Source organism: Salvia hispanica, chromosome 4 (genome assembly GCF_029641045.1).
Source record: "Salvia hispanica isolate PSC_SH4W2 chromosome 4, Shi_PSC_v1, whole genome shotgun sequence".
NCBI classification, from domain to species: Eukaryota; Viridiplantae; Streptophyta; class Magnoliopsida; order Lamiales; family Lamiaceae; genus Salvia; species Salvia hispanica.
This window is the reverse complement of record NC_142695.1, coordinates 41,719,237-41,863,415: the sequence shown is the minus strand read 5'-3', so window position 1 is coordinate 41,863,415 and position 144,179 is coordinate 41,719,237. Positions and strand designations below refer to the sequence as shown.

Sequence of the window (144,179 nt, the reverse complement as noted above, 5' to 3'; positions counted from 1 at the left end):
GTTGCGAAAAACCCGCACCATTTGATAAGTCAAAGTAGTGCATAATCAATACCGTATGCTCAATGCTAACATATGTAGATTAAGAAATAGTATTTTATCAAGACCTAGTCTTTCAGTAGATAGCATAAAGACACGTCTTGCTGTTAGATCCGTTCGGTGCTATACCACACCAATGTCATCTTATTTCAGTAAGGCTTAGAAATATGCGGACTGACATTGCAACCTTTCACGATAGGTAGCCAAAGCCTATCTAGGTTGTGAAATTCTTCTTTTCCTTTTGCAAAGCATTGCATAGATCTGACCGTGTTACCTTAAAGTGGACGACGCCTACAACCGGTCTACTAAGCAAAAGACTTAGACTTTGTTTACTTCTTATGCATTTAAATGTTTGTAAAACATCTTATAAATGCACAAGCAAACACAATGTAATAATAATAGTGATTCTATTCGTGCGAGGCTGCTCGAATAATACTGAATCGGGTTAAAAGTGGATTGCAGAGTTTTACGTATACAAGCAAGATTCTATTCGCGCGAAGCTAGCTCGAAACATGCTTTTCAGTATACCAAACCTAACAATCTCCCACTTATACTCAAAAAATGCTTTCGAGTATACCCACTGCCAAAAACTCTCCCACTTATACTCAAAGTAGGTCTTTGTACTAGATATATCGTGAAGGGGTTGGCAGCGGAAGCGCATGCATAAATCAATTACATAATAATCAGATCTATTTAGCGGATTATTTAGACAAATTCTATTCGCGTAATCATCTCACGTATCATGCTCATAACTCAAATAATCACATGCTTTAAATTAAATGAAATCTAAAACATGCTGTTCTAGGGTTTAGCCATTATACCTTGATGATTCTCCAAAGAATCGAAGATAGCTAGCGCCTTCTCCTCGTGAAGATCTTTAGTACAAAACCACGGATCTTCTGACTGGTTCCCGGACTGTGAACTGATATCAGGGTGGGCTGATCTCACCAGCGCACTAGGACTTAAATAGAGAAGACAGAAATCCTTTCCCACGGAGGAGAAAAATTCGACCCCTCCTAGGATTAGAGAGGGCCGAAAATTTGAGATAAAAACAAGTGTATTTTCTGTCTCCTTTATTCTCCTATTTATAATAAGTCACATATTGGGCCCAGACAAGGATCTATGGAAGGCTTTGGATATGGGCTCCTCCAATTAGCTTTTTACTAATTAAATTAAACCCAATTTAATATAAGCTTAAAATTGGAATATTACGAGCAGCCACTACAGAAGTAATACTGCACTCCCCATCCAAATCCGAAATTACAAGTACTTCGGGTTTCCAATACTTTATATTTATTTCCCGCACTTAAGATAGAAACATCCATTAATTAATTATTGTCTGCTATGGACTTAATTAATTAATATCTTATTTATTCCAAGAGAGGACTCAGCAAGAAAATCTTATTTATTATTCATAGAGTAATTAAACTCCAACTAGCTAGGTTCCGAATAATAAAACCTTATTTCAAGCTTCTCTTGAGGATGTTATCAAACGAGACTCACCTCGCGCACGATTCAACATAAAAGCAATCCTAGCACCGCTAGATACTAATCACCACTACCCAATATACCAGGCTTATTGGGTTGCGAAAAACCCGCACCGTTTGGTAAGTCAAAGTAGTGCATAATCAATACCGTATGCTCAATGCTAACGTACATTGATTTAGAAATAATTTACGAGACCTCGTCTTTCAGTAGATAGCATAAAGACTGTCTCGCTGTTAGATCCATTCAGTGCTATACCACACCAACGTCATCTTATTTCAGTAAGGCTTAGAAATAATCGGACTGACATTGCAACCTTTCACGATAGGTAGTCTAAGCCTATCTAGGTTGTGAAATAATTCTTTTTCTTTGTTTAGAACTGACCGTGTTACCTTAAAGTGGACGACGCCCACAACCGGTCTACTAAAACAAAGACTTAGACTTTGTTAAATTACTTATACATTTAAATATGCAATAAACATCCATTAAATGTAAAATATAACAACATTATGACAAAAATAATCTGTTTATTCATTTGGAAAATAAAATAAGAGTTTTAACAGTATTCAATCACTCGAAAGGTGATTTCTAGTATACAAACTCTAACAATCTCCCACTTATACTCAAAACAGCTTTCGAGTATACAAAAAAATGTGCACTACGTCTAATTCTCCCACTTATACTGAAAGCGAGTTGAGGTCTCGAGCGAGTCGAACTCCTATTCCTTCTACATGGCGTTCGAACGGTTTGACCGCCAATGCCTTAGTGAAGGGATCTGCCAGGTTGTTCTCTGACGCAATCTTGACCACTTGTATGTCTCCTCTCTGCACTATATCTCTGATGATATGATACTTCCTCTCAATGTGTTTGCTCGCTTTGTGAGCTCTTGGTTCCTTCGAATTAGCCACAGCACCAGAATTGTCACAATAAATGGTGATGCTCTTGGGCAGATTCGTAACCACACCTAAGTCCATAAGAAAGTTCTTGAGCCATACAACCTCCTTTGCAGCCTCCGAAGCGGCCACATATTCGGCTTCCATGGTAGAGTCTGCAATGCATTTCTGCTTTACACTCTTCCAAATCACGGCTCCACCTCCTAAGGTAAACACATAGCCAGAAGTAGATTTCCTCGAGTCCTGATCAGCTTGAAAGTCTGAATCAGTATATCCCAAAGGGCATAGCTCGCCTGCTTTGTAAACTAGAACATAGTCCTTAGTCCGTTTAAGGTACTTGAGTATGTTCTTTACTGCAGTCCAATGTCCTTGGCCAGGATTTGATTGATATCTTGCTACCATGCCAACAGCAAAGCATATATCGGGTCTTGTACAAAGCATAGCATACATGAGACTACCAACAGCCGAGGCATATGGTATCTTTCTCATCTCTGCTATCTCAGATGCTGTCTTAGGACACATCTCTTGAGATAAATGGATGCCATGTCTAAAAGGTAAGAAACCTTTCTTGGCATCTTGCATGCTAAAGCGACTAAGTACAGTGTCGATGTGGGGTTCTTGGGATAAGCACAACATTCTTTTCTCACGATCCCTAAGGACTTTGATGCCTAGAATGTGTCCCGCGTCTCCCATATCCTTCATCTCGAACTGGTTCGACAACCAAGTTCGTACTGATGACAACATCTTTTTATTGTTTCCAATTAGAAGAATGTCATCTACATATAAAACTAAGAACACCACATTCCCTTTTTCTACCTTCTTGTACACGCAGCTCTCGTTAGGGCATTTCTCGAATCCAAACTTATTAACAGTTTGATCGAAGCACTGATTCCATGATCTAGATGCTTGCTTGAGGCCATAAATGACTTTCTTAAGCTTCCAAACCATGTGCTCTTTGCCCTTGACGGCATAACCCTCGGGTTGTTCCATGTAGATGGTCTCCTCAAGACTGTCGTTCAAGAACGCAGTCTTAACGTCCATCTGCCATACATCCCAATCCATGTAAGCTGCAATAGACAATAGTATCCGGATCGATTTGAGCATGGCCACTGGGGAGAAGGTCTCGTCGTAATCGACACCTTCCTTTTGGGTATACCCCTTAGCCACTAGTCTTGCCTTGAAGACTTTAACTCGTCCATCGGGTCCACGTTTACGTTTGTATATCCATTTGCTCCCAATGGCAGTACAACCTTCGGGTAAGACGGACAAATCATAGACGTCTTTGTCTATCATAGATTGTAGTTCCGAATCCATTGCTTTCACCCATTCGCAATGATCGTTATCCGCCTGCGCCTCTGCAAAATTCCAGGGATCTGGTACACTACTGTCCGAGGAGTGATCCATAGATTCTCCCAAACCAATGTACCTTTCGGGCTCATGAGAGACCCTCCCACTGCGGCGCGGCACTACAATGTTAGGTGTAGAAGTTGAAGGTTCGGGAATTGGTTGTACTAATGGTACTTGTTCTTGGTTAATGGAACTTGTGACTGAAGTGAGCTCATCAAGAGCTACCTCACTGCTGGGTTTATGATTCATAACAAAGTCTTCCTCTAAGAATGTCGCGTGAGTACTCACAATGACTTTCTTGTCTCGGAGACTATAGAATTCATAAGCTTTCGAACCTTTGGGGTACCCTATAAACAAACATACCTCTGTCCTTGAGCCCTGCTTAGTTGGATCCTTTTCCAAAACATGAGCTGGACACCCCCATATCTTGAGATGTTCTAGATTAGGCTTACGCCCGGTCCACAACTCATATGGAGTAGCAGGAACAGATTTTGACGGTAAATTGTCTAAAATATGACTCGCGGAAAGCAAGGCATGTCCCCAAAACGAAATAGGCAGTCGTGCATAACTCATCATCGATCGGACAATATTTAACAAGGTCATATTCCTTCTTTCAGCTACGCCATTCTGCTGAGGTGTGCCCGGCGCAGTCGTTTGGGATTCAATTCCCTCTACTGATAAGAAGTCCAAAAACTCGGCACTGAGGTATTCGCCTCCACGATCAGATCGCAGGCTCTTGATACGTTTTCCATGATGCGTCTCAGCATAAGCCTTAAACTCCTTGAACTTGTCAAAAGCTTCAGACTTAAAGCGCATCAAATAAACATATCCAACTTTCGAGTAATCATCAATAAAAGTGATGAAATAGCGAAAGCCGCCTCTTGCCTCGGTTGACATTGGTCCACACACATCAGTATGAACGAGTTCTAGTGCTTCCTTGGCCCTATTTCCTTTCACTCTAAAAGGTCTCTTGGTCATCTTGCCTTCCAAACAGGATTCGCACGTGGAAAATGATTCAGTATCTAGCCCTTTAAGAAGGTCTTGATCCACAAGTGTTTGAATCCTCCTTTGGTTGGCATGACCAAGTCTAAGGTGCCATAAGTACGTTTCGTTCATTGAACTTGAAGGTTCTTTTCTTTTCTTTGAAATTTTCGATGCATTATTGAGTTCTAATTTGCGATCATTATATTGTGTAGATACGATTGTGTACAGATTGTTTTCCATGATACCACGACAGATATAAGAACCATCTTTCTTAATAACACAACTGTCATTAAAAGAAATCGAATATCCATCAAAAACCAATTTAGAAACTGAAATTAAATTTCTTCTAAAAGAAGGTATCAACAAAACATTCTTCATAATCAAAAATCTATCACTACTAAAACGCAAATAAACGTCTCCCACTGCAACGACCGCCACTTTAGTAGCGTCGCCCAGCTGAACTTCGATCTCTCCATCATATAGCCGTCTTGTCACCTGCATTAAGTCAGGATCAAAACAAATATGATCAGTAGCTCCAGTGTCAATAACCCAAGTATGAGAAGAAGTCGAAGCCAAACATGACTCAACAACTAAAGCTTGGTGCATACCTGTAGCCTTGCTCCTTTTAGGGCAATCTTGCTTCCAATGCCCCTTCTCTCCACACTTGAAACACTTTCCGGTTTGCTTCTTTCCCGACCTCCTCCTTTTCTTTCCCTTAGCATCTTTAGGTGCAACCTGGTTTGTCACTTTCTTCTTTCCTGCGCCAGGCCTAGGGCCAGAGGAACGATGTGATGAACTAACCATCGCAGCCTTAGCTTGGTTCATGAGATCTTCCGCCGACTGAAGTTCAGTCAACAACTCAGCCAAGGTGTAATTCCTTTTGTTCATCTCAAAGTTGAGCTTGAACTGTTGGAAGCTAGGGGGCAGACTCTGAAGGATAATAGTAACTTGGGACTCGGCATCAATGACGCCTCCCAATACTTCAATTTGATTGAGATGGCTCATCATCTCGAGGACATGATCCCTCACAGACGAGCCTTCCTTCATAGTCTTGCACATGATACTCCGAAAGGCTTGAGACTTAGCCGTTCGATTCTGAGTACCAAAGAGATTCGTGAGATTTTCCATAATCTCGGTGGCAGTTGCCATGGCGGCATGCTGATGTCTAAGCACTGTTGACATGGAGGCCAACATATAACACTTAGCCATCTCATTCGCCTTGTGCCACCGTCTATGGGCATCTCGCGCTGCCTGCGCGGCGTTAGCCGCCGGCACTGGGGGCCGAGGAGTAGTGAGCACAAACTTGTACTCATCAGCCGTGAGAACGATGTCCAAATTTTGTTTCCATTCTATGTAATTTTGGCCCTCGAGTTTGTTTTTCTTTAAGAATTGCAGAAAGAGGATTGAGTGACATTTTGACGATTTAGGTTGCAATGCAAAACAGAATTATTTACTATTTGTCATAAACTTATGTGAAGAAATTGAGTAGGTTAAACCATAAAACTTTTCAAATTCTCACAACTGTAAAATTAAAATTTTGTACCCTCAAGCAGAGGTCAATACGCATTAAAATCTTAACATTTTTACTGGTCACAACACCGACGAATAGTCCAGAGACCGCAGCACGGCATGGCCGCCAAATGTTGCCTAAGCACGACCATCAGATTTAGCATTACAGAATCTCGTTTCTACAACACACTCCCATAACAATGCTCGTGCGTTGATAACAAGACCAAGCTATCTCGTAAATTCTGTTTGAACTTCTGAAACTTGCAATTTCTTAGGATTATTGTCCCCACAGCATGGGTGGCGATAATATTAGAAACCACTTTCTAGTCCATACTATTTACAAATGAGAAGTCCACCTATACGAACTCGCTATTTCTTAGGATTATTGTCCCCACAACATGGGTGGCGATAATATTAGAAATTAGCTTCATAAGTTGTGGACCAATCGATGGAGACCATATACAAACATAGTTCGTAATTATCGCTTAGATATTTAAGTTATGGTTTTTCATTAATTATCCTTAGCCTTAGTGCAGATTAAAGGCTTAATTAAATTCTGTTGGTATTTAATTGACTGGATAATTAAATCTTTTATAATCTTTTAAACATCTTATTAAAGGATAATATATTAATTACTAAAGATTAATCCATATTCATGTCTTCTATAAGATTTATCTAAAATAATTAATTATTTATATCTTTTACGGACATGAATAAATAATCTTAAATTAATTCCTTATTAAGATTGGGAAGAGAATATATTTTATTATTTAATGAAATCCTACATATCTATCCTTATTAGGATTCTAGATACATAATATAATTTAGGAAACTATTTAATTATTCTCATCTATATCATCTAGGATATAAAATATTCATAGATATAGAAAATAATCAAAATATTCCTAAAATCTAGGGAAATCTTCCCAAAATATTTTATTTCAATTAAATAATAATATTTTAATGATATCTATTAATTTAGGAATTAAATAATCATTAAAAATAAGATTTCATCGATATCTCGTCGCACGAGGTTCGCACGTACGACGAACAACGAAATCACACCGGGGTGGATCCGCCGGGACGGCGACTTCGCCGCCCAGCCACCGCCGGCAGCCCGCGCTAAGCGCGGCTGCTCCCGCTATTCCCACTGCGGCGCGAAAGCGCTGCTTTCTCCTTCCGTCGACGTCCGCCACAGAGCGGCTAACGCCGCGCCTTACCGGCAGACTCCCGCCGTCGCCTGCGACATGCTGCCGGGTTGCAGCGGCCACCGCACAAGGCAGAGCCACTCCCAATCGGCGTCGCGCAACTTGGGTCGAAGTAGGGCTAGGGTTAGGTTAGGGTTAGGGTTTCTTGGCCGGAAGGAATACCGCCGCTGCTCTCGAACGAGCAGCGGCTACCGTCTACCTCCGCGACCGTCGATCGCCGCGTGAATGGAGGAGCAGCCGTCGCGATCTTGCCGGCGGCGCGGACGAGCCCACGCTCGTCTTCGCGTCGCCGCATGATCGCATTCTAGCTCCTTTTCGATCGGCCCGTGAGTGCTCGGAGACTGCCGGTCCGGTGGTCACGCCGGCGGCGCACACGAGGCCACTCTCGCCCGTGCGTCGCCGGTCGATCACCCTTCATTCTCCCACTCGCTCGACAACCCTAATTTGATCGCGTGTCGCGCGATTCGTCTCGGCGCAAGCGCCGACGAATCGCACGTCTCTAGCGTTCCAAAAATTTGAGTTCTTTGTTTCGATAGTTCTTGGTTTCATCATGCATAAAAAAATAACAACTAAAAACAAGAACATGCTTCGAAAACAAAAAAACATATGCATACATGAATTTCGCGAAATTTAAATCCAAATAATCAGAGCCAAAGACTGGCTCTGATACCAATTGAAGGGGTTGGCAGCGGAAGCGCATGCATAAATCAATTACATAATAATCAGATCTATTTAGCGGATTATTTAGACAAATTCTATTCGCGTAATCATCTCACGTATCATGCTCATAACTCAAATAATCACATGCTTTAAATTAAATGAAATCTAAAACATGCTGTTCTAGGGTTTAGCCATTATACCTTGATGATTCTCCAAAGAATCGAAGATAGCTAGCGCCTTCTCCTCGTGAAGATCTTTAGTACAAAACCACGGATCTTCTGACTGGTTCCCGGACTGTGAACTGATATCAGGGTGGGCTGATCTCACCAGCGCACTAGGACTTAAATAGAGAAGACAGAAATCCTTTCCCACGGAGGAGAAAAATTCGACCCCTCCTAGGATTAGAGAGGGCCGAAAATTTGAGATAAAAACAAGTGTATTTTCTGTCTCCTTTATTCTCCTATTTATAATAAGTCACATATTGGGCCCAGACAAGGATCTATGGAAGGCTTTGGATATGGGCTCCTCCAATTAGCTTTTTACTAATTAAATTAAACCCAATTTAATATAAGCTTAAAATTGGAATATTACGAGCAGCCACTACAGAAGTAATACTGCACTCCCCATCCAAATCCGAAATTACAAGTACTTCGGGTTTCCAATACTTTATATTTATTTCCCGCACTTAAGATAGAAACATCCATTAATTAATTATTGTCTGCTATGGACTTAATTAATTAATATCTTATTTATTCCAAGAGAGGACTCAGCAAGAAAATCTTATTTATTATTCATAGAGTAATTAAACTCCAACTAGCTAGGTTCCGAATAATAAAACCTTATTTCAAGCTTCTCTTGAGGATGTTATCAAACGAGACTCACCTCGCGCACGATTCAACATAATAGCAATCCTAGCACCGCTAGATACTAATCACCACTACCCAATATACCAGGCTTATTGGGTTGCGAAAAACCCGCACCGTTTGGTAAGTCAAAGTAGTGCATAATCAATACCGTATGCTCAATGCTAACGTACATTGATTTAGAAATAATTTACGAGACCTCGTCTTTCAGTAGATAGCATAAAGACTGTCTCGCTGTTAGATCCATTCAGTGCTATACCACACCAACGTCATCTTATTTCAGTAAGGCTTAGAAATAATCGAACTGACATTGCAACCTTTCACGATAGGTAGTCTAAGCCTATCTAGGTTGTGAAATAATTCTTTTTCTTTGTTTAGAACTGACCGTGTTACCTTAAAGTGGACGACGCCCACAACCGGTCTACTAAAACAAAGACTTAGACTTTGTTAAATTACTTATACATTTAAATATGCAATAAACATCCATTAAATGTAAAATATAACAACATTATGACAAAAATAATCTGTTTATTCATTTGGAAAATAAAATAAGAGTTTTAACAGTATTCAATCACTCGAAAGGTGATTTCTAGTATACAAACTCTAACATAGCGAACTACCATTCATTTCACTAAGTGAAAGAAAAATCTGCTTGGTTGTTCTCTGATAATATCTTTTTCACCATAATGTCTTTGCTGCGTACTTGATCTTTAATTAATTTCATCCCCATATGTGATTGCTTAGCTTAATAAACTCGTGTGTCCCTTGAGTTAGCCTTCATTAGAGTAGTAAAAAAAAATAATACTCATAGGCATACTCAAACTTACGATTAAAGCTATTAGGAAGATATTCCTAAGGTAAACACATATTCAGAGGATGACTTACTCGATCACTGATTAGTCATAAAACTAAGACAGTGTAACCCCAAGGACATTACATGAATGACTGGTAAACTAGAATATAGTTACTAGTCTTTCTCAAGCACTAGGGTATATTCATTACCTCAATCAAAATCCTTTGTCATGGTTAATATGATATATACTTGCTATGAAAAAGCACAACTAATATCAAACTTAGTACACATTATAGCATACATGAGACAACTATCTCCGAAACTAGTCTCATAATTCTTGATCTCACTAAGAATCAAAAGACACTTGACTAGAGACGAGACAATTTCATCTTGAGAGGTATAAACCTTTTCATAGAATTTCTAATGCTTAAATGTTCCAAGCAATGTGTAGATATAGGATTCCTAAGAGAATCTCAACATTTTTTCTAGCAATCGTAAATGGACTTAGATGCTAAGAATGTAATTAGTTTCTCTTAAATCATTAATCTTAAACTGTGTAGACAACCAGTTTCCTACGCCAGATGCCAATCTTAGTTGTTTGCAACTTTTGTAGATTTCATCATCGTAGAGTACCAATAATACCATATGTAATGCACTTTCAACTTCCTTGTGCTTACAACACTGTTAAGGACACATGTCAAATTCCAAACATTTGACAATTTTGATAAAAACACATATACTCTGATTTAGATGCTTGCCTAAGACCGCGAAGGTCTATATGAGCTTCCAATCATGCGTTTCTTGCCCTTAATTACATATCCATTAGAACGTTCTAGTAGATGATTTCCTCAAGACTTCTATTTATAGAAGGCTGTCTTGACAACCATAATACATACATTCTAATTTATGTAAGTTCTAATAGACAATATGATCAAATAAATTATGGCACAACGATAGCGAGAAGATAATTCTCTTTGGGCATAACCCATTGTCATTGTCTAGCCATTTGAGATCCACATTTACACTTGCAAAGATACTTGCTCCCACTGACTGACACAGTCTGTAGGTTATTGCAAGTCTTGTAAAACATGTTGTCTATCTTAGATTGTAATATGGAATCTATCACCTTTTCAAAGATGATTATCCAAATTAACCAATACTACATTGTAGTTAAAGGGATTATGTTCAAGTTAATCTAAGACTGAGTCTTACGACACTCTTAGACCCATGAACTTGTTGTGTTCCAGTGGAACGCTCCCACTACAATATGGTTCTTACAATCTTAGGTACCGAAGTTGATTTTATTAGTGCAAAAGTTTCTAATGGTATGACTTCTTGGTAATGTGGAAAATCCGATATCTCTCTCTTTATTTTGAGAGTTATCAGGCTTTTAGGCTTGTAGTTCATCTCTTGATCTTCATATAAGAATTATATCTTTGAAGATTACAGAACTTATAACCTTACATCATTTGGGAAAACCCTTAAAACATGCCTCAGTACACAACTCCAATTTCTTGGACACTTTTCCAACATGTGTTGGAACAACATTACACCTTGAGATGTGCTAGACTAGAGACGCTCTAGTCCACAACTCGTGTTTTGTAGAAGGTACTGATGTTGGTAGTTTCTTTAATGTTTATCCCATCAATGATAAGATTTTAATGAGTACAACTCATCTCTTAATCAAACTTGTCTTAGAAAGACTTTGATTCCTTCTTACATAACTATCACATTCATTAGATGAATGCTTGGATTCGTTAATGGAGATTAGACTCCCACTACTGATCACAACCCTTTGCTCGTCTCCTTATGGTGTAAACCATTGAGACTTGCTAGTCTTTCTATGTTGCACTTCTATAAGTATTCTGAATCTCTTGAAAAATCAAATGATTCTAACTCATAGTGCATCAAATAGACTTTCTCAACTCTCAAGCTATTTAACGAAATGTTAAAATCTTGATAGTCTAGATCAGTTCGAACAATTTCTAAGTATTTTCTTGGCCTTAAGGCTAAGAGCCATAAATACTTTATCATTCAATGATTAAGAAGTTGATGTGTTGTTGAATACTCAACCTTGTCGCACTTATATTATTTTAATACTATGATGCCTTAAGCATCAACCATAAAACAATAGTTGAGCATTAATAGCTCCCACTGCAACAAAAACCTAACTGGATGAAGATCTCTTACTTAGAAGTTGCATTGTCATGTAAGTCATTGTCCTTCTATAAAATAGGTCAATCCAACTCACAAAGCATCTTTTCACGCTTTAAACAAACTTCAATGACAATCCAGGCTCTCCCATTTCCATATCTAGTCTTTTGTTCAAATGAACTAGGACTTAAGAAAAATGCAGCCTTTATGAATTCGTCATCTATCATGTTACTTTCCTCTAATAGTAACACAACGACTATTATTCTGAAGATTTTCTACTTTTCAGTTAAACCTTCTTATAGTCATTTCTTGTTACTTTAGGCGATGACTTGTGTCAGAAACTATTTGAGTGATCAAAAGATCCTCAAAACATTCTGTCACTCTAGGATATTCCAATCGAATCATCTTGACAGATTCTATTGATATCCATCTTTCATCGTCATTAACCAAGACTTGTCGAGCTACTTATAGGAAAATAGCTTGACCTTATTCCTCAAAGAACTTGTCAAGTACATGCATAATGCATTCTCGAACATTCTTCGTGGAATTATGTTGAGGAAATGGAGGACATGAATCATTGAGTATAAACTCCAAGCTTTCAGCGATGAGAATTTTATCCATTTTCGTTTCCGGTCTACATAATTTAGGCATTCGAGTTTTCTTTCTTTAAGGATCGCAGACAAATATTAAATGACATAATGAAGATTTGGCAAAGAAACTTATTATCACATACTCATGCTCAATACATAATCACAAATAACCACAAAACAATTATGTATCTTACAACTGCAAAATTAATAAATTGTATCCTCCTCTGGAGGTTAATAGCTTAAAATTTTGACAATTTTACTGGCCACAACACCGACGCATCAATTGCTTCCTCCTCTGGAGGTTGATACGCCTAATGCTGCCTAAGCACGACCATCAGATTTAGCATTACAGAATTTTATTTCTACAACACACTCCCATAACAATGTTCATGTGCTGACAACAAAACCAAGCTATCTCATAAATTCTGATTGAACCCTGAAACTCGCAGTTCCTTAGGATTATTGTCCCCACTCTGCAGGTGGCAATAATATTGGGAACCACTTTCTAGTTCATTCTATTTATTATGTGAGAAGTCCGCCCTTATGAACTTGCTGTTTTCGTAGGATTATTGTCCCTACTCTTTAGGTGGCGATAATATTAGAAAATCAGCTTCACAAAATTTGGCAGTCCAATCGATGGAGACCGTATACAACGCACTTGTTGTAATCATCACTTAGATATTTTGTATAGTTTTTTCATAATTATCACATAAGCAGATAAAGCAGATAATCCACTAAAATAGATAAACACCAAATAAACAGATAAATCCATTTAATGCATGGCATTTAAACACACAGGATAATTATCGACGATTATTTAATCTAGTCAAGGGAGAATCAATTAAATAATTAAGTTTTATATTGGATAATAATTATCCAAATTTATTTAGGATTTATCAAGATAGAGTTAACTATCTAAATCCATTTTAGGATTATTCAAGATTTTATTTCGATAAAATCAAATCCTACAATTCAAGATAACGTTGATCTAGGATGATCATTATTTAAATCGTATTAGGATATTACTAGATAGAAACATTTCCATCATAATCCTTAAGATAAATAAAATCCAATCAACCAGGATTTATACAAATCTTTATTCTATTTAGAATAGACATCCAGAATATATCAAACATTTCTTAGGATTTCTTAGATAAATAAATTTATCTAAATCCAATTAAATAAGGATTTCTTATATATATCATCTTTATCTTAATCTATCTAGGATATAAATCCAAAAGATAAGGATAAATTGGATTAATACTTATTTTAATCCTTCTAAGATTTGTCTTAATAGAATAAAATATATTCATAAAATAAATTAATATAAATGTTTATCCTAATTCATCTAGAATTTATCTTGGAATAAATCTATATAAATCCATAGAATAAGATAATATTATATTATAATTATTCAAATCTATCCAAGATTTATCCAGGAACAAATCCATATAAATCTATAAGATAAGAATAAAATATTATATTACCACTATCCAAATCCATCTCTAGAATTTATCTATGAATAAATTCATATAAACTCATAGGATAAGAATAAAATAATATTATCATTATCTATATCCAACTAGGATTTTTCTAGGATAAATCCACATTAATCCATAGGATAAAGATAAAAATTAGATTGTCATTATCCAAATTTAACTAGGATTCATCTAGGAATTAAATCCCTACAAATCCATAAAATAAGGATAAAATCTATAATTAATCCATGATTTAATACTAAATCATATTATATATAATATATAAAATCACAAGATATATTCAAATCTAATTTTCAAAATAAACTTGAATTATTTCTAAAATTGAATTCAAAGATATGAAAATCCTAATCAATTTTGGAAAGCGAAGTCACGGGATGAGGCGACGTCGCGCATACGAAAATCCTAATCTTGCACGCTGTCGAACTCCCTCTTAACCGCAGCCGCTGGGCTCCCACTCGTCTCGCCAGCTCGCCCAGCCTGACGCCAGCGACGCTGCTGCATCTACTAAATTCCACCGCACAACGCCATCGCTGCAGCCGCACGCAACCTTGTGGGTAAGCATCTTGGGGCTACGATGTTCTTGGCGTGGAAGTTCACGGCCAACATCATTACGATGCAGTTTCGAGAAGATCTCTTGCGGCGAATAATTCCATATTGACGCAATTCAAATTCCACCGTCCAAAAAAAAAATTTTGCCGCGCATGAATTGATTCCATGTTTTCATTATTTGTCAATTCCTTAAAACATGTATGGCAACAAAATTACGAGAACAATGATGTCAGGTAATCATTGCAAGTAATCAAAACAAATAATGACAAGATGTTCACACCAAGGAATATTCTCTTCGACATCAAGCCTTGCTCGTTCGGTGACGTGCAGCCCCGGCTAGAGCGCCGGCTGCGCGTCCTCACCAAACGTGCCCTTATTGTCATTCTAATCATGCATTCAAGCAATTCACATAACATGAAAATAATCCACATAATCAGAGCCAAAAATTGGCTCTGATACCAATTGCTGGGGTTTGGAGCCCCTTGCACAACGGAAGACTTGTACAAAACAAATAAATCAGACGTAGGATTTATTGGACCGATTATGCGATTAATCAATTCACATGTTAAACAGATAATTGCATGCTAGAACGCAAATAATTCATGTTCAAAGAAAGTAAATCCTAAAACATGAATCCTATGGATTAGAGTTAACGATTTGATTCTCCAAAGAATCGTCGATTGCTCGCGCCTTCTCCACGTGATGATCTTCAATACTAGACCACGGATCTTCTCTCTGGTTCCCGAACTGTATCTCGATATCAGGGTGGGCTGATCTTATCAAAATACTAGGACTCGAATAAAGAAGACAGAAGAAATCCTTTTGGGAAAAGGAGTAGAAATCGAAATCTCCTTCAGCTGGGGGGCCGAAAATTTTGAAAATTTCAAGTATGAAAATTGTGATTCTTCTGTCTCCTTTATTCTCCTATTTATATTAAATTCCTTATGGGCCCAGATAGGGATCTATGGAAGGTTTTGGATATGGGCTCGCCCAATTAGCTTTTTACTAATTAAATTGAACCCACAATTTATTACAAGCTTATATTGGAATATACGAGCAGCCACTACAGAAGTAATATTGAACTCTCCCCATCCAAATCCGAAATTACAAGTAATCCGGGTTTCCACTTTTATTACTTATTTCCCGCGCTTAAGATATAAATGTCCATTAATTAATTAATGTCTGCTATGGACTTAATTAATTAATATCTTATTAATTCAAAGAGTGGACTTAGCAAGAAACATTTATTTATTATTCATAGAGTAATAAAACTCCAACTGGCCAGTTTTCCGAATAATAAAACCTTGTTCGAGCTCCTCTTGAGGACATTATAAAACGAGACTCTCCTCGCGCACGTTTCAACATAATAGCAATCCTAGCACCGCTAGATATTAATCACCACTACCCAATATATCAGGATTATTGGGTTGCGAAAAACCCGCACCATTTGATAAGTCAAAGTAGTGCATAATCAATACCGTATGCTCAATGCTAACATATGTAGATTAAGAAATAGTATTTTATCAAGACCTAGTCTTTCAGTAGATAGCATAAAGACACGTCTTGCTGTTAGATCCGTTCAGTGTTATACCACACCAATGTTATCTTATTTCAGTAAGGCTTAGAAATATGCGGACTGACATTGCAACCTTTCACGATAGGTAGCCAAAGCCTATCTAGGTTGTGAAATTCTTCTTTTTCTTTTGCAAAGCATTGCATAGATCTGACCGTGTTACCTTAAAGTGGACGACGCCTACAACCGGTCTACTAAGCAAAAGACTTAGACTTTGTTTACTTCTTATGCATTTAAATGTTTGTAAAACATCTTATAAATGCACAAGCAAATACAATGTAATAATAATAATGATTCTATTCGTGCGAGGCTGCTCGAATAATACTGAATCGGGTTAAAAGTGGATTGTAGAGTTTTACGTATACAAGCAAGATTCTATTCGCGCGAAGCTAGCTCGAAACATGCTTTTCAGTATACCAAACCTAACAATTCTCTCGACTATACCTGGATCCATTAGTGATTATTTCTATTGACTTACTATTATATTCATGAAGTACAGATGAGTATGTTAATCACTTGCAGTCGGTATTATAAGTTCTGCGAGATACACAGATTATTGCAAGGTTGAGTAAATGTGAGTTTTTGCTAGAACATTTGGTATTGTTGGGAGACGTGGTGTCAGGTCATGGAATAGAAGTGGATCTACAAAAGATTGAATTGGTTTTCAACTGGAAATGTTTATTGATTATTATTCAATTGATAATAAAGTTAGTACGACAGAATTATTATTTTATATGGTGTGAAGCATATCAAAGGAGTTTTAATAAGTGAAAGCATTGGTTGAATATGTCACCTATTTTGGTTATATCCGCCGGTACAAGATATTATGATGCGCTGAAACATGGATTTAGTTATCTTTTGACTTAATGAAAAGTTTATTGCTTATGCGTCGTAACTGTTAACGTGGTGATCAAAACACCACCATGTAACAATCATACAACTGATGAAGTTAAGGAGAAAAGAATGAGCTGCAATGTGATGGAGCCACGTGTATCAGTTTCTACATGGAAAGATGTATTGTTGAGTGGCATGCCATCATTGGTCAAACTTGGTTAGGCTATTAGGGTTTATAGCTAAGTTCTAGGACCTTCTTAGTATCATATATAAATAGTGACAAAGTGTAATTGCAGCCATCACTTTCGAATTTAAGCAGAAACACTTGCATATGTTATTTCTATCCAAAAGCAGTTATGTTCTCCCTTAGCTTTTCAATGCTCAGTGTCTTTACTGCCATTTTCATTATGGTATCGGAGCCTAGGCTCTGATCCTAGGCATCTCTTCATTGATTTCTTTTCTTCATTCTTTTTTATTCAATGGCTGACTCTGATAGTGATCAAGAGCACCATGATTTTTCACAAAGCCACAACTTTCCACAAAATACTCCAGTATCAATCAAACTCACTGAGGATAATTTCCTTATTTGGAAACAGCATGTTCTTTCAGCTGTGAGAGGATACGGTCTTGAAGGATTTCTTACCGGAGAGAAGATGCCTCCTCCTCAAACCATTGTCTCCAGATCTACTTCTCAAGAAAGAGCAAATCCAGATTTCTCGGTCTGGTACATGCAGGATCAGCGAATAGCTCACTGGATCCAATCTTCTCTTTCAGAGAGTATTATGATTCTAGTTGTAGGCTTGAGCACTAGCCATGAAATATGGAGTGCATTGGAAACCAGCTTTGCACACCAATCTAAAGCAAAGGTGATGCAGTACAAGCTGCAGCTCCAAACTGCCAGGAAAGTCTCTGTCCATGAGAGCCTATTTAAACAAAGTTAAAGGCTGTTGTGATTTGTTGGGAGCCACGGGATGCAGAGTGAGTGATGAGGATCATCATGCATATCCTTGCAGGTCTCGGAAAAGACTACAACTCAGCTGTGGTTACTATCACTTCAAGAACAGAAGGATGGACTGTTAAGGATGTTTCAGCTCTTCTAACAAGCTATGAGCAAAGGTTGGAGGATGTTGAGAAATCTAGTTCCATCAATTCAGATGGCTCTCTTCCTACAGCTAATTTGATGCAGACAGCAAATCAGAGAACTTTTCCAAGTAACAACACTTTTAGAGCTGATGGCAACACTAATTACAGAAGTGATGGAGGAAGAAACAACAATTTCAGAGGTCGAGGTGGTAGATCAGGAGGAAGAGGAGGCAGATCTGGAAACAAAATCATCTGCCAGTTATGTCAGAAACCAGGCCCCAGTGCTGATAAATGTTGGCATCTACCAAGCTTTGTGCCAAATGGTCCTCAAATGAGAAATCAGAATCAAATGGGGCAAGGAGGAGGACACCAGCTTAACCCCACTGCTAATGTTGTTCAAACCAGAAATCAAAATGATTATCATTCTGTTCCATCCCAGCATGTTCCCTCAGAATATGGTGCTGATGCTTCTTCATCCACATCTTGGTACCTAGATTCAGGTGCTACAAATCATATCTCAAATGATTTTGGAAATTTCAATTCAGCCTCTGAATACAATGGAGGTAAACTTCTTCATCTTGGTGATGGTAATGGCATTGGGATAAAGCATGTTGGTAATTCTGTTTTTAAATTCACCTCTGATCCTTCCTCTAAATCTCTATTTTTGAATCATCTGCTTCATGTCCCTCAAATATCCAAAAATCTTCTTAGTGTCTCCTAATTTGCTAAGGATAATGATGTCTATTTTGAATTTCATCCCACTTTTTGTTTTGTGAGGGATCAGGTAACCAAGGACATCATCCTCAAAGGCACCCTTGATCATGGTTTGTACCACTTCTTCTTGCACAAGTCAACTCCTAACACCAAGACATCAAGATCTTTTGCTTCTGCCTCTTCTCATAAGGATAAGAGCAGTGTCCCTGTCTCAAATCCAGAGTTATCAGTTCCAGCAACTCCTTCTGCATTTTCTTCTTCTAGTGCAGTTGTAGTTAGCCTAGACTTATGGCACAAACGCTTAGGCCATTGTGCTTTTGACACTGTCAAAAAGGCTTTGCTTCACTGTAATGTTCCTTTCAATTCAATAAAATCTGACGTTTTGTGCAAGTCCTGTTGTGTTGCTAAAGCCCACAGATTACCCTATGATCACTCATCTAGTGTGTACTCTGATCCCCTTGAACTTGTGCATAGTGATTTATGGGGTCCTTTACCTATCATCTCCAGAAATGGATTTAGATATTACATAACCTTCATTGATCACTATAGTCGTTTTACTTGGCTCTTTCTTCTGAAATCTAAAAGTGATGTTGAATCTGCATTCAAGAAGTTTAAATCTCTTGCTGAAAATCAACTCAATCATAAAATTAAGACATTGCAGAGTGATTGGGGTGGAGAGTTTCAAGGTCTTTCTTCGTTCTTACGGGAATCTGGTATAGCTCATAGAGTCTCTTGTCCCTATACTCCACAACAAAATGGTTTAGCTGAACGAAAGCATAGACATATCATTGAGATGGCTTTAGGTATGCTTTCTCAAGCTGGTTTAGCTACTAAATTCTGGGATGATGCAGTTGTTACTGCTTCTTTCTTTATCAATCGAATTCCAACACCTGTCTTGAATAACATTTCTCCTTTTGAAAGGTTGTTGAAAGCTAAACCCAATTATCATGAACTCAATCCATTTGAATGTCTGTGCTATCCTTTTACCAGGCCTTACAGCAAACACAAACTCGAACCCAGATCTTCTCCTTCTACCTTTCTTGGGTACAGTTCAACTCACAAAGGCTACAAAGCTTTATTACCCTCTGGAAAACTAATCATTACCCGTGACATTGTGTTTGATGAATCTGTATTCCCTCATCTTCCGGCATCAGTGGTTACTTCATCCAATACCACGGCTCAGCCAGCTTACACCTCTCCTGCTCCTTCAGTTTTATCTAGTCCTGTTCAGCTTGACCATTTTCAGCATACTCCCTCTCAGACTCCTAGCTCTTCTCCTATCCCTCAATCACCTCCTGCAATTTTCTCTTCTCCAATTAACTCCACTCCAGCTTTAGCTACTTCTCTTCAAAACCAATCTCATTCCCCAATATCATCTCCAGCAGCTGATGCACCTACTGCTGACACTCCTGATACTGGTAATTTACCAACTGATGATGACATATCTGCAAAACCTACTCATCATATGGTCACTAGAAGTAAGGCAGTCATATGTAAGCAAAAGGTGTTTACAATCTCCCTTGATTGTCTTCCTAGATCCGCTCTTGAGGCTTTACTTATTCCTCTTTGGAAGGCTGCAATGCTAGAAGAATTTTTGGCCTTGTTGAGAAACAGAACATGGATTCTCACTTCATTGCCGCCAGGAAAAAATCTGCTTGGCAATACATGGATTTTCAGATTAAAAAGACATGGTGATGGTAGCATTGCTAGGCATAAATCTAGATTAGTAGCTCAAGGGTTTTCTCAAGAGCCGGGTTTTGATTTTACAGAAACCTTTAGCCCTGTTGTCAAGCCAACTACTATTAGACTGATTCTATCCATTGCTGTCACTTGTGGTTGGGAAATTTCACATCTTGATGTTAACAATGCATTTCTTCATGGTGATCTTAACGAAGAAATATACATGAGACAACCTGTTGGCTTTGAGCAAGGAGATCCTTCTTTGGTTTGCAAGCTTAATAAGGCTCTGTATGAGCTGAAACAAGCTTCAAGGTCTTGGTTCTTGACTATACAATCTGTCCTTTTATCTCTTGGTTTTCAGCAGTCCAGGGCAGACACATCTTTATTTTTCAGAATTCGTGGCAAAGAAGTTATCTACTTACTTATTTACATTGATGATATGCTAGTTACAGGTTCATCTTCCACTGCCATCAAGAAAATTATTTCTAAACTCAGTGATCACTTTTCGCTGAAGGATCTCGGGGAAGTGAAGCATTTTCTTGGAGTTGAGGTTACACATACAGCACAAGGCCTTCACCTGTGCCAAGCAGCTTATATCAAAGAACTTCTCAACAAAGTGCAAATGCAAGACTGTAAGCCTTATCCCACTCCTATGCTTAATAACCTCAAATTATCTAAGAATGATGGAGATCCTTTTATGGATGGGAAGCTCTATAGGAGCACAGTAGGAGCTCTTCAATATGCTACTATAACTACACCAGAGATAAGTTTCTGTGTGAACAATGTGAGCCAATTTATGGCATCACCACTTGATACACACTGGAAAGCAGTGAAGAGGATTTTGAGATATTTGGCAGGTTCAATAGATTATGGTCTTCATGTTCAGAGGTCAGAATCTGTTCTCACAGCATTTTCAGACTCGGATTGGGCTGCCGATCTTGATGATCGAAGATCAGTGACAGGATATTGTGTTTACTTTGGGAAAAATTTGGTTTCCTGGTCTTCAAAGAAGCAAACAGTTGTCTCAAGGTCTAGTACGGAAGCTGAGTATAGAAGTCTTGCTCAAACTGTGTGAAGTAAGTTGGATAGCTTCTCTGCTTGATGAGCTGAAGGTCAATTATGCAAGAACTCCAGTTGTGTGGGTGGATAACATGAGTACCATTGCTCTAGCAAGTAATCCAGTCTTACATGCACGCACTAAACACATAGAGATCGATGTTCACTTTGTAAGAGACAAGGTGAGAGATAAAATGGTTGAACTAAGGTATGTGCCCACTACTGATCAGATTGCAGATCTTATGACAAAAGCTTTGGGATATCAATTCTTCTCTCGACTACGAAACAAGTTGGGAATTTGCTCCTTGTCGGGGATCGAATTGCGGGGAAGTGTTAATGTGGTGATCAAAATACCACCATGTAACAATCATACAACTGATGAAGTTAAGGAGAAAAGAATAAGTTGTAATGTGATGGAGCCACGTGTATCAGTTTCTACATGGAAAGATGTATTGTTGAGTGGCATGCCATCATTGGTCAAGAGCTGAAGAATCTCCAGCACGTGAGAATGTAGAGGACCACACAACAATTCTGTTGGAGAGCATTGTCGTCTAGTTTGACAGTGGTCAAACTTGGTTAGGCTATTAGGGTTTATAGCTAAGTTCTAGGACCTTCTTAGCATCATATATAAATAGTGACAAAGTGTAATTGCAGCCATCACTTTCGAATTTAAGCAGAAACACTTGCATATGTTAATTCTATCCAAAAGCAGTTATGTTCTCCCTTAGCTTTTCAATGCTCAGTGTCTTTACTGCCATTTTCATTAGTAACAATCACAAGTACAAGAAGTTTCTTATTCTGTTCAAAATCTGTTATTAGCGACATTATTTTACTTTGAAGATTTGACATCATTATCTGCAAAACGCTTATATGGTATTCTAGTATCTTATATATTGACAGATATCCGCGATCTACTATATCAGTCTTGATAAAGTCTTTTGGTGAGTTTCACCTTAGAAAGGAGTCATGCGATTCAAGCAAAAAGGTAAGTTGAGCCCTTAATGTATTGAACCGTGAGATATTGTTGAAAGAGTTAGACGTATAGATTAACATTACCTCTACAGTTGGAACAGATTCATAATATTCTCTACGTCAGTAGGATTCGACGTTATCGATCTGATCCTTCACATGTTCTGAAAGATCCTGATATATAGATTTCTGAAAATTTGAGTTATATAGAAGAACCTGTCGATATAGTGATCCGACAAACCAGACAACTGAGAAGAAAAGATATTCCAGTAGTTAACAAAATTATTTGGCAAAATCATAGAGTCGAAGAGGCGACTTGGGAAACAGAAGAAAGGATGAGAAAGATTATCCACATTTGTTTACTGGTTAGCAATTTTATTGACTGCATTAACTTAGAACGAAATGAATTTTGCGGACAAAATTCTTAAAGAGGGGAAGATTTGTGACATCCCTAACCCGAAACGTGCATCATTTTATATTTTGCTTTCCTATTATATATATTTTATGGATATCATAAGAATAGTTTTTATTTTTCATGACTAATAAATAGAATTGTTTATATGTAGATAAGTTAAACAAAAATTATTAAGTTAGATGATTAACTTAATTGAGTTATATGCATACAATACACATTTTTCTTTAATTATTATATTTGAATATTATAAGTGTGCGTATGTGTGTCTTTGTGTACATATGGGTATTAAAAATCGTTTGCCTGCTAATATTATATAAATCTATTTAGTTGATGCTCTTGGAAGTATATTAAAGTATATAAGTGGAGTATACCTATTAAAAATCGTTTGCTTGCTAATATTGTATAAATCTATTTAGTTGATGCTCTTGGAAGTATATTAGTGCATAAAATAATTTTACGTAAAGCATGTATATGTATAATATATTCCTTATAAAGGTTAGAAATATATAAGTGTTTGGACTTCTTTATATTATTATATGTTACTGGAAGCCACGTAATCTGTGTGATGCTATGTGGACAAAAGGAATAACAAGTCTCCTAGGTCCAGTGAATCCGCTAGATCACAAGGTTTAGGAACTCACGGATCGTTGGAAGATCTCGGTCGTCGGACACACAGAATATCGCTTCAAAAACCCTCAACCACGTATACTAAAATTAGCACAGGGAAGTAGGGATCGATCCCACAGAGATGAATGCGTAATAAAGCACGCTCAAGAATTCGGGACTATTTTTGGGTTGGCTGCTGCCACGCATTTTTGGGTTGAGGAAATTAAACTAACTTGAGTGAAATCTGCTACGCTAACAGCTAGATTTAGGCAGAACAGAAATCATGCATGTAAACTGGAAAACGAGACAATCACTAGATCTAAGAAACTATTCTAAATTACCTAGACCTGGGAAATAAACTGACGGTGGGGACCATTTGCTGAAAAAGTAGAGTACGGACGAAAAGCTGAAAAACAACTAACTAAAGTACTAACTAACAGCGACATCATCTTCTTCAAATCAATTTGCATAAAAAACTCAGTAGAAACAGAGATGGAACGTAAATCGGAAATGAAGCAGACTGGATTTAAAGCAATTTAACGAAGAACAATTAAAAACTAAGCAGATCTACGGCTACTAGACGGAGTAAATTGCAAAGAGAGCAAAAGAGTTCGAAATTCATGCACAACTTGATTCCCCTGTTCAGATCCAACCTCGGATGCTAAATCCACTCCGGATCCAAGCATCCGACACAAACTCCGACCAAAAGTATATCCATAGCTTCAGATTCAACAAACAACCTTCGATCAACAACAACAATTCAGATCCACAACGTCTTCCCCAGATCAAGCACAAAATTATCCAAAACAGAGATTAACATTTAACTGTCGAAATAAAACTTCAAACAAACACAAAATCAACATAAATCAACACAAGATAAGCGCCGACATGACATAAACCAAATGCATAGATAACCGATAAGTAGAAACAACCAAATCGACTTCCAAAACAATGAAGGTTGACGGAATAAAAGTGCGAAAAGCTGAATGAAAACAGATTGTTTCTTCGCCCTCCGAGAGGACGGTATTACCACTGACTTTCGCCGAAGATGAACCCCTTAGAAACCATAAACTACCCCAGAATTCCCATTTTCCAAGTGTGTGTGTGAGTGTGTGAGCTAAGAGCAAAAATCCTCCTTTTATGTGCTGCATGCTCCTTTATTTATAGGCGTCGAAGTGGGTCCAGCGAGGTATGAATAGTCTTTGTTGCCCTCAGCTATTGACTTCCTTCGTCTAGCCATTTCTTTCTCTTCAGTTCTGCTCACTTTCCTTCATTTTCCTTCGCTAGTCCATTTTCTCCAACTCTTCCTGGATCTAGCGTCTCCTTCACACACCTGGCTTAAAAATTGCGTAAGACCCAGCAAAATAAAGTGTTTTTTCACCACATAACCGATGCATGGAATTAGCCTTATCAAACTGCTCACACTTAAACCATATTTGTCCTCAAGTATAAAGACAAGAAAAAGAATAAGGCGAATTTCAAAGCATGGTTATCCCCTGACCGACTCTTTCGACTCTAACAGACTCCTAGTCCTAGACACAACTAATGCACAGATAACAAACACTTAAAAAGAAAACACATAGACACATATGCATGAACTAGTTTCAACTTTTAGGCAACCGTCCCCACAAGATTAAGGTTAATCCAACAGGCTGCACATCTCCAAATTGGCCCCTTCCCTTCTTCTACCTAATCAATCTGTCAGTTCGTCAAGATAGCCCTTTACCTTCCCAACTGTTGGATTCACTCGATCACTCATTCCTCACCAGGGATGTTAGGATCGATTCTCTCATAAGTTATTGTCATACCACTGAAGCGTCAGGTTATGAGAGTTTTCTCCTTTCTATACTTCGTTCTCTCCTTTTTACTGGGTCAGGTTACTATTGTTTCCTGCCTTTAGATCTATTCCCCCTGGACTTCGTCCAGCTTATACCTCCTTTCATTCATTTTTTATTTTTTTTAAATTTTTTTCATCATCATTTTTTCTCTGGACTTTGTCCAGCTTATTCCTCCATTTCCCTCTTCTCTCCTCTGGACTTCGTCCAGCTTATACCTTCATAACCCAATCCCCTTATTTTTTCTCCTTCATGACTCTTATCCCTAAGAATTCAGTGGCGGCCCCTTTTCATGTGTTAGCTCAAAGTTATTTAAGGCTTATAACTCACTCTTATAGTGGGGCTCAGCTAAGGCATCCTCTATCGTTCTTACTTCGTCCAGATTGATTTTGGCTTATTAAAGGAAAAGGCTTCTAAGTTGAAATACATTCTATCTTCAATTACTCTCTCTAAGGAGATCATGCCGTATTGTATTCACTGGCTCATGCGACACAAACAAAACCTAGACCTAACGACTGATAACATGCTAACAAATACACGCATTGACTCCCCTCCCCCTCCCACTTCACTCAAGCTTGTCCCCAAGCCATCGTCGTGAAGGGGGGAAAAGGGTAGTCAATTCAACACGCAATAAACAATTTATACAAATAAGAACTTCTCACACTTAGACCGAGCATCGGGTCGGTCTAAGTGGGAGAAGGCACAAATAAAACAAAACAGATAAACTTCTCACACTTAGACCGAGCAACGGGCTAAGTGGGAACTTAGACCGAGCAACGGGCTAAGTGGGAGAAGACACAATAAAAACAAAAAATATAAACTTCTCACACTTAGACCAAGCATTGGGCTAAGTGGGAGAAGACAAATGCATATAGTAGATAACAAACAAAACATTGACAAAAACAAAGACAAACAAATTAACTGAAAGCAGAAATTAAAAGTTACTTGGTCATGGGGGTGATTCACTTCTGGGTCTGGCTCCCTCGAGAGCCAGATTGGGGTGGGATCCCGGGGCGGGACATCTTCACTTTCTTTTTCGTCGGCTGTTCCGGCTCCTCTTCTTCCTGTTCTGGTTGATCTGACACTGGTTTCCTTAACATCATGGACTTTGACCTGGATGGGATTGACACTGGCTTAGAGGCGGGTGGGGTGACCATTTGCTTGAGCGGGTGCGGTGGTCGCTGGACGGAGGAGCTGCCCTGGCCTGGTGGCTTGACCTCGCTGCTGGACCCAGGAGTTACCTTCGACTGGGTCAAGGGGAGCGTCTTCTCCAACCATTTCAACATCTTCATTATAAGCTCCACAGCCTCCGTCATCCGCTCGTTTTGCTTGGCGGACTTCACCGCCAAGTCCGCAATATTGCCCCGCAGGGTCTTCACCTCTTCGCGGCTCCCGTTCAATTCTTTCCTTATCCCCCCAAGCTCTTTCATTATTTCTTTCCTCATCACCTGCATTTCTTTCCTCACATCCTGGACATCCTTTCTCAGCTCCTCGACCTCTTCACTTGGCATAGCCTCCGCAGCCTCCTCAGCCTCCGCCTTCACCTTGTCTCCTACCGTGTAGAAGAAAGTTTGTTTGTCGTGAGCTTGAAGTAACCCCTTGTTGAAAAAGTACTCAACACTGAAAATCTCCAGGGGTTCGCACATCACGACCAAGGGAGCGGTTTTGGCTATCTTCATCTCAATATTCCGCTGGAGGTAGGCGCCTAGGATATGGCAAGTATACATATGTCGAGCAGGGTTGCTGGTCATTTGATGACATGCTTGAGCCAGCCAATAACCCAGATGTACCTTAACGCCTTTTGCCATGCACCAAGTGAAATAAAGGTCGGTAGTCGTCAGAGCTGAATTTGCAGTTCCCATTAAGTTGTAGCTGATAAACGTCTGAGCAAAACGGAGGATTCTGTCCTCGATGTGAGAAGCCTTGGAGTAGCTTGACTTGAATGCCCCTGCCTTGGAGTGAGTGATTAATTCCCATGCTGCTTGTACTTTGAATCCTGGCGTGTTCTTCGGTACGCCAACCATCCTTTCATTCCATATGCCTTCATCGTCCTCAGCCTTGGTAAACAACCTCATTCTCAAGGACCACTCTCGGATACTCATTTCATGTTCCACATTAAAAAGCCTGAATGTGATGGAGTCCGCATCGAGGTCAGAAGTGTTCTTCAATCGGAATGTTGAGAAAAACTCTCTTGCTGGATCCACCGGCACCTTCACCTGGCTGTGCCTCAATAACCATTCAAATCCGATAGAATAGATACATGCGCGGAAATCTTCATCACATACAATCGTCATGAGTTCCTTGGAGCTGTACTGCTTGCCTGACTTGGCCATCTTCCCAGCACTGCATCTCTCCTTGTACACTGTGGCCCGTTTCTGATCGTCGAAATGCCTCATCGACTCCAGCAGTTCCTTAGTCAGCCATACCTCCGGACGTCCTTGGATAAACTCCTCTTCAAATTCTCCAAGTTCAGAGTCGTACCCATGAGCAGGCTTGTCATGTTCATCAGTAGAGGGAACTTCAGTCACTGGGGAAAGGGTCTCCTCAACCTCCTTGACGGAGGGAGCTTTCCTTGACCGTGTTGACTGGGTCGCCGCTGCCTTTCCTTTCCTTGCTCTCTCCTTGGCCAGGCGACTCTCCTCTGCCACTTCTGCTACCGTCCCTCGGGTAGGGAACTCCTCTTTCTCGGAATAGACCAAGTCATCCACTTCGTCAAGCAGACTCCTTCTGGCCCTTCTCCTTTCTGCTCTCTTGTCCACCTGGGGTGCTTCTTCTTCCTGGTCGTCCACCAGGTCCACAATCAGATCTAGCTCTATCTCGACGGGCTCCTGTACTTCAGTAGTCTCTAGGTTCGTGTCTTCCACAAGCTTTTCCGGGGTTTGCCCCACATCATCCACCATCGGGGTTGCCCCCTCAATATAAACAGGGGTTTTCCCCCTAACATCACTCGGGATCGCCCCCTCCTCCATGGGTTCAGGGGTCGCACCCCTGAAATCCTTTGGGGTTTCATCCCCAGCCTCCATAGGGGTTTCCCCCTCATTCATCAACTCTCGAACAGGGGTTTCCCCCACCACAATTTCTTCTCGAACAGGGGTTTCCCCCTCAACAATTTTCTCGTGAACAAGGGTTTCCCCCTCAGCAATCCTCTCCACAATAGGGGTTTCCCCCTCACAACTTCTTCTCGAACGAGGGTTTCCCCCTCACCATCTTTCTCACCCTCAGAGTTAGGGTTTCCATTATCTTGTCCTTCGGTCTCCATCTCCGTTTCGCCGTCGTTCTGCCCACCATCAGCCGGCAGTTCATTCGTCGCCTCTTCTTTATCCGCCTCCAGTGAAGCGGTTTCCGCTTGTTGAGAACCAGAGTCCAGTGCAGGTTGCGCCGCCGAATCCGCTGGGATCGTCGGTGATGGTACGGCCGCCGCGGACGCCATCAGACTGGTGGAGAACAGAGTGTAAACTTCTTTTGCCTTCTCGACGCTTCCTAATTTTTGCGTCAATTCTGCCAATAGAACCGCGTCGTACACCGCCGACTGAGAACTTCTGGTGGCCTGGGTCGGATCCATTACTGTAAATCTGAAATCAAAAAGAAACTTGGTCGAAATTGGTTAGGGTTTGTGTTCTTGAGAGAGAAAACAGGGTAGAGAGAGGGAAGAGGAAATGCAGTTTTCGTCGATTGGGATTATTGGAGAGAGAAATGTCGGTTTGCCTTTTCTGGTGAAAAGATGGTGTGGTTGCAAGCGTGATGTAAGCAACCGTACACCTACCATAAATATCGGCCAATTTTGAAATTCAAATTATCTTCATCCCTCCTTGACTTCCTTGTTCAGGTTCTCCTTCCCTAGCTGACTTCCCTGACCATGACCCTATACTTAAAAAAATTGAAGATGCCAGACTCCTAGGTCAAGGTTAGAATATAAGGCATCGGTTTCCCTACGGAGTCTGGTGCTTCGAAAATATGTTTGAAAAGTAATTAAACTATTTACAACTCCGCTCGAGTATTCCCGAGATCCCCTGGTTCAGTGTATATATTTAAAAATGTCAACCAATTTACCTGACCCAGGAATTCGTCGAGAATACCTCCTTGTCTGACTAGGTGATAATAGAGAGTGCGCGTAGTGGCATTTCCTCCACTACACACAACTCAGAATTATCCCTATAGACTTTCACTCTATGACCATTAACAAGAAAAGGGATAGAGTTAGAGGCACTTCCCTGGATCTGTACTGCTCCATTTGCGCGGAGGCCGACAATGGTATATGGACCGATCCATTTAGACTTCAACATCCCTGGCATCAGCTTGAGCCGGGATTGGAAAAGGAGCACCTTCTATCCCACATGGAGTTCCTTGACCCGATTTTTGTCATGCCATAACTTTGTCCTTTCCTTATACCACATAGCAGACTCATAAGACTCCAGCCTCAATTCCTCCAGTTCTTGTAACTGCAACTTCCTTTCTTCTTCACAAGCCGAAGGCTTCATACTCATCTCCTTGACTGCCCAATAAGCCTTGTGCTCGATACCCACGGGCAAGTGGCACATTTTGCTAAACACCAGCCTATAAGGCGACATTCCGATAGGAGTCTTGAAAGCAGTTCTGTAGGCCCATAGTGGATCGCCGAGCCTCTTACTCCAGTCTTTCTTTGACGGATTAACTGTCTTCTCCAAATGGCCTTGATCTCGCGATTAGAAATTTCTGCTTGGCCGTTAGACTGAGGGTGGTACGGGGTAGATACTCTATGGTGAACACCATATTTCTTCATCAGAGCCTCGATGGTGCGCTTACAGAAATGTGTTCCTTGATCTGAGACGATGGCTCGAGGAACTCTGTATCTGTTGAAGATATTGACCTTCAGAAATTTTGCCACCTCCTTCGATTCACATGTCGTGGTGGCCTTAGCCTCTATCCATTTAGACACATAGTCTACTGCAACCAATATATATGTTGGTGGCTGGACCTGACTTTGGTGAAATCAAAGAGGTTAAAGAGCAGGTTGTCATGGATAGCTCCCACAACGAAATCACTCGCGTCGCACATTATCTCAAAAGGGTGATTCCAGTCTGGCGCCCTAATTATTGGTGCTGACACGAGTCTGTCTTTGAGCAATTGAAAAGCCTTCTTGCATCATTCGTCAAAGACGAATTCCACATCGTTGTGCAACAAATGAGTGAGCGGTTGCGCTATTTTCGCGAAATCCCTGATAAACCTCCTATAAAATCCCGCGTGACCCAGGAAGCCTCTAACTTCTTTTTGGTTCGTGGGGTAAGGTAACTTTGATATCACATCTACCTTTGCCTTGTCCACATGTATTCCTCTTTCAGAAACCACGTGACCCAGGACAATACCTTCAGTCACCATGAAGTGACATTTTTCGAAATTCAAAACTAGGTGCTTCTCCTGGCATCTTTTCAATACTAGGTCAAGGCTGGCCAAACAGGTGTCGAATGAATTCCCGTATACGGTAAAATCATCCATGAATATCTCAATGCATACTTCAAGCAAATCCTAAAAAATACTAATCACACACCGTTGGAACGTTCCTGGTGCGTTACACAATCCAAACGGCATTCTTCGGTATGCATACGTACCAAAAGGGCACGTGAACGTGGTTTTCCCTTGGTCCTCTGGGTTAACGTAGATCTGGAAATAGCCACTGTATCCATCAAGGAAACAAAAATATTGTTTGCCAGCCAATCTTTCTAACATCAGATCAATGAAAGGTAGGGGGAAGTGATCCTTCTTCGTGGCCTCATTCAACTTCCTTTAGTCGATGCACATCCTCCACCCCGTCACCAGCCTAGTGGGCACCAACTCGTTCTTGTCATTCTTGACAACCTGTATTCCAGACTTTTTGGGCACCATATGGACAGGACTGACCCACTCACTGTCCGGAATGGAGTAGATGATCCCTAGAGAGAGCAATTTCAACACCTCCTTCAGAACTTCCTCTCGCATGTTCGGATTCAGTTTCCGTTGTGCGTCTCGGTGAGCCTTCACACCTTCTTCTAAATGGATGTGGTGCATGCAGAGATCAGGACTGATTCCCACTAAATCAGAAAGGGTCCTCCCTATTGCTTTCTTGTTCCGCCAGATCACTTCCAACAATTCCTTCTCCTGCTCCTTAGTCAAGTTACTGTTGACTATCACTGGAAATGCCTCATTCTCTTCCAAGTAAGCATACTTGAGGCCTGGTGGGAGTGTCTTCAGTTCCTTCCTCGTGTTATTCGTTTCCTAGGGCAAGGGATTTTTTCTGCAATATCAGGTAATGTTTCATTCCCAGACCCAGGAGAATTCTCCAGACTAGCCACATGGGCTGATCCCCTTGATCTAGCTGACTCGGGATTTCTGCAAAACTCCATGATGCCCACTTTGGTAGCGACCATCCTTACCCCTGTCAATTTCTTGTAGATTGAAAGTGGTAAAACATTGATAGATGCCCCTAGATCACACATAGCGTGCTCGACTCTAATATCCCCTAGAGAAATGGGTAATGTGAACATACCTGGGTCTGTGCATTTCGAAGGCATCCTTCTCTTTTGTATCACAGCAGACACGTTCTCCTCGATCACAATTTTCCCGTCTGGCTTGGTCTTCCCTGCTATGAATTCCTTGATGAACTTGCTAAAGGCAGGCATCTTCAGGGCTTGCAAAAAGGGCAGGTTGATTTCCAGCTTGCTAAAAATCTCCATGAGGTCCTCTGTATCATCCTTCTTTTTCTTTGCTTCCCCTCGATATGGAAACGGCTTTGTTCGCTTCACCGCATTTGTGGAACTCCCATCCGGGGTTTCGCCAGCTTCCCTACTTCCTTCCTTACTTACTAACTCAGGCTCTGGATCTAGGAAAAATGGATCAGCTGCTCGAGGTAAAGATCCCCCTAAATCTCCTTTCTGGAGGTCATCCTGAACAGGAACTTCTCTGGGTCTAGGGCTGTCTCCTTGAAACACCTGACTCTCCTTCCCTTTACTTGCCTGTGCGGGTACTTCTTCGTCGATCTCCAATGTCGGTCCTTCATAGCCCCTCCCGGATCTCAAGGTGATGTGACTAATGTTTGCTCGGTCGGGTGGCTTGACCGTGGCAGGAAGTTTTCCTTCATTTCCCCGCATCTCATTCAAAGAAACTGCGATCTGGGACAACTGTTTTGCCATCATGTCCATGGCTGCTTTGTGTTCCGACTGAGCGTTGCAATTTGTGCACCACGTCGTTGTTGGAATGCAAGTTATTCTGCGTGAACTGCTGTGAATTCACTAGGTCGTGGACCATGTCATCCAAACTCCTTGGTGGCCTGGAGTTGAATTGATTAGAATTTGATCCTTGACCTTGGTTATGTCCTTGGGTTTGCCGATAGTTCCCCTGATTTCCTGAGTGGTTATTGTACTGGTTGCTAGACCCTTGATTCCCTTGGTGATTTGGTTGGGAATTCTGATAGTTGATGGGGTTTGAAGCCCCTTGCACAGCGGAAGACTTGTACAAAACAAATAAATCAGATACGGATCTATTTGACCGATTATGCGATTAATCAATTCACATGTTAAACAGATAATTGCATGCTAGAAAGCAAATAATTCATGCTCAAAGAAAGTAAATCCTAAAACATGAATTCTAGGGTTTAGAGTTACCGATTTGATTCTCCAAAGAATCGTCGATTGCTTGTGCCTTCTCCACGTGATGATCTTCAATACTAGACCACGGATCTTCTGACTGGTTCCCGAACTGTATCTCGATATCAGGGTGGGTTGATCTTATCAAAATACTAGGACTCGAATAAAGAAGACAAAAAAATCTCACGGAGGAGAGCTGAAGAATTTTCGAGCTCCTCTAAAACCAGAGGGGAACGAAATTTCTACTACTGATTATTGTATATCTGTCTCTCCTTTATTCTCCTATTTATATTAAGTTCATATTGGGCCCAGTCAGGGATCTATGGAAGGTTTTGGATATGGGCTCCCCCAATTAGCTTTTTACTAATTAAATTGAACCCACAATTTAATACAAGCTTATATTGGAATATTACGAGCAGCCACTAGAGAAGTAATATTGCACTCCCCATCCAAATCCGAAATTACAAGTAATCCGAGTTTTCGTTATTTATATTATTTATTTATCGCGCTTAAGATATAAATGTCCATTAATTAATTAATGTCTGCTATGGACTTAATTAATTAACATCTTATTAATTCCAAGAGTGGACTTAGCAAGAAACATTTATTTATTATTCATAGAGTAATAAAACTCTAACTGGCCAGTTTTCTGAATAATAAAACCTTGTTCGAGATCCTCTTAAGGACATTATCAAACGAGACTCACCTCGCGCGCGATTCAACATAATAGCAATCCTAGAACCGCTAGATATTAATCACAACTACCCAATATATCAGGATTATTGGGTTGCGAAAAACCCGCACCATTTGATAAGTCAAAGTAGTGCATAATCAATACCGTATGCTCAATGCTAACGTATGTAGATTAAGAAATAGTTATTTATCAAGACCTAGTCTTTCAGTAGATAGCATAAAGACACGTCTTGCTGTTAGATCCATTCAGTGCTATACCGCACCAACGTCATCTTATTTCAGTAAGGCTTAGAAATAATCGGACTGACATTGCAACCTTTCACGATAGGTAGTCTAAGCCTATCTGGGTTGTGAAATTCTTCTTTTTCTTTTGCAAAGCATTGCATAGAACCGACTGTGTTACCTTAAAGTGGACGACGCCCACAACCAGTCTACTAAGCAAAAAACTTAGACTTTGTTTGCTTCTTATACATTTAAATGTTTATAAAACATCTTATAAATGCACAAGAAAACACAATGTAATAATATACTGGTTCTATTCGTGCAAAACTGCTCGAATAATACTGAATCGGGTTAAAAGTGGATTATAGAGTTTTACGTATACAAGCAAGATTCTATTCGAGCGAAACTTGCTCGAAACATGCTTTTCAGTATACCAAATCTAACAATAGTTCCCTTGGTTATTCCTCTGGTGAGGTGGCACATATGAGCTCCCTGGATTGTTCTGATTCCTGTTTCCCTAATTAGTATGGTCCTGACTCCTGTACCCCAATTGCAGTTGCCCCTCTTGATTTCTCCCTGACCAGTTGGACTGCCTCTCTGGAGGGTGTGCATAATTCGTGAGCTGCAGTGGGGGCGGCTGACTTTGATCATTGTCAGTCAATCTAAAATTGGGGTGAGTCCTCCATGGGGCTTCCTTTTGTCTTCCTTGGTTCCAACTTCCATCCGGATTCCAGCTTCCCATTGAATTTGCCTGGGCTTGGCATTCCCTTCACAAGGTTGACCGTAATAAGGCTGAAGTTTCCTTTCCTCTGGACCAGGGGGTTTGTCATTTTCCGATGGAGCATGAGGGTTGTACTTCTCAATTGCATTCAGCAGTGCTTTCTCCAATTTATCTATCTTGTCCTCCACCTTCTTGTCATCTTGTTCTGTTACTGCATTGGCCGATCCCCTTCTCAAAATGCTCCGCGGGTTATCATAGGCCTTCTTCGCCTCGATCAATCTTCCCAAAGTTTCTCTGGCTTCACTTGCTTTATTCTTGGTAAAATTTCCCCCGCTCGAGGAATTCATCAAGTCTTTTGATTCAGAGTTTGCACCTTCATAAAACAGATAGTAAGTCTCTGCTTCAATCATCCTATGGTTCGGACAACCATCCAACAGTCCCTTAAACCGGGACCAATAAGAGCTCAGAGACTCATCATATTCTTGCTTGCACTCCTGGATCTCTTTCTTCAAGGCATTCGTCTTGTTGGACGGGAAAAAATAATCCAAGAACTCCAGCTTGAAGTCCTTCCATGTGTTGATCGAGTCTGGTGGGAGCCTCAGCAGCCAAGTATTAGCCTCCCCTTTAAGGGAAAACGTGGCTGCACGCAAACGGTAGTCCTCCTCAGTCGCCTCGTTGGGTCGCTTTTGAATGCTGCACAGCTTACTAAACTCGTTTAGGAACTACGAGCACATTTGTCTTGATATCGATAGACCTCCGGCGCGGGTTTGAGACTATGGCATAGGCGGGCTCACCGTCTAGATGCGCGGTGAGTGAACCTATCTCCGGATCGGGATCCACTAAATGTGCCATATTCACGTCTTCCTCTTCCTCAGTCTCAGAAGGCTCTGTTTCTGTGGACGACTTCAGGTCCTCTTCTCATGACGAGTTCCACTCCTTCTCACTTTCTGATTCGAACGGAAATGGGTCTACTGTCCTTAACCCTGATCTGGTGGTGATAGTGGACGTAGACTCCTTGACCTGCCACTTGTATCGGCCGCTTCCTGACCCAGATGAACTACCCCAACTTCCAGAATGGAAGCCCGTGTTCATAAACTGTCAAGAAAAACAAAATAACAGAAATTAAACTATTTACACCAAATCCTCAAACGCAATAACAATTAACGCCATCCATCCCCGGCAACGGCGCCATTTGAAGCTGCTGGGTTTAGACTATGTGCTCAGTAAGGAATATCAAGCTTCCTAGGTCCAGCAAATCCACTAGATCACAGGGTCTAGGAACTCACGGATCGTTGGAAGTCTCGGTCGTCGGACACACAGAATACCTCTTCAAAACCCTCAACCACGTATACTAAAAATTAGCACATGGAAGTAGGGATCGATCCCACCGAGATGAATGCGCAATTAAACAGGTTCAAGGATTGGGGACTATTTTTGGGTTGGCTGCTGCCACTCAATTTGGGTTGAGGAAATTAAACTAGACTTGGAGTTGAAATCTGCTACGCTAACAACTAGATCTAGATAAAAGAGGAAAAATGCATTTAACTGGAACAAGCGGGACAATTACTAGATCTAAGAAAACTATTCCCTAAATTACCTAGACCTGGGAAAACAACTGACGGTGGGGACCATTTGCTGAAAAGGTAAAATACGGATGAAAAGCTGAAAAACAACGAACTAAAGTACTAACTAACAGCGACATCATCTTCTCCAACAATTTGCATAAAACTTTCAGTAAAAACAGAGATAGGACGTAAATCGAAATGAAGCAGACTGAATTTAAAGCAATTAAACGAAGAACAATTAAAACTACGGCAGATCTACGGCTACTATGCGAAGTAAAACGAAAAGAGAGCAGAAAGTTCGAAATCCATGCACAACTTGGTTTCCCCAGTTCAGATCCACACTTAGGATGCTAAATCCACTCCGGATCCAAGCATCCGAAACAAACTCCGTCCAAATTTATGTCCATAGCTACAGATTCGTCGATCAACCACCGATCAACAACAACAATACCGATCCACAACCTATTTCCCAGATCAAGCACAGAAATATCCAAACCAGAGAATAACATTCAACTTCTGAAATTAAACCTCAAAAACACAGAATCAATGTAAATCAACACAAGATAAACACCATAATGACATAAACTAAATGCATAGATAATCGGTAAGTAGCCAGCAACCAATCGACTTCGGAAACGTTGAAGTTCGACGGAATAAAAGTGCAAAAACTAAATGTAAACTGATTGTATCTTCGCCCTCCGTGAGGACGGTGTCACCACTAAATTTCTCCGAAGATGAACCCCTAACTACCCCAGAATTCCCATTTTTCCCAAGTGTGTGTAAGTATGTGAGCTGAGAGCAAAATCATGTATATGTCATGTGCTGCATGCTCCTCTATATATAGGCGTGGAAGTGGGTCCAGCAGGGTATGAATAGTCTTCGTTACCCTCAGCTTTTGACTCCCTTCGTCCAGCCATTTTTCTCTTCAACTCTGTTCACTTTCCTTCGCTTTCCTTCGCTAGTCCATTGTCTCCAGCTCTTCCTGGATCTAGCGACTTCCTTCACACACCTGGCTTAAAAACTGCGTTAGACCCAGTAAAATAAAGTGATTTTCACCATATAACCAATGCATGAAATTATCCTTATCAACCACTAATATTTTTCAGGAATAAGATATTAGTGAAGTTTTTCATTGACATGGGTTTTAGGAATTGCACATGTTATCGGGGTCGGCGGCTGACGCATTTTGGCAACCTTCTCCTCCTCATCATTTTTGCATGTAGATAAATGTATATTATATAGAGTGGTGAGAGGGTACCACTATGGTTTATAATGTTTTGAAATATGTATTTGATAAATGTTGGCTTTTGAAATTTTATAATACGTGTGGAATTGTTTGTTTTAAATTTTGAATTTATTTATAGTAAGGGCTTAGGTGATAGCCCTGAAATCGCCTGAAATACCACTGTAGCAAAATCGTTTCCACCGTTTGGTACACCTGAAATCATTCTCCCGACCCGGTAAATTGCAGCCGGGTTTCACTCCCTCATCTACTATTTTCACCCAATTCATGTTAACTCTATCAGGCTGGAGGCGAGATATTAGTTTCTCAGTTATCATTAGTGCGCTGAAAGAGCTGTGTTAGGCCATTTATACCCTCGGGAATATTCAAACGACCGACGCCAAAGCTCCCTCCAGTCACCATCTTGGTGTGTGCTCTTCTCCCATTGATGGCGCCGACCTAGTTTTCTCCTCAAACTCCGACCGGCGGACAAGTTGGAATTCAATTCCGCCACAGGTTTGTTCGAATTCATCGATTCAAGCTTTCGATCTACTGGGTATGAGTAATTGGTTTTGTTTCCTCAAATTGTTGGTGTAATTTGACAAAGGGAAGCCTGTAGATTCTTCAATTTGGGCGATTTGTTTGAAATATGGGTATGTACGTATGAGTAATTGATTTTGTTTCCTCAAATTGTTGGTGTAATTTGGCAAAGGGAAGCCTGTAAATTCTTCAATTTGGGCAATTAGTTTAAAATAGGGGGTCTGTAGAGATAGCCAGTTAATCAATTATACCTACTGGAGTTTGGTTGACTTAATTACATGTTTGCTTGCTTAAGTCCAACACCACTTCACAGTTGCAGCACCAATTGTGCCGATTGGTGGTTCCTATCATAATGTGTTAATTATGGTTAGTATTCCTCTGGTATTGTGATATATAAGGTCCCTTGTTGTTTTTAATATTGTGCACAACCTGCCCCTCTCCTCTTTGTATGCATCCATTAATTTCGTCATTGTTATGCCGACCCATTGAGCAGGATGGAAGACGGAAGGCAAAAAAGGCGTGAGAAGATGGAAGTCGCGGTCCTGATGATCGAAGACATTATCCGAAACCATCAACAAAATTGCATCGCAATGTTGAATATGGTTAACAGCTTGGTGAGCGGCAAGGATGCTAGTTCGGACCATAACCGCGATGCTCGGAATCGTGTCTCGTACAGCATGACAGACAAGATGCCTGCGCAAGTTAGACATATGAACCACCTTACTGCCCTCACCGACGTTGACTGCATAGACAATCTCCGGATGGATCGCAATGCATTCGGCCGTTTGTGTCGCATACTCCGTGATAGGTGTGGTTTGGTTGACCAAAGGTATGTTCGTGTGGAGGAGCAGGTGGCGATGTTCCTTTGCACATTGGCTCACCACACAAAAACGCGTATAGTTGGCTTCAGATTCATTCGGTCCAAGCAAACTATTAGTCGTTATGTGCACAACATCATGCGAGCAGTTATTCATCTGCACAAAGGCCTCTTCGTGGAACCGTCTCCGGTGGATGACAGCTGTGACGATCCAAGGTGGAAATGGTTTAAGGTAATTACATCTTTGACTATGATCACTATTCGACAATGTCCTACATAAATTAATGTTTGTATTTAACACAGGGTTGCCTTGGTGCATTGGACGGGACGTACATTAATGTTCGTGTTTGTGCAGCTGATGTTCCTCGTTACAGGAACAGTAAAGGTGAAATCTCAACGAACACTCTTGTTGTGTGTGACCGGTTCCTCAGGTTTGTCTACATACTCCCCGGGTGGGAGGGATCGGTGGCTGATGGAAGGGTACTTCGAGATGCAATATCTCGATCCAACGGTCTAAAAGTTCCCAAAGGTATGCGCAGGTGCATGTGCTCCACATATTGGCTTGTTTTGTCTCGGTCAGGATCATCTTCTATAGCTACTCCACTAATTGGTGTCTAATTGGCTTAGGTTCGTTTTACTTGTGTGACAATGGCTACGCCACAGTGAAGGTTCCTAACCCCCTTTAAGGGGGTGCGCTACCATTTGAAGGAATGGGCCCCGCCAATCAGAGACCGAACTCACCCAAGGAACTGTTTAACATGCGTCATACGATGGCTCGTAATATAATCGAGCGTGCATTTTCCATTTTGAAGATGCGGTGGGGTATACTGTGTAGCGCTAGTTTCTACCCGATCAAGACCCAAACCCGGTTGATTGTGTGTTGCTTTCTGCTGCACAATTATGTGAGAGGGGAGATGCAGGTAGATCCCATTGAAGTTGAGCTGCAGAACGGTCACGTTGACGGAGAGGAGGAACCTATAGGGACACAACAAGAACTCCCATCTGAAATTCAATTCGTGGATACAGTCGAAGCTACACCCGGCTGGAATCAGAAGCGTGTTGATCTGGCAAACTACATGTGGAACAACCAGTAGATGAATTGTAAGTGCGTGTGAGGGGTCCGTCTTTGGACTCTGTGACTGAATTACATCATACACCTATTTTAATCCTTCTGTCTTGTGTATTAAACGCCCTATGACATTGGTATTGGTTGAAATCCTTTTATTTATGCTACTGTTAGAAATTGCTGGTTAAGGTAGATTAACACATATTTTCTATTGAACTTTTTTTTCTGATTTTGTAAGCAATCCTCTCTGATCTACTGTTAGAAATCCTATCTGATTTTTTTTTCTCTGATATTTCTGATCTAGATGGGAGGGAGTACAATAGTTGAAATTATATAATCCGGCATTGTTTCGGTACAACGTTTTGGTTAATGTATAGTAATATCACTTAAGTAACTTATCAAATCATATCAACGCCAAAATTTGATTGATTGTAAACCATAAAAAATCAATAGTTTATATAAATTTTAAAATTAATATGAAAAACTAGAATTTGGTAATAATTTAGAAATATTTAGACAAGTTGGACAATTTTATATATACGTCGTGTGGGGTTTAGTGAGGAGAAAATAGTGTCGAATTTTACATATTTGTTGGGCATATAGAGACATGATTTACAAAACATATTCTAGATAAGATATATAGACGTCATCTCTTATGGTGAATGTGCTATTAATGATAAACATGAAATTTGCATGTTTTTAAAGCCTAGATTTGACACGTTTTAAATGTCAATCATGCAAATTATGTTCTTAAATTGTATTATATATTATACATTTTGGTATTTTAACGTGTTTGTTGAAAAATGATAGAAAAAGATAGAAAAAAGGTGCAAAAAGGCCAAAGTGCAGCAGCCTCTGTTCGAGCCCATTCTGGCAACGAGTTTCAAGTCCAATCAGTGCCTACTATATACCATTCTCTTTTCTTCGAAAGAGCTCCGCGTGGGTACCTTGAACATCTAAGTCGGAGTTATGTGGTGAAAGTTATGATCATTTTACGAACATCGCGCAATGCAGTCAAATCTGGCGGAAATTGACGGAAATAGAAGAAAGGAAAGAAATTGTTGCCTTGTGATACCAAATCTCTCCGATTAATTGAAGGATTCGAAATTACCGTCTTTCCTATTACTTGGAAGATACTTTTTACCAATTATAAACCTTTTTCAAACCTATATATATATATATATATATATATATATAGGATTGTGTTAAAATGACAACACCTCTTAAAATAACACCATACCACCATTCCTAGCCAATCATTTGTACATGTGGACGAATAATAAGCTGCCATGTGGCAATCATAAAAATTGCTCAAGGGTAAATTTTCACGGACTGCAATATCCAATACACTAGACTGCAATTTTTCCCGACTGCAATATTCTAGCATATATAATATTGCAGTCTAGCGTGGTGTCACAGTGTCATTTTAAGAGTGTTGTCATTTTAACGCACCCCTATATATATATATATATATATATATATATATATATATATATATATCCCATAACCTAATTCATAATATTTATCTCAGATCCTCCAATCCTCTCCCTCTCTATATTTCTTTCATCCCATATTCCACCTATAATTCTTCCATCCTCCATTGGAGCGTAGCTCTGCAGATCAAGGCAAGAAAAGACTGAAAAATCAAGGCATGAGAAGACTGATAAATAAACTTGCATAGTGGTGTCTACTCAAATTCTCATTTCTCGTCAATTACATTAATCTTTTATCTAAAAAATTAATTACGTTCTAAATTACTCTTTCTCATGATAGTCTATATTTATGCATGATGAATATATAATTATAACCACGTTAATGAAATTATTTTGAGGGATCTTAGTTCTCACATTCTATGCATCATGCATGCGCGATTAAAACAAAAACTATAATAATGATCAAATTATGAATAAATGCATATGGATGGTATCCACTTGTAATGGGAATTCAAAGAAATACTGATTCTCTATTATCATTATTATTCTGGAAAAAAAAAAAAGAATAAGATAATTAGAATTTATGGGGCCTCTACATTTTCTCAATGATGTAAGTGGAATTTCATTATTTTTGTTCTTTTGCAGAATGTCTGTTACTATGGAATCATGTCATTTCCATACAAAATGAGAGGGATCATGAATCAGAGGAATAAACGCATAACTCAAACTTGAATAATAATGAATTGCCATAGCAATTAATACTCATTTCAGATTCATTCGGTCCAATAAAGGCTACACAACGATGCAAATTCACATTACAAAAGTCAAGGGCAACGATAATACTACATTAGTTGCCACGTACCACATAGTCAGGGGCATAACTATTACTTATGCATGAATGCCACAAAAACTTAGACAGCCCCACATTACTACTACTTATGCATCCCACATTACTACTAATTAAGCGTCCCACATACACGCTTAAACAGAAGAAATTGCATCAAAAAAAACCATCGCCATAACCCACCACTTGCAGCCTACTACATCGCCCGTTTCTCCTCCAGTATGTGGAGAATGTAGTCGGCTTTGTCGACAATGGAGAACCTCTTCTTCGCGCTTTGTCCAAGAACGCCGCGTACGTTCAGGCTTAACACTCCCAGTAGGACCTCCAACTCCAACGCCTACAGCCAAAGGCAAACTAGGGATTAAACAGTCGCACACAACACAAATCAACGATTGGGTTAAAGAATCGGTTCAACACCTGACGGACTCCCTTTGTACGTAACCAGTGCCTTTCCCTTTGAAGCCATGTCTGCGTCTGCGGCAGAACACATACTTTAACGAAAAACTAAACTCATTTTTTGCAAATAACCACATTAGGTTTATCATAACCACTAATGACATCTACCATACAATTCCAATCATGCACATTTGTCATAAACAAATCATACAAATCGTGACTGACTAAAGCATTAATCGATAACAGATTGCCGATGAAGAACTCACCTTGTTGCAACTGTTTGTCGTCGTGCGCCGTCGTCTCCCGATCGTCGGCGGTCACCGTGTGCGTAGACGATTTGTTCCTTTAACAATAAAAACCATTTTGCCCTATTTAAGGGGGTAAAGTAAGAGCTTCATTGTGGCAGGAAGTAGATTTGGCTTTAGCGCCATTTCGCTAACTAGGGAAGTACGACTGAAATCGATCGGTGATAAGAATCAAAGGGGTGAAGGGTGTTTTAGTCATTTTTGCCACACTTTCAAGGATTCATGGGCTGAACCAAACGCAACACAATGGGCTGCATAAGTTTTTTTTGCCCTACCAAACAGCCTAAACAATTGTATATGCACGTGGGAAAAGCCCAATATCTATAGAGTCATGAAAATAAGTTTTCAGTCTACCACCCACACCCTAAGTGTATAAGTCATAAGGGTTGAGGTGTGACATTAAACTTCATCAAGCCTCTTCAAGATCCCAGAGGCAGTTGTCTCCCCTTGAACTTCACCCAACACCTTATATCCAAGGCATAGAATCATAGCGCTATGAGCCTTTAACTGCATCTCATCGAACTTTGCTTGAGCTTTCTCATCTAGTGCAGGAGCCTTCCCCTTCATCCAAATCTGCCGAAGTTAAGACTGCGGCTAAGCCTTGATGCACCAGAACCACCCTCATCTTCAGTTTTCACAAGCCATAATCATTCTTCCGCGTAAACTTCTCTGCCTCAAGCCTAGCTGCCATCGCAACGTCGTTGATCGATGAAGATTCCCACCGGACGGTGCCAATTGTTGTAAAATGAATGTAAATGAGCGATCAAGAATGAAGGTTTGAAGAGGAAGCAGAAATGTTTGAGCTTCTCCGTGTTATTTCCAAAGTATGCCATCTATTATGGGACAAATGGAGTAATAAAAAATAATTTTTAAAAAAAAAACTTAAAAAGAGTACAAAACAGAACGAGAGAAATAAGCTATAATACATCCCTCTGTTATGATATGCGCAGATCACCTACTTCAAAACACCAATCCATTTCCTACTCCACACTCACAACAAAGTAAAATAATCCACCATCACTTATTAAAATTGTTCATTTGGAATGAAATGATGATTCCAAATGGAATGATGATTTTTATGAAAAAAAAATGCTGCTAAGCTTTTCTCCATTCCATCATACCATGCAGTACCTTATTAGTCTTTTCAAAGTTACAAATACTAAGATTTAGTCTTTTCAAAATTACAAATACTAAGATACTTTAGTACCAGTACTGTAGATATTATTACTATGAATTAGTACTCTTTTTATTTTATAGTAGTAGAGTCATTTTCCGTAGTAAAAATCAACACTTTTTTTCTCACTTATTTTTCCCTCTCTCTTTCTTTTTCCTCTCTTCTACTTTATTATCTTTTTATTAGCTTTACACCTTACCCAAGATTTCATTTGTATTATAATAATATCATTCACTGTTAGTTACTTATTACAGTCGGAGTAACTTTTTCTTATTATTAAGGGATGGGGTTTAGTACTAGATAATAACTTGTCAAATGACGAAAAATATAGTACTTCGTATATATAGCTAGTATAATAACTTGATATAACAACTGTTGAAAAGTAAATTGTAGAAAATAAAAGACTCCGAGCTTTATCGACTACATTTTAGTACTTGAATGATTCTCTCTTAATAATTCTAGCCGTATCTTCTTTGATTTGATTTTCCATCTTTAATTGATTTTTCATCCCTTTGATTTTCCTTAATCTTTAATTGATTTTTCATCCCCTTGGCCTAGGGAGGTTTGTACACAGATAACCGATGGGAGATAAGGGCAGATAAGAAAGGGAAGAGAAGAAATTTTTTTTTTTTAAAAAAACAAACTTACTTATAAGAGAACAAAACAGAGAGGAATAAGCTACAATACATCCCTATGCTATGATATGGATGAGGAGGGCAGCCGACCATGGCCATAGCAAAGCGTGTCACTGGCTACTAGGGCCGGTGAAATGGCTACAGCGCCAGCAAGAGACGCTGTGCTCGACCAACCCTCACCAACTAGTCGAAATAGAGCTCTACTTGTTGCCAGAGTATTCTAATTGTAATTTCCAAACTAACAATAGTGAAATACTACTTAAAATCATAGTGCAAAACGTACACAATAAAAAACCAAAACTAGTGCATAAATCGTAGGTAGCTAGTGTTAATGTGGAGTTGGAGTGAACCAAAAGGTTGGTACAAGCCCCCTGGATACCTGAGAGGGATGAGAGGGATAATAGACGGAAGATAGTTTGGTATCCACATAATTAAAGATGCCAATATCATGGCCACCGTGCATAATCTCTCCATAATTTATTTCATTGAAATGTTCGACAAAATAAATAGAATCAGGGGTCAAGTTGAAGTCCGCCGCGGGCAGAGCGAATGAGTGGTTGGCTCCAACAAACATTGCCAAACCATCCAATGACGCTTCCATGTAGGTGAGTGTCCCTTTGTTGGGATCAATTTCATAGACGTCGAAACTAAGGGTTTTGTATGGGTAGTCGTTACCAAGACTGTAGATGGATTTCATGTGGGATCCGTCGCGCCCGACATGTCCCAAGACATCACGTATCACTAGAAATAGGCGGTCGGAATGCTCATCCATCACCAGATACTTGGGGTAAGAGAATCCGATGTCAATCATGTCATCCTCCTCGGAGTCAGAGTCGTCAAACAAGGGAACCTTCCACACAAAGGAGGGAGATTGGAGGTCCCAGCACTCGACCACCGAGTCACACGTTAGGCAGAAGAGGCGTTTGTGGCGGATGGAGTAGGCGATATCAAGGTAGTGGAGTTGGTTGCACACGGGGAGCCAGTTGGCGGTGCTGTGGCCGGGGAAGCAGAGGGCAATGCGGCCGGTTTGGTAGTAGGTGATGATGGCGCGGCAGTCGTGGGCATCGGGAGAGGAGGTAAGGATAATTCTGTCGGGCGAAGTGGGTACGGGCAAGGCAGGAAGCCTCATATGGCGAGCGGTGATGGGATTGGAGAGGAAAGTGTGTTGATTGTCTCTATTGAATGATGCCATCCAGCCGCGGGTACATCCCAAGTGTATTACACGCTCACCCTGTGCCCACGCCGGTGGCGGCGCTTCCTTCTTCTTGATGCTAATCACTTTCTTCTCTCCAAGGCTGTACAACTTATGATCATCCCAGGATTTGGATTTCGGTGCTGCTAGCATCAGCCATGGCTCCATGATGGTGCTGGTGCTCATCATCCTAATCCTACAGGAGTAATTCCTATTCATATTCCTACCACTACGGAATATAAGTTGGAGACTCATTGTCATCGGCATCTCAATCTCACTTCAATATGGTATCCCTCAAGCTCTAATTTATATAGGAAGATTAAATTGAATTTCAAGATTTTATTTGAGATATACTCCACTATGTAATTAGGCTAAGATTTTATTTGAGATATACTAGTATATAATGAATATATTTATCCCAATCTTTTAAAACTTGCGCCTCAAGTTTTACTATTTGAGACCTACATAATTAATTAATATTAATATAGGAGGATTGATTTCAAGATTTATCCCAATCTAATGAAATACTAATTTATCGAAGATACGAATTAAGAGTATCTTTATATACCCTAGCTAACCCTATAATCAACCAATTACGCAAATGAAAATGCTAGTATTTGGAGGTGCGGCTGCCAGATTATGTGGGCGTGGGCGTGGGCGTAGGATGATGAGCACGAGCACTAATCCAAATCCATGGCTGATGCTGCCGCCCACATTCGACAGAAGGCGCGGTGGCATGGTGTACAACTTCTACAGGCTGGCCGACGAGGAGGTTGTGGTGATCAACAAGTACGGCCAGGGACCGGAGCCTCCCGAGATCCCGGACGACAACGCCCGGGTGGTGGGGTCATCCCATGGGTGGCTAGCATTGATGAACGACCGCAACGACGAGCTGTTCCTCTCCAACCCCATCACCCGGCGCCACATCAGGCTCCCCCCAATCCAGTCCCTTCCTGACCCCGTGCTCAACCTCGACCACGTCAGCGGCAAAGCCATGGTGTCGAAGCTAATCCTGTCTGCAGCCTCCCCAGGCTCGGAGGAGTGCCGGGCCATGGTGTCGTACGGGCAGGACGATCGGCTGGCCTTCTGCTGCCCGGGGCACAGCCACGAGTGGGTCCCCATAGGGAAGCCATACATGGATCAAGAGAACAAGACTTTGAACGTGGTCTATCCCAAGTCCTACGATGACTTTGTGTATTCAAGCAAGAGCAATGTGTTCAGTTGCTTGACCAGGTCGGAGCTCCACGAATCGGGGCTGGAGGACTGGGACTTGACGGACATGGATTCTCCCAAATTAGCTTGGATTCGGACGGACAATGATAGCCCGTTGGGGCTGAGTGATGATGCTCTCTTGAGAGAGCAGCACCTGGCGTATGCGGAGCAGACGGATGAGCTGTTCCTGCTGTCACGTTTTATCCACAAACGCCGACACAAAACTCAGTTTTTCAATACATATAGAGTTAAAAAGGAGGAGGATGGATGGATGAAGACGTACCCATCTTCGGCTTCGGATCTCGCCTTGTTTCTTGGGACCAACCACTCCTTTGCCATCTCCCATTTCAACTCCAATTCTATTTACTTCACCAACCATAAACAACATCATCAACATCAACATCATCATCAACCAGATGTCGGAATATACCATTGCGGCCACCGTAATCTCTCAAATTGCTACTATCCCTTGCATCACACCAATACTACTAATGCTGTCCCTGCACCCATTTGGTTTACTCCAACACTTGCTTGATTCTAGTTTTTTTTTTTATTTGATTATACTAAATTGGGCTGCAACATATTATTAAGTACATGAGTTAGCATATTTATAATGAAAAATATATATTGCATTTATGCTAGTTATTGTGATGGTATGCTAACATATGTACGTACATTTTCCTCCCTGTAAATTTAAAGAGTTTAAAGAGCGAGAATGATTGATGATGCATTAATGGGCAGCAAGAATTTGCTTCAATTGAATTTCTTGCTCACATTCCTCAATTTTTACCACCATTTTCAATTGAATAGTCATATCATATTTGATGTCATAGTATGTATTTCAAACAAAATTTTATTTATCAAGCTATGATCAGTCTCTATGGCATTTATAGAGTTGTGGGCAAAAATGTCAAGGAACAAAGAATGAATTATCAACTTGATTAATGTAGTACTCCTGTTCCATCTCAAACTTTAACTATATATAATTAATTAATGTAGTACTCCTGTTCCATCTCAAACTTTAATTATATATAATTATTTTTTCAAAACGAGTACGTAAAATGAAATAACTCTTGTATTATGGAACGAATGGAGTATATATTATCCATCATATGTCGAGGAATATAACTTTTCCATTTTGGCATGTCTCCAAAATTTTGCCTCATCCCAATTTTTACTCTTATAATTGGTTTTTTAATCATTAAATTCCACATAATTTAATCTTTAAGAGATGGTTAATGATATAACTATTACAATTAGATTTAATAAATGAATATTTGCATCAGAATCTTTTAATTTTACATTATCACATGGTCTTTTAATTTTACATTATCACATGGTTACATTGTTGAGTAGAACTGAAAATTTTTCATTTACAAATACAAGAAAGAAACTAATTTAATGAGAAATATTAGTGTCAAGTTCTAACCTCAGCATATTACATAAAGATTAAAGACCACTATTCAACACACAAAGGTACTCGACACGAAGTGCTCACAAGAAGCTTGTGGCAACACTGAGGTCATTCAGGTTGGACATGATCTGCATCCGTGTCGTACCAATATGATTAGCGATTTCTAGTTAATCTTCGAGCGCCAGCATCTCGAAACTGCCAAAAAAGGGTAACTTTTTATTTATAGACAGAGAAATAGGCAAGTAAGGATGCGAAAGAGTAAGATACGTACTGCACGAGCAGCTCACAATCGACAATGCTGTCAGGACCTGGGTGATGACTGATGAGCCTTTCCATTCGAATGGAAGTGTCTGAAAGATCGTGGATTTAGTCCAGCGACATGGCAGACAGAATCTACGAGCTTTTTCTGCAATGACTGCAGACGGCGAAAGGTAAGTTCCTCCAGAGGTGCAATGCAGCCAATGCTGCCTTCCAGGGTACCAAAAAGTAAGGCAAATCGGTTTGTCTTATCAGAGCCAGGCATAGTTCGATCAGCAGATGTGGGAAGAAGCTGCAACCGTAGAAATTTGGTAATATGGGCCCCAACATGAAACTCAGCTCTCAACAGAAGCTTCTGTCCTTTCCAGCTCTCTGATACTTTTGGAGCATAATAGAATATCTATATGTTGCAAAAAAGGGTACCAGATATCACATATAACCATTTATATATATGAGCATATTACAAAATATTCAGAAAGAGAAAGAAGAAACACTATATTTATACATATATTTTTTAAACTAAGAAGAATATGCTTCATTTGCAATTACCAAAATAAAATACACATATAAAATAGTATTAAATAGAAAATAAAAAGGCAACCTGAAAAGGAAATAACACGCTCGAAATGTTTCATTATTCGTTCACAAATGTGCTAACCTGAACATTCTTCTGGTCATCTGAAACAGTGAGGCTGAGTGTGCTTCCATCGATCAAAAACTCAGTTGCTAAACAATCAAGTGACCCAAAATCTTTTGCCAAAAGATTGAGTTGAGAGCCCTGCTCTTTCCAACTAAGAAAATATATGCTTTTGTGAATATTGCCAAGAATAAAATTTTTAACCTGCACAATATTTATGATTAACAGCAAGTCCAGTAAAAAAGCTTGAAAGTTCATAATGAAGCTACACTGCTGCATCTCTTATAGAGGTTTATAAAACCAAATAGGGTATAACCGATTGCAACTAACAAGATAGTGCATTTTAAGTTGAAAGTTAAACATAGATTTCCTAGGAAAATTCGCCCAACCCATAAGCTTTTTCAATTCAAGTCTTAACAAAGATGAAAATCTAAGCAATTGAAAGAGCTTGTCTGCTATCTCAACTGGACAAAGATGCATCAACTGAAAATTTTACACTGGCAACATTCAGCTTCCTTGCAATTGAAATTCGAGGATGTTGGCAACACCATATTCAGTGATAAAAAACAGCTGACAATCAGTGCATAATTTAGTCTTTAGCAGAAATGTGGCATTATGACATTTGAAAGTACATTATTGCATCTTCTGAAGAGATAAGTTATACACTTCAAAACGGGAGAACAATATTTATGAGTCCAAGCCCCCAAAAGTCCTCTCCCAATAACACATACGCACACACACATGCCAGAAAGATGTTATATGGTGGTTAATCGGTAGACTAAGAAACACACCTTCCAAATAAATTTCCTGCAGCGACTGTAGTTCCTTGGACGTAATAGTCCACATTTTCAGTTACCTCCTCAAGATTATTAGCAGTTTGTAATACCTGTAGAGTAAAACAAGAACAGAATACAACTCTAAGAAAATAACAGGTCAAGGCAATAAGAGTTTTATACAACAGATAGTGATGAATTACCAAATGTTATCTTCTTCGAAAGGAAAAGGTGAACAACGGCATACCATTGTACGATTTTCCAAACTAATAATCAAGTATGCATGATATTCATCCTCATCAGCTACTCCTTTAGAGGAGTCACTGTGCAAATTCTTGTGGTAGACAGTCCAAATTCCTTTGCAACCAGGTAATGATTCCTTCAGAAACAAGGTATAAAACAAACTCATGAAACAATCTAGGAGAAACTAAAATTCTCTTAAAGCTTTACATTCTACGAAGAAGAAAAAAAAAGCTCTCATTACTAATACAAATTTAGCCTTAATTTAATTATACAACTTTTCTTATACATAAGACGTTAAGACCGATGTTTAGTATCCTAATAGAAAATGCTATGCGTCACAATATAGTTCGCAAAGATGTATGGAGACCAAATACCCATGGGGGCATTTGTAATATTCCAGACCCTACAAAAAGAACAATTTCAAAGTGTAGATCGAACATTTTATTAAGTTATTTAGCATTTTCTTTAGTATATGTTTTCTGCGAAGATAAGGGATATTAATCTAGCTCAAAACCAAACGGGCTAGATTGACATCCCAACTACTAAGTTCCAATGTCGAAAGAGAAAATTGACATTCACAGATTCTAAGAAGAGATATTCATATGTTTTTTTATCTTAACTTGACAGTTTTTCAAGAGAATTGCAATGAATTTCATATATGATATATATTGCCACAAGTGTGTATTCTAATAGTTTTACCAATAGAAAACTAAGTGCATAAAACTGAAGGCATCGCATGAGTCTTGACAAGCTAAACAATGCAAGAATAACCACAACCTACATGATTTTTAACTTTTCATTTTCTTTTCTAAGAACACACCGACTTATTCACAGATGATTCATTCATATTACTACTAGACATTGGAAAAAAATCACATGTAGGGTATAACATCTTCCAGAATAATGTAAGAATTAACAAGAAGCACAGCAATAACCAGATATATTAAAGCCCATGTAGTGAGTAAAAGGAGGTGTACACACTTGAGTTATTGTATCTGGGCAGATTGATTTTTGAAGTACTGTGAGAGCACCATTTTTTCCATGGCCAGAACAGCATACCTAGATAGGGGATGCATACATGCTTTGTATATCAGATAACAAAGGACTGTAAATGTCTGAACAATGAAGGACAATTTAATAAATAACGACAACACTATTAGCAATGCACTGGTTATCAACTGATAAGCCAACTTAAACTGAAGAATGAAACTACAACTAACCAGTTCATAATTACTTTGCTTCGCAACTCCTGTAGCATTTGGATCACCATTAATTCTTAAACCATAAGAGAAATCCTTTAATGGACCAATATTAAGCAATGAATCCCGTACTGCAAAGGTAAATTTTTTCTGCAAAAACCAAATAACCAACACATCTCTTAAAGAATAGAAAATTCTTAATTATATTTCAGTATTTTCAGTATTAATGCATTAAAACCAAATGTCAATTCAACAGCTTTGAATGAAATTTATCAGCATACTATGAGAGGTCTGACATGACATCCAATCAAGTTCATCAAGGTCAAATTACAACACAAACAGAACCCAAGATAGGAAACCATAGGATATCATCTAGTTAATTTATGACTTCACATTCGAGATGAGTACAACTTCAAGTCTATAAACATAATATCACTGTTCTACAATTAGGATTGTGCTTCAGTAAGAAACTAAGACGCAAAGTCCAAAGCAGCTTGTCAATGTTTGGAATTTCGAAAGGCTTGTCAATGTTTGGAATTTATCAATTCTAGGGGAGAATGTGAAGAAAACCTTAAGGTGCCAAACTTACAATGAGTGATCCAACAATAAATGTAAGTCAGGGAGGTCTGGTGAAGTTGAATTATTAAATTCATCCTCAAAGCAATTGTTGAGCATTCTGATTGAAATCTTTGATAGATATATTGTAAATATGGGCCGTAATTAAAGCAATGTAATTTTTTAGGCCCTCTTTTGAGAAAAATCTAAGAAGCTGCTTAAAGCATTTTCCCAAACAAAATTCAAGCTCGCGAAGAGTGGCTGATGTTATATAGAGCACCATCAACTACAAAAACAAACATCATATATAGGCTGAACAAGCATCTTCTACAATCCTAACGAAGCACTATTGTCAGTTTGTCACACACTTTAATCATTTCACCAGCAGAGAATAAATTACATCCTTGATACCAAAGCAATATATGATACATATAGAATTTTCTTGACGCTAAAACAATTAAAAATTTAAGGTTAGTTTTAAGAAAAAACAGGCCAGTTCTCTTTAAGCGTAGTTCTACTTCACATAAACATAAAATTAACACAATAGAACTCAGCAAAGAATGCAGGTCATGGTTTAACCTGAGCTATTTGAGCATTGTTTGGACCTGTGCCATAGAATGAAAGTTCCTCGCTGGTAATCAAATCCTGTAATGCATCAGAAGGAGATCTCTGCAGTCACTTCATTGAAGGGGTATCACTTTCAATATCCCCAACCTAGAGAAAAGGAGAACATGCACAGCCCATGTTAATTGTGCCTTAAGATGCATAAAAAAAATTAGAGACTTGCAAACCCCAAAAAATGTCATGGCTAATATCATGCCAGCACTTGCAGAGTCTGCATTTCAAGATCAAGTCTTATTTTAAGAAAGCCTACTGGAAATATACTCATTCTGAGTTCTAACAGTCAAAATGACAAACCTCTTCCTTTACACCAGGACTTAATGTTGGAGCTCCAACTCCAGAATAGTACTGTACAAGCAGACTATCACCCAACCGACTGCCCAAGAAGAAAAATGAGCTTCCAATGGTAGTAATGTCCTACAACAAATCAAGTTCAATTGATGAAAAATCTATCAATGCAGATATTAATCAGGTAATGTGCAATAACATGAACTTAATGTGGCTAACCAATGTAAGGACTGAAGCTCTTGACTTCATCAGTTCAAGCCTCTGAACAACTCTGCAGAATTGAATAGGTCAGCATATCAAATATACAGTATATGACTACATGAGTAATGTCACCGGCCTAGTTTTTACACAAGCAAAGGCAAGCCAACTATGCACAGCCCAGGCATATTTATGCATCATATTCTACAATTGAAGCTTAAGTATCATATTTGTACACACTTCCAACCAAAATGATAACACATCACTAGGAAGTCTTTCAAACCAGATCTGCAGAGGTTTAATTTGTCAATATTTGAAAAGCTATAAACATAACATAAAGAAATTTCCAGATATTCCCAGTAACACGCTCCACCAATAGACCATAAGATAAAATTGTTGAGCCAGATAAGTCAGCAAAAGAATATTCTAAACACCCATGTCAGAAATATGCAAAATTAGATGCAAGGGTTGACTTAGTAAAACAAAATGAATACAGTACTTCCGTATGTCTCCAATAAGAGAACCAAGTGAGAGTAATAAATCGCCAACCTCCCATCATAAACAAGAGTAAGCAAACGCAGCTCCCCTGATTTAGTAGAGAACACAGCAACATCATTAGTTAACCATGTCGCAGTGGTGGCATCAAGCTCCGTAGTAAATCCAGACCTAGGCATCTCTTGACTGAAAGAGGAGTGCATATACATTAGAATAATGCAACTTCTTAGTAATAAAGGCTAGGTGGAGAAAACTGAAAAGAACTAGTAGATTATATTGAATGGTAATACATCCTTCTCCACATATTATAGAGAAAAGAAGGGGCAGAAAGAAATAGTGAAGAAGGCTGAAATTTCACCTTCCATCTGCGGGAACAGCAAAATTGTTCAACCCCAAGTGGCATGAAGCAGACTGACCAATTAAGCATCATCAGATATAGAGCAGGACAAAAAGAAGGGAATAGCAAGTGATACCAAAGATGCAATGCCAAAAAGAGCAAACCTGGCTATGATAATGAATTGTATTTGCACCAATTACAAGAACTCCACCAATAGGTGAAGGAACTGCAAGGAGCTTGTATGCATCATGAGGGAGATTCTGAAAATCATATAGAAAAATATAGTAAGTAGTTCAGATTAACATCGGTTGGAAATTAGAGGGTGGTCAGCTTTAAATCAGTGTACAAACTCCAACGTTCTTCCTTTGTAATTTATCAATGCCTAAGAAAGGTACAAACAGAAGATAACTGAGGCATCATAATGAAGGTTTTCTCAACAATGGATGTAGGTCATAAAGTTAATCTCTAGCACCACAAAAATAAAAATGCTATATTAATGTTAGCACGTAAAGAAAAAGAATTTCTAAGACATGACCTGATAAGCTCTTTGGAACAATTACATGAGACCCTATAGGTAAAATAAGAGGATCATATTTAAAAACACTGACCATTGCTGACCATATGAGCGGGATGCTGCTTTAATGTTGTATTGACGCTGAGTGCTGAAACCATACAAGTGTGATGTTTCCAAGCAACCCTACCCACCCATGTAAGCTCATGTTCATGAAGGATTACCACAACAGGCTCAATATAACCTGAAAATTAGCTTTCAATCATTCAAAAAAGGAGTGGCTAGGAATTTGTTGAGGTTCATAATGAAATGAAGTTGCTAATAAAAGATATACAAACAGATCACAAATTAGTTGCCTCAATCTTAGAGAAATATAATCTGGATACTGAGGACCTAAAAGCAAAAAAAACAAAAGATTAAATAGAAATAGAACCACTGATTAGACCAAGCAATGGCTACAAGTAACACTACATCACAGCAAATCAGAAGAGTCCTCTTATAAGAGGCCTTTGGTGTACCCAAAAAAATTATGAAGTTGAGTTGAGAATTATTATAAATTGATTACCACTTAGTTGCCGGCGGTCAAGAGTGTCTCACTGAGTTGGAGTCGTCTAGAGACAGCACTGTCACTTAATTTAATCCACAACCACATTAAATTATAACTTCTAACTTTTAATTGAAGAAGGTGGAAAATCTGGTAACCACAACCTTAAAGCATAAAACAGATTTTTTCTTTATCAATAGCATCAAATTATCCAGGTTGGAGAAGGTTTCGACAATTCCACCTACTCAAAGGAAAATATACAGAAGACATCTATGTGGTAGACTTCCCAAACTAGTTTTTTTGCACTATAACCAATAAGCTCAACTTAAACTTGAGATTAAAGGAGCGGCAATGATGAGAAAGTCAATAGCACCAAACAAGTAAAAGTCAGTCTATATAATTTACATGCAAAAACTCCTCAACTGCCTTTTAGAAAACCACTTGTTAGAATTGAATAATGCAGTCATTTATTAACATTAGAAATCAAAAGCTATCAAACAAATATATTAGGAATTCTATAACTTGGAAAGATAAAGATCAGATTAGCACCCAATTGAAAATACAGAACAGAAAAAAAAAATCATCATAAGCCTTTTTTCAGAATTCAGCAATTAAACATCGACAGTTACAAGAAAGGAAATTTGTGTGCTGTAGCCCATAAGAAAGTGCTGATTCTCAATCTGGTGCATGCCTTTTATTGACTATTCTGAAGTACACAATCAAAACTTTCCAGTGAAGTATGGGTAAGGAAATTACAATGATTAGGAAATCTATAGCAACAAAAAAGCATACACAAATATTTGAGAATATATACTTAGCCATATTGGACTTTCTGAACCATACTTTTATTAAAAAGGATGCCAGAAAAACCAAATCAGAATTCTTACCATGGATGAAGATGAAATCTTTAACGTGCTTCATATCAAGCTCCGTAGTAAATCCAGACCTAGGCATCTCTTGACTGAAAGAGGAGTGCATATACATTAGAAATAATGCAACTTCTTAGTAATAAAGGCTAGGTGGAGATATCAAACATTCTAATCAAAGTTATTAACAGTAAGTACTATGTTTACAAATATCTCCTTTAAAACCAGCAAACCTATATGTACAATAAGTAGTTTTTTTAGGAACGGGACGGAAGAACAATGTATAACCTATCCTAAAAGGTGGCACCGTGCTTTGTGATGCACTTATTCCTATTGTAAAATGTAAATCATTATAAGAGGCAAAGTCAGCAATGAACCAATAGTTAGTCTAATAATACATGCACGGTCTAACTTATAAAACTAGTAGATTATATTGAATGGTAATACATCCTTCTCCACGTATTATAGAGAAAAGAAGGGGCAGAAAGAAATAGTGAAGCTGAAATTTCACCTTCCATCTGCGGGAACAGCAAAATTGTTCAACCCCAAGTGACATGAAGCAGACTGACCAATTAAGCATCATCAGATATAGAGCAGGACAAAAAGAATGGAAAAGCAGGTGATACCGAAGATGCAATGCAACCTACACCACATTAAACAAAATTGAATTAGCATCTGAAATAACAAATAATATTGTTTTTTCATTGTAACAAATTACTCGAGGAAACTGACACTCATTCTTAAAAATTGTGGGTGCAACAAAAAAATCATTGCTAATATTAACAAAATTTACTCCAGTAAATAGCTACAAATTGTATGATAATGATGATGATGTTATGTAAGCTCAACCACAACCACTACTTTCTTAATACAATCTTAAACAATGTGAAAGACAATAGGTAATAGAACAAAAAATAAGTAATCATGATGGTACATTTGTTGCATTTGATGAATTTAGCTTCATATTAAGACTCTATCATGCAGAGTGGGAGAGCTAGTAACATTGTTGGAAGCAAAAATTTCGCAGTTTTACCTACGAACATTCAAACATTTCCGACAAATTTCAACTAATTCCTCCAATCATCAATTTGAACACATATAATATTAACTAATTAAAAACAAAGTATAGCTATGCAAGGCATCAAACCAAACCAAAACTAAAATGAAGAGGACAATTTCTCAATACAACATGTCCTGCAATACAGTATTTTCCTGGAGCATCCTCCTAGCAAAAAAGTGCGACAAAGCTTTTCAACATTGCACAGCTGAATTATTTACGACAAAGAAAAGGCATAATTCAAGTAAATACTAGATATAGGAAAAGAAGAAACCTATAATGGCAAACGAGCTCAAGTGAGGCACCGGAAATGCCAGCTAAGACGGCTCCACCACCCTTGGGCTCGGCAGCAGCTTTGTGAGCTAAGGACGGAGAAGCCTCTTCCTGAATTCTTACAGTGTAAACTTCAAGAACGTTGGCGGCAGCAGTAATGAGGTTGGGAACCGGTCCAATCGGCTTGGAGGAGGTGGTCCAGTCCGAGTCGATGTCGTCGGCGGTGATCGGAGGGATTTTGGGCGTGGAATCTGCGGAGGAATGGGTGATGAAACCCGAGGCGCAGTGCTCGATGCCGGTTGCCCAATGCATCATCTTGAACGCCGCGAAACTCATATCTGCAGTTGATTGGATTCAGATGGTGGAACTGGAAGTGGGGATGAGTGATGATTTGGGGATTTAGGGTTTTGCTTAAAACCCCAGATGGCGGGATATTGAGGATAATTTTGGTTTTTTTTTTTCATTATTTGTGTAATGCCAAAATGTCTCAAGCACGGTGAATCGTTTTCGGAAGATGCCACGTGAATTACTACCTTCATCCTTGAAAATTTATTTCATTTTTCCATTTCCGTCTGTCTCCCAAAATTTGTCTCATGTTACTTTTTTTTCATTTTTGATAGTGGACCTATATTACACTAACTCATTTCTACTCACATTTTATTATAAAACTAGTATCACGCATGTGCTATGCACAGATTAATATATTTTTAAAACATAAATTTTTAATTTTAAATTAATTAAATAAATTGGAATCAATATTAACAATTAACAATATGAATAACAATTATAAATTTGAAACAAATTACATAATATAATGTTTAAACATTAAATCATGTAGTAAAAAGAAAAAAATCTATCACAATAAAGAATTAAATACAATGGATAATTTCTCATCATTTTAAAAACTTCTCTATATACTACATTAACTTTAAAATTAAAATCAATCCTATCATTATAAACTAAAACCTTCAATTCTTCACAATTCGTCGCTCTTCAACAGAACTCGTAGGTAAAGCCGTCTGCCTCACCTAAAACTACAATAAAATAAAGAACAAAATCAATTTGCAATGCACAAAATCAATAATCAATATGTATTAAAACGATCATCCGTAGAGCAAAGCATAAGATGTATGAGACCCATAAAAGTACACAATTGAACAATGAACACCACATAATTTTGTGGAGGCTTCCTTAGCCATCCAAATCAAGAAGATAAATCCAAAAATCAACCTATTAATTTCACCAAAATCAAATATAAATATAGTAGTAATTGTATACTATCAAATTAAAGAAAAAAAAATATTAATTAGAAAGAGAAATAGAAGTAAATACCGCATAGCCAAACTTGAGAAAAGAGTGTAGGAAGAAGAATAGCCATGATAATGTTGACACAGTTGGCCCGTAATCCTTAAATGAAAGATGAAAATGCTGTAATAATCCGATTCACACTACTAAAAAGGACGGTTCATAAGATGCAAAATAATGCATACCATATATTTTTGTTTGAAAGTGTTAATTGTATATTGTTTAATACAGGCTGCCTGCTTAGAATGATCATCTATTCTGAATGAGCTCTAGCAGTTGCAGAAATTTCAGAAATGGATGCTCTTTCTTGTTCCGACAACCCTGAGAATATAAATGATCTAAAATTTTCTTTCACATAAATCTCTTAACAGATATTGTGCGAGTAAAAAGTCTTACTCCATACAACAGTGACCTTAACAAATCATAAACAACAATGTATGTGCGTGTGTCTTGGTCTAGCAGTGGAGTGGTTAATGTCCAACGACATATCTCTTTATATTTAACATTACAATTAACAAATAAAACAATAGTAAGTGTAGAATAACTGACAGTCAAAGGAATAATATCTTTGCAACTCTCTTCAGCATAACTCTCGCAGATTCTATCTCAGCATCGCGTAGTTCATTACTCTCACTGAAACTCCTAAAGAGAAGGTTCCAGAAAAATTGTCATGCAATATTAAGTTTTCACTAAAAGCATGGCTTCCACTGCTAGTATATGCACATGTGCATTTAAGAATCTTAGATTTTGAGCAAATCCATACAACTGCATGTCAAACATATGCATGAAAAACATCCACTGTTGGAAACCTCAATAAAACTGAAAGTGCACATACAACAAAAGACGAAGACCAAAAGAAGCCGACCATCTCTTTATGTCTACGCATGCAGTCAGAAACTAAGGTGGTCACATCAGCAATAAGCTTCTGCGCATCTGTCCTGAACTGTTCCTGCTTATACAAATCTTAATAAGCTCGAAGAAATACAGTCAATTTCATTCTGACAATTAACCATTTATTCATCAAACCTCATAAGCTTTGGAAAAGTCAGTAATGCACTTTGTCTGAACTTCATCAACTTTAGTTGCATGACTCCCAAGCCTTTTTGATTCTTCAGAAAGCTTTTCAATAAATCCATGAAGAGATTCCGAGGTATTCATCATGTGCGCATTTTAATATAGGATGGTCATTGTGATAAAAAGATGTAAACCTTCTTATTTTGCCAATAATATAATTCATAGTGTAAATAACTTCCCACTCACTCACTTATGAAACATAGGATTCTAAGTGGATTATATATTTATTAGAATTAATTTCTGAATTTTATATTAATTGCATTTACATCCCTCAACATAAAATGATTATTCAAAACCTCCCAAAACTCTCCTTTTATATTGTATAGATAATATATAAAAGTATGATCCATAATTTATAACTTTTTCAACTTACTTTTCATTACATTTCTTAAAATTCGTGTGGTCAAAGTGTGACAAATTTTGGGGACGGAGATAGTACTTTTTTACTATTGTCGGCTAATGATCGAATTAATTAGTGGATAAAATTATTTTCGAAGTTGTATCTGTAGTAGGGGCAATAATTGTCACATGAATGGAGTAGTAAACAATGTAGTGGATAATTGAGAAATGTTGAAATTAAGACAATAATCTTCATTAAAATGTAAAAAGAAATGGGATATGTCCTAAACATTTATATTTGATAAAGTGAAGTTAAAAAGAAATGGGATACGTCCTAAACATTTATATTTGATAAAGGCATATTTGATTTGTCATATTGCTCACACTCCTATGAGGGTTGCTACAATGTTCATTACGAAAGACAAGGGGGAGGTGTAAGAGGCATGAGGACACGGGCAACTATCTAAAATTGGATAAATGACTATAATGCAGTGGTTAAAGGAGTGATGATAAAGAGGGGGGAGAAAAACATTGGGCAATGGAAGAGGCGGAGACCGCGACGCGACACAACACTAAAAGAAAAGGGCGGTACAACAATCGGAGAGAGTGAATCGATAGGGTGCATGTTAGACCCTAACAATGTTACACATAAGTCAAAATGACAAAAAATGACAAAGTGACATATTTACTCATACACTAGTATCAGCACCCGTACTATGCACAAGCCTTATAGTTGTCACATACAAATTATACACTCTCAATAAAGTGAGCTCTCTTGGGCTGATCATCTTATCATGGTAAGCCTTCATTCATTCCTTGTAGGTGGATGAACTGTCATAAGCTTCTATCCGAAATTCGTCTATCTCATTAAATTCTTGTCCCTTATTTCAACATCAAATTCTTGAAATAGCAGAATCCATCTGATGAGCCTGGGCTTTGCATCCTTCTTTGCAAACAAGTGCCTAATAGTTGCATGGTCAGTATAAACAATAGTTTTGGTCCCAACAAGATAAGCTCTAAATTTCAAAAGAATACACAATAGCAAGATCTCCCTTTCAGTAGTCGTATAATTAGCTTGAGCAGAATCTAAAGTCCTACTAGCATAATAAATGACTCTAAAAATTTTGTCCCTCTTCTGCCCCAAACTTGAGCCAACTGCAATATCACTTGCGTCGCACATAATTTCAAATGGTTGACTCCAATCTGGGATGATGAGAACGAGAGCGCTTACTAGAGCTTTCTTCAAGGTTTCAAAAGTCTGTAAGCAATCAGAAGTAAAATTAAATTTATTTTAGGACTAATTATAATTGATATTCTAATGTTTTACTTGATATTCAAATTTCGTGAATAACTCATTGATTAAATGAACAAGATGGTAAGAAATTATTAATATATGTATTGATAGCATTAAAAAATTACTAATATATGTTTTGGATTGTATTGATAAACAACTAAATGTATGCAATTTGTACGAGTGTATATTTGGTTTGTATAATTTGCATAATTTGATTAAGTCTACAAAGTTGATAATTTCATAATAAGTGGTGGGTGTTTGTTATATTTATAGAAATTTTGTTATTAGGATTTTTTTTAGCAAATAAAAGGATGGATGAGAATAAATGACTAATTGATTTATTTAGATTCTAATAGTATTAGATTATTAAGCACTTATAAAAAAATTATTTAATTAAATACGAACATCATTATGATTTCTTTAATAAATTTAAAAAGGTTGGATGAGAATAAATAATTTATTATATCTTAAGTATATTAAAAATTTATTTAATTAAATAATAATCATTAATATTTCTATAATGAATTAAAAGGTTGATGAGAATAAATAGCTAATTTGATTTTTTTTTTGTTTTGCAATATTAGATCACAATCAAGACTAAGTCATTAGTATTTCTCGATGAGAAAATTTGTAGTTTGATCTTTTTTTTTTTATTAAACTAAATTAAATTAAAATTTTATTTAAACAAATAATAATGTCGTTATGATTTCTCTAGTATATCATTTAATCAAATCACTAATTGATCTATCTGGTTTGCAACATTAGATTTCAATCAAGACTTATGTCATAGTATTTCTCGTACTAACCAAATAGTCGGATGAGAATAATTCACTAATTGTACTATATATTTGTAACATTATATCACAATTAAGACTAATGTCATAATTTGATAGTATTTCATTTGAATTGAACTATATAATTGAATATTTGATTCAATTAAACAATTGAGTTTAATTTAAATTCAACATGACTTAAATTTAATTGAACAACTAAGTTGACTCTAGATTTAATTTAACTTAGACTAATCTTAAATTCAGTAAAATTATTGAAATATTATGATTTTTTGTTTTTAATTCAATTGATCTATCTTAAACACAATAAAAATAAATATGATCCAATTAACTAAAAATAAATTAATAATTTCGTAACAATTTGAAAAAATATAAAAAATTTAATTTAAATATCTGAATATTAGCTTAAAAACATGAAACATAATTAAATAAAATATATGAGAATCAGAGTAAAAAAAAAATTTAAAAGCAAATATCATTTACCCTCAACTATGATATTATTAAATAATTATTGAAATCGTAAAATATAAAATCGATCACATATATCTATACTTAACTTTTAGTATATCATCCAACTAATTGGTGGTGATTGACTCAATATCCTTGTTTACTTGACATATTAACCAAAATATGCAAAACATAATATGCAAAACATATTAAATTATAAATATGATAGCCTTAAAATAATTAAATTGCATATAGTAATTACTCGTTCATATTCAATTATTTTATTATTAAATACTGTAGTTCTTAAAATTGTACATTATAAAATCAACAAGATTCGTATATATACTTAACGCATTAGTATTATTATCCACTAATCGAAAATAATTCAAACTATTTGCTTTTGTACTCGAAATATTGACTTAAAAATTACGAAAGATAATTAGATTAGATATATGATAGTTAAAAAATTATTGTTAATAGTCATTTGCATTCAACTGTTTTATTATTAAATTATTCTTAAAATTATAAATTATAAAGTCAATGTCATCTATATACATTTAAGTTATTAATATTACGGAGTATTATTCAACTAATTGATTATAGCTTTTATTTAGTAAATTTTTGTGTACTCAACATATTGATTTAAAATCACATAATATAATTAAATTAGAAATATATCAGTTCAAAATAATAAACTAAAAAAGTTATTTACATCCAATTATTTTATTGATATTAAATAATTTTAAAATTATAATTTATAAAATCAACCATATTTATATATAGTTAAGTTATTAGTAACATCTTCCGCCTATATGTAAATTTGGATGTTACGTATCATAAATGAGTGATAACAATAAAATTTGGATGTGTAAAGGTGGGATCCAAATGGAATTCACCTCGAGCCCACAAAAATGGAACCCAGTGAAGTCAAGTAATTTTGCCTCAATTGAGATAAGCGTGTGTTGAGAACAGGGGCGTATCTACCCTTTGTCTGCATGGGGCAATTGCCCCTCCTCACCCCCACAAATCCTTCTATATTTTGGTACAAATTTCCAAATATATATCAATTTATTCACTAAATGCCCCCTTTTACAATTCATAAAATTACCCTGCATATAATTTTGCCCCCTTTGGCATGATTTTCTGGCTATGCCCCTGGTTGAGAAGGAGACAGGATCGAATCATTCAATGTTAGTGCTCCTTCGTTTAACTAAGTGGTCCAATACGGGTTAGTACAATGTATAATACTATGTACCGAATCAAAATTTCGTATGACCAATTTCAATATACTGATATTGTACTGCTTTTTCGGTATGCCATGCCAAAATTTGGTATAGCAGAATTTTACGGTATATGGAATTTTCATAGTATTTTATATAGCAATACCATTATATCGCTATATAATATTATAGATTATTATAAATATATTTAGTATATATACATATACATTTGGTATTCACGAAATATACCGGTCTAACTGGATATATATATAGATGCCAGTAAGGCAGTAAACCGTTAGTATAACCAATACTACAATACTGTGATAGTATCTTAGAGTTGATACTTTCATATTCAAACATGTTTTATTACATGCAGCGAGAACATGCACCCCATTATGTATATTTCTTGGTTCATTACCTAACTGTTTTGACTTGATACATGCAAAGTTATATATGCTAATGAAATAACATGCATTGTTAACATAATTATCATCAGACTATCCAATCGTATATACTCTCCATTTCATTCGAAGTAGAGCATTTTTTTAGCAAAAGATCTTTATGCAGTATTGTTTTGTGAGTTAAGTGAAAAGATAATAAAGTAGAAGAGCAAATAAAATAGAATAGTGATGTTTCCATAGTAAGAACGATGTCACTTTAATTAAGACATCCATTCTATAAGCAAAATATGTCACTTTGAATAAGATGGATGGAGTATATTAAGCAGGATTGATACATGATCATAGACTATTATAACGGGAACAAATAAATCTATATCAATATGAACATGAACTCATAACGCAATTTAGCATGTTTTTGGAGATTTGTAGCATTTTTATAGTTTGAGTTTAATTTTGTTTTAATTTCAAAATAAATTTTAGATACCCCAACTTGTAATGTCTCCGTCAATAATAGTAGTACAAAGTTTTTTTAGAGGGTAAAATAAATGTATGAGAAAGGAGGTCTGTTGCAGTATGGTTTTTGGACCTCAAATGTCACTTTTGAAAGGTAAGGCAAAGCAGACAAACAAAGGAAGGAAATAGGCATGTCCCTTAACTGTGAAACGTAGTACTTAATATAAAGGACAAGCATGTCTGCCCCATCACATAGATTTGGACTCATATTCCTATATAGTTACCAGTACTTTTTTTACTATTTAGTAATAAATAATACATCTAAGAATTCTTAATTTGCTAACTACGAAGTTAGTAGCTATAATTGACCAAAAACGCAGTGACACATTTGTAATTTCTGAAAACTGAACAATGGCTAGGATCAGAAAACATTTTGAGAAACGAATAAACTCGAATTAAGTTATGTTAATAAATGGGCTGGGCCTACTTCATTTTTATTTGGGCTGTCTACTAAATCGACTAATTCATTCAACTCAAATTTTACTGGAAATATATGAGACGTATGGAGTAATATAGTTGAAATCAGCATAAAGGAGAAAATGGCGGGGTGATGTGAAGACAAGTACTCATACTCATGGCTTGATGAGAATACATCTAATTGGCGATCCCTCGGCACCCACCAATCTCAAAGGCAGGCAGTGCACTGAATATATTCCTGCTTCTGCACCATCAAGTTTCAGCCCTTCTACTAGGATTATTTCCTGAACCAATTCCACAATTTCAAACTCAAATGTATGTGTATTCAACAATCAGAGTTTGAATAATCACACAAGAAATCCTCACCCTTCCTTCAAGGAAAACATAATGAGAAGGAAGTAGGTCGTCGAATGCAGCCACCGACAAGCAATCCACTCCTGCCATCAGAGACCAAAATGGTTTCATTTCAGCATCAGACTTACGTGGAAAAACTAATAGCTAAGAACATGCTGGTTCGGACAGCACTTTTTAAGCAGCAGGAGTTTAAGTTGACATTAATAGCCCTATTGAGAAGGGTGAAGCAACACTTGTACTAAAAACCAATAGAACTGGAAGCTGTGGCCAGGAGTAATCCAGTCAACATGCAGGGCGAGGTGCCTATTTGATCAGTGTAATAATATAGTGAAAAAAAAAAATTGCACTTTCTTTGTAATCCTAGAAGAAGAGACATGAAAGAAGGGATCATCTGTTGCCAGCAAATCACTATAAAAACTGTGTAAGAATATACAACTGTGCACAAGGTGAAGGTACTGAAGCATGCAGAACAAATATTAAAATTTTGAGCTTGAGGGAACAAAACTTTCTTCCATCTAATAGAACTTGATGGCGAAAAGATTAATATGAAGCAAAAACATTAAGTCTTACCAACAAGTTTGATGTCAGTATTATCGACAAGCCACTGTGCCCCATCTTTCATGAACCCAGCATAACTTGTGTCAAATGCCTTCTTGTACATAAGGCCTCTGAAAATAATTTATGCAACAATAATCCCAATTGGATGCTTTTAGAAACAACCCGATAATGTGCTGAAGTTAAAGTATACTGTCATGAAACATCGTGTTTAGAGACAATACTTCGTCCAGACATTAACCCAACGAAATTTTGTTTTGGCATGTAAGACTAAGCTGTTTTACTTCATAGGAGTAGTAATTATTTGGATAAAAAAATTTATTAAGCATTCAGCTTACATTATACTGCCAACACTCTACTCCCATTTGGCTGAACCACAAAAGCAAAGCATTGCATTCTAAGAAAATAAATATTAACCAAAATGAATTTACTTCAGACAAAGAATTTTGTCTTCATAACTTATTCTGTTTCTACAGTTTGCTATCTAAAAGATTTTTGCCACTAAATCACTCAAACAATAGAACTTCTGGCACAACCATCCAAATATTGGAAAATCTCCACTTTGCCATGTATAGAACAATGATGATGAGGATGAACTTGCTGATGTCCAGAAATAAAATGTCAATTCTCACTCTATTAATGGAGAAAACTGCTGCCATTCTTGTTCAAGACTTCTCCATTATAAAAAGAAGGGTACAATTTCCCTCCACTAGACCCAAAACATGTCTATGGAACCCCAACACAATCACCCGACCCATCACCATACCCTCCTAGGTACACAACATCCCATGGTAGAATAGCCATACTCAGGCAAGTAATTGCTTGCATGACAGAACAAATCAGTAAAGCATGCAAATCACTCATTTCTATCACAGTTGAAGCATGCAAATCCCCATTTAGATAGATATATAAATTCAGTAGTTAATCTAAAATTTCATCACCTTAGTTTTATAGGATATGATTTAACCTTAGTTATACATATTTTCAGATTTAATCACTTCACTAATCTAAAAAATCAGTAATCTTAACCACAGTTATTTTCAGACTTATTCTTAAAAACTCTAGTTACATAAATCATAATTTATGCTAGATATAACATAGTATATAATATTTCACCAAACTGTCATTTTGGATGAGAATAGAGAGATAAATTTGAAACTACTAGAATTACTACATTCAGATATCATTCAGCAAAGTGTTTAACTACTAGTAGGCAGTATCAAAACACCGTGTAAAAATCGTTTATGAACACATTATCAAAACATCGTGAACAAATCTAGTTTATGAACACATCATCAATACATCGTGAAAAAATCTAGTTTATGAACACTTCTCGCCGATTCAGCATCAACCAAGATCTTCTTAACTACCTTCCCCATCACCCACCTCCAATACATCCACCCCCTTCTCCACCACCAGTACATCCACCCCCTTTGCCACCACCAGCACATCCACCTCCTTCGCCACCACCAGCCTCTTCATCATCATCAGAAACATCATCAGAAAAGCCAGCCTCTTTGCCAGAAACATTACCTTTTTTCCAAAGGTATTTCTTCAATTCCTTGCGCCTGACATAGTCGTCTGCTTCTTTGGCGTCTCTCTCCTTTGCACTCATTTGATTCATCAAACGTGGACACTCCTCCCCATAAGTGTTGCAGGGAAATGGTTCGGCAGTGCAATTCCCACAAGCAGCGCAGAATTCACTGCCGCCGTACTTGTGCACTGACTTCCAATGATTCCTAAGATTGGGGATTGAAGGATAAGTCCTAGTGCAGTCTGGCTTGTCACATTTGAAGAAGCCTACACGCCGCTTCTTCTTTTGACTTCGTTCATTCTTTCGCTTTGGTGCAGCCTTTGCAAAGGGTCTTGAAAAGCTTGATGACAAAGCACCAGCATCTACAAACCAAACAATAATTTTAAATCAGAGTAATCAAGAAAGTAGACCACTATAATAAAGTTGAAAAATGAATACAAAATACAAAAGGAAAGAGCATCTTATTCAAAAAAAAACAAAAAGGAACCAACTCCAGAGATAAAAAGCAAAGAATGGAAAATTAAAACACATAACAGATAAATAACTCAATGAAAACAAATACACAACAACATCAGCAAAGCCACTGTCTACTTCTGCAAACAGAACCTTCCCTCTCTTCTTAATCACCGTAGCTTTCAATGAAAACTTGACATCCTCTTTAGCATCAGACATTTTGCTAGCATTAGGAAATTAGAGATTATAGGTAAAAAAATTAGATTCACTCCCTTTTATTTATGTGGAAGAAGTTAACGAAGAGTTTTTGTTTTTGTCTCTCTAGTTTCTAACATGGCCTTCTGCATTCTAGCAAGAAATTACTAAACCAAGATTAATAGTCTCCACCAATTCTTCCATTGCCATGACTAATTATCATGAGTTAATAACATGTATATTTGTACACCAAGAAATTACTAAATCAAGATCAGCCAGGACTTTGCATGTATTAATAACATCCAAATGGACAATTAAAAAAACATTAATTGCTCAATCAATTTTTAGCAACAAGTATCAACCAAACAATAGTTGGATACTGTTGCACCAACAGGTCACTCTCACGAGACATTTAAATCCCAGCAATACATTGAAATGTAAAAACAAACCAACGCAACAAAGTTACATTCTCAGAAAGATCAAAAACATTCAAACGAAAAAGAAACAAAAATTAAGTTAAAACGATGCACGAATATAAAATTGAAAGAAAATGAATAACAAATACAGTTTCAAAAAGAAACAAAAATAGCAAAACACGGAGATGGAACAGATTCAATTCATGTAGAACACAAAAATACAGAGATCAAATCAAGGAAAATGCCAAACGAAATCTTAAATTTTCAAAAGATTCAATAAATGATCATTGAAAACAAATTAACATCAAAATCGATCAGGAAATTTAAAATCATCAAAGAAATTAAAATCATGCCAGAAATTAGGTTGAGTTCGTACCTCTCTTAATGAGGAAAGTCGATAATGTCGACAGAAACTTCATGACTAACGCAAAAAAATCGTCGCGATCAGAAGAGAAATTAAAATCAAAACAAAAAAATCAACAACATTTAAGCTTGAGATTTACCTATCTTCAACCGGAAAGCAGAGTCGACGATGGAGAGCAGCACTTACTCAAACTTCAATAACCGCTCTCAAACTTCAATAACCGCTCTATATATATAGCAGTGAAAGGCGGGAAAATCATCTGTTTTGGGATGGGCGTACAAGTGCGAAAAAAATTATTCAATTTAAATGGTTCATATATTTAAAACATTTCCACATATTAAATGCATTTAAAATACTTGAAATATTATTACAAATTACTAAAAAATTAAAAATTACATAATTAAAATTCTAAAAATTGAGATTGAGAGAATTGTTTGGTATAGTGTGATTTTTTGTGTTGAAATGAGAGGTATTTATAAATAAAAGTGTGAATTTTGGGATAAAAATAATGAAAAGAATAAATTAAAAGTGTGGAGAAAACGGATATATTTTATTGGGAAGTGAAAAATATTTTTTTTTATTAAATCTGAAATTTTTCAGATTTTTTCAATTTTTTTAAAAAATGATAAGTCAATGGCCTGTCAGAGCATGCCACGTCGGCTGCTTGTGATCTTGCCGCGGCACAGCGGTGCTCTTCAGCAAGAGCACGTCCGTGCCGACCACCAGAGTGCAGCGATGAGCACGGCTCTTGCCGTGACGTCGGCACCGCGACAGCTCTTGCGGAAGAGCACCGCTATGGATGCTCTAAGAGCATCCGCAACGGTTGTCCGTGCGATGTTGTCCGTCCGTGCCAGTGGCGCGGCGGAGCGCTGACCGCCGCTGCAGGCTGTCCATCCGTGCCAACAACAAGACGGTACTCTTAAATAAGAGCACGTATGTGCCGCTGAACAGGCTGACATGGCGGCACGCGATTGGCCAACGGCATAGCCATTGACAAATTTTTGTTTAAAAAAAATGAAAATAATTCGAAAATAATACCAAAAACAAAAAAAATATATATATTTTTGGATTCCCAAAAAATAGAGTCGTTTATTACCCTTTTTTGAAATTTTTTTGATTTTTTTTAATCCCAAAATCATCTATAAATACAATATTCATTATCCATTTTTCACATCAAATTATCTCTCATTCATATTTGTTCATACAACTCATCTACATCTTCCTCTCTCACTCAAACCCTCTAAAAAATTCAAAAATGGATTTCACCGATATCATTGTGGAAGTGAAGCGCGAAGAACTAGAATACTATGAACAATATCGTGCCGCCTATGAAGCCTATGTCGCTGCCAATACCCCCGCCCCTCCTCCTCGACCAACTAGATCAGCTCGCCGCTACATCCATCGTGACCGGGAGGGAGCCAACGAAAGGCTCGTTGCCGACTATTTTTCCGACGAGCTGTGGTTTCCAGAAAATTACTTCTGGCGCCGTTTTCGCGTGTCAAAACGGTTGTTTATGCGTATAGTCAACACATTGTATGACCGTGTTGAATACTTTCAATCACGTAGAGACGCAACCGGTCGGCAAAGTCTCTCGGCGTTGCAAAAGTGTACTTGTGCCATCCGACAACTTGCTACTTGGCAAACGGCTGATCTCTTCAACGAGTATTTGCATGTAGGTGAGTCAACTGGAATCCTATGCCTCAAAATTTTTTGCGACGACGTTCATTTTGCTTTCGGTGGGGAATTCCTTCGGGCACCCACCACCTAAGATTGTCAACGGTTGCTTCATCTTCACGAAACAGTCCACAGTTTTTTTGGTATGCTTGGCAGCATTGACTACATGCATTGGAAGTGGAAGAATTGTCTGACTGCTTAGAGGGGGCAATACTTAAGCGGCCACAAAGGCGGCGGCCCAATGCTTATCCCTGAAGGGGTCCAACAACGACTATAGATTTGGCATGCATATTTCGGTGTTTCCGGATCCAACAACGACTTGAACGTGCGCTATTCTTCACCACTCTTCGATGATGTTTTGAATGATGTATCACCGGCTATCGACTTCACCGTCAACGGAAATGCATACCACATGGGTTACTATCTCGCCGATGGTATCTACCCAAGGTGGGCGACTTTCGTGAAGACGTTCAGCAATCCGCAAGACCCAAGACGGATTCTTTTTACGCAACGTCAAGAGTCTGCTCGGAAAGACGTCGAAAGAGCTTTTGGGGTCCTTCAAGGCCGATTCAACATTGTGAAGGCCCCGTCTCAGCTATGGTACGTTAAGAATATCGCCGACATCATGTAGACGTGTATTATCTTGCACAACATGATTATAGCTGACGAAGGACCGATGACAGCTAACTTTTACGAAGAGGATGAAGTCGGAAGCTCAACCGCGAGGTCTCCCCCATGCCGAGGTGTGCATACGACGGTGGGCGAGAGGATCGAAACAAGACACACAATGCGCGATACAAGAATCCACATTGAGCTACAAAAAGACCTAATCAAACATTTGGGTGAAATTCGGCAACAAGTAGTGGGTTTTTAAATTTTATGAATTTAATTATGTAACTTTTATTTTTTAGGATTTTAATTAATGTAATTTTTAATTTTTAGGATTTGAATTATGTAATTTTCTATTTTTTGGTTATTTTTAATAGTATTCCGAGTATTTTTAATGCATTTTAATATTGTGGAAATATTTTTATTTAATTTGAATAATAAAATGGTGGGACCATTGAGTCTGTCCTTGCGGAAGAGCATGAATGTGGGTGTTGTGCTATTGCCTAAGAACAGGGAGTAAAAGCGGAACCGGGCCCACTTCCGTGCTCTTAAATAAGAGCACGGATGAGGATGCTCTTAGTGCTCACTCACTTGACCCATTTGGCAGCCTTATTTAGTTAGAGCATCCCCATGCGTGCTCTTAAATAAGAGCACAGAGATGGGCCTGCACCCACTTTTACTCCTTGTTCTTAGGCAAGAGCACAATACCCACATCCGTACTCTCCCGCAAGGACAAGCTCAAGGGTCCCACGATTCTATTATTCAATGTAAATACTTCAATTATTATAAATATTTCTACAATATAAAAATACATTAAAAAATAAAAATTACTTAATTAAATCCTAAAACTAAAAATTAGTAGCACATAATTAAAATCCTAAAAAATAAAAATTACATAATTAAAATCCTAGAAAATAAAAAATATCCACGTGGAAGATTAGTCTTCTATCCCCAATGTTCTTTTGAGACTCCGTATCATTGCCACATGTATTGCAAGTTGGTCGGGAGTCATGTTAGACCTATCGATCGCATTGAGTTGGCCCTAGAGGGACACAACGAGTTGGTCGGGGGTTGAGGTGGCACAAAGGGAGCGGGAGCGGGGGCGAATGGAGTCGAGGCGCGACGGCTGTTGGCCGTAGCCTTCTTCCTTCCTTGCGGCCGACGGGAACTACTCGCGCCAGCGTCGGGGCTATCCAAGTTAGTTCCGGCAAGCTGGGTAACCACATCATCGGAGGCGCCGTTGGATAGGGCTACCGACCTCGACCGTTTGCTGGAGGAGGTGCTACTACGCCACCCCTATACTTCGGATGTTGGCGCCCCTCCTGCCAACAACTGAGGTACTTGAACGATTTCAACTCTAAGCTTTGGTAGGTCGCCAAGGCGACACTGATGATGTCGAGCTCGCACTTGTCGCTCTCCGCCGCCCGCTCTTCCTGTTGGTAATACCCCTGGAACTTACCGATTGCTTCGTTGGCTCTGAAGATGCAATTGCGCACCATACTATCATCGCGATAGATGGTTCCCCCTGCCAGGTTTCATTGTAAAGATGAGTGATGCGCCACCAATACGTTTCTCCAGTTTGGTTCGTGCCTACTTCTGGATCTTCGGAGACTGCCAAGTAGGCTTTGAACATCTGCATCATCTCCGTCGGAGTGTACGGGGTGCGGGTACCACGAGTAGGAGAAGCAGGAGTAGGAATAGAAGTAGCAGTAGGAGTAGAGCTGCCGCTCTCTCCCGATCCGGGTTCGGGTGCCCACCCGAACCCGGAGGCATTTTGGTCGTCCACTGGTTTAAGGCCGGTAGCCACCCGGAACTTGAGAACCTTGGGTTTGAGGAGGGGCGGAAAATTATGTTTCCGGACTAGGGAATGGCTCGGAGTCGAACCAATCGTGGTTCCAACCGCGATTGCCGGAGGGGTGATCTCGCCGGAGTCGGGCATTGGGTAGTGTAATGAGAATTTAGATGAGAGAATACGGGAAAAAATATGAGAGAATAGATGAGAATGTGATTTTTTTTTTATTGAAGTAGGAGTATTTATAGATGAAAATGTGAATTTTGGGGAAAAAAATTTGAAAAATAAATTAAAAGTGTGTAGAAAGCGGATATAATTTTTTGAGAGGTGGCAAAATATATATTTTTTATTTAAAAACATTTTTTAATTAATTTCGATTTTTTTTTAAAAAAAAGAAAAATTCAAATATGCTAACGGCTATGCCGTTGGCCAATCAGGAGCTACCACGTAAGGCTGCTCAGCGGCACAGACGTGCTCTTATTTAAGAGCAGCATCATGCCGCTGGCACGAACGCACGACAATATTGACGGAAGGCAGGGTCCATACAACTGGCACGGACGGACAACATCCCGCTGCAAATGCTCTTATGTTGTTCCCACAATAATCTTTCATTCCTCGTACTTTTTTGTCACCTTAAACTTCATATTTAAATAAAATAAAAATAAAAAATTAATTAAATTGATGTGTAAGAAAAACTTTTTTGTTAATAAAAGTTTAATGATTTGTTAGTTAAAACTCTTCAATGTATTCCTTCCTTCCATTATGTTTACTTGAATGAACAGCGATGCCACTTTCTATTAAGTTTTAATCTTTTGGTTATTTCATCTTTAAGAGGTAAAAATGGGGAATTGTATTATGACAGTTGCCCTAATTTATGCAATCATGTTTCTTCAATAAACTCTTCCTCCACTTTCCCAAAGATTTAGAGAGAGAGGACTCAATCCTTGTCGAAGAACAATGGGGAATTCCTTTGGCTGCTCAGCTTCGGGAGAGAGATTGGTGTCCGCTGCGAGAGATGGGGATTTTGTTGAGGCGAAGATGCTTTTGGATTGCAATCCATGCCTTTCCAAATACTCGACCTTCGGTGGTTTGAATTCTCCTCTTCATTTCGCCGCCGCCAAGAGCCACAATGAGGTTTTACCTCCATTTCTTCTTGATTAGCCCTTCAATTTTTCGAATTTCTCGGTTCTGTTGTTGATTTAACTTTATTAGGGTTTCCTATGTGGGTGAGTTTTGTTATTGATTTGTGGATGATTGGATTTTCAGATTGTGGCATTGTTGTTAGAGAATGGGGCTGATGTGAATTCAAGGAATTATTGTGGACAGGTAAGGGACAATCTCTATTTTGCTTCATTACTTTTCGAAGTGTGTAATTTTGGGGAAAGATTGTCATTTTCATAAAGCTATAATTGTTTCTTTCTATTTGATTTTGGGTTTGATTTTGACTTGTTCAATAGTGTAGATAGTTTAATTTGGAATTTTTTCGATGAACAAATGATGCTGGATCTATGTTAAATCATAAGGTAGTAGTCATTAAATACCATATGTTTTCCTTTTGTAGACAGCTCTGATGCAAGCGAGTCGATACGGGCACTGGGAAGTTGTTCAAACTCTTCTTCTCTTTAGATGCAATGTGAGTGAAAGTTGTGTAATACTTTATTTGATCTTTTGCAACAACTTTATGGTTTACTTGTCCTGCACTCCCGACTAGTTTAGCTGATATACGTATAGAGTTCAAGAATTCATACATGTAACTTTGATGACCGGCTCTGGGATACTTCAGGTTACTAGAGCAGATTATCTTAGTGGAAGGACTGCTCTCCATTTTGCAGCAGTCAATGGACACACACGATGCGTGAGATTGGTGTTTAGTGATTTTGTGCCAAGTGCTCCATTTGAGCCTCCGAATGCCCAAACAGTTGGTGATGGAAGCGATGGTTCTAAAACCTTTCTTCACGCCAGTGTATCAGCTGTGACATTTCATTACGGAACATCGATGGATTTGATAGGTATATTCCATGGCCACATAATGCATGTTCAAAACCTTTCTTGTTTATCACATTATTTTATCATCTATCTGTGATTTTATAGGTGCTGGGAGCACTCCTTTGCACTATGCTGCGTGCGGAGGAAATTTAAAGTGCTGCCAGGTGATGATATGTAGTAATTTCATGCCATAGGTTCTTTGCATTTACTGCTGACATATTATGTGTTACACTTACAATTTTCTACCTCTGCAGATCCTTATTGCTCAAGGTGCTAGTCGTTTGTCGCTAAACTGCAATGGGTATATTCCCTGTAAATCTAATTTTTCGCACTCTGGCCATTTAAGTTTTTCCTTGCTATAATTAACTGTGTATACACTGTTTTAGATGGCTTCCCATTGACGTCGCAAGGATGTGGGGGCGTCTTTGGCTTGAACCACTGCTGGCTCCTAATTCAATTTTGCCTCTCCCAACATTTCCACATTCTAATTATTTATCACTGCCACTTCTGAGTGTCCTAAATATAGCTAGGTAACTCCTACTTGAATTCCTTAATTCCTGGACTGCCTATCGATTGTTCTCTATACTGATTAGGCACTTGCTGCAGAGACTATGGGTTGCAGTCCTCAGCTACCGGGTCAGATGATGCAGATATGTGCGCGGTTTGCCTCGAGAGAGCTTGTAGCGTGGCTGCTGAAGGTTAGCTGTCTGTCTCTTTACCTGTGACATTTTCTCCTCCTACAACTATGTTCACCTGTTTTTGTTTTATCCATTAAGTGATCTTCATTGTTGGTGAGTCCTATACTGTATACCCTGGCAAAACTTCATTGAAACACAACGCAATCAACTGGACCTCCTCTAGTTAGTGTTACTTAATATGAAGTTATGTTCTCGCCAAGAGTATCAGGGTTTTTCTTGATGACTGAAAGTGCTTAGAATAATCGTATCAAATGGACTTGCTCGAAGTGGAGGGATCCCCTTTGCTTGTGGAAGATTTCAAAGTTGACTATATGTTGCCATACCACTGAGTAATATCTTAGATTAGAATGTTGTGAAAGTTGCATGTGACACAGAAAATTCCAAAATCTTGAAATATTTATTTAATTTATGTGGTTTTATGGCTGTAAACGCAAAATGATAGAACAAAGACATGAATTAATCCCAAAATTAAGCGCGTTGTTGAAGCAATTTAAGCGCGTTATTGAAGCAAATTAACACCAATTTTCACAAATACATCAACCCAGGCTGAAGCAATTATGGTAACTGAATTACAGTCTCGAATCCGACATTTGAATTGCAAAATGGTGTACCTTACGAGCGGCTTCTTCACCGGCCATGTATAACCGCGGAAAAGTCGATATTCCGCAAAAAAGTCGAGCTTCCCAGATGATTCCAACACTCTGCGTAGATTTCAAGATTTGTATCCATTAGAATTGAAGAATTCATTCAATTAAACGGCAGAAAACGGAGTGAATTACATTCAATCGTAGAGAATTACCTTAAATCGTCGCCGGCGGATTCGTAGGCGAATATTCTGAACAGAGACGCCGCGGTCGCCCAAATTGAATATGAAATTGAATGAGATATGAGGAAGAGGAGGGGTGTTTTAGACAACATAGCCTTCAACCACAATATGGGTTTGTCGCACAGATCCTTATCACAGCTGAAAACCTGGGTCATGGTGTTTATCACGGGTCGTCGTATAATTGTATTGTACCAATCAAAAACTATATAGAACCTAGATAGAAGGCCATATCTATGGCTATCATACCAAACAAACGACCCCTAACTATATCATACGTAATTATTGAGTCCTATTATCCACAAATCCACTCTTAAAGACCGAACCACCGAACCCTACCAAATTAGGGCTTTTAGATCAAGTTTTTTATGGATAAGATACAGAAATTTATAAATTATTTTCGCCTTCATCACGAGCTTATTTTAATTCATCTGAAGGTAAATAAGTCATATTAACATGTTACGAAGATTTAACTTCGTTCCAGAATATATTACTTCATTCTAATAGGTTTTTACTTCATTCTAGTAGGTTTTTACTTCATTCCAGTAGGTTTTTACTTCATTCCAGTACGTAAATGTGGTTTCGCCGTCGGGTGCCGTTCTTTCTCTTTATAATATCTATCACCAACGCCATGACGCTAATATGGTATAATAAACACATGGAATAATGTAATAAATTATTGGAATGAAGTATGTGTAGAAGCATTTGAAGTACAGAATGAAGTAATAAACCTATATAATGAAGTAAAATGAGTTTGTAATGAAGCCGAAAAAATTTACACAGCAGCACATCTCATCAAAAAAACTAGATCTAATGGCCCAGATTTGGTCTCTAGTTCGGTCTTTAAAATTGATTCGACATTGATCACAACTCCGTAATTATTTAATTGTTGTTTTTGTAACAACATTAGTATTAAATATCTAAATTCTTATCTATAAAGTCAAAAAAATATTAGTAGTAAAAAAATTGATGTTGACTTATTAATATAAATAAAGAATTACATTTCATTGCACTAATACTATCTGTTGTCACTATTCTCTAAAATATCAACAGACATATTAAACCAACCACGACTCTAATGTTAACCCTAACCACGAAATTGGCACCTACTAGCGGCAGATTAAGAAAAAGAATAAATTTTTAGCTATCTTTTGAACAGATGTTGATCTAATTTTCAAGTTCTTCGGAACACTTGGGTTTTTGTCTTCGAATTTGTCAAGTACTATGCCTCTCTCTAAAATTTGTCCACACACATCGTGGGTTGGGAATAAGTTAGAAGATTCACAGTTGAGTACACATCCGATGCATGGAGAAATTGCTAGTCACTACGACCCTTTGGAGAATAAAAATGTATTCAACAAAATCATATTTAATTTACGTATTCTATGTGAATCTTCATAACTCTAAATATACACATAAGCGAAATAATTCACGTAATCTTATAAACTTTTGTCGAATAGTCATGTAATGAAAGATTTGAACTGTATACAGCTGATGCAACCCCACTTTTGTTTGTTACAAAATATCAAGACATAGGAGGTTATTGAACGAGAAACTGAACAAAATAAAAGGGCAAACTGCCTTAAAAGTCATGAACTTTTGCCAAATTCTGGTTTTTCCCACGAACTAAAAAATTAGCGTATAATGTCACGAACTTTATAATCGGTCGTCGTTTTCCCATGGCGAGTTTTCCGACTATAATGCTAGCTGACGCGTCTTTTTCAGCTGATGTGGCTGCTAAGTGTGTGTTGAATGGATAACGTGGATGACAAATTTTAAGTTAACTTTGCCATATCATCCCTCACCACTCTTCCTCCTCTTCCTCTTCCACCAAACTCTCCGGCCTCCTCTCTTCGGCCTCCTCCCTTGCCACCACCTCCACCTAGCCCTCCACCACCAGAACCTCCCCCGAGCCCACCACCAGCTCCACCGCCGCCACCTACCCACTACCAGAACCTCCCCCAAGTCCACCACCAGCTATAGCCCCCGCCATTTCCTTTTAACTATATATTGATGTGTTTGTTATGCTCCAATAAAAGCTTCGATTCTATTTATAAATTTGCCTTCTACTCGACCTTTCCTTTTTCCGACCCCCTCTTTCCCGTTTCTCACTTTCTTCAAATTCCTGCAGCGGAGCTTCCTCCACCGGCGACAGAGGCGGCTTCAGAGCTGGGATTCATCAAACCAAAAGCTTCAGAGCTTCCTGCTCGATCTTCCCCCCCTCAAAGCTGCACCCTCGCTCACCACCCTCTTCACAACCTCCTCCGGCGGCGGCGCCGCCACCGGTTCTACCGGAAAATTTTTACCACCACAATGGGCTACACATAATACGATGTCGTTTTAGCTGTAGAAAACGACATCATTTTAAGAATTTCCGGCGATCTCCACGTCATCTTTCAGGCTTGTCACGTAAGCTTGTTTTCAACCGGAAAACTACAGGGTCGGGTCAAATGGGAAATACCAGCAACCCGGTAAAGTTCGTGACATTATACGCCAATTTTTTAGTTCGTGAGAAAAATCAGAATTTGGCAAAAGTCATGACTTTTAAGGCAGTTTGCCCCAAAATAAAATTATAGTACTACAACATGGATGATATAGCTCAAAAAGACATTGTAATGGTGTTTCACGGATCTGCTTATCTAAAGACTTCGTTTTGGATTCATAGGTTAGGACACACATCTATTATAGAGATATCTCATATCCTACCATATTTTGCATCTATTTTTTTTTACCAGAGTTACAACTCGTCTTTACATTTGATGTCATAAACTTCGTCTGCATTCCATCACTAGTCTATACAGCATCGGGATTATATAGTGTCTCACGATTATCCATCCAACTTAACCTCTATGCAACTACACATTACCCTAAAACCGAGTCATTTTTGTTAGAACGCTAGAACAAGAAGAGCAATCAAATATTTACCCAAAAAGCTGCAGCTAGAGCAGGAGACAAGGAAGGAAGAAGCAAATAGTACATGAAATAGTAAGCTTAAAATGTTAAATGACTTCCATTTCATTTGCACTAAGAATTTGGCTTCGAAATAATCCACCTCATCACAAAAACCATGAGCGAGCAAATATGGTGCCGCTAGTTTCATGTTTCAAAACTGAAAAGATTAATTCCGATGACAGAAACTGGTTTCTGTCAACCCAAGGTGAACACCTCAAAAAATATTTGCTTATTCAGAATTCGATCGTCCTCTTCATTTCTCAGAAATCAGATGCTAAAATCTATCGTTTCCATAAGCGACCCTGTTGTCTTTGCCCTTGCATGCGCCTGCAGCTCAAAGATAAAAACACATTAGACATTCAGGACTGTAGTACAGCACATGTTTCCATCAGTGCATTGAACGCCAACAAAATGTGAAATGACAACACGAAATACCTTGCCCGTACAATAAATTAAAATATACTAGAAATTTTAACAAAGTCATAATGGAAAATAAATGAGGAATAGTAATTGAACATTATATATACCGAGATTAGCAGAATATATATAAGCTGCAGTACACATATTTGATATTAAACTTCACTAATCGCTACTTAAAGCGGTGAGATATTAACATAAACCAGTATTTCAGAAGATGCAACATTCATTTGGGAAAATAATTATTTCTCGACTACCAATCTTCCTACGTCAACCTCAATCCAAAAAAGAAATGGGGAAAAAAGAACTAGATGAAATTTGATTGGTTCTGGAAAAAAGGAAGGGAAAAAGAAAAAAACCGACCTTTGATGCTCTTTGGATCTTTCAATAAACTCGTTGGCAACATCATGCCCTTGGTATGAGGCTAGAACAGTTCTGATGTCAGCTGGTCTGTGCTTAGCAACATCTGCACTCAAACAAATTAAACTACATTTTCCAACAGAAGTGGAAAATGGATAGAAAACTGTATATTCAATGCTTACATTCAAGAAATGGAATGAGATCTACAAGTGAAGTATCTTCCTGTTCTCCTTGCCACGGTTTTACTTGAACAGAGTTTTCAGGCTGAAGGCTACTTTCAAGTGCATGACCACTAATATATATAACCTTTGCAGGATCCCGATTCAGCATTGATAGGTCCTATAGAAAGATTACATAAGAAAAAAAACAATATTTTACCTATTATAATATCCAGAGTATTGCGACTAAAACAATGAAAACCAAGCAAGCCTGCAAGCATAAAATAGATTGGCAATAAGGGAGAGATGGATTCTTTTCATTAAATCTTCACCATAAGCAGAATTAAACTCAGATGCAATGTTCTCATGATGCTAAATTGCCTTCACAAATCAATAGTAGCAGTTCTAAATCTTATACAGCAACATAGTACCCATCAATAATGTATTCTTACAATGTAATCTTAATTGATTACAAACAGCAACTCACATTGTTGATTCTACGCTCCTTGCTTCTTTAGCAACAAGCCTGATAGAAACAACTCAACAATGTATAGTGACAGCTACTATTTTCAGTAAGAAAAGAGGGAGTTATGGAAATGGTGAAAAATGAAGCCAACACTCAATAATTTGACATAAAGAAAAAGAAGTGAATTGCCTAGCAACTCAGTCTGCCCAAGAGTTGCATGATAATAACCAAGAAGGAAATGAATTGTCTGGCTATACAGTAACATTATGTGTAAATAAAATTACAAAAGATATCTAAACTCTAAAGTAAAAGTGAATAGATGTACCCTATAGTGCTTGCCATCAACATATTTTGTTTCACCCCTTGAAAGCCTATACCGGATACAGTGCTTTGTATCCAATCTTTCAACAACAGGATCCACATACTGTGATTTTGAGGACAGATGCAGCAAGTGCCATAAAAAAACAAAAAAATGTCAGCAATATATAGGAGGTGAAAGCAACAATGTCTTTTATTTATCTCAAAAAAAAGTAAAAGCTTACCATATTTAGTTGGTCAGAGTATACTATAATTTCATAAAATTGAGCTAAATACTCGAGAAAAGCATCAACACCAGGCCTCTTAAATGTTCTCCACCCTCGGTCACGCTTCAAAAACACAATCAAGAAAAAATGCAGCGGTTAGTATATGTACACCATCAGAATTTTATCAAGAAAATAATTTGAAACCAATGACATATTTTTGTCTACTTATATAAATATATAGTGGATGGTCATAGACTAATAGTAAAAACTCCCCCTACCGCACCCCTCACAAAATGGAATTATGAATGATGTTTCTCTACATGCATATTAATGCTTCTTTATGCATACAATATTGCTTCTTTTATGTCAATATTTCTTTATACACACAATTATGATTCTTTTATTAATGATTCTATATGCATACAATGATACAATAATGGTTCTTTTATGTATGCTTTTTTATACATACAATAATACTTCTTCGATGTTAATGTTTTAGCAATACATAAAATTCTATTTATGACGACTGTGGATCATACAAAGGTTTATTTGATCCTCTCCCTATATGTATATGCATATCTTACAACAAAATTAAGGACGTAACGTCGCAACCAAATTAATGACAAGAACAGTGTATAATTAGACATAATGTAAAATTTAATCACTGCATATTCACCTATGAGGCAATAAATGTGACCATCAAGCAAAATAGTTGAAGAAAAAACACACAGATGTTACCTTCCAGTCAGAGTATATCAATGTCTCATTCAAATCTAGAACAAGGGTAAAAACATGCTGCTCCAAAGGGTGCAAATCAGGGAGAAGCTTATCTGATGTTGGTTCGGTGAAACCCTGAAACATATTGACAAGACAATCGAAGAATCTTTAAGTTGGCCAGAGATACAAACAAAATAATGATCTCTCGCACTCAAACTTGAAAATCTAAAATTATTACCTTAATATGTTCTTCAGCTAACCTCCTCAAATCAAGGTAAACATCAACTAATTTAGCAGGACCTGTAATACACAATTTCAAAATGAAACGCCCAGTGAAATTAAGACATAATCTTCAGGAATAGTACTGAAAATAATTGATTAAGAACAGATGAAACAAACTATTCTATCTTATCCAGTTACAACAAAAGAAGACCTTCAAAAGAAAACCACTTAACCTGACATTGTTGCAGCATGTAGATAAGCTTGAAATTTCTGCAGAAATAATTTGGTACATGGATTGACAGATTGTTAGTTCATGCCTCTCGATTTTCAGCATATCAGGAAGAAACTGAATCTCAAATTTTAAGAGTAATAATCCAATAGCCCAAGGGCACTCAGGAGAAGATCATGGGCACATGAGTAGTGAGTTTTCAGATCAAGGAAATTGCTACCCTTGCTATTTCCCCAAATCTCATAACATTTCATTGTCTGATCAAGCTCTAGGGTGGGTATCAGTAGTTGGACCAGAGCATAGCAACAATAAAGTAGCAACTATAGATTACAAGGCTCCAAAATATCCAACACTAATTAGATACTACTCCTACTAAATAAATCATAGGATGTATTTTTCTATAAGAACATATGCAGACTAATATGTACAAGAATTAAGCCTGTAACTGTAAAGCGTACTACGTGTTTTAGTCTTTAGAGTTTAGACTTATGTTCTAGTTTAGAATGCCATTATCAATGTATCAAGAAAACATTAAACCAGGAAACAGGTGACCCGTACTTGCCTTCCTTGGCGCCTTATTATGTCATAATCTAACTACCAATGGAATTTGTTACACACAAAGGGAAATAATGATGTAAGAACATGCCTCCTCCACTCTCATTGACGCTCACCCTCATCCATTGCATATTTCATAAATAATAGTAGTAAAATATATCTTCAGTCTTCCACATGATGAAAAATGAATTTGAGCAGATGCCTCTGAAGAGCATTTCCAGATGGCGAGAAAGAACTACAATGCAATAATCACATGAACTGACACATAGGCAAAAGCTAAACACAGAGGGGGAAGAAAACGCACATCTAGAGAAGTTGCATCATCGCCAACAGTGAACTTGGCCGATGCACGAAAGCTCTTTGTCTTCTCATCTATCTCATCGGTAGTGTAGGCTACAAATAAACATGTAGTAGTAGCATTTAATTAAGGCAAGAGCTTCAATTTAACAGTATCTCGTATACAAATTTTAAATGCAGACATGCAATTCCTACTCTGAGCCAAAATTCCATCATATAGCAATTGAATCGTCAATTAAAATGCGAAAGAGGGATACTAACCATAGGTTGCGTAGGCAGATGTGGCGACCCCACCGGTCAAGGCAGCAACAAGACCGTACTTGAGAAAGGCCCAGGAGCTATTCGGCGCATCGGCTACCGGCGGCGGACCGCTCGGAGGCTGCGGCGTCTGGTCAATGAGGAGCGATGCTGAGATGAGGGAATCTCTTGGGGTATCATTGGCGGCGCTGGAGGAAAATGGGCGATTACTCCTCAAACGCGAAATGATAGGATTTAACCGCGCACAATTCCGAGAGATTGCAGACATCGATCAGAATTATTTGATGGTGGGAATCAGCTAGGGTTTTGCAGTGTCGGGCTGTGTGGGGTTTTTCCTTGCTTAGAACTTAGTAATATTGCTAACTGAATACTCTGCCGGCTACAAATTTTGAAACTATTCTTAAATACACCAAACTTTACATTTTATTTGCTATTTTTCCAATCCAATCAAAATAAAATATAATCTGTCTTAAAAATAGATCATATGGTTCTATTTGTCACTCTAGGATGCCCCAATTTAAGAAAAAAAATTTCTCTCTTATTGAGTCTCATTCTCATTCAACAATATTAGCCTCCCATCTTTGTGCCTTTGTGTGAATGATGACAATGACTTTCACATACTCTTAAACTATTCAATCAATAATCTTATTTTTTTCATGTTGATCTATCTTTAAAAATACTAGTTCCTTTTTTTTTATCTTAGTAGATGAGACTCGTTATCTAACGTATGCTAGATGATATGCGATATGCTTGAGAACTTGTGTTGGTCTATCTATTTTTTCAAAATACTATTAGTGGTTATAATTATGCAAATTAGAAATGTGATAAGGAAATATGGAACTTGAAATGGAGGCCCCTACAAATTATCCACACGGCCACATTTTCACTTGTATGCGTCTTCCACGGATATGGATCATCTGCTGCTGAAATGCACAGCAGGGCTGTTGCCTTTAACAAGGAAATAAAATAATCAAATTAATTAAATAAATAAATTAAATAAATATAATACTTCCTCCGTTCTATAGTAATGAAGTCGTTTCTTTTCGGCACGGAGATTAAGAAAATTGTGTTAAGTAAGTTAAGTAAATGGAGAATAAAGTGGAAAATGAAAAAGGTAGAGAGATGAAGAGAGAATAAAGTAAGAGAGAATAAAGTATGTGTGGAAAAATGTGTTGACATTTGACTCTATTACTATGGAATGTACCAAAATGGCAAAATGACTCTATTACTATGTGACGAGGGAATATTATTTTAAAGGTTTGTGAGGAGCAGCGGCCCCTATTGTGCATTTCAGCACAACAGAGGATCCATATCCCGTCCTCCACCACAAATATTCAATCATACTAATTCTTCATCCAATATCATAAATGTACATTGCACACTGTTTTAACCACGTCATCTAATACTATGTGTTACCAAATCATGGCCCCCATATCTTATAGATATCACAATTCACACGTTGTAAATTTATAGTATTACAGCATACATGTACTTATAAAAATCAGTTTTCATGATTTAACTTAGAAATCATGCTTAGTTACGTTACGTTTGTATATACAGATTGTTTAATTATATGTAATATACCTATAGGCTATAAATATCCATCGTTCAAACTTCAGATAAATTATTACTGTACTTAATGCTACAATCATATTTCATTTTCTATTTTAATAAATTTTGTGGTATACATTAATATAGAAACAAAACTTGCTGTATTATATAAAGTATACTATCCAGAAGTGTTTTTTAATGGATCAATACTGATTCCTAGTTTACTTCTTATCCACAAATTAATCATATCTAGTTTCTAATTAATTGTCGATGATCAACATTTTTACTAATTAGTTAGAACTCCTATAAAAGGAATCCACCTCTCACATTAGGTTTCTCTCTCTCTCTCTCTCTCAACATCTCTCTCTCAACATGTATTTGAAAAGGTTGTCTAGAGATATTATGCAAGAAATAGAGTTGAAGCGCTTGAGTAGGCTCTTGCCTTTGAAGAAGACCATCACACACTTACTACTCTCTCTTTCAATACTTTCATTGTTGAGCTCCTCTACTTTAGTTTACTACAAAAACTTGCACTACTTCTCTACCAACACTTGCCAACTCATGAGAATCGCAATGAACAAGAACTTTATTTTTCTAATCTTCAACGGCATCCTCTTCTTCCTCGCCAAAACCTCCTCCTTAGTCCGCCCTCCTTCGCGTTCTGATCTCGACCACGTGCTCCACAAGAGAATCAGCAACGCCCTGGAGGAAGAGACAGAGGCAGAAGAAACCCTTTCAGATAAACATATAAACTTGGGAGATGAAGAGGCGATTAATCCTTATGAAGGAGAACATGTGGATGGTGAATTAGATGAGATTGAGCTCCGAGGTTGCTGCCTTTCCGAAGATGTGGATGGTCGAGATCAAGAGGTTTGTAATGGAGGGGAAGAAGTTGATGAAATAGAGAAGCTGAGTGACGATGAATTGAACCAAAAATTTGAAGATTTCATTAGGAGGATGAAGGAGGAGTTTCTAATTAATGATTATCAACGAAAACAACTAGTCTTGGTTAACTAAATTTTAAGGTATTTCTTTGTTTATGACGTACAGCGTAATAGAATAATAATAGTAGAAATTAATACGGTGTATGCATATTTGTAAAATGAGGCATATTTAATTTGTAATTTTGGAGTACTAAATGTCAGTAGATGTAATGTGTTTTTTCTATCCTAGTTGTTTTATTGAACATATGGGGGATGGCCATTTGCCAAATCAATTAATGCAACAATGACATTATGTTTGTGTTGACGTGACACAATATGATACACTGAGAAAAATAAATTAAAGTTAAAGAAGAAAATAAAAATAATATGTGTATATATTGTGGTGTTATATATGAACATGATGGAACACAAATACAAAATGAAATGATTGTGTATTGTTGTGTTCTATTTGTGTCGAGGTAGATAATTATGAAGTTAGTACTAGTAATGCCAATTAATTCAAATATGATAGTCATTAATTCACCGACACACTAACATTAGTAATCTAGAATCTACCGAAAACGGGTGGCTACAATTCTCACCATGCTAATTAGTAATTATTAAAGATGCGGTGTTAAGATTTAGGTATGTGTCTTTGTTATATCATTTACTCTTTGAACTTGAAGAATATAATTTAGGAGTAATAGTATCTGACAAGTGACACGTATTTTTTCAATTTGACGACTGTTCCTCTTCCTCATGCTACCAGTAGTATTTCAATTTTTTTAATGCAGTTTAATTACATTGTTTCTCTAAAGTACTATTGTGAGGGTTAATATCAATGTATTTTATAGGTAATACATATGGCGTGTCTTGCAAAGTGTACCGTAAATAGTGTCATAAAATTGCAATTAGATAAACAAAACCATCATGTGTACACGTGTATGACTCTATATAATTATATTAGTTCGTCCACGTAATGATTATAAGTAGATATTAGCATTAGCATATGATTCCATATGTATCATCGTAATTGAAAGTTTAATTTTGTCTTTTGGGGAAAAGTTTGTATATCCATGATTAGGGATCGAGATGGTTTTATTTTATATGCGGACAGATTAAGATTAAAGGTGAAACAAAAATTGAGAAAAAATAAGAAACAAAATTAAATTCGGCGTGGTGCGTGATTGAGGGGTTGTTCAGAATTGGACACATGTAAACTAAAGTTGTATGTGTGATTGTGTGTAGAATGGTGTTTGACATTTAGAGCAACTAGTTTTACCACCCGTGCCATGAGAAAATATATTTAAAACAAATTAAATAAAAATAAGGAATATATAGGAAATATGTAAAAATTATTGAAAATCAAGAATAGAAACTATTTATATTTTGTATTCAAAAGATTATAAAGATTTACAAAACAAATGATCAAGATTACAAATGAACCATTTTATATGTAGCATATAATTTATATAATTATAAATCATAAACAGTTACTTAAATAAAAATATTGCTACTATTAACAATCCTTCAATCATGAAATATATGAAATATAGTGTAATAAAAGGACATGAAGGAGGAGAGCCGGCGGAGAAAGGAAATGCCCTTTTCCAAATACGGCTTCAAATTCATAGTTTAAGACTTGGAAATAGTCGAGATGGTGGAATCGAATTAGATTGCGTTCATATTTTTCTACATTTGGGGATTTTGGAATGGTTTGGGTCGAATGTTTAATGTCTAGATAATCTTAATAGCGCATAATTTTACCAGAAGTTTGTTAACGTGGAGGAACTATGAAGCTGTGATTAACGTTATAGCTTAAACAAAAAAATCTTAATTAAAATTACATAAACTTGGGAAGTGCAACATTCTACGGTAGCAAACTACCAATCAAGTGGTAATTTTGACCATGTAGACAAAAAACAGGAGGCGAACGACCGGTGTTCATACTATTATCAATTTTACCTCTCAACGAAGTAAAACAAAACATAAAATTATATGAACGAATATTTTTCAAGAAGTGAACACTTTTGGCATCATTAGAGAAAAAAGTACAAACGCAACAAAACTTCAGTAGGTGTTATCATAAAAGGAATCTCAATATTCCCACTCATACAACAAAGGGAATATGTAACACCCTTACTGGATTAATTTAATAGTTAGATAATTGATGTCATATTCCAGTGTAAATCTCCAATTAATAGAAAGTTCTAAATTTTTCTTTATTTGTATATTTATATATATACATATAAAGCATAAGATATATAAAGCATATTATTATACTTAGCGAAATAAAAGTGATATATAACATCTGGATTTAAACCATCAACCTGTTTCCAAAAGTCATTGCATATATACATATATACACAACCCGAACTATTCGCAAAATATACATGTTTAACACAAGATTAGGAAGTTGTATAATGTCTGAGATATGTTACACTTCCAAAATATGCCATATTTAGCAACTCTAAAAAGGATTACCCAAAATCAAAAGCTTGGCTAGGAACTCGACTTGAGCAGCACAACAAAAGAGCTAGTCTTAATCACCTAGTCTGCAAGATGAAAAGCAGGAAGTGAGCTTCCACAATCATAGGGTTAAACTCTCCGAATTAAGTAGATGATTTGAAACATATACTATTAAACAAGAAGTCATTTCAAAGCTGACATTCTCACATCCACATACACTTGTGTGGTAGAAATAAACATCTAAATCATGAATTTATATCCTCACTCTTTGTGACCTTGTAGAATTCACCAGATTTATAAGTTAATAATAACCCACTACTCTGAATATTAAATCAAGCACATAATATTTTACAAATTTCATACAACCTCGAGTACTTAGTGCGAGGTTAGAGTACTCGGTTTAGGTCAGAGACAATTTCATATCAGATGCATACTCGGATTTTTGTCACTTGGAGTGCTCCGCACAGACCACCCATGAGGGCGTACATATATAATACAGATCAGAGATATCTCAGAGACAGAGGTATAGACATCTTACAGATATCAGATAGAGATAATAGATGTCAAAGGTATCAGATATCAGAGACAGAGGTAGATATCTCTGACAGCAGAGATAACAGATGAGCAGAGATATCACATGATCAGAGATCAAGATCAGAGATATTAGATATCTGACAGATATCAGGCAGAGATAAAAGAATCAGAGATCAGAGTAGACAGAGCAGATCAGAGACAGAGATATACAGCACGCACTCAAGCACGAGGCGTAAATACAATCAAGTACACTATTTCTTGCACATTTGATCACATATGTAATTCAACTCCTCCAATATTATTACATTTCATATCATACACACCTAAACAATTCACATATTGCATCACCTGAATATACTTTACCCAATCACATAAACTTAATTTAGTTATATAAAAAAAAACTTATTATGTGACTTATTACCTTGAAATCCAAAATGCTTTCCCGGATCACTTTACTCCATCACGTTCTCTTTGCTCGTGTCAGGATTACCTTTCAATACATAATCTTTATCAACACCATCACCAAAAAAATATAATGTAAGCATAGTCACTTTTTATCAGTTAATACACATAGCTTATGAAAATAATCTTATATTTGTTCCAAAAGCCATAACAATAATTTGTAGCCAAAAATAGATAAAATGTTATAAACTTAAGTTCTTAATTAACTACAATAGTTGAGTATAAGGACTTCATTTATCCACTAACACTGTCCAAACATTCGGAAAATAATCCTAGATGTGCATCACTAACTTATTATAAGCATCTTTCAACTAAAATACATAAAACTCATCAACTTTCACGTTCAGCTACAGGCTGTCCCAAAATGTGATTTACAAATAAAATATATATTTCTCAAATATTGATTTAACTTTTGTAAGAAAAGTAATTTCTCAAAGTAAATCAAATTGGTAGGACAAGATTCCAATCGGAATCACAATTCCATATTATCCCAACATCCAAGCATCATACTCAACAATTATATTCCATTCACTCAAAATAGACTTAGGAAAGCTAGCAAACAATTGATTTATTAAATTCATACCCAAATTTGCTTAATATCCCAAACTGGGGAAAAACTAACTTAAGAACCCTAGCTTTTAAATTTTGAAGCAGGAATTGAATACATTGATGATGTGAGGGACTTGCTTACTCAAGAGAAGACAAGTCTATTCTAGAATTGCCGGAAACCGGCGACGAAAGTTGTCGGGCAGCCGACGACGATGGCGATGCAGCAAGGAGAGAAATGGTTCAGCGTGTGGGTGTGTAGAGAGATATCAAGTCAGGGAGGAAGATGAGGGGAGTTTGCTCACTGTCGCCGGAGGAGCATCGATCGTCCAAAGGGAGCGTTCCTCCAGTGTGTTCTTTTTTATGAAAAGTGAGAGTGAAAAATAATGTAGAATGGGGGTGAAGAGAGATTTTTTTTTTTCTTTTTTTTTACGTTGCTTCTAGAAGGGAGTAAAAAATCTTCCACCTCTTCAAATTCTACTTTACAAAATAAATAATTATATACACACTTCTAGTATTTAGTACATACTTCTTGCTACACCACACACTAACTTATTCTAATTAAAATCTTATAATTTAATTTATTCAAAATTTCAAAGCATTTAAACTATTATTATTATTTAGCTATTATTTTGTTAGATTTGGGTCGTTACAACTCTACACCCCTTAAGAAATTTCGTCCTCGAAATTTTTACCTGATTCAAAAAGATAGGGATATTGTTGTCTCATGATATCCTCGGGTTCCCACGTGGCCTCTTCTACCTTGTGGCTTCTCCACAATATCTTGACTAATGGAACCTTTTTATTTCGGAGTTCTTTAACCTCACGAGCTAATATTTGAACAGGTTCCTCTTCATACGTCAAATCTGGTTGAATCTGAACTGACTCTGCTTGTATAATGTGTGCGGGGTCTGATCGATATCTTCTCAGCATTGATACATGGAATACATTATGAATTCTCTCCAGTTCAGGTGGTAAGGCTAGTCTATATGCTACTGGACCAACACGTTCGAGTATCTCATATGGTCCAATAAATCTCGGGCTCAACTTACCCTTTTTCCCAAATCGAAGCACTTTCTTCCATGGGGAAACCTTCAAAAAGACTTTGTCACCTATACTGAATTTGATATCTTTTCTCTTCAAATCAGCATAAGATTTTTGCCTATCAGATGCTTCTTTCAACCTATTTCGTATCAGTCGAACTTTATCTTCTGTCTCCTGTATCAATTCTAGTCCCACAATCTTTATCTCATTCATTTCTGTCCAGCACAATGGTGTCCTACATTTTCGACCATACAATGCTTCATATGGTGCCATCTGTATGCTGGATTGATAGCTATTATTATATGCAAACTCAACCAACGGTAAGTATTTCTCCCAACTTCCTTCGAAGTCTATGATACAACTCCGAAGCATATCCTCAAGAATCTGAATCACCCTCTCTGATTGGCCATCTGTTTGTGGATGGAAAGCCGTACTGAAGTTCACTCTAGAACCCATAGCTTCTTGTAACTTTATCCAAAATCTTGATGTGAACCGAGGGTCTCTGTCGGAAATTATGGAGATAGGTACTCCATGTAACCGTACAATCTCATTTATATATAATTCGGCCAATTTCTCTAAGGAATAATCTATTCTTACAGCGAGAAAATGGGCCGACTTAGTAAGTCGGTCAACAATCACCCAAATCGAGTCTTTCTTTCGGGGTGTCAGCGGTAGTCCTGTCACAAAATCCATGGTGATTCGTTCCCATTTCCATTCAGGTATTGTGATAGGCTGCAGTAATCCGGATGGAACTTGATGTTCAGCTTTGACTTGTTGACACGTCAAACACTTCAAGACAAATTCTGTGATATCTTTTTTCATGCCGGGCCACCAATAGGATTCCTTCAAGTCTCGGTACATCTTACTGCTTCCAGGATGGATAGAATACAAGCTATTATGCGCTTCCGTTAGTATCTCCCTTTTCAGCTCGTCATTATCTGGTACACACAACCTCTTTCTGAAATACAAACTCCCATCAACACCTTGCTCGAATTCCACTTCTTCTCCTTTGCTAATTTGTCCCAGTTTAGCTTTCAACTTCTCATTAGTTCTTTGAGAATCTTTTACTTTTTCTATCAGAATTGGTTTCACTCTTAGTTCGGCTAAGATGCTTCCGTCACTTGATGTTTCCAAATGTACATTCATGGCTCTCAAAGCCGATATTGACTTCCGACTGAGTGCATCAGCCACGACATTCGCCTTGCCAGGATGATAATCAATTATACAATCATAGTCTTTGATGAGTTCCATCCATCTTCTCTGTCTTAGATTTAACTCTTTCTGTGTGAGTAGATATTTTAAGCTCTTGTGATCTGTGTATATATAGCACTTCTCGCCATACAAATAATGTCTCCATATCTTCAAGGCGAATACTATAGCTGCCAACTCCAAATCATGGGTGGGATAGTTCTTTTCATGAATTTTGAGTTGCCTCGAGGCATAAGCTATTACTTTGCCCTCTTGCATTAATACACATCCCAAGCCGTTATGAGATGCATCACTGAAAATTGTATATTCTTTGCCTGATTCAGGTTGAATCAGCACTGGCGCCTCTGTGAGAATCTCTTTCAGCTTTTCAAAACTCGTTTGACATTTTTCACCCCAATGGAATGGAATATTTTTCTGAAGCAACGAAGTAATTGGTTTGGCTATTATCGAAAATCCTTTCACAAATCGTCGATAATATCCAGCTAGTCCGAGGAAACTACGAACTTCAGAAATATTCTTTGGAGATTTCCACTGTATTATTGTTTCGATCTTCTTTGGATCCACTCGAATTCCCGCTGCTGATACAACATGACCGAGAAATGTGACCTCTGACAGCCAAAATTCACATTTGCTTAACTTTGCATACAACTGTTTTTCTCGGAGTGTCTGCAAAATTGTTCGCAACTGTTCTTCGTGATCACTTTTGGTTTTAGAATACACCAGAATATCATCAATAAAAACTATCACGAACTGATCAAGATATGGTTGAAATACTCGATTCATCAAGTCCATGAAAGCAGCAGGGGCATTTGTTAGCCCAAACGGCATAACCTTGAACTCGTAGTGGCCATAACGGGTTCTAAATGCCGTCTTAGGAATATCAGAGTCTTTAACCTTTAGTTGATAATACCCTGACCGTAGATCAATTTTTGAAAATACACTCGCACCCTTTAGTTGATCAAACAAATCATCAATTCTTGGCAAAGGATATTTATTCTTTATGGTCACTCTGTTCAATTGCCTATAATCGATGCATAATCTCATTGATCCATCTTTTTTCTTTACAAAAAGCACAGGTCCCCCCCATGGTGATACGCTAGGCCGGATGAAGTCCCGATCAAGCAATTCTTGAAGTTGGGCTTTCAACTCTTTAAGTTCAGCAGGGGCCATTCTATATGGTGCCATTGAGATAGGTTGTGTTCCTGGTGCAACTTCGATGGCAAATTCAACTTCTCTATCAGGCGGCAAACCAGGTAATTCTTCAGGGAACACATCAGGATAATCACGTACTATAGGTATGTCCTGTAACTTTGGATCAACTACTTCCGTATCTCGTATATATGCCAGGTAAGCCTCACAACCCTTCAAGATCAACTGGCTAGCTGTTGCGGCTGAAATCACATTAGATAGGTAATTCGATCTTTTTCCAACCACTACGATCTCATAATCGTCTGGCGTATAGAGCGATAGCCTTTTTCTAGAACAATCCACCATTGCACGATGTACACATAGCCAATCCATTCCAAGTATGATGTCGAACTCATGGAAAGGTAGCTCCATTAAATTCGCTGAAAATAAAGATCCCTGGACACTCAAAGGACATTCTCTATATACTTGATTCACTATTATACTTTTTCCTAGGGGGCTGGACACCTCTATATCAAATTCAGTCTTTTCTAGTGGCAGATTAAATTCTTTTATAAGTTTATCACAAATATATGAATGCGTAGAACCAGGATCAATCAAAGCAGTAACAGGAATGTTAAAAAGTGTAAATGTACCCAATATCACGTCTGGCGCATCATGTTCCTCGTGGGCCCGGATAGCATAGGTACGTCCTTGTGCTCGAGATCCAGCTCTGCTAGCAGCCTCAGATGTTGCCCCTTGACTCTTACTCTCCCCAATACCCCTTCCAAATCCATGTCCTCGCTGCGCAACTGGTTCAGATCTCACAGATGTGGGTGTTGTAGGTGCTGGAGCATTCCTAGGTATTGGACAATCTTTCGCAAAATGATCACTCGAGCCGCATCGGAAGCATAGTCCTGCCAACCTTCGGCACACACCAGAATGACGTTTCCCGCAATGCTCACAAATGGGCACTCCATCGAACCCTCCTGAACTAGCCACTGAAGGTGTCGGTGCCCTTTGTCTAAGCTCAGATCCTTGGCTTAGACTTCTTCCTTGGAAACGTACTGGTGCAGAATACCCAGTTCTGTTGGAATCTTTGAACTTCTTGTTTGGAAAACGCGACCCATGATGAGATGACTCCACATGTCTTTTTCCCGCACTCATATTACCTTTCTCAATTTCTTCCTTAGAATCCAATTCCTCCATACTTTGAGCCAACTCAGACAATTTAGTCAAATCATTTTCTCTTGCTCCTAACACTAACTTCTGGATATTATCATTCAACCCTCGCTCAAATCGTCGGCACATCTCCTTCTCATTAGGTACGAGCTCTCGTGCAAATCGAGACAAACGTCGAAATTCACTTTCATACTCAAGAACGGACATGTTGCCCTGTTCCAAGTGGAGGAATTCCCTTTTTCTTGCCTCCATAAAGCGGACCCCCACGTATCGTTTTCTAAACTCCTTAATAAAGAATTCCCAGGAGATCATCTCTGGCGTACAACTTTCCACTTTGCTCAACCACCATATATAAGCCTCTTCCTTTAGCAAAGCTATAGCACCCTGTAGCTTTTCCTCTTGAGTACATGGTACGAAAGTGAAGATTCGCTCGAGTTGCTGCAACCAATATTCTGCTGTATTAGGACCATCAGTTCTTCTCCCCCTAAACTCTTCAGCTTTGTACTTATGTAATTTTTCCACAACCGAAATTTGGGCAGGAGTTACTGTCCCTGCTATCTGGCGTAAAGCAGTCGCCATAGTCTGTAATATATCTTGCCCCGGGATTGGGACATCATCACTATTTACAGGCTGCTCTCCAGATTGAAAACCTTGCATCATACTTTGGGCTTCGTCCTCAGCCATAGATAGATTCACAACTTCAGATTCACACACCTATATATAACAACTGCATCAGGTCACTTAGCACAGACACAACAGACTCTGCTGAAGCACGTAAGTATAGTATACACATCAGACCTTGTTTAGTCCTAGAATCAATCAAACCTAGGCTCTGATACCAAAACATGTAACACCCTTACTGGATTAATTTAATAGTTAGATAATTGATGTCATATTCCAGTGTAAATCTCCAATTAATAGAAAGTTCTAAATTTTTCTTTATTTGTATATTTATATATATACATATAAAGCATAAGATATATAAAGCATATTATTATACTTAGCGAAATAAAAGTGATATATAACATCTGGATTTAAACCATCAACCTGTTTCCAAAAGTCATTGCAAATATACATATATACACAACCCGAACTATTCGCAAAATATACATGTTTAACACAAGATTAGGAAGTTGTATAATGTCTGAGATATGTTACACTTCCAAAATATGCCATATTTAGCAACTCTAAAAAGGATTACCCAAAATCAAAAGCTTGGCTAGGAACTCGACTTGAGCAGCACAACAAAAGAGCTAGTCTTAATCACCTAGTCTGCAAGATGAAAAGCAGGAAGTGAGCTTCCACAATCATAGGGTTAAACTCTCCGAATTAAGTAGATGATTTGAAACATATACTATTAAACAAGAAGTCATTTCAAAGCTGACATTCTCACATCCACATACACTTGTGTGGTAGAAATAAACATCTAAATCATGAATTTATATCCTCACTCTTTGCGACCTTGTAGAATTCACCAGATTTATAAGTTAATAATAACCCACTACTCTGAATATTAAATCAAGCACATAATATTTTACAAATTTCATACAACCTCGAGTACTTAGTGCGAGGTTAGAGTACTCGGTTTAGGTCAGAGACAATTTCATATCAGATGCATACTCGGATTTTTGTCACTTGGAGTGCTCCGCACAGACCACCCATGAGGGCGTACATATATAATACAGATCAGAGATATCTCAGAGACAGAGGTATAGACATCTTACAGATATCAGATAGAGATAACAGATGTCAAAGGTATCAGATATCAGAGACAGAGGTAGTATCTCTGACAGCAGAGATAACAGATGAGCAGAGATATCACATGATCAGAGATCAAGATCAGAGATATTAGATATCTGACAGATATCAGGCAGAGATAAAAGAATCAGAGATCAGAGTAGACAGAGCAGATCAGAGACAGAGATATACAGCACGCACTCAAGCACGAGGCGTAAATACAATCAAGTACACTATTTCTTGCACATTTGATCACATATGTAATTCAACTCCTCCAATATTATTACATTTCATATCATACACACCTAAACAATTCACATATTGCATCACCTGAATATACTTTACCCAATCACATAAACTTAATTTAGTTATATAAAAAAAAACTTATTATGTGACTTATTACCTTGAAATCCAAAATGCTTTCCCGGATCACTTTACTCCATCACGTTCTCTTTGCTCGTGTCAGGATTACCTTTCAATACATAATCTTTATCAACACCATCAACAAAAAAATATAATGTAAGCATAGTCACTTTTTATCAGTTAATACACATAGCTTATGAAAATAATCTTATATTTGTTCCAAAAGCCATAACAATAATTTGTAGCCAAAAATAGATAAAATGTTATAAACTTAAGTTCTTAATTAACTACAATAGTTGAGTATAAGGACTTCATTTATCCACTAACACTGTCCAAACATTCGGAAAATAATCCTAGATGTGCATCACTAACTTATTATAAACATCTTTCAACTAAAATACATAAAACTCATCAACTTTCACGTTCAGCTACAGGCTGTCCCAAAATGTGATTTACAAATAAAATATATATTTCTCAAATATTGATTTAACTTTTGTAAGAAAAGTAATTTCTCAAAGTAAATCAAATTGGTAGGACAAGATTCCAATCGGAATCACAATTCCATATTATCCCAACATCCAAGCATCATACTCAACAATTATATTCCATTCACTCAAAATAGACTTAGGAAAGCTAGCAAACAATTGATTTATTAAATTCATACCCAAATTTGCTTAATATCCCAAACTGGGGAAAAACTAACTTAAGAACCCTAGCTTTTAAATTTTGAAGCAGGAATTGAATACATTGATGATGTGAGGGACTTGCTTACTCAAGAGAAGACAAGTCTATTCTAGAATTGCCGGAAACCGGCGACGGAAGTTGTCGGGCAGCCGACGACGATGGCGATGCAGCAAGGAGAGAAATGGTTCAGCGTGTGGGTGTGCAGAGAGATATCAAGTCAGGGAGGAAGATGAGGGGAGTTTGCTCACTGTCGCCGGAGGAGCATCGATCGTCCAAAGTTAAAAGTTAAAAAAAATGATAAAATTGATATAATTCAATCTCAATAATGATAGAAAAATACCTCCAGATTGAAACAAAAATGAAGAAACAATAGTGCTCCCTTTCGTATTAGATGTATCAAGTTCATCACTAACAACATCGTTAATAATAATAGGATTCTCAACAAATCCACCAAGAAAGCCTTAAAAAAAATGAATATTAGTTGAATAACATTAACAAAAAAATAATTCATAATTTTATTTCTTTTAAATATATTTCCTTAATTTTTTAAAATCCTTTATCAAGTACATAACGAAGGTGGTAACAAATAGTTGGGAAAATGAATATAATTAATAGTCTCTACTATATTTCTTTCAAGCAATATAATTAATAGTTTCTATTATATTTGCGAAAGTAAAATCAAACTAGTGTTATCAAGATTGAACAAATTTCATACAAGTGCTCAACTAATGCAAATAGAATAGTTCAACTAAAAATAAATACAAATATAATCATGTGATTCCAAAACAAAACAAAAATGTTATAAATAAAATTCATACTTATTAAAAATAAAATTCATCCATAATATTAATAACATTGTACATGATATACTTAATTAGATGCTATTATGAATAAAATAAATACAACAAACTTTATAATTAATATATAAATTATTAAATTAAAAAAATTAACCAAATATAATGAAAAAAATAATTTTCTTTTTTATATATAAATACTAATACACAATTAAATGGCCCAACACATTAAAACACCGCCAAAAAAGACTCTATAAGCCCAATCCGATTCATTAAATTGGCCCATACATCTAAATAATGCAGGCCCAAATTATAATTTCAAACTTACACAACAGATTAGCTGTAAATTAAGAAACAAAACCATAATTTATAGTACATCATATATAAGCCATTTTCTCCTTATTCCTTGTCGGCGCCGTTCGAGAAACCCTAACTACACACTCATCTCCTCCGCCGGAAAATCAGATGCTCTGTTTAATCGCCGGCGCGGAGGACAACACTAACCTTTACAACTCCGAACTACGATTCCTCTTCAGATTTGCAACTAAAATCCTAACAAAACAATCTCAAACCCTAGAAATTTGACACTGAAAAACCTCAAATTCATTTTCTTCTTCGACTGCTTACCGATGCCTCCGTCGTACCTTCAACCTAGACGACGGAGACTGGCGTAAAACGGTAAACCACAACAAAAGGCCATAGATATGCTACTAAATCAGACCAAATTCGGTTTCTATTAAAGGTATATTCCAAGAAAATTTCGACTAATATTCAAAAAGGTCGAAGATTGGGTGTATTCTGACTTTTTTCATTGTCTTTTTTGCCAGAATCGGAGAAGAAGTGGATTCAACAAATAGATCGAAAATTTGGAAAAAAGACCACAAATATTTGGAAAAACTAACTGATGAGATAAGTGTCCTCACACAAAGTTCATTTATGGAATATTTTTCTCAATTGCATTCGGAAATATAGTTGATAGACTCTATTCAAGTTACCAACTTTGTGACTATTGACAAAAAAAATTTAGTACACTATTAGGTTTCCTATTTAGCAAAATCATTGCATAAATGAAGATTTTAGTGAATTTCAGAATGTGTATAAGGCTTCTGTTGATAGTGCTGGGAAATAAAGACTACATAACCATCTACTTCAAATAGAAAGTTAATGGAGGTTAAACTATTATACTTTTTAATTAAAAAAAAATACTTACACTTGTTTAATGACAGGAAAAAAACTGAAAGACAATGAAATATGAAAGAAGAAGAAGGAAAAAACGAAGTAGCAGTCGTTCATCAAGCCAATCAGAGGAATAATACTCACCTGAAGCATCAGTTGATACACCTTCATAGGAGATAGAAAAAATATGAAGAGATAGCAACTAAAATCAGTTTTAAAAGATTACTAAAATAATTGCTTGACTTGTAAAAAAGAAACATAGTTTGTGATCTGATCTAATCTGAGTTTGAAAAAGCTAGTAAAAAAGTCTATAACAAAATAGTACAGAAGAGTCTAGCAAAAAAAAAAGGTGTTCTTAAAAAGGTATTTACTTAAAAAGGTGTTCCAACATGATCTTTCAATTGCCAAAATATTAGGGTTAAAAAGAAAATTGCAGAATTTGAATATTGGGACAAATAGACAATGATCTGTTTCTGAGAATGATAGGAAAATTTAGGTACTTCTATGGAAATGTGCATTGACTGTTAGTTTCAGATCTAAAATGTACTCCCTCCGTCCCGGAGTATTAGACTCACTTCTTTTGGGCACATGATTTAAGGAATTGATATTTAAATAGTTAAAGTGGAGAGAGTAAAGTATGAGAGAGGAAAAAAGTAGGGAAGAGAAGAGAGAAAAAAGTAGGTGGAGAATAAAATAAGATAGATGCTTTTTGCTGAAAAAGGAAATGAGTCTAATATGTTGGGACATCCCAAAAAGGAAAGTTGATCTAATATCTTGGGACGGAGGGAGTAGTATAATTAGAGCAACAACACATTTAAAAATATTTATATCTGCTGAAAGGGAAATTCTTAGCTTTATCTCATAGTTACTCAAGAGGCTTAGATACATATATAAAGTACTATTGTGAGGGGTTAATATCAATGTATTTTATATGTAATACACATGGCGTGTCTTGCAAAGTGTACCGTAAATAGTGTCATAAAATTGCAATTAGATAAACGAAACCATCATGTGTACACGTGTATGACTCTATATAATTATATTAGTTCGTCCACGTAATGATTATAAGTAGATATTAGCATTAGCATATGATTCCATATGTATCATCGTAATTGAAAGTTTAATTTTGTCTTTTGGGGAAAAGTTTGTATATCCATGATTAGGGATCGAGATGGTTTTATTTTATCTGCGGACAGATTAAGATTAAAGGTGAAACAAAAATTGAGAAAAAATAAGAAACAAAATTAAATTCGGCGTGGTGCGTGATTGAGGGGTTGTTCAGAATTGGACACATGTAAACTAAAGTTGTATGTGTGATTGTGTGTAGAATGGTGTTTGACATTTAGAGCAATATATAATGCAGAAAAGGTTTGGACCTCATGAAATAGTTTTAAAAATCAAATTCATCAAAATGGTATACTTCCTATATACGAAGTATGTTATATGTCGATACAATCTGCAAGTGCTAATTATTAACGTTATTTTGTGTCATATAATAAAAAAATATTGTGTATCTTCAATCACAACCTTCTTTTACGGCAAAAGTCATGTACAGATAATATTTTCCTACATCAACTTAATAATAATCATGTCTTATTTTTATAAGTATGAATAACCCTGCGTTTACAAAAAATTTAAGGGGCGAGTGATACATTTCTAATAGTTTCACTATCCGTTTTAATTCAGTATTCCATGTGATCTAAATTTGAACATCGACTTGAATCTAAGACCGTTAGTCTTAGACATTAACTTCTCTACCGCTTGACCAATTCACGCTAAGTTATTTTTTCTTTTCTTATGGGCAATGTAAGAGAAAAATCAAGGCAAGATGAACACACGTTCAAATAAGATGTCGACTACAACTCTATAAGTCGTATATCATTTCATAGATAAGAACGAGACCAACAACCAATGTGCGATTGTATGAAAATAAACACACAATATATATGGAATGCTCCGATAAACATTATTGTTGTAGGATCCTGATAGGGCAGGCAGGTACGTGGCTGGAGAAATGCTATTTTTTGGACTAACATATGTACTATTTGTAATGTGGTCCCACCTATCATTTTCATATACTTAAATTTTAACTTGTGAAGATATAAATACGAAAACTAATATAGACAAAGATATACAAATAACCTAAATATATTATTCACTAAATACGACATCTAATGAGTTGAATACAAAATTGTTGGAAGATATCGTACAATATTAGAACTCATCCCTAATTGATCTTCTTCCATAGATAGAGCATAATTTCTGTAAAATAGGCAGAGATTATTTTCCTTATGTAAATATTTCTAGACCTATAAATAGGTGAACCATTGTAACGATTATTATTCAAGTAAATACACAATTTCGATCCCAAACTCTTTCTTTCATGGCGTCAGAGCAGGTTTTAGGGCTCAGAAAAATTTCATCCTAGCCCTAACCATACCAAAAACTCGGCCAAGAGGCTGAAATCAAACCCAGAAAATCCATCCCTATTCACAACAAAAATATGTCAGACACCGACGATGAAAAACCCATAATCGAACCCTCGAAATTGAGGTCAAGCAAGAACGTTACCGTGGCGTTCAAACTCAACGGGAAGAATTACCCGTTATGGTCACGACTTATGAAAGTCGCGATAGGAGGAAGGAGAGGATACTCCCACATAGTCGATGAGCCACCAGAACCAAACAACAAGGGATATAGAGATTGGGAGGAAACCGATCTCGTGATTTTCTCGTGGATAATCGACAATATCGAACATGATATTATTGCCGATTTTGCTCACCACCAAACGTCCAAAGCTCTGTGGGACAACCTTCGAATCACGTTCGAAAGCAAGGCGGATTCATTCCATATCTACGACCTGGAAGACAAAGTGTTATATATCAGACAGGGGAACTTAGACCTTGAGACATATTACCGTCGAATCCATGGATTATGGATCAATGTCGGCAGAAGCCAAAAACAACCAGTGACGTGCTGCGATAAGGGGATCAAACAGTTCAGAGACTTCACAAGCGAGAAGAGGCTTTTCAAATTCCTCACTGGATTAAACCTGGAGTATAATGCAATCCGGCGAGATATCCTCAAACTCGAGCCGTACCCCTCAGTCGAAGAGGCCTACGCGTTGGTGAAGAAGGAGGCGACTCGATGCAAAATCATGTCACTGGCATCCTCTTCACCAATCGGAGATGCCACTGGCGTAGGGAGCACCGATACATCATCGGGGGAGATCGGATATGGATTCGGAGCTCAAAGAGACCGACCCAACCGAAACGGACCGCAGCGTCCTCCACCTGCCGGAGCCGCCGCTCACCAAGCCGGAGGGAAGCCGGACAAGAGCAAATAGTGGTGTTCTCACTGCGGCAAGAACAAACACACGAAGGAAAGTTGTTTTCTCCGAGTAGGATACCCAGAATGGTGGGACGAACGGCAGAGAGCTCGAGCCCAGGCGAAGTTCGCTGGAGTCGGCATAACCGAACAACAGAACCAGAGCTCGGTTCCCAGCCGCGAAGGTGGAACCGGAGGGGGAAATCTACCGCACAACCCTTCGAATCAAGAAGCCGGCACCGAGAGCGGTAGCGGCGGTAGAGTCGGCAGCGTACGCGTCGGGAATTTTGTGGAAAGGGCCGGCGAGACAGAATCGCATAGATGGGGAGGAGGCGGCGGATATTTGGGAGGTAAGGGTTATTATGCCTAATCAAACTCTGAATTTTTCTTTTGAACCCCCTATTATGCCTAAATTACATTTGAGACCCCATTCTGTGAACAGTTATGAGAAATACCACCCGAGAACCGTTAATTTCAAAATGACCCCAGATATTGACCAAATCGTTTTGCACCGTTATTGAATATTTCCGCTGCATTTAGTGTGCAAAATATTGATAGTGCTAGAAAAAGGGGTTGGATTTTTGACTGCGGAGCCACTGATACCATGACTCCGGAACGATCTGATTTTATTAATTTTGGTGAAATTACTAAAACCTATATCCGAACTGCAAATGGGGAGTTAATTACAGTGGAAGGGTCTGGAACCATAGAAATATCTCCAAATCTCCGGTTATCGAACTGTTTATTTGTTCCTAGCTTATCTCAACGATTGATGTCTGTAAGTCATGTAACAAGGGAGTTGAATTGTGCACTGCTAATGTACCCAAGTTTTTGCATATTATAGGATATTCGGACGAGGAGGATCGTTGGGCGTGGCACTGAGAACCAAGGACTCTACTATGTGGACGGGGTAGCTCACCATGGGAGTGCAATGCTGGCTCACGGATCCACAAAAGTTGAGGCTTGGTTGTGGCACAGAAGACTAGGACACCTTTCCCATGGTTATTTTAAACTTTTGTTTCCCAATTTTTTGTTGCCTAGTGATTTTTCGTGTGAGACATGTGTTTTGACCAAGAGCCACAAACAATCGTTTAAGCCTTCTAATACACGTATGCAATCTATGTTTGATTTGATTCATGCTGATGTGTGGTGTCCTGCACCTGTTATTGGGGGGAATGGTTTTAGATATTTTGTGACCTTTATTGATGACTGCACACGAATGACTTGGATATATTTCTTGAAACATAAATCTGAGGTAGTTGAAAAATTTATCCTGTTTTTTCAAATGATCCAAACCCAATTTCACACTACCATCAAAGTCCTTCGGTCAGACAATGGGAGAGAATTTGTTAATAGTACCATGTCAGAATTTTTTAAGGAGAAAGGCCTAATTCACCAAACCTCATGTGCCTATACACCCGAACAAAATGGGGTGGCAGAGAGAAAAAACCAAACCATCCTAGAAGTAACTTGTGCTCTCATGATTGATTCCAATGTCCCTACCTTTCTTTGGCCAGAAGCGATAGCCCCCGCCGTTTACCTCATAAACAGACTCCCTACCAAAATCCTAAAAATGAAAACACCCCTTGATATTCTTTCCAAACAAGCCAACATCCCAGAATCCCTTAACATGACACTGAAAGTTTTTGGGTGTACTGCTTATGTTCACATTCCCAAACACGAGAGAACCAAACTTTCCCCATGTGCGACCAAATGTGTCTTTGTGGGTTATGGGGTAAATCAGAAAGGGTACCGATGCTTCGACCCAAACACCAAAAAAATCATCACCACTATAAATTGCAATTTCCTAGAAACCGAGTTCTTTTACACACACCACCTTAACAGTCAGGGGGAGAGAGAACCTGAAAATAATCATGGGGACTGTCTAAGTTGGTTTGTGTCACCTCCAAGCCTTTTGATTGAGGGACCAACAAAGACTGTTCCAGTCACTCCTGCCGAGCAAGCCCTGTCAGAGTCAGCTCATCCGCACCCTACTGTCCCTCCTCAACCGATATCCGAGGTATGTCTGGAACCCGAAGAAAATACTACTGATGATACTAACAGTGCAGAAACTGAGGAAAATGCAGTAGATGGAGATACGGACGGATATATGCTTCCACATCGAATCAATCGGGGAGTTCCACCAAACCGATACTCTCCTGGTAAAATAGGGGCGAAAAGTAGGCATGGAGTGGCAAACTTTGCACAGGCTAATCTGACGAAGATGGCCCGAGCTTTTGCGGCAGCATTATATGAGGAGGAAGAAATACCACAAACTGCCGAAGAAGCAATGAAAATCAAGCATTGGAGAGAGGCGATGTTCACAGAGATGAAAGCCTTAACGATAAACAATACATGGGTTAAAGGGAAGTTGCCAGAAGGAGTCAAGGCAGTGGGTTGCAGATGGGTGTTTACCATCAAACGGAGACCCGGCGGGTCAATTGAGCGATATAAGGCTCGACTTGTGGCGAAAGGATATACATAGACGTACGGAGTTGATTATGAGGAAACATTCTCCCCAGTGGCAAAGATTAATACTGTGAGGGTGCTATTATCCGTCGCAGCAAATAAAGACTGGCCCCTCCACCAATTTGACGTGACAAACGCTTTTCTGCACGGGGAACTACCAAAACCTGTGTACATGATTCCTCCACCGGGGTTTACTGATGATTTCCAACCAGGTGAAGTGTGCAAGCTTGGAAAGACGTTATATGGACTAAAACAGTCTCCAAGGGCGTGGTTTGGTCGATTCACTGAAGTAATGAAGAAGTATGAGTACAAGCAGAGCAACTCAGATCATACATTGTTTATCAAAAAGAAGGATGGAAAGATCACATGTCTAATCATTTATGTAGATGATATGATTATCACTGGGGATGACGGAGAAGAAATAAGTGAACTGCGGAGAAATCTGTTCAAAGAATTTGAAATGAAGGATCTAGGCCCTCTCAAATACTTTCTGGGAATTGAGGTCCTGAGATCGAGACAGGGAATCTTCATCAGCCAAAAGAAGTATGTTCTTGACTTGCTGGCGGAAGTCGGAATGATAGATTGTAAGCCGGCTGACACTCCTATGGTACAAAACCATGGATTGCAGATACTCGAAGGGGCGAAGTTAGCTGATAGGGGGAGATACCAGCGGTTGGTAGGGAAGCTTATCTACCTTTCTCACACTCGACCTGATATAGCATATGCTGTGGGGATAGTCAGCCAATTTATGCATGCACCACAAGAAGATCATTGGGAGGCAGTACTAAGAATAGTTCGGTATCTGAAAGGTACGGTTGAGCATGGGATATTCTTCAAAAAATATGGCCACTTAGAAGTGCATGGATTCACTGATGCAGATTGGGCTGGTAACCCAAATGATAGAAAGTCAACCGCTGGATATTTCACTTTTGTTGGAGGAAATCTAGTCACTTGGAGGAGCAAGAAACATAAAGTAGTTGCACTCTCAAGTGCTGAAGCAGAATTTAGAGGGATTAAGAGTGGTCTTACAGAGATTTTGTGGTTGAAGAGACTCATGACAGAGCTTGACCTTCAGTCGCCGCAACCTTGCAGGTTATTTTGTGATAATAAAGCTGCAATCAGTATTTCAGAAAACCCAGTACAACATGATAGAACTAAGCATGTGTAGGTGGATCGACACTTCATAAAGGAGAATCTTGAAGCTAAGATAATCGAGTTTCCTTATGTCAAGTCAGAAGATCAATTGGCAGATATACTGACAAAGGCTGTGAACTCGAAGTCATTCAAAGAGGCATTGGGCAAGTTAAGTATTCGTAACCCCGTTACTTAACTTGAGGGGGAGTGTTGGAAGATATCGTAGAATATTAGAATTGATCCCTAATTGATCTTCTTCCATAGATAGAGCATAATCCCTGTAAAATAGGCAGAGATTATTTTCTCTAGACCTAAAAATAGGTGAACCATTGTAACAATTATTATTCAAATTTCGATCCCAAACTCTTTCTATAAAAAATGATGGCATTTTATTTCCAATATTTGACTCCAATGTAGATGCGAAATATAAAACATGTTGCGACTGATCCAGAACATGACTAAAGCTATATTATGAAGTGACAAGTAATCCACATCTTGATGCACATGTTTCACCACCGCCGAATGAGATTAATATACAAATCTTTAGTGAAATTCTTTTAAAAAATAACATATCCTCGTATTATTTAAGAATATGAGTGAAAACAGGGGAGTGTTATATTACTAACTCATAACTTAATTGCTAACTACAACAAAATAATAGTCATTAGATATTTAAATTAAGGGCCTTAAATCATTAATCTCTAAATGTCAATACGATCAATGAAAAACGTCAATAAGGATTAAGGCTATAGAATTAATTCCAAAAATATCAATAGGGGTACTAATGACAATTAACTACATGTTTAGTTATAACTAACTTTTAAAAGAAATCCTAAAACTTTAAATTCATATAACATATATCAAATTAAAGATAATTTCATAAGTATTCCAACGATATCATACATGCCTATGTTCCGACGTCAAAATTTGAAAAAAAAATCGAATTTTTTTTTAATTTTTTCGTACAAGTAAAAATGTCAACATACTATATAAAATATGTAAATATAATACATATAGAATGTCAATATAAGCAATGGGTTAACATTCTTAAAGCATTGTGTTGACATTCTCAAAGCATTGTGTTGATATTTTTGAAATACTATATTGACATTTTCATCCAAAACCCTAATTTGAAGTTTTTTTTTATCTTTTTCAATTTTATTAATAAAAACGAAAATTACACGTGCCAAATTGTAGACCACACGTTTTCTAAAATCCTATAGCCTTAAATTAGTTGTAGTTAGCAATTAAATGATGAGTTAGACAATTGATCACTCCCCCGTAAAAACATATGTAGTTTTGGTTTTTAAGTAAAAAGTTGATACAATTAGAGTCAATATTTGATTGGATCAACGGAAATCTTTTCGACCATTGTCTCAAATTCCAAGCATGATACGGAATTCAGCATAAAATTCGAGGTACTAGAGAGAATCGGATACTGTCATCTTAGAATCAAAGCCATTAATATACTGTTAATACTCCTATGATAATGTGGTTTGTATTTTTTTTAGAAAGGTGTTCAATAATGCTTTCCCATTTATCTTGTGGTTAAAGAAAAAACATTTATCAATTAAATTACGCTTGACTGTCATAATGTGTTTTGTATTGGTGGTTAATATTTAAGTAAATATAAAGTGGTGATCTATATTAATATAAACTGTAAATAAGCTGATGTATTGAGCTAGTATTATTGTAAGGTAGTATGCCGCGGCTGCGCATATAGAAAATGACTAATTTTCGTATATGTGCCAAAATAACAAATTAGAACTATATTTTGGGAAACGATGAAGAAATTAAGAGTCATACAACAGCTAGCATATTAGTATTTCGAATCAAAACAGAAGTGTAAATACATTCCTTATTCACAATGAAAAAATAAATGGGGATTGGGGAGAACACAACTTCAAATGAAAGTTAACAGGGGTTTCCAATCACAATCAATTCATCAACCTTGAATGCTAGATCGTAAAGTTCCAAATCACTGGATCAGTTAATCAAAAATTTAACTAAAATCAACGAAAAAAATGTGATTTCTTGAATATATGTTTGGATGTAAAAATGTCAAGTTCTATGATCCAGATCCAATTCCAAATTGTATATTCACATGTATACGACAAGCAAAAGAACTAAACGACGTGTTAACATTATTTTGCCATACAAACTTAAATGTAGAAGAATCGTAGCTTAGGAGTACATGTGAGTGAGAATAGGGATAGTCAGGGTCCGGTTTGACATGATTGGGCAAGACCTATGTCGGAGGTGGACAGAGTCCCAGATTGATCAACATCCAGGTATTCGAACTCGGCCAGCAGAAGAGAGATGTCTTCTTGATTTATCTTCCCCATCTCTTTTAATTTATATATCACAAATTCAGCTGCCCTGCAACGCATCACCAACATAACTTCAATCAAACGGCAATATAAGGATCTCAAATAACTCCAGACAGGTGTATTGACTACCGAATTAAACGACTAAATTTATTTCCTTTCTTGTACAGACTAAGCTAAGCCCCTGATCAGCCTATCAAATTTTATGTTTTTTAGTATCATTAACTACACCTACAAGGCCGATGGTTAATCCCCGAGTATCATTAACTACACCTAGTATGCTCCGGGTTCCTTACAGAAAAGGAATTAGTATTGTACTGCTTCCTAACACACAACTACAAATACATATTTTTAATTGAAAAGGAAATAATCGAAATCATCACTCAGTAGTAAAGAACTTACCCGACAATCCCATTTTCATCGACATCAGCTGCCTCCAAATCAACATTGGTCATCCTCTTGGTTAGGACAAATTTGGCAAGTGCTTTCTGTCTGCTCTCAGTGTTAAGCTCAGCAATGTAACACAAGAACTGTGCCAAACAAACAGTACTAGTTAAGATCCAAAATATAGCAAAGACACGTCCGGCCTTGGTGGAGAAGCTTTTATCTCCATAACCCAAAGTTGTAATAGTCGAGCAAACGCAATAGAATGCATCAACCCAATCCAGTTTCTCAACTTGAGTTAGAAACAATGTGCCAACTACAACGAGTACTACAAAGAGGGCCATCGTCACAAGACACTTATAATGAACTTTGTTGTCCTCCAACTCCTTTTGAATCTCACTCGAGCCAGTTTTTCTGTTCATATGCAGAGCCTTGATCAGCAAGATCTCCTGCTTCTCGACAAGGTGATCCGCCCCTTTACTCACCATCAGGCCAATCAAGACCATTCCCGAGAAGACGAAAGCACAGGCAAGAAGCTTCGAGGCTACACTGTTGGGAACAAGGTCCCCATATCCAACAGTGGTCATGGTCACAATGCAGAAGTAAAGAGAATCAAGAACCCGGTCGACCTTGTCTCCCTTGATCTGGTCCTGAACGAGGTAAAAGCATACGGCACCAATGGCTAGGTAGAGAATCAAGTAAATAAACACCCTTCTGAAACTGGGATTGATGTTAGATAAGGAGGATTCTGGATTTGGAAGGCTCCCATCAGCATTTGTGCTGATCTCCCCAGGAAGGAATTCAGCCAAAGGAGCACTTCTGCAACGGCGATATCTTCGTCTTTTGGGATCAATCTTTTGATCATTCTGAGATGCAGGACTCAGTAGATCTCTTAGTAAGGGCTTTTCATCATCACTGGCCATCCCAACAATCAAATTATTGAATTAAAGAGTTCAAATATTGCTGGTGAACCTGGGTTGAATTAAAGTCAGATACAAAACTCAAACATCAATTAAAGATCAAGCAGCTTAGAATCTCAAAATATTTCTTCTCAACAATCAAAATTAATGAACCCATCACAAATTTCAAATCTATCAGCTATTTTGAGCTAAAAAACTAACGAAACATGCATATTCAAGTGCTGAAATTCAAGCAGCCAACAAGTCAAAATCTGTAAAGTCACTGCCCAAAATTCAAGAAAAAGAGAAGCTAGACACAAAAATCATTCAGTATACTACACAGCGAGATAGAGAGAGAGCTAAATCGAGTGAAAATACAGTGTCATTTGAGAAATTGAAAAATTGGACTTACGAGGAGAGTATGGTGATTTAGTTGCGTCGTCTCCAGAAATTTGTGGAATTTGTTTTCTTGTCTTGATTCAATGCCATCTGCGACTTCTTCTTTTTCTCGTTATTTTTTTGCCGTTTGAAAGGTGCTCCTACAATTATTAATTATTTAGCCAAAGTCATAACATAAGGTTGTTAGACACCTAATTAAATCTATTGAAATCATGAGTTGGCAGTTACACTAGATGACACATGTGACATTGACGTCTGGTTAAGAATTAATAACATTATGAAATTGAGATTTGACTAATATGGTTTCATCTAAATCCAACACAATTCTTGTCGGTTTAGTGGAAATTTAGAAATGTTAGCGTTTCACTGTTTTGTGTGGGATATTTTTCCTTTTACTTTGATATGTAACAATAACGACTAGTTTACCTTACTTTTCCCTTTTGACTTTCAGTCCATTAAATTTTAATTATGCTCTCCTATCATAGAGTGACTACTCCAGTCTATCAATCAACCTAAACGACTCCTTATATTTGAAGAGAAAATCCCAAACCTTACCCATCCAACAAATAAAAGCAGACAGTAATAAAAGTTTGAAAATGAAAACACAACCTGAATAATATTCCACAACTAATATTCAATCTCTTAATTACATATTAAACCAACCAACAAATATAAACTCTGAGAAAATAGACTTCCTCGATTGAAACATCAACAAGATATAAATACTGACTAGTGACCAATCCGGTCTGAGTTCAATGCGTGTGACTCAAATCCTACATCAATACATCATGGAGTATCAGGTATTCCCAACAGTATAAATATGTCCGCAAAGTTAAGCAGATGACAATAACTAATTCTATATCTTATGCTCTCCATTTTGTTTGAAGATCAAGCAAAAAAGCTATTGAAGATTGAAGAACCAATTCATCCACGTGAGTTTTTATATTATTTATGTGTATTCTTTTAGAATGCTATTTTTAGTTTCCTCGTCTATGGAAATTAATATTGATGGATTCTATATTTTTTGAAAATAAATTACTCTTGCTTTAGTTTATCCATTACATCTTCTCTACTCTTTCTCTTGGGCCACAGTGTCGGGAATTCATTGCATTATTTTTCCTTTTGAATATATATACATGACTAGTGCTAAATGATCACATTATAATTAGCCATAAAATTAAAATATTAATAAAAATATGTACTTCTATTGCTGATTCACTTTAATTTATTTCATCTATAAAGCAACACTTTATTTTGGACTATATTATCCTTGTACATTAACACTCCAATAAATAACAAAGCATAAGGTAACCCTCTTTCCAATTCTTTTATGTTGATTTCGTAACACTTTTTTATATTTTTATTTATTATTTTTGTGTTGTTATTTAAATTTTGTGTAAAATTAATTTGAAAGTTACAATATAAATATCTAATGATATTATTATTCAATTGTTACTAATTATTTTTTGTTCTTCTTTATAAAAAGCAAGTCAATTATTAATAATTAGTATTTACATAATTATAACAAATATTATACTAGTATGCAATGCATTTATTAAAAAAGTAATTTAGTCTTAGAGGGGACAATGTTTCAATATTAAAAGTACACATAGAAAATATCATATTCTGGAAACATAAATTAGACAATTGGAAATTCAGACAGTATATTTCATTGATTAATAACAAATATTTATTGTTACAAATAAATTCAATCAGTATAAAATTATATTAATCAAATTTTCAATTTCTCAATCTTACAATTAATAACCGGATTATACACGTTATATATTAAAATAAATAATACGGAGTACACCATATATAAAAATAAAATAAACAAAAAACTAAAAGAGCTTGAAAACAAAAGAAATATAAATAATGGATTATGGAATTTAAATTTACTACTGCAATTAAGTAAAAAGGTAATTGTGTAAGCATTGTTTGAGCATTAAATAAGGTAATTAAATGCTTTTTATTCATAGTATTTATATTTACTAAAATGCCAATTTTATGGCTAGCCATAACGTGGCTGCATAACATTTCCCTTTAATAAATGGAACACTTTAATAAGGTCAATCGAGCTCTTGATGATCTTATAGAATGATTTCAACGTACTCAATCAATCCGATTTCACCGAATTTATTTTGATTCGTCGGGATTAGAAATTACACAACGATTTATGCTCATTTGGTTATGCCAAAGTCTAATGTTAACAAACATGTATTTTATGGATTTCGCTTAACTTTAATTCTTGTATTGTAAAGATAAATTTTCTTCTTAGGGCATTCACAATGGGGCGGACTAAGCCCCACCCTATGTACCGCCACGTCAGCATTTTATCCGTCGCCCCTTCCACCTGCAATGGGGCGGACTATAGCCCGCCCTAAGCATTTTACTTCTATTTTGTATTTATATAATTTATGCAAATATATCAAGCAAAATAAATAAATAAAAACAACACAATTAAGGCAAATCCTACATTTACTTAATTAAAAAAAAGTTACAAAATAAAAAATTTAAAAAAAAAGTGCACTACATATAAAAAACCCCGGCTAGTCTAGAGTAGTCCCAACATGCGGCTGAGGCCATCGATCATCCGCTGGATGCCTTCGATTTGAGTCGGAGCCTGCATCAGGGCGTTGTGCGCGTCCAACAACGTCCTGTAGTCGGAAGAGGCCACCAAATCCGTGTAGGCATGTGACGCAGCCGAAGTCGCGCTCGGGGCCTGGTCAGGCGGCGCCGCGGCGGAGGAGGTTGCCTTGCCCTTGCCCTTGGCAGCCTTGATGCCAGGGGGACGCCGGGACATCGGTGTGCCAGAACTATCATCCTCGAACACCGGATTGTTGAGGTCCATTGGAGATACGCCGCTTTCGCTGCTTGTATAATCAGTGAAGGTGCGCTTCGACGCCCTCTTCTTCGCCGCCGTCGATTGGGGAATCACACCACCAACGAAATTCTGCTTCTCCTTCAAAAGCACCCAGGACTAGTAGTGCTTGAACTCGCCGTACAATGACATGTACGATTGGATTTCTTTGTCACGCACATCCACGAGACTCTCGCCGCTGCCCTGTTCCCTCTCGCACTTGTCGTACTCTCGCCGCTTGGCCTCGTTGTATTTTTTGGCTATGCGCTCTCAATATGCAGTAACCTTCTGGTTGTTGGCGAACACCGGATCCTTTGAAACATCAATCCAACATCTCGTCAAGACGATGCATTCTTCCGGGGCGTAGTTTGTCCTTCCCGGGGCGAACTCTTCACACACCGCCGTTTGTGGCAACTTCTAGGCTCATGCCTTGGTCCGCTTCTTCTTGGTGGCGGAGCCCGACGCGGTGGATCGGCCGCGAGGTGTGGCGGCGGCGGGTGTGCGGTTGGGAGAAGGCTCCATGTCTGACAGCCCGTACGAGTCCGTGCTGAAGTCGGGATCGTACTGGGCGTTGGTGTCGAATGACCGGTATTCATCGGGTTCTGTACCCGACCATCGTGCACCACCGAACATCGGGCTATTCAGACTTGGGTAATCTCCGGGATTCATTTTGTTTAATGTAGAAAATGTAGTGTGAATTTGAGAGTGAAAAGAGTGAAAAATGAAGTGGGGGACGGTGCCACAGTGGGGGACGATGTATCGTCCGTCACATCGTCCGCGATGCCACGGTGGGGGACGATGCGACAGACGCTTTGTCCGTGGACGATGGTTAACCCATCGTCCGTGATGCCACAGTAGCGGACGGTGTATCGTCCGTCACATCGTCCGCCCCATTGTGAATCCTCTTATACGTCAATTTTCAACAATCGAGTCCAAGTTTTTTTTAGCAAAATACTTTTACCATAGAATTTTATTAATGTTGATATAATTTGGATAGCAGAAAAATTAAGGAAAACAACTCAGTAAGAATTCAATGACATAAAAATTAAAAATACAAGGACTCAATAAAATAAAATAAGTACTCCATAAAAGTATAAGGATTTATTAAAAATGCATGCGGACAAATTGATCTTAAAATTATTTTTCCTTGAATAAAAAAAAGAAGAATAAATGAGCAAGTGATGATTTTCTCATTATCTTGAGCGCGCCCAACTAATTCTGTTAAGTCAATGATTTCAGCATTTAATCATTTCAAGAGAATATGTAATCTCAGCCGTCGTTGAAGTTCGATCTTGTCCGTCCACTGTCATTCCGTTTCAGAATCCCGCCTAGTGTCTGACTCCCTCATCCAACGTGGCGTTAAACTGGGTTTAAAATCCGGATTTGAAGTCCGCAGTATAAATTCGGTGCCCGAAAAGGCGTGGATGTGTGCAAAGGTATTTTTTTCTTCTAAAAAATACCAGTGGGGGGAGTGAGCTGCAACTGCAAAGACTTAATTTTTCCCTTCTACATCTTCAAATTGAACTTCTCATTTTCTGTAAGTTATGCTTTAGCTTTTCATCTTCTCATGTAATTAGTGAATTTTAGAACTTAATTTGAGTTTGTTGTTTTTTATGATACACTTCATTGAGTTGAATTTGATTCCTTCGCAGCTTAGGGTTTCGTCTTCTTCTATGAGAATTGTGGATTATATCTTACGATTTTTCTGCTTATGAGTTTTTATTAGTTAGTAGATCTTTGTGAGGGCCTTTAAAATCATGAAGCTTTGAGTCATAAGCGTGTTCGCTAATGCAAAAGTTTGTAAAATTGCTTTTCTTCAATTGGCTCGGTTACTATTTTGATGGTGTGCTGTATATTGGGTTGAGGAAGTGACCGAGCTGGGACTCCAGCTGTAATGGGTGAGGAAGGTGTGGTGTCGGAAAAGCTCGAGCCTGTGGGTAATGTGAAAGTGGAGGTTGAAGAAAAGGCCGATGCCGGGGGAAAGACTGAGGCTGGAAAAGATACGAAATGGGAGCAGCCTGATGGGGTGACAGAAATGGAAGAGGGTAAACAGGATGAAGAGAAAACCGAGGCTCAGCAAATGGATGTAGATAAAGAAGAGGCCAACGGGGAGAAGGCAGAGAGTGAAAAGGTAACAAAAGAAGAAGGAAGTGAAAAAATAGAGAAGCAAGAAGAGACTCACGCTGATGAAGAAGAGCATGAAGCTGTCAAAGATGATGGAGGAAGGGAAGAATTTAAGGATGAAAAAATGGAGGAAGAAGCTGAGGAGGATGCGGGAAAAGTGACTGAGGAAAAGGTTGAGAAGGAGGATGTATCTAAAGAAGAGGAAGATAAGCGAGAAGAGACTGAAGTGCTTGATGAGGAAAAGCATGAAACTGTTAAAGGTGATGGAGGAAAGGAAGAAGTTAGGGATGAAAAAATGGAGGAAGAAGCTGAGGAGGATACGGGAAAAGTGACAGAGGAAAAGGTTGAGGAGGAGGATATATCTAAAGAAGAGGAAGATAATAAGCCAGAGGAGGTAAAGGAAGCGAAAGGCTCAAGGAAGCGCCCTAGATCGAAAACTGGTGGTCGGAGAGGGGACAAGACTACGAAAAAGGAAATTGCAGAGGTGGAAAAGGAACCTGAAAAGGCGGAGGAGCAGATAACCCCAGCTAAGAAGAAGACAAAAGAACCTAAGTCCTCAGTAGAGAAAAGGGAAATTGAGCCCAAAACGCCCTCAGCTTTTTCTAGTGAACGTCCTGTACGCGAAAGGAAATCTGTGGAAAGATTGGTTGCTACTATTGAGAAGGACACCTCTAAGGATTTTCGTATTGTAAAGGTGAAACCTAAGTCTTAGCTTGTTTTTTTATTTTGTTAGCTCTTCTTTGTGGCTTCTAGTTTAGTTATTTGGAATTTAAGTATTAACTTGGTGCACTTTTTTGTTTTGTTTAAGGGTCGTGGAACTGCACTGAAAGATATTCCAAATGGTATGGTGTTTTACTGACTTCTTTGCCTCATCATACCCCATGTTCGACCTCATATGATGTGCATATATTGCAATTCTGCGCACCTAAACTTGTCTCTTTTGTACAATGTACACCACATTCGACCTCATATGATGTGTTTTCTGGCTTTCTATTGAGTGTATGGGTTTTGGTGTTTATGTTTCTTCTGTTCTTTGAAATGTTTGAAGTCCTCTATGCTATATTGCTGTTCAATTTTATTTTTCCTGAAAGCTAGTGTGGATCACATACCTGTAAATTTCTGTTTGATATTTAGAGGATATTTTGTAAAAGGCCGACCTTTCTAGCTTCATGAATGAATTTGTTAATATTCTTGACTTATATGTTCATTCAGTGGCGTATAAATTGTCAAGAAAGAAGACTGAGGAGACTTTCAAAATGCTGCATATGATACTTTTTGGTAGGAGAGGAAAGGTAAGGTATTTTATCTATTTATTTCCAGATGGTCTCTGCATTAGTTAATTTGCCGGTGCTTATCTCATGAAACTTCTAATGCTTTATATCTACAGACTAACTACATTAAGGCATCATATGAGCTTTATCCAGGTCATAAATTCCATTAGAAGGTAGAACTCATGTTTAATAAATTTCAAATCTATCTAGATGTTCCATGGTAGCATGCCTTTTCATCTGTAGCGCTATTTGAGATGAATTAACACCTCTGCATCACCACCATGGGATTTTGGTTTTCTACCAATTTCCAAATTATTGATGGAATAAGACATCTTTAACCATGGTAAATACTAATAAAGGTGAAGTAGGTTTTTACTGCAACCACAGTTTTCATTACTCTGAGCTCTTCTTCCTGCCATTGGAAGTGTTTGTCTTATTCTTACTTTATACATATAATTGACTTGTCCAGGCTGCTCAAGTGAAAAACAACATTTCGAGATTTTCTGGATTTGTTTGGCATGATAATGAGGTCAGACAAACCCTTGACTTAGTGTTGAATTTGCAAGTTCTCTTTTGCCACCACTTCCTAATGGTTTAACATTTAGACTTTGTAATGAAAACTTTGTAGGAAAAGCAAATGAACAGACTCAAAGAAAAACTTGACAAGTATGTCAAGGAGAAACTTCTAGAGTTCTGTGATGTCCTTGACGTTCCAATTTCAAAGGCTAGTGCAAAGAAGGTACACATGTAAATATTAATTTATTTGCTTGCATTTTGAGTGCTAATGTCAATGTTCTTAACAGGAATGCTTGATTTTAACTTGTAAAGTATCTTGATCTAAATATTTTGGTTGTTAGATAATAGAAACATGAATTAAGTTTTTGCTATGAATAGTTATTTGGGTTAATTGCATATAAACCGCCAGCTTTAATTTCTTTGTAAATTTTGCAATGTCCTTTTTTATTTTTGCAATAATGCATGTACCTTCAGTTCATTGCTATAATGCTATTACAACACCAAATCTTGTGAGAAGATTATCATTGTATCTGATCATTGCATGAAAATCAAAGTATTAATGTGAAAATTGAAAACTTGTACAAAACTGGCAAATTATTGTAGTTGGTGACTTTGCAGAAAGTAACCTTTATAAAATTCATATTTACAATCTGCCTTGAGTTGAATTATTACTAATTCTGAATCTTTCCTGATTATCTTCAACTGTTTATTGTTCCAGGAGGATATCATTGTAAAGCTGACGGAATTTTTTATGGAACCTCATGCTTCAACCTCTGATTTGCTTGCTGAAAAAGAGCAGGTCTGTCACTTTATTAACTTTCATAAATTTACTTTGTCAATGTTATTTTCTTCCCCAACCTGACCTATATATGGAAATCATTGTTGTGCTTTCTACAACTAAGGGAGCAAAGAGAAAGAGGAGTAGCAAACCTGCATCAGGGAGTACTACGCCATCTAAAGGTTCAGTTAAGGTACATTTTTTCTCATTGTAATTTTGTTGTCAAAGGTTTTGTCTTTGATTAGCCCAATTTAAGCACCTCAAAACTTAAAGTAGATATTGATTAAACTGGGTTCTGATTTTTGTCTTGTACATATAGTTCTCTTTTTCTATAGCCAAGTCAAACTGTGGGAAGTTAATCAGGTTGTGTGTGGCCAAGGCTACTTTTCTTTTGCAGTAACAGCATGATGGTGCTTTAGGTTTCTATACCTCATTAATGAATCGATGACTCAAGTCAGAAAATATGATACACTGACTAAAAACACCAACGTTAGTTTATCTGTTGAACTTGGCTGTTATATTGACTGAGGGAGGAAAACAAGTTAAAAATGATGTTGGGCATGATATGTGGAATCATGGTAATACATGCTCAATAAACCTACCCTCTTACCAATTTCTGTGCATATGATTTTCAGAGTCGAAAGAAAGTTGAGAGTGATTCTAAAAATCGTGGGGAGGCAAAGAGTGCTTCTCCTGAATCAGAAGATGAATCTGAACAAGATAAAGGTGAAGATTTGAATGGTGATCAGGACGGATCAGAAGAGATGTCTGATGCAAGCGAGGAGATAGGAAGTGAATCTGAAGAGGAGTCAGATGAGGACAAAGGGAAGAAGAAAGCAGGTTTGGCAAAGTCTTCTATTAAAAAAGGCTCTTCTGAGAAACCCAAAACAAAGAAAGTGACAATCTCAAAAAAGACCAGCCCACCACCCAAGAAATTACCAGCAAAATCACCAGACCGCTCTAAAAGCAATAATAATTCAAGTTCAAAGAAGTCTTCAGTTAAGAAGAAGGATGAAACAGTGAAGAAATCATCAATTCCAAAGAAGTTGCCATCAAATGACAGCCCTGGTAAGGCTAGATTATTCTCCTTCCATCTGTTGTGTGCTGATGTTGCACAAGTTGAGAATCCTTGTAACAATGGTCGCAAACCTGTTACATGCATCAGTTTTCTGAAGCTTATTTTGTTTTGTTCAAACACAGGGAAGAAAGTTCTGAAAATAAAACAGAAACCCAAGGAGGAGACACTAGAGCCAAGTGATGATGATCTTAGAAACTCAATCTGTAAGATCCTCCAGAAGGTTGATTTCAATACGGTTAGTTCTAAAAATTTCCCCCTTTTTCTTATGGAAGAAGTTAGATAATGCATACATGTTTCCGCACTTTTATGATCAGCATCATGGTTCAGTCTAAAAACGTGTGCATGTCCAACAACTTGTAGTTTATTCTGTTCTCTCTTGGAGTAAGTTGTAGTTCTCATATTCTAGTTTATTCTGTTCTCTCTGGGCAGGCATAATGCACTTTAATGTCACTACTGAGTCGACATGTTTAGTCTTCTTTTTGTTTATATGCCTGATATTCTCTATTTTGCAGGCTACATTCACTGACATTTTGAAGTTGCTTGGTAAGCTATCCTGTCCTCCCAGCCCTTCCCCAACTATTACAGTATTGTTTTGGTTTGTCAAGCGTTGATGGTAGGATTCCTAACAAAATTTTGATCAATTCAGCAACGGAGTTCGATACCGATCTGGCAGCGAGGAAATCGACAGTAAAGCTGATGATTCAGGAAGAGCTAACAAAACTAGCGGATGCGGATGTCGATGAAGAGGATGAAGGAAATGCAGAGAAGGATGAAAAAGCTCCTTCTGGTAAAGGTGTCAAGGCAACGTAGTGTACACTAACTGAATACCCTTTTTTCTGTAGTACTGTTGTTATGTATGAGTGTTACAGTTTATCGAGCAAGGCAGCTGTAATTTATCAACGTTAGCTAGCATTGTTAATTGCTTACTCAGGTTCCTTAGTTGTTCAGAGTTAACATGTCAAGTTTGTCATGTAAACATTGATAAATTCTCCCCCTTTTGAATTTAATAGGACAGAAAGATGCCAGCTTTTATTTTCAGATTATTTATACTAGTATCATATTCCTACTACTTAGCTAATTACTCCCTCCGTTCCGGATAATTCGGGTCACTTTGACCGGGCACGGGTTTTAAGAATTGTAATGAAAAGTGGGTTGAAAAAGTTAGTAGAATGTGGGTCCTACCTTTATATATTAGTTTTATAATAAAATGTGAGTAGGAATGAGTTAGTGGAATATATGGTACACTACCAAAAATGGTAAAAGTGCGACAAATCAAAATGGAAAACTGAGACATTATCTGGGACGGAGGGAGTATATCTTATTGTTTAACTAATTATATTCTTACTATTTAGTTAATTGTTGTTAACCTAACCCAACCGCACCAAAAAACATTGGACTTCTCTTCTGGCAAAATCATTTCAAAAGGCTGAGATAATGTGTGGCAAATCAGGATTTACAAATTCAACAAAAATGTGTGGATTTCAAATAACCTAAGCTAGAAGAAATAGGATAATTTTGGATTATTCCCATTAAGTTGTGTCCATGTATTGACCTAATAGTAGAATTGATAATGTCTAAGATCAAAGACCTCGGGTTTGAAGATATCGTGACGGGACCTTTACATGTATTGATATTTGTTGAATAGGAAACTGCAAAGTTGGACGAATGAACATTTGGTGAGACGCACTAAGATGGGGATGAAAACCACTTATGTTGATTTTGGATTGGTTGCTTTCAACAACAGTTAAAACACTAAACTATATTGCACCTATATTTATTAGTAGTTTTATAAATTCATATCTTCCACCAACATTGGTGCTCCATCGATTCTCCAAACCCAAGTGGACCAATAATTCTCTCACTCATCAACCCACTCCATTAATCAAATTGCGCCGTCCAAAAATGTTGTTAAGAGTAATATAATTAACTAAAGAAAATCGGTTGATTCCTATCACATATTTAGCGTGGAATGAACTAATCTAGCCGACCAATAACTATTCGAGTTTGAAAGAAAACTTTATTTTATGGAAATAAAGAAATGCATCTAAAATCTAGTAACCTTTGGCCATCACAAACTGAAAATTTATGGCCAGATTCATTCAAGATTTTTGAATGGTTTTCATTGGAAAGAAGTACTCCTATTAGAATAGGAAAAAGATCCTACCTGGATATCTATATTTAAACTCTCAACTTATGAAAGATTTATACTTTAACATGAGCTATGATCACCAAAATCGGAAAGATTTAAGATTCTTTCACAGGTCAGAAATATTTGAAAATAATCCATAACTTTAGGTCATAAAATCACCAACAACATAGTAGAATTAACCAAAAACAAAAGTATCACGTAAGTTCATTGCTATTAGATAAAAATTCACCTCTTTCCCAGTCCACGACAACTCTAAACTCATGAACATCGATCTTCTCAATATTAATTGATTTTATTTTTATAATTTTTTAAAAATCTTTGATCATATCGTATCCAATTGGTCAAAGTTCAGTCTATAAAATATACTACTAGAAGTAATTAAATTATTTTAGATAATGTTTACACTTTGAATCGTTTGTTACGTTAAACAACGCAATACATACAAATCATGTTATGTGAATAATGATAAAAATTTAGGTTAATTATAATTTATAATCCAAGCTTCAAGCATTTTTTTTACTTTATAGTTTTATCTTTTATTTATTCTGTATATGCTTTTATATTTTTTCAGGTTTATAGCCTTAAAAATTCGCAGTCACTACTATCCACATTAATATAGTCGAATAAGGACAATAGGAATTACGACGAGAAAAAAACATTAAGAATGAAAATATACATGAAGCATAATTTATTTCTAAAAAATTTGACCGACTAAATTAAACAAATCCAAGATAACACACAAATATTTTTCCTAGTTAAACTCTCACACAAACACGACTCAAACATTTCTAAATTATAACAAAGTCCCAATCACCAACAGTACCTTGCTAGCTTAATCATCAATACTTAAATAAACTGATTAATCCTTAATCAATGAGTGCCGCCGCCGCCACCGGAGCCAGCTCCGACATGGTAACCGTGACCCACCTTTCCGGAGCCATAGCCTTGATTTTGATGATGATGATTGAATCCATAGAGGGCATGGTAGGTAGTATTGAACATATTGTCGGCTTCGGTGGCATCCTTGTCTCTTCTAATTCCGGCCATGGAGCTCTTCTCCTCCTCCACGTCTCTGAACTTGTGCAGGTACACCTTGAGCGGGTCCACGTAGTTCTCGAATCCGAGGGTGGTCATGCCCCACAGCAGATCGTCGCCGTTGATGGTCTTCCGCTTCTCGCGCTGGCACTTGTCGGAGGCTTCTCCCGTGATGAAGCTGATGAACTCCGACACGCACTCCTGCACCGTCTCCTTGGCGTCTTTCGATATCTTGGCGTTTGCCGGCAGCGCTCTTTTCATGATTCTGCTCACGTTCGCGATCGGGAGGAACCGGTCCTGCTCTCGTTGAATATCCCGCTGTTCGCCCGATTCGTTATCCGAATCCGCCATTGATTTTGTGAGCAGAGAGAGATGTTTTTCAAGTGCTACTGTGAAACTTGTCAAGTGTAGTATATAGGAGAATAATATTGCATAAATTTGATGATAAAAACACGTAGAAAGTTGTTAACTTATTCCTTTTTTTTATTATTAATACTGTGACCATTAATACAAAAAAACAATAAAGAAACTCATAGGAAACTGTCATGCCATTTTTTTTATTTAATCTTGGATCGGAATATTATGTGGATTTTAACTGTACAATTACAAACATGTTCTCTCATCTCACCAATTTAGTTTAGTCGGTCAATTTCTTTTTCTATTATTAATACTTGGGACGATATTCACCGGAAGGCGTTCAAGACGTTCTTTGACAAAGAAAACTAAGAATTCAAATATTACAATATGTACTGAAAGGAAACAATAGAAATCATAGTGAAGAAAGAAAGGAGTTTTGTATTCAATAGTGAAAATAGCTCAACACTGTTCCATTGCATTGAATATTCAGAATCAAGGTTACATACTTATACTATCTTTCAGAACAATCTAGAATTCTTCACTAATCTTACGTTAATTATAACTGAAACACAATTAGTTCTTCTTAACTGCACCAAGCACCACCACGTCCTTCCTCTGGTGGTCCAACACAAGATGGTTAACAGTACATTCATCAAGCTCATTTCCAGTGTGTTTCACAACAACTGTGTTCTTTCGTGCACTCAGTGGTCCTACTTCAGCACTTGCCAGCTCACCATCCGATTGCTTGCCACACAACTTATCTTCACCTACTTGACCATCATCTCTAACACGCCCCCTCAATCCGAGCGTAGATAGAGACACGCCTTAGCTCAATCTCTCTGTCATGTAAACTTTATCTATGCAAAGGCTTTGTAAGAATGTCAGCAATTTGGTCTTGAGTTGGGACATGCCTTAGCTCAATCTCTTTGCCCAAAACTTTATCTCTAACGAAATGAATGTCCAGTTCTATATGCTTGGTCCGAGCGTGTAGAATTGGATTAGACGCCAATGCTTGGTCCGAGCGTGTAGAATTGGATTAGACGCCAATGCCATAGCACTCAAATTATCTACCCAAATAACTGGACTCTCTTTTCCACCAATCTTTAGCTCTCTCAGCAATGATGTTAACCAGCTGACTTCAGATGCAGCTTGTGCCAAACTTCTATATTCTGCCTCCGTGCTCGATCTTGCAACAACGTTCTGCTTCTTTACACACCAAGAGATGAGATTTCTCCCAAAATAAGTGCAGTGGCCGCTCGTAGATCTCCTATCATCTATATCTGCAGCCCAATCTGAATCAGAGAAAGCAGATATTATACCACTAGACTTGGTGATTTGTATCCCATAATCAATAGTTCCTGATAAGTACCTAAGTATCCTCTTGACTACCCTCCAATGTGGATCCAAAGGAGATGCCATGTACTGACTTACTTTGTTCACGGCAAAGTTAATATCAGGTCTTGTAATTGCAGCATACTGCAAGGCTCCAACCACACTTCTGTATAATTTCGGATCACTCATTGCTTCACCAATAATCTTGCTCAATTCACATCCTGCTACCATGGGTGTGGGACAACCCTTTGCTCCAACCATATTGGTTTTCTTCAAAAGATCTTTTGTATAAGTAGATTGACATAGATGCAGACCTTGGTCAGTTTTGACAATCTCAAAATCCAAGAAATAGATTCACCTCCCCAAGATCTTTTAAAGAAAAATGAGAGTTCAACTGGGAAACTACTGTCTGTATTGATGAAGGAGAATTACCAGTGATGAGCATGTCATCAACATAAATCAGAAGATAGATGACCTCATCACCCGTATGTCTGAAAAACCATGCTCTAGAAGCTGTTTGAGACCATATATAGCTTTCTTTAATTTGCAAACTAAGTGAGGGCCACCCTGCTCAAAACCAAAAGGCTGCCTCATATATATATCATCTCCAAGATCACCATTCAAGAAGGCATTGTTTACATCCAAGTGAGTAATAGACCAGCCAAGAGAAACGGCCAAACTGAGGATAACTCGAATTGTTGTAGGCTTCACAATCGGACTAAAAGTTTCATGAAAATCAAAACTTGGTTGCTGAGAGAAACCTTGAGCTACAAGCCTAGCCTTGTGTCTGGCTATGGCTCCGGAAATGTGAAATTTCAGTTTGAAAATCCAAGTACACCCAATAAGATTCTTGCCCGGTGGGAGTGTAGTTAGAACCCAAGTTCCAAAAGCATAACAGCTTTCCAAATTGGAATCAAGATAGCTTCTAGAGCTGACCTTGGCAACATATTCGGGGAGAGAGCAAGAGAAAAAACTTTTAGCTTATGAATTCCAGCCTTAGCTCTAGTAGTCATAGGATGAGTAGACTGAGTAGGTGGAGGGGGAAGTGAATCAGCTGTATTGGGAGCATCTGGAGAAGTATTGGGAGTAGATGAATATGGAGAATCGCAGGGAACAACTGGAGTTATAGAAGAAGAAGATGAATGTGGTTGAGCAGAAAATGATGGTGATGAAGATATTATGGGATTAGTAGTAGGGGGAGGAGAAGGTAGGGGTGGAGGATCAGATATCAGGATAGCAGGGTAAGGAATGGTAGGTGGCTGTGAGCTGACTGAGAAATGATCTATACCTTTTCTCAAATATAGATTGATATGAAAAGACATTCTTATCAAAAATAATATCTCTAGTGACTCTCACCCGACTATCAGGAAGTAAGGCCTTATATCCTTTATGAGAAGCACTATACCCCAAGAAAATTGCCTTTACTGATCTAAAATTCAGTTTATACTTGTTGTAGGGCCTTATCAGAGGATAACACAGACAACCAAAAACTCTAAGGGAAGAGTAGTCTGGCTTTCTGGAATGGAGCTTTTCAAAAGGTGAGATATTTTTTTATGGTTTTTGAGGGCATCAAATTTATCAAATTTGTGGCAATAAGAAAAGCATCATCCCAAAACTTGTGAGGAAGGGAAGCCTGAGAAAGAAGAGCTAGACCAGTCTCCACTATGTGTCGATACTTTCTCTCTGCCAAACTGTTTTGTTGAGGAGTATAAGGAAAAAATAATCTATGAATAATGCCACATTCCTTCAAAAAAGAAGACAATCCCTGAAACTCTCCACCCCAATCAGATTGTAAGATCATAATTTTCGAAGCAAACTGATTTTCCACCATGACCTTAAATTGCTTAAAAACTGTATACACATCAGACTTGTGTTTAAGAAGATATATCCAAGTAAAACCCGTACAATGATCCACAAACGATATGTAATAGGAAAAACTATTTCTGGACATTATGGGTGATGGCCCCATAGGTCACTATGGATTAATCCAAGAGGAGCATCATGAATGGAAAGTGACTGAGTATAGGGCAGTCTGTGAGATTTTGACATAGAGCAAGGATCACAAAGTGAGGAATTTTTCATTGATTGATAAGGGATGTTACATCTGGTCAAAGCATGCTTTACAATATCTAATGTTGGATGCCTAAGCCTACTGTGCCATAAAGGCAAGATCTAGCCCTGAACAATCAAATGAACAACTAGTGGACTTTGAAGGTTGCAAATGCAGGAAATGAGCGGCAGGCTCTTCTTGAAAGTGGGGAAGGCTGGAGTGTAACACCCCGACTTTTTCCACCTTTTATTTGTTCTTGAATGGACTCGTTTGTTCACTCGGAATTTTTTTTTTGCCTTTGTTTCGTTGTCGAGAGAAGAATTTTAATTTTTGGGCCAAAGTAATTATTCTTTTACAACTCCAATTATTTTCTTGAGGAAGTCCATTTAGTTTTTGAGCCCAAGTCAATTTCATTATTTCTACAAAGCAGCCGAATTGATTCCCTATTTTTGTCATGTATTCTTCAATAAATTTGTTCCACATTTGGCGCATCACACTATACTTACTCAGTTGAGCCAAATCCCAAAATCGCCAGATTACTTTCAATAATTTGTTACCTAAAATCTTGTTCATTACCTGCACTATCAGAGAAAGAGGAACCAAATCAGTTTTATTTTGAACGTGAGACCATCTATATACTTTCTGTCTTCTTCTCCAGGTTTCATCACTTTTAAATAAATTTCGAAAACTGAGAGAAACCTAGAACAAAGAGGGTGTGCAGCAACGCCGGCATCGAGTGTTGGAGGGAGAGAGAGAGAGACCGAGAGGGGGAAACAGAGAGCACAGTGAGATGGTTTCGGTGATGCTTAGACTTTCGGCGGATGGCGATGGCGGCGTGGTTTCGAGCGGATCGGAGGGGCAATAGCTGCGCGAAGGACAACAGCCGTGCAGCGGTTCAGCGACGGCAGCGTCGGACTTGGAGGGCGGAGCAGCAACATCAGTTCAGCGGCAATGATTGACGGAGGAGAAATTTCTCGGATCGAACAGTAACGGGCGGCGCTGAAGCCATCGTGATTCGGCCAGAGGCTGCGGCGGATTTGCAGCGGTGATGAGAGAAGAAGATAGATGGAGAGCTGAGCCTTGGAGCTCACCGACGGTGATGACGGAGTTCTGATCGGAGACAACAGATAGAGAGAGAATTCTGTGAAGCGCAACTGTATTGATTGATTTGTGAGAGAGAGGACGAAAAATTTGGATGATCAAAACTTTCGAATCGAGAGAGGTTGAGTGAATTTGAAAGAAAGAAGAAGTATGCGACGAAGGTCCCAAGCAGTGAGGCTCGGCGGAAGGTGCGACGGCAGCGTGGGAGCAACAGCAAATTCGAAGCAGCGGCAAACTTTCCTTAACTGGCCGAGAGAATTGGATAGGAGAGGGGGAAGCGGTGGTCTCCACTTTTACGTTTTGGAGAATGACCGAAAGAGAGAGAGAATCACAACGAGGCGACGATGGCGCGATCCACCGCTCACGGTAGTGATGCAAAACAGGCGTGAGAAGTAAAAGGAGAAAAGTTGTTGTTCTGAACTAGAGGAATTGGAGAGAGTCGATTAGATGGAGAGAAAAGAGGAATTGGAGCTCTCTGATTTTGGGAGTTCACTGGTCACGTAAGATAAAAGAGAAAGTAAAGGATGGGCTTAATTAAATCTTGGGCTGTTCATGCACGCTTTTCGAGGATGGAGCAGGAGGACAAGTAAGGTGTTCACCGAACGAGGTGGGCTTTCGAACTAAATATTTTCAAGAGCTTTAGTTTTAACATATCGTTTCGAGCATCATTTTATGTGACGAAATGCCTGTGATTGCAATTATAATTTTATTCTGTGATGATGTGATATGTATGCTTGAAGTGAAAGTGATTGTGGTTTATTGCGAAGTATAGCTTTTTGAGTGGTTGTGAATTTCTCAATTTTGTTGATATGATGTGATGCTCGAACTTGAGAGAAAATGATTTGTGTTTCAAATACGGTTTATGAGAAAACTGGAGGTTGCAAAAGGGTATGTCATGCCATGTTTTTGTTTTGAGAAATGCCTATCTTTTTGTTTAGCAAGGGAATTGTCCCTACTAGACCTATTGAAATCGAATACGGTTCTGACTAGGGAGTGAGTCCCTACTTAGACTAGTGTACACCATTGGGGATCGTGAGCCGTCTTTCGGGTCGGCCGGTCCGGTGATCGAGTTTGCGGCCACATTCTCGTTTCACATGTTGTTGAGGTTGATGTTGAGGTTGTTGAGATGTTGTTGTTGAGGTTGTTGAGATGATGATGTTGATGATTGCTTAGTGGGGAGTGAGTCCCTACTATGAGTTTAATCAAATTCGGGTCCTAGAAAGGGTGCGTCCCTACTCGGACTAGTGTACACGATGAGGACTGTGAGTCATCGAATGGGTTGGCCGGTTTTTGTGCTCGTGGAAAGTGGCCACCTTACACGGCACCCTAAAGAACAGATATGGCAGTTTCTTAAATAAGTCAAGGAGAAATTGTTGTGTTTTAATATGATGAGGAAAAGGATTTGAGGATGCGTTGAAAGTTTCTGTTTGAGATTTTTAGTGTCTCAGGCCTTTTCAAATTAAAACCCCGAGGTCACTCAATGGCGGCATGACATAACTGTTTTTACAAATTGTTTTGGCATTTGTTCACTGAGTACATCAAGTACTCAGCCCTGCATGTGTTTTCTATATGTGCAGGTTGAGCGACGACGAGCGCGGTGGGTGTTGAGCATAAAAGTGAAGAATGTCTATCAAATGTTCAGAATATGTTGTGTCTTCATACATAGCATTATTCTACTCTCGAAATTCTTCCGCTGAATGTTGTTTCTTTTGAGTTCGTGTATTGTTGAGATAGTTTCATTTGGAGTTGTTGATTGTTGAAACGATACTCTGATTTTATTCGACTTATTTCTATTATATCAAGCTTTGGTCGAGTTTTGTTGTTTTTCCCTTTCTTCCCCGCTTCTTTAATCCACCCCTAGTCGCGATCAACCGTGTTTTCTATCCTTAGAAAATGCGGGCGTGACATGGAGCTACTGGAGATATTGCTTCATTTGATTGAAGGCTGATTAACTAAGAAGTGATAGAGTCATTTCTCAAGTGTTCCCTTGAGCACGGTTTCCTTGGTGTGCAAATCCTTAACAAGACAGAATGAAGGGTGAAATTCAAAGAAAACAGAATTGTCTTTGGCAAATTGAGACACACTAAGAAGATTTTTTTGTGATGTTAGGCACATGTAGGAGATTATTAAGATGCAATTTTCTGGAAAATTTTGTGCGGCTGAATAACAGATTCCCCTATATGTGCTATAGCTACTGCCTCCCCTTTGCCAAGAAGAAGGTTCTTACCTCCAGTATACTCCTGGCTGATGTTAAGATTGCTCAGATCATTAGACACATGGTTTGTTGCCCCATAGTTGCTCTGGATACCAGCTTGTAGTTGCTCCTGCATCATAGTTGTACTCGGAGGGATTCCCTGTTAGAGTTTGTATACTAGAAATCACGTTTCGAGTGATTGAATACTGTAAAACTCTTATTTTATTTTCCAAGGAATAAAACAAATTATTTTTGTCATAATGTTGTTATGTTTTACATTTAATGGATGTTAATTGCATGTTTAAATGTATAAGTTAACTTACCAAAGTCTAAGTCTTTGTTTTAGTAGACCGGTTGTGCATGGCGTCCACTTTAAGGTAACACAGTCAGTCCTAAACAAAGAAAAAGAATAATTTCACTAACTAGATGGAATTAGACTATCCATCGTGAAAGGTTGCAATGTCAGTCCGCATATTTCTAAGCCTTACTGAAATAAGATGACATTGGTGTGGTAAAGCACTGAACGGATCTAACAGCAAGACTTGTCCTTGTGCTATCTACTGAAAGGCGAGGTCTTGATAAATATTTGTTTCTTAATCAATGTAGGTTAGCATTGAGCATACGGTATTGATTATGCATTACTTTGACTTATCAAATGGTGCGGGTTTTTCGTAACCCAATAATCCTGATATATTGGGTAGTGGTGATTAGATGGGGTTTGGTGCCCCTTGCACAGCGGAAGACTTGTACAAAACAAATAAATCAGATACGGATCTATTTGACCGATTATGCGATTAATCAATTCACATGTTAAACAGATAATTGCATGCTAGAACGCAAATAGTTCACGCTTAGAAAAATATAAATCCTAAACATGATTTTGATAGGGCCCTCGAGAATCCAAATCACGCTCAAGATCGCGTCCAAATCTCTCTCAATCTCCAAATATCTTTTAATAGTATTTGATTTGATTTTGCATATCTTTTGTAATCTTTTTAATATATTTTGCTTGCTTAGCAAGATAGGCTTTAGGGTTTAGAATTCTATAAATTATAGAATTTCCTATCATTTTGATTCATTGAGAATTAAGAAATAAAATACTTCTTTTCTCATTCTTGTTCCAAAACCCTAGAACTTCAACTAGGTGTGTTTATCATATTTTCTGATCAATCTCTGTCGCACGCGTGCTCTTTTTGCATCGATAGAACCTTACGTTCTATCAATTGGTGCTTCCATTGATTTACTCTTCCTCCATCCCTCAGCCTCACTCACGGTTGTTTTCCATCTTCCTCAACCTCTCTAAAACCTCAAATCTCCAAGACCAAAAAACTCACGCTCCACAATCCAATAGCCGAGCCTTACACCACAGTCCATACCAGCCAGGTCCCACCGCCATCGCTGTGGAGTCAGCGTCAGCCGGTCTCGCCGCCGTACAACAATCACCACCCACGTTTCTCATTCTTGTTCCAAAAACCATAGAACTTCAACTAGGTGTGTTTATCATATTTTCCGATCAATCTCTGTCGTACGCGTGCTCTTTTTGCATCGATAGAACCTCACGTTCTATCAGATTTCTACGGTATATAGTTACCGATTTTGATTCTCCAAAGAATCGACGATTGCTCGCGCCTTCTCCACAATGATGATCTTCAATACTAGACCACAGATCTTCTCTCTGGTTCCCGAACTGTATTCTAATATCAGTGTGGGCTGATCTCACCGGGATACTAGGACTTAAATAAGAAGACAGAAAATTCCTCACGGAGGAGGAGCTAAAATTTTCACGAAGGAGAAAAACAATGAAAAAATTCAGTAGAGAGAAAGGAACGAAAATTTCATAATGAAATTATTAATTATTCTGTCTTCTTTATTCTCCTATTTATATTAAGTTCCTTTTTGGGCCCAGACAGGGATCTATGGAAGATTTTGGATATGGGCTTCCCCAATTAGCTTTTTACTAATTATATTGAACCCACAATTTAATACAAGCTTATATTGGAATATTACGAGTAGCCACTACAGAAGTAATATTGAACTCTCCCCATCCAAATCTGAAATTACAAGTAATCCGGGTTTCCGTTATTTATATTATTAATTTTTCGCGCTTAAGATATAAATGTCTATTAATTAATTAATGTCTGCTATGGAATTAATTAATTAACATCTTATTAATTACAAGAGTGGACTAGCAAGAAACATTTATTTATTATTCATAGAGTAATAAACTCCAACTGGCCAGTTTTCTGAATAATAAAACCTTGTTCTAGCTCCTCTTGAGGACATTGTCAAACGAGACACACCTCCCGCACGATTCAACATAATAGCAATCCTACACAGCTAGATATTATTCACCACTACCTAATATATCAGGATTATTGGGTTGCGAAAAATCCGCACCATTTGATAAGTCAAAGTAGTGCATAATCAATACCGTATGCTCAATGCTAACATATGTAGATTAAGAAATAGTATTTATTCAAGACCTAGTCTTTCAGTAGATAGCATAAAGACACGTCTTGCTGTTAGATCCGTTCAGTGCTATACCACACCAATGTCATCTTATTTCAGTAAGGCTTAGAAATATGCGGACTGACATTGCAACCTTTCATAATAGGTAGTCTAAGCCTATCTAGGTTGAGAAATTCTTCTTTTTCTTTTGCAAAGCATTGCATAGATCTGACCGTGTTACCTTAAAGTGGACGACGCTCACAACCGGTCTACTAAGCAAAAGACTTAGACTTTGTTTGCTTCTTATGCATTTAAATGTTTGTAAAACATCTTATAAATGCACAAGCAAACACAATGTAATAATATACTGATTCTATTCGTACAAAACTGCTTGAACAATACTAAATCGGGTTAAAAGTGGATTGTAGAGTTTTTCGTATACAAGCATGATTCTATTCTCGCGAAACTTGCTCGAAACATTCTTTTCAGTATACCAAACCTAACAATCTCCCACTTATACTGAAAACATGCTTTCGAGTATACCCACTGTCAAAAACTCTCCCACTTATTTTCAAATTAGGTCTTTGTACTAGATATATCGAACTACCATTCATTTCACTAAGTGAAAGAAAAATCTGTTTGGTTGTTTTCTAATAATATCTTTTTCATCATAATGTCTTTGCTGCGTACTTGATCTTTAATTAATTTCATCTCCATATGTGATTGCTTAGTTTAATAAATCCGTGTGTCCCTTGAGTTAGCCTTCACTAGAGTAATCAAAATAATACTAATAGGCATACTCAAACTTACGATTAAAGCTATTAGGAAGATATTCCTAAGGTAAACACATATTCAGAGGATGACTTACTCGATCACTGATTAGTCATAAAACTAAGACAGTGTAACCATAAGGATATTACATGAATGACTGGTAAACTAGAATATAGTTACTAGCCTTTCTCAAGCACTAGGATATATTCTTTACCTCAATCAAAATCTTTTGCCATGGTTAATATGATATACACTTGTCATGCATAAGCACAACTAATATCAAGCGTAGTACACATTATAGCATACATGAGACAACTATCTCCGAAACTAGTCTCATAATTCTTAATCTCACTTAGCGTCAAACGACACTTGACTAGAGACAAGACAATTCCATATTGAAAGGTAAAACCCTTTGCATGGAAATTCTAATGCTAAATGGTTCCAAGCAGTGTATAGATATAGGATTCCTAAGAGAATCTCATCATTCTTTCTAGCAATCTTAAAAAAACTTAGATGCTCAGAATGTAATTAGCTTCTCTTTAATCCTTTATCTTAAACTGGGCAGACAACCAGTTTCCTACGCCAGATGCCAATCTTAGTTGTTTGCAACTTTTGTAGATTTCATCATCGTAAAGTACCAATAATACCATATGTAATGTACTTTTAACTTCCTTGTGCTTGCAACACTGTTAAGGACACAAGTCAAATTTCAAATATTTGACAATTTTGATAAAACACATATACTCTGATTTAGATGCTTGCCTAAGACCACGAAGGTCTAATAAGCTTCTAATCATGCGTTTCTTGCCCTTAATTACATATCCATTAGAATATTCTAGTAGATGATTTCCTCAAGGCTTCTAATCATAGAAGACTGTCTTGACAATCATAATACATACATTCTAATTTATGTAAGTTCTAATAGACAACATGATCGAATAAATTCTGGCACAACGATAGCGAGAAGGTAATTCTCTTTAGGCATAATCCATTGTCAGTGTCTAGCCATTTGAGATTCACATTTACACTTGCAAAGATACTTGCTCCCACTGACTGACACAGCTTGTAAGTAGTATTGCAAGTTTTGTAAAACATGTTGTCTATCTTAGATTGTAGTTTAGAATCTATCACCTTTTCAAGGATGAATATCCAAATGAACTAACACTACATTGTAGTTAAAGGGAATATGTTCAAGTTAATCTAAGACTGAGTCTTACGACACTCTTAGCCCCATGAACTTGTTATGTTCCTAAGAACATTCCCACTACGACCTGGTTCTCACAATCATAGGATCTGAAGTTGATTTTATTAGTGCAAAAGTATCTAATGGTATGAATCCTTGGTAATGTGGAAAATCCGATATCTCTCTCTTTATCTTGAGAGTTATCACGTTGTTAGGCTTGTAGTTCCTCTCTTGATCTTCGTACAAGAGTTCTAACTTTGAAGATTACAGAACTTATAACCTTACATCATTTGGGACAAACCTTAAAACATGCCTCAGTACTCAACTCCAATTTCTTGGACACTTTTCCAACACGTGTTGGAACAACATTACACCTTGAGATGTGTTAGACTAGAGACACTCTAGTCCACAACTCGTGTTTTGTAGAAGGTACTGATGTTGGTAGTTTCTTTAATATTTATCCAATCAATGATAAGATTTTAATGAGTACAACTCATCACTTAATCAAACTTGTTATCTCATTCATTAGATGAATGCTTGGATTCGTTAATGGAGATCAGACTCCCACTATCATAACCCTTTGCTCGTCTCCTTATGGTGTAAACCATTGAGACTTGCTAGTCTTTCTATGTTGTACTTCTATAAGTATTCTGAATCCCTTGAAAAATCAAATGATTCTAACTCATAGTGCATCAAACAGACTTTCTCAACTGTCAAGCTATTTAACGAAATGTTAAAATCTTGATAGTCTAAATCAGTTCGAACAATTGCTAAGTATTTTCTTGGCCTTAAGACTAAGAGCCATAAATACTTTATCATTCAATGATTAAGAAGTTGATGTGTTGTTGAATACTCAACCTTGTCGCACTTATATTATTTTAAATCTATGATGCCTTAAGCATCAACCATAAAACAATAGTTGAGCATTAATAGCTCCCACTGCAACGAAAACCTAACTGGATCAAGATCTCTTACTTAGAAGTTGCATTGTCATGTAAGTCATTGTCCTTCTATAAAATAGGTCAATCCAACTCACAAAGCATCTTTTCTCGCTTTAAACAAACTTTGATGACAATTCAGGCTCTCCCATTTCCATATCTAGTCTTTTGTTCAAATGAACTAGGATTTAAGAAAATAACAGCCTTTATGAATTCGTCATCTATCATGTTACTTTCCTCTAACAATAATATAACGACTATTATTCTGAAGATTTTCAACTTTCAGTTAAACCTTCTTGTAGTCATTTCTTATTACTTTAGGCAATGACTTGTGTCAGAAACTATTTGAGTGATCAAAAGATCCTCAAAACATTTGTCACTCTAGGATATTCTAATCGAATCATCTTTCATCGTCATTAACCAAGACTTGTCGAGCTACTTAAAGGAAAATAGCTTGACCTTATTCCTCAAAGAGCTTGTCAAGTACATGCATAATGCATTCTCGAACATTCTTCGTGGAATTATGTCGAGGAAATGGAGGACATGAATCATTGAGGTATAAACTCCGAGCTTTCAGCGATGAGAATCTTATCCATTTTCGTTTCCGATCTGCATAATTTAGGCATTCGAGTTTACTTTCTTTAAGGATCGCAGACAAATATTGAATGACATAATGAAGATTTGACAAATAAACTTATTATCACATACTTATGCTCAATACATAATCACAAATAACCACAAAACAATTATGTATCTTGCAACTGTAAAATCGAAAACAGGTACTAGGGATGTCAATTGGGCTAACCCGCTCGGGTTTGGGCCAATCCACTCGGGTTGTCGGGCTATTTGGGTACGAGTTATTCGGGCTGTGAATTTTTCGGGCTGTAAATTTTCGGCCCTAACCCTAAATCTTCGGGTTTCGAGCTAACCCACGGGCTATTCGGATCAATAGTAATCTTATATGTTACTTTCTATCCACTCCAATATTCTAAATTATTAAAAAGCAGATTGTCACAAATAATAAAATATTATCAAAGTGAACAAGAGAAAGAAAATAATAGTAATTGAAAATTGATATAAAATAGATAAACATATCATTTAATTAATAGCACACATGAATCTAACTACAATTAACTAGAAATCATGCATTTCATGTAACCCTAACTTTCAATTTGAGAGATAAGACATAATTACAATATATTTTTCATATCAATGTTGTGTTTAATATTGATATTACCAAATATACTTCATATAAGTATATAATCTAAAATTTTAATTATATTTTTATATTAAATTCTCAACCCGTGGGCTAACCCGCAACCCACCCGGGCCAGCCCGCATAACCCGCCGACCCGAACGGGTTAGCCCGTGTAGCCCGCTTCTGAATATGGGTTGCGATTTTTCGGCCCTAACCCTATGATTTTACCGGGTAATTCGGGTCGACCCATGGGTTTCGGGCTAGATTGAAATCCCTGTCAGGTACCCTCCAGAAGAGGTCAATACTCATTCACAACTTTAACATTTTTACTGGTCACAACACCGACGAATAGTCCAGAGACCACAAAATGGCATGGCCGCCTAATGTTGCCTAAGCACGACCATCAGATTTAGCATTAAAGAATTTTATCTCTACAACACACTCCCATGACAATGTTCATGTACTGATGACAAAATCAAGCTATCTCATAAATTCTGATTGAACCCTGAAACTCGTAGTTCCTTAGGATTATTGTCCCCACAGAGTGGGTGATGATAATATTAGGAACCACTTTCTAGTTCATTCTATTTATTGTGTGAGAAGTCCGCCCTTATGAACTTACTGTTTCGTAGGATTATTGTCCCCACAGAGTGGGTGGCGATAATATTAGAAACTAGATAATCCACTTAAAATTGATAAAAACCAAATAAACAGATAAATTAATTTAATGCATAGCATTTAAACACACAGGATAATTATCGAAAATTATTTAATCTAGTCAAGAGAGAATCAATTAAATAATTAAGTTTTATCTTGGATAATAATTATCCAAATTCATTTTGGATTTATCAAGATAGAGTTAACTATGTAAATCCATTTAAGATTGTTCTGGATTTTATTTCAATAAAATCAAATCCTACAATTAAAGATAACGTTGATATAGGATTATCATTATTTAAATCGTACTAGGATATTACTAGATAGAAACAGTTCTATCATAATCCATAAGATAAAAATAAAATCCTATCAACTAAGATTTATGCAAATCTTAATTCTATTTAGAATAGAAATCCAGAACATATCAAACATTTACTAGGACTTCTTAGATAAATAAATTTATCTAAATCCAATTAAATAAAGATTTTCTTATATATCATTAACATCCTAATATACATAGGACATAAATCTAAAAGATAAGGATAATTTGGATTAATACTTATTTTAATCCATCTAAGATTTGTCTTAATAGAATTAAATCTATTCAAATCCATAGGATAAAATATATTAATATAAATGTTTATCCTAATTCATCTAGGATTTATCTTGGATTAAATCCATATAAATCCGTAGAATAAGATAATATTATATTATAATTATTCAAATCTATCAAAGATTTATCTAGGAGCAAATCCATAAAATCTATAAGATAAGAATAAAATATTATATTACCACTATCCAAATCCATCTAAAATTTATCTATGAATAAATTCATATAAACTCATAGGATAAGGATAAGAATAATAATATTTTCATTATCTGAATCCAACTAGGATTTGTCTAGGGATAAATCCACATTAATCCATAGGATATAGAAAAAAAATTAGATTATCATTATCCAAATTTAACTAGAATTCATCTAGAAATTAAATCCCTACAAATCCATAAAATAAGAATAAAACCTATAATTAATCCATGATCTAATTCATAATTAAATCTCATATAATATATAAAATCCACAAAAGATATAAATCTTATTTCCAAATTAATCTTGAATTATTTCTAAAATTGAATCCAAGGATTTGGACACCCTAATAAAATTTGGAAACAATCTTAGCCGAATGAAAGCACGACTCCGGGCAGCCGCCTTCGGCAGGCTCTCCACTCACACCGCCGGCATGCCCTTTGGATTTACCTCTCCGTCGCTGCGTCGTCGTCGCTACTGCGGCGTCGGCTTCGCAGTGGCTGCGACAACAGCTTCCTCCGAGCCAGGAAACTTCCCACAAAAGGGCTCCCACTCGAATCGCTGTCGCTGCCGGCAGCCTCCTGTGTTGCTGCACGGAGTCACCCATCCGCCGATCTGTCGGGCAGCCTGCGGTGCTTACTGCAGCTGCGTCATTACTGCAGCAGCCAGCCCCGCAGCATCAGCCCGCTGGAGATCACCGTGAATCCAATTCACACAATTCAAATTTAATGAATTCTTGTGGAATTTCACCAACATACTTTACGGACAAGAAACAAGAATCAATTGATTCATGAGCAAACCCAAACTAATCAAGATACGTAATCATTACATATTTTGTAGATTAGAATTATTTTATAAAAGATTCCAACATTGCAGTGCGTAAAAACTTTGCTGCATGATCAGGAATCTCTCCTTGACATTGAATTGCATCGTCATTCAACAATTCTTTGTTATTGAGATATTCAACAACACAAGCCAAACGAAGAAACTCATGCATTCAAACAATTCACTGATACGATCATGGAAGCCGTGCATCAAGGATTTCAACTACAGCTGGATTCAACCAGAAACCGTCCTATCAAATGATATCCGAAAGCTATGAAACTACCACCATCGTCTTCGTCTTGAAAACAGCTTCGCGTGGGTATCTAGCACATCTCAATCGGAGCCGAATGAGGGAGTTATGGCGGTTTTACAGAAGTCGCGCAAAACTGGTGAGGGAGTCCAGAGAGAACACCCGGGCGGGTGTTTTGCACCCTGCAATTCACCCGACCAGGTGAATCACCTGAGACTTAGTTTTTAAGAGCCTTTTTCCACATTTTGGGTCCTTTGTATAAATACCTTTTGGTGTCATTTTTCATTCTAGATTAAGATTGTGATTGAAGTTATCTCCCTAGTGAGTTTTTCCTCTTTGAGGAATGTATCCAATTCCTTCCTTGAAAGTTGCTTGTCTCAATTTCACAGATTGATTCAAGTAGAAGTATGCATCAATGGAGTGTATCCATTGAGTAGTGGAGCCAAGGGGTGATAGAGCTATTGAAAGTTGCCTAGGGTTGTTTCCATCCTTTTGGTCAAGGTCCTATGGTCATAACTCTTTTATCTCATCATTATACACATGCTTTCCATTCCTAATCTTCCATCAATTCTTGTTTAGATTCAACTTTTGTGGTTGGGTCTACCTTATCCTTTGTTTTATTGATAAATTGAAAATCAATCTCACAAAAATAGTTAGATCAAACATCATAAATGGGTAATCCTTGGGAAATGGATCATAAAATACATGGATCCTTATCATTTGGTATCTAGAGCCTAGTACCCACTAGGTGTTTGATCTATTGTTGCTTTGGGTTGTGTTAGTTTTCCTTTTGTTCTTTGTTTTGACTCTATTTTTGTTGGGATGATCGGATTGATCAATTGTGCTTAGATTAAGCTGAAATTTTGTGTGTATTATCTATGTTTTCTGACCTAGCTACCTGCAAAATTTCATCAAAAATTTCCTTCGTTTTCCTAGTTAACTGTGGAGATTAACATCATTGCCCTGTTTTGGCATAGTTGGGGAAAACCATACAAAACCTATCCAATTATCAAATCTGACTATATATGGCTATTTTTCCCTTGATTTAGACTTGTTTGTGAATCTATCCACCAAAATTCATCCAAATTGGGCGTGGGGATCAATACTCAAAAAATTCATAAAGATCAGCCAAATTTCAGCATAAAGCTTCATCCCATGTCTTGTGTTCTTTAGTGTGTGTGTTTGCTCTAGGCCTAGTTTTCCTTGCTTTCATATGTTTAATCATTATTACTTTGGTATTTACTACTTGGTGTCCATATGTTCTTGAGGTGTATACCTTGATTGAGTTGTCCGGGCGCCAACGAGTGGGAATTGGATCGAGAGTGTGTGATACTAGCCCCACTATATTCTAAACCTACAGAGTGACGTTGGTGAGTGACTTGGGGGGCGTTGGGATACTACATTGGGGTGAGTTAGCTTCTTAAATCTCTCTTTCTTAATTTTACTAATCTCTAAGATTAGTCCCCAGTCTTTGTTTTTGTGTTTGTAGGAAACTTTGATGCCTCCTATGTCTCGATCCAACAAAATGGGGGACATCTACGAGGAGGAAGTCGAGAAGGGCGCGGGCTCTTCCAAACCAGAAGGGGATCTAGTGAGCATGATGTCCCAGATGATGGAAGATTTTAGTCGTGATCTCAAACAAGAGATGAGAGAATGGGATGCCCGAACGGATGCCCGGAGGAAGGAGTTCGAGATCCGATGGAAATCCAATCAAAACACATTGGTTGGAGCCTTAAAGGAGGTTCGTGCATCAAGATCCGTCACTCCTAAAAGTGACCATCTACATCTCAAAGCTTTCGGCATAGAACATGTAGTGTCGAGGGGTAATGGAGCCAATAGGCGGTTTGGAGGAGGAAATGAGGAGTATGGTCGTTTTGGGGTAGGAAACCAACATGGAGGGGTGGAGTCTTGTGGGGAAGTTGAAGGAGGGAATATGAGAAATCGGGATGAGAATGAGGGCTATGGGAGATTCGGGATGGAGAATGTTGGTTGAGGGCCTTTTGGAGGAGGATATGGAGGGAATGATAGATTTGAGATGGGCAATCAACGAGGAAGAGTTGGGCTCTATGGTGATGCTAGAGGTGGCTATGAATCAAGGTACCATGAAGATGGACTTGGTAGGGGAAGTCATGGGGAACGCGCTCCAAAGTCTCATGGAGAGTGGCATTCTAGGAGGGTGAGAAATCATGCTAGCTATAAGGAGTGTGAGAGACCAATTGAAGAAAAAGTCTCATGTAGAGCTCAATTGAGGCCTACCTACCCACGTGGTGGTGTAGACACAAACCAAAGAGGTAACTCATCAAGTCATTTGACTACATCCTCTTCTTTCCATTTCTCACATAAGCCTCTTGATGTATATGGAAATGTCTCCTCTTCGATGAGCTTAAACCAATTTAGTAGAGAAAAAGAACGAGAGGGAGAGAAAAGGCTTGAGAGTGAAAGTGAGTCTAAAAAGCCAAGAGAGCGTGATAAAAGACAAGAGTGTGAGGTGCAAAAGTCAAGAGAGAGTGATGAGGGTGAGAGAAAAGAAAAAATATCAAATGAGAGAAATACCACAAGCTCAAGTGAGTAAAGGGTGCTTGTTAGATTCTAAGGCCTACCTTGAGTGGGCACCAAATGATCCTTTGCCTCTTGCCCTTGGTGAGGAAAATAAGCCCTTACCCACTAACATTTCTTCTATGTCTTTTTGTGTTGATGAATGTGTAGGAAATTTAATTGAAGACATGAAAGTAAAGCACCAAATTGCACATGGCTTGGAGACTATGCCCCCGGAGAAGGACCAAGAGGAACATGGGCAAGTGGATGAACTCCTTGACCAAGGTTCAAGTGCACTATCCTTGTCTCCTTGTGATGCTCCCTTGCATATGATTACACTAGAGAAGTCCCTTTGTGTTGATAGATTTGTTATTGATGACTTGTGTAAAAAGTGGTCTCATGAGCTTGAATCTTTGAATGCTAAGTATATCTTGGCATCATATGTTGATCCTTTCTTGATAAATCCAAGCATTGATAGACATGAAATTTCTTTTGTGAAATCTACCTTAAATGTTGGAGTGACTTCTTCTCATGCTAAGATGCCTAATTGATAAGGCTAATTTCATGCATCGGTAATGTGCGAAAAATGTTATAATTTGCTGGGTCTAACACGTTTCCTAAGCCAGGTGTGTGAAGAAAATCGCTAGATCAAGGAAGTAATGAAGGAGATGGTCTAGCGAGAGAAAGGAACGAAATGAGCAGGATTTACAAGGAAAATTGGCGTGACAGAGGAGTCTACAGCTGAGGGCAACAAAGTCATTACCTATACCTCGCTGGGCCCACCCAAACGCCTATATATAGAGAAGAGCATGCAACGCAAAAGGGGGATAGATAGTTTTTCACTCTTCTAAGCTCACACACTTTACACACACACTTGGGAATGGATCTGGGGTAATCGTGATCGGGAGGGTACTTTCTAGAAGATTTCGTGTTTGGCAACACCGTCCTAGTGAGGGCGAAGATACAATTACCTTTAATTTCAGTTGTTTTTGCTAGTTTTCACCGTCGAACTTCACTTTTGGGAGTCGACCTGGATGTTGATGATGTTTAACTGTTTTATCGTTCGTGGATCTGCGTTTAGCTGTTTAATTTCAAGTCATTTTGCATAGATCTCTCTGTTGTTAGTTTATTCCTTCAATTGTTATGTCGATCTATGTTTATTTTGATGTTGAGGTGTTTGATGTGGAATTTGGTGACAGATCTGTGGTTGTTTGAGTATTCGGAGTTCTTACTTTTAAAATCTGACGTGATGGAGAGTTTCTTCTGTTTGGAGTTCATGTCGGACGCTTGGATCCGGAGTGGATTTAGCGTCTGAGGTTGGATTTGACGTGTGGAAAGACAGTAGTTCGATAGATTTGTTTTATTTCTTCTTGGTTTCTATTTTACTTCATGTAGGGTATGCAGATCTGTTAAGTTCTTCGTTTATTATGCATAAATTTGATTTCAAGTCAGTAGCTCTGTTTTTGTTTTGCTCATGCTGTTTTTCTTAAGAAGTTTTACGCAAATTTGGTTGTAGAAGACGATGTCACTGTCAGTTAGTACGAGAGTTAGTTATTCTGCCAACTTTTCAGTCGTACCTTGCTTTTTTTTAGACATGGTCCCCACAGTAGCTTTATTTCCTAGGTCTAGTAGTGTAGAGGTTTTCTTAGATCAAGTGTTGAACAGTTAAATTTCTTCTACGCACTTTCATGATTTGCCTAGGGCTAGCTGTTAGTTTAAGAATTTTTAAAAAGTTCTCAAGTCAAGTTAATTTTGATTTCCTCAACCCAAGAAAATGCGTGGCAGCAGCCAACACCAAAAACACTCCCAAATCCTTGAACATGAGTATTACGCATCCTTCTCTGTGGGATCGATCCCTACTTCCCTATACTAGGTTTAGTAAAGTGGTTGAGGGTTTTTGAAAGGAAAGGTGCTCTGTGTGTCCGACGACCGGGATTCCTTGCGACCCACGAGTTCCTAGACCGAGTGATCTGGTGGACTTGCTGGATCTAGGGAACCTGTTATTTCCTATTTGAACACGCACAGCGAACTAAAAAAAAAGGCTTTTCACTAATCTTTCTTTTGTTAGTAATTTTGAGCTTCATCAGTGTGTGGATGAGAATAGTAAGACCAAGAGGAGTAAAATGGATAATGACTTTAGAACTTGGTGTTTGCTATGTTTTCATTGCAAGGTGGTTAAACCCTTCAATGGGATTGGAGTGTTCTATGGCCGTTTGGTGAAGGATTTTTCCACTCATATGTTTCTTAAAGATGATGTTGTAAATATGGGCATAAAGTTGCATTGTTCCCATAATTGTGGTCTTGTTTTTATGTTGTTTGAGGAATTGTGTAAGGCCTATTTTGATAAAAATCTTATGATGCTTACTATGACCTTACACAAGTTACATATGCATGATGTTGTGCTTATTATACATGTGGAGCATAAAGATTTATGGATACATTGTGCATATGCTTTTGACCACTTTTTGAAATTGTTGAAGCAAGTGAGTGCAATCCACTGTGATGAACTTTGTTTGTTGAATGATAATCCTTCTTGCAAACTTGATGTGTGTTGTGATGAACCTACTCATATTTTGACCAAGAGTTTGTCAATTTGTGGAAGAGAACTTCTTATTTGAGCAAGAGTGGTGTGTTAACGATTGAAAATGATTGTTCGTTGCATGAGCGTGAGAATAAAATTTTTGTGCTTAGACCTCTCTTGATAACTTTCCATTTTGCACCATATGAGGACCCTTTCTTGTATATGCCTAGTCTTGATGAGAATGTCAAATCTTTTGTCAAGATGTTCAATAATTTGGGCATCATTTGTATGGGAATGATCGAGACAAATAGAAACAAGGTGCTTGGGGCATGTGTGTTTTGGCATGTTGATTGCTTTTATTGCATGTCCATCAAACCATTCAATGGAGTTGAGATGTTTTATGGTCTATTTGTGAAGAACTTTATATCTAATGGCTTTGTTTGGGACTACATTGTGAAGGAATGCCTATGTTTATTTGCACCCACATCTTGTACCTATATTGTGAGATTATTTGAGTTTTGGTATGAAGGGTATCTTGATGAGTTTGTCTTGATTCCTTATGGGTGTCCTTTGGACATGACCTTGAGGAAACATGAATTTGGAGGTCCATACAACGTCTTTGGTGTAGTATTGTCTCTAAGAGCCGTTAGTGGTCTTAATCATTTTCATCATACTTTGATATTTGATTTGCTCTTTTTCCATTTCATAGGTGTGCGGAATCCAGATTTGAGGGCAAATCCTTTCCAAGAAGGGGAGAATGATATGACCATGAGTGCTAGACATCAAGTGTCTTCACCTCGACGTGAGCCATGGATTGATT

The 144,179-nt window shown here is 37.7% G+C and overlaps 9 protein-coding genes, 1 long non-coding RNA gene and 3 pseudogenes across 14 annotated transcripts; 6 read left to right on the top strand and 7 right to left on the bottom strand.

The window, feature by feature from the left end:
* The first annotated feature begins 39,480 nt into the window (after positions 1–39,480).
* LOC148928682 (uncharacterized) lies at positions 39,481–39,804 on the top strand. The gene has a single exon (XM_089056748.1). It carries the CDS (start codon positions 39,481–39,483, stop codon positions 39,802–39,804), a length of 324 nt encoding a protein of 107 aa, XP_088912874.1.
* Positions 39,805–43,153: 3,349 nt separating this feature from the next.
* On the bottom strand, positions 43,154–46,010 carry LOC125195164 (uncharacterized). The gene is made up of 2 exons (XM_048093353.2): positions 44,943–46,010; positions 43,154–43,327 (listed from the first exon to the last, which is right to left on the bottom strand). The coding sequence occupies exons 1-2, from the start codon at positions 46,008–46,010 to the stop codon at positions 43,154–43,156; spliced, it is 1,242 nt and encodes a 413-aa protein (XP_047949310.2).
* Positions 46,011–46,395: 385 nt separating this feature from the next.
* LOC125195163 (uncharacterized) lies at positions 46,396–47,603 on the top strand. Its single transcript, XM_048093352.2, has one exon. The coding sequence runs from the start codon at positions 46,420–46,422 to the stop codon at positions 47,500–47,502; it is 1,083 nt and encodes a 360-aa protein (XP_047949309.2). The 5' UTR covers positions 46,396–46,419; the 3' UTR covers positions 47,503–47,603.
* A 620-nt stretch (positions 47,604–48,223) lies between these two features.
* Positions 48,224–57,671, bottom strand: LOC125195162 (cleavage and polyadenylation specificity factor subunit 1-like; annotated as a pseudogene). The gene is made up of 18 exons (XR_016128896.1): positions 57,238–57,671; positions 56,418–56,480; positions 55,928–56,001; positions 54,594–54,740; positions 54,150–54,245; positions 54,007–54,059; positions 53,703–53,834; positions 53,175–53,226; positions 52,965–53,084; positions 52,626–52,760; positions 51,513–51,641; positions 51,274–51,351; positions 50,297–50,428; positions 50,068–50,162; positions 49,607–49,688; positions 49,298–49,480; positions 48,653–49,039; positions 48,224–48,576 (listed from the first exon to the last, which is right to left on the bottom strand). The product of XR_016128896.1 is annotated as a cleavage and polyadenylation specificity factor subunit 1-like (transcript).
* A 16,142-nt stretch (positions 57,672–73,813) lies between these two features.
* Positions 73,814–78,833, top strand: LOC125192452 (E3 ubiquitin-protein ligase XBAT33-like). 2 transcript variants are annotated; one of them, XM_089056816.1, is made up of 9 exons: positions 73,814–74,117; positions 74,250–74,309; positions 74,545–74,616; positions 74,767–74,992; positions 75,075–75,133; positions 75,224–75,270; positions 75,356–75,499; positions 75,576–75,667; positions 78,622–78,833. In XM_089056816.1, the coding sequence occupies exons 1-9, from the start codon at positions 73,941–73,943 to the stop codon at positions 78,816–78,818; spliced, it is 1,074 nt and encodes a 357-aa protein (XP_088912942.1). In that variant the 5' UTR covers positions 73,814–73,940; the 3' UTR covers positions 78,819–78,833. The 2 variants fall into 2 exon arrangements, with proteins under 2 accessions (XP_088912942.1, XP_088912943.1); XM_089056817.1 differs by lacking the exon at positions 78,622–78,833 and adding an exon at positions 75,746–76,096 and having other exon boundaries at positions 73,816–74,117.
* Positions 78,834–79,476: 643 nt separating this feature from the next.
* Positions 79,477–84,138, bottom strand: LOC125197517 (mitochondrial import inner membrane translocase subunit TIM50-like). Its single transcript, XM_048096271.2, has 10 exons — positions 83,649–84,138; positions 83,395–83,483; positions 82,540–82,576; positions 82,323–82,384; positions 82,106–82,219; positions 81,386–81,490; positions 81,169–81,267; positions 80,402–80,558; positions 80,223–80,325; positions 79,477–79,769 (listed from the first exon to the last, which is right to left on the bottom strand). Exons 1-10 carry the CDS (start codon positions 83,911–83,913, stop codon positions 79,724–79,726), a joined length of 1,077 nt encoding a protein of 358 aa, XP_047952228.2. The 5' UTR covers positions 83,914–84,138; the 3' UTR covers positions 79,477–79,723.
* A 1,428-nt stretch (positions 84,139–85,566) lies between these two features.
* LOC125195161 (uncharacterized) lies at positions 85,567–86,388 on the top strand. The gene has a single exon (XM_048093351.2). It carries the CDS (start codon positions 85,569–85,571, stop codon positions 86,211–86,213), a length of 645 nt encoding a protein of 214 aa, XP_047949308.2. The 5' UTR covers positions 85,567–85,568; the 3' UTR covers positions 86,214–86,388.
* Positions 86,389–88,444: 2,056 nt separating this feature from the next.
* On the bottom strand, positions 88,445–95,384 carry LOC125193313 (uncharacterized). Of its 2 annotated transcripts, none has more exons than XR_007171562.2 (3): positions 90,276–90,486; positions 89,544–89,612; positions 88,445–88,674 (listed from the first exon to the last, which is right to left on the bottom strand). XR_007171562.2 is itself a non-coding variant. In XM_089069612.1 (3 exons), the coding sequence occupies exons 1-2, from the start codon at positions 95,372–95,374 to the stop codon at positions 89,575–89,577; spliced, it is 1,248 nt and encodes a 415-aa protein (XP_088925738.1). In that variant the 5' UTR covers positions 95,375–95,384; the 3' UTR covers positions 88,445–88,674; positions 89,544–89,574. The 2 variants fall into 2 exon arrangements, 1 of the variants encoding a protein (XP_088925738.1); XM_089069612.1 differs by lacking the exon at positions 90,276–90,486 and adding an exon at positions 94,165–95,384.
* Positions 95,385–95,783: 399 nt separating this feature from the next.
* On the bottom strand, positions 95,784–97,729 carry LOC148928681 (uncharacterized). Its single transcript, XR_016137730.1, has 3 exons — positions 97,563–97,729; positions 96,831–96,899; positions 95,784–95,962 (listed from the first exon to the last, which is right to left on the bottom strand). It is a non-coding gene; the product is annotated as an uncharacterized LOC148928681 (long non-coding RNA).
* A 4,218-nt stretch (positions 97,730–101,947) lies between these two features.
* Positions 101,948–103,141, top strand: LOC125195160 (uncharacterized; annotated as a pseudogene).
* Positions 103,142–108,459: 5,318 nt separating this feature from the next.
* Positions 108,460–110,553, bottom strand: KCO1 (Outward rectifying potassium channel protein). Its single transcript, XM_048089036.2, has 3 exons — positions 110,397–110,553; positions 109,104–110,057; positions 108,460–108,753 (listed from the first exon to the last, which is right to left on the bottom strand). Exons 2-3 carry the CDS (start codon positions 110,006–110,008, stop codon positions 108,591–108,593), a joined length of 1,068 nt encoding a protein of 355 aa, XP_047944993.1. The 5' UTR covers positions 110,009–110,057; positions 110,397–110,553; the 3' UTR covers positions 108,460–108,590.
* Positions 110,554–114,645: 4,092 nt separating this feature from the next.
* On the top strand, positions 114,646–120,048 carry LOC125193690 (DEK domain-containing chromatin-associated protein 1-like). 2 transcript variants are annotated; one of them, XM_048091538.2, is made up of 12 exons: positions 114,646–114,780; positions 115,113–116,061; positions 116,176–116,209; positions 116,580–116,659; positions 117,108–117,167; positions 117,267–117,377; positions 117,873–117,953; positions 118,057–118,125; positions 118,568–119,000; positions 119,133–119,245; positions 119,523–119,553; positions 119,657–120,048. In XM_048091538.2, exons 2-12 carry the CDS (start codon positions 115,138–115,140, stop codon positions 119,818–119,820), a joined length of 2,100 nt encoding a protein of 699 aa, XP_047947495.2. In that variant the 5' UTR covers positions 114,646–114,780; positions 115,113–115,137; the 3' UTR covers positions 119,821–120,048. The 2 variants fall into 2 exon arrangements, with proteins under 2 accessions (XP_047947495.2, XP_047947494.2); XM_048091537.2 differs by having other exon boundaries at positions 114,661–114,780; positions 114,896–116,061.
* Positions 120,049–121,830: 1,782 nt separating this feature from the next.
* LOC125192985 (nuclear transcription factor Y subunit B-3 pseudogene) lies at positions 121,831–122,647 on the bottom strand (annotated as a pseudogene).
* Between the last annotated feature and the right edge of the window lie 21,532 nt (positions 122,648–144,179).

Coding starts and splice junctions, on each gene's coding strand:
- LOC125195163 (XM_048093352.2), top strand. CDS start 46,420: ATGATGAGCACGAGCACTAATCCAAATCCATGGCTGATGCTGCCGCCC.
- LOC125193313 (XM_089069612.1), bottom strand. CDS start 95,374: ATGGCTGAGGACGAAGCCCAAAGTATGATGCAAGGTTTTCAATCTGGA. Junction 89,613..94,164: donor TGCGCCAGACGTGATATTGG/GTACATTTACAC, acceptor ATGTATTGAAAG/GTAATCCTGACACGAGCAAA.
- LOC125197517 (XM_048096271.2), bottom strand. CDS start 83,913: ATGTCTGCAATCTCTCGGAATTGTGCGCGGTTAAATCCTATCATTTCG. Junction 83,484..83,648: donor ATCTGCCTACGCAACCTATG/GTTAGTATCCCT, acceptor GTTTATTTGTAG/CCTACACTACCGATGAGATA. Junction 80,559..81,168: donor TTGATGGCAAGCACTATAGG/GTACATCTATTC, acceptor ATCTTTCTATAG/GACCTATCAATGCTGAATCG.
- LOC125195164 (XM_048093353.2), bottom strand. CDS start 46,010: ATGAGTCTCCAACTTATATTCCGTAGTGGTAGGAATATGAATAGGAAT. Junction 43,328..44,942: donor ATCCCTCTCATCCCTCTCAG/GTATCCAGGGGG, acceptor TAACTTCGGCAG/ATTTGGATGAAGGGGAAGGC.
- LOC125193690 (XM_048091538.2), top strand. CDS start 115,138: ATGGGTGAGGAAGGTGTGGTGTCGGAAAAGCTCGAGCCTGTGGGTAAT. Junction 116,210..116,579: donor ACTGAAAGATATTCCAAATG/GTATGGTGTTTT, acceptor ATGTTCATTCAG/TGGCGTATAAATTGTCAAGA. Junction 117,168..117,266: donor TTGTTTGGCATGATAATGAG/GTCAGACAAACC, acceptor AAAACTTTGTAG/GAAAAGCAAATGAACAGACT.
- LOC148928682 (XM_089056748.1), top strand. CDS start 39,481: ATGGCTCGTAATATAATCGAGCGTGCATTTTCCATTTTGAAGATGCGG.
- LOC125192452 (XM_089056816.1), top strand. CDS start 73,941: ATGGGGAATTCCTTTGGCTGCTCAGCTTCGGGAGAGAGATTGGTGTCC. Junction 74,993..75,074: donor AACATCGATGGATTTGATAG/GTATATTCCATG, acceptor GTGATTTTATAG/GTGCTGGGAGCACTCCTTTG. Junction 75,134..75,223: donor GAAATTTAAAGTGCTGCCAG/GTGATGATATGT, acceptor CTACCTCTGCAG/ATCCTTATTGCTCAAGGTGC.
- KCO1 (XM_048089036.2), bottom strand. CDS start 110,008: ATGGCCAGTGATGATGAAAAGCCCTTACTAAGAGATCTACTGAGTCCT. Junction 108,754..109,103: donor GATGAAAATGGGATTGTCGG/GTAAGTTCTTTA, acceptor GATGCGTTGCAG/GGCAGCTGAATTTGTGATAT.
- LOC125195161 (XM_048093351.2), top strand. CDS start 85,569: ATGTATTTGAAAAGGTTGTCTAGAGATATTATGCAAGAAATAGAGTTG.